This window comes from Spea bombifrons, chromosome 10, assembly GCF_027358695.1.
Source record: "Spea bombifrons isolate aSpeBom1 chromosome 10, aSpeBom1.2.pri, whole genome shotgun sequence".
Classification (NCBI taxonomy): domain Eukaryota; kingdom Metazoa; phylum Chordata; class Amphibia; order Anura; family Pelobatidae; genus Spea; species Spea bombifrons.
Window position 1 is genome coordinate 15,909,006 of NC_071096.1, and position 144,179 is coordinate 16,053,184.

At 41.6% G+C, this 144,179-nt stretch overlaps 7 protein-coding genes across 9 annotated transcripts; 3 read left to right on the forward strand and 4 right to left on the reverse strand.

Moving 5' to 3' along the window:
- The first annotated feature begins 6,267 nt into the window (after window positions 1-6,267).
- Window positions 6,268-16,497, forward strand: TM7SF2 (transmembrane 7 superfamily member 2). Of its 2 annotated transcripts, none has more exons than XM_053449435.1 (11): window positions 6,268-6,375; window positions 10,482-10,569; window positions 10,669-10,865; window positions 11,615-11,669; window positions 12,904-13,098; window positions 13,395-13,498; window positions 13,917-14,036; window positions 14,165-14,333; window positions 14,975-15,055; window positions 15,463-15,585; window positions 16,147-16,497. In XM_053449435.1, exons 2-11 carry the CDS (start codon window positions 10,512-10,514, stop codon window positions 16,305-16,307), a joined length of 1,263 nt encoding a protein of 420 aa, XP_053305410.1. In that variant the 5' UTR covers window positions 6,268-6,375; window positions 10,482-10,511; the 3' UTR covers window positions 16,308-16,497. The 2 variants fall into 2 exon arrangements, with proteins under 2 accessions (XP_053305410.1, XP_053305409.1); XM_053449434.1 differs by having other exon boundaries at window positions 6,268-6,371.
- Window positions 16,498-20,267: 3,770 nt separating this feature from the next.
- Window positions 20,268-22,049, reverse strand: ZNHIT2 (zinc finger HIT-type containing 2). Its single transcript, XM_053449773.1, has one exon. The coding sequence runs from the start codon at window positions 22,027-22,029 to the stop codon at window positions 20,425-20,427; it is 1,605 nt and encodes a 534-aa protein (XP_053305748.1). The 5' UTR covers window positions 22,030-22,049; the 3' UTR covers window positions 20,268-20,424.
- A 1,772-nt stretch (window positions 22,050-23,821) lies between these two features.
- On the reverse strand, window positions 23,822-75,404 carry FAU (FAU ubiquitin like and ribosomal protein S30 fusion). Of its 2 annotated transcripts, none has more exons than XM_053449451.1 (5): window positions 75,400-75,404; window positions 25,243-25,329; window positions 24,834-24,978; window positions 24,603-24,658; window positions 23,822-23,986 (listed from the first exon to the last, which is right to left on the reverse strand). In XM_053449451.1, the coding sequence occupies exons 2-5, from the start codon at window positions 25,315-25,317 to the stop codon at window positions 23,861-23,863; spliced, it is 402 nt and encodes a 133-aa protein (XP_053305426.1). In that variant the 5' UTR covers window positions 25,318-25,329; window positions 75,400-75,404; the 3' UTR covers window positions 23,822-23,860. The 2 variants fall into 2 exon arrangements, with proteins under 2 accessions (XP_053305426.1, XP_053305425.1); XM_053449450.1 differs by lacking the exon at window positions 75,400-75,404 and adding an exon at window positions 25,810-25,875 and having other exon boundaries at window positions 25,243-25,328.
- Window positions 26,101-30,514, forward strand: MRPL49 (mitochondrial ribosomal protein L49). Its single transcript, XM_053449449.1, has 4 exons — window positions 26,101-26,165; window positions 29,278-29,440; window positions 29,594-29,718; window positions 29,813-30,514. The coding sequence occupies exons 1-4, from the start codon at window positions 26,103-26,105 to the stop codon at window positions 29,957-29,959; spliced, it is 498 nt and encodes a 165-aa protein (XP_053305424.1). The 5' UTR covers window positions 26,101-26,102; the 3' UTR covers window positions 29,960-30,514.
- LOC128467728 (pre-mRNA-processing factor 39-like) lies at window positions 31,511-45,969 on the reverse strand. The gene is made up of 14 exons (XM_053449423.1): window positions 45,909-45,969; window positions 45,016-45,185; window positions 43,918-44,043; window positions 43,681-43,799; window positions 42,809-42,976; window positions 42,505-42,655; window positions 41,266-41,373; window positions 38,477-38,641; window positions 38,233-38,359; window positions 37,694-37,962; window positions 37,340-37,524; window positions 32,512-32,586; window positions 32,144-32,336; window positions 31,511-32,059 (listed from the first exon to the last, which is right to left on the reverse strand). The coding sequence occupies exons 1-14, from the start codon at window positions 45,946-45,948 to the stop codon at window positions 32,000-32,002; spliced, it is 1,956 nt and encodes a 651-aa protein (XP_053305398.1). The 5' UTR covers window positions 45,949-45,969; the 3' UTR covers window positions 31,511-31,999.
- SYVN1 (synoviolin 1) lies at window positions 48,775-65,151 on the reverse strand. Its single transcript, XM_053449424.1, has 16 exons — window positions 64,932-65,151; window positions 62,149-62,304; window positions 61,624-61,716; window positions 60,970-61,122; window positions 60,488-60,536; window positions 59,758-59,861; window positions 59,456-59,582; window positions 58,808-58,907; window positions 57,160-57,225; window positions 56,739-56,855; window positions 55,036-55,205; window positions 52,193-52,324; window positions 51,468-51,587; window positions 51,142-51,328; window positions 50,353-50,480; window positions 48,775-49,375 (listed from the first exon to the last, which is right to left on the reverse strand). The coding sequence occupies exons 2-16, from the start codon at window positions 62,278-62,280 to the stop codon at window positions 49,245-49,247; spliced, it is 1,809 nt and encodes a 602-aa protein (XP_053305399.1). The 5' UTR covers window positions 62,281-62,304; window positions 64,932-65,151; the 3' UTR covers window positions 48,775-49,244.
- Window positions 75,405-91,236: 15,832 nt separating the features above from the next.
- On the forward strand, window positions 91,237-94,958 carry SPDYC (speedy/RINGO cell cycle regulator family member C). The gene is made up of 6 exons (XM_053449247.1): window positions 91,237-91,456; window positions 92,114-92,172; window positions 92,632-92,717; window positions 92,899-93,070; window positions 93,152-93,362; window positions 94,665-94,958. Exons 1-6 carry the CDS (start codon window positions 91,243-91,245, stop codon window positions 94,724-94,726), a joined length of 804 nt encoding a protein of 267 aa, XP_053305222.1. The 5' UTR covers window positions 91,237-91,242; the 3' UTR covers window positions 94,727-94,958.
- The last annotated feature ends 49,221 nt before the right edge of the window (window positions 94,959-144,179 follow it).

Sequence of the window (144,179 nt, forward strand, 5' to 3'; positions counted from 1 at the left end):
AGACTAGATCTAGGCAGTCAAGAGGGTGGATCCCCGGATGCTGTGGAACTACAAATTATTTGGAAGCCATAGGCCAACTGATCACCAGAGCTGCAGTTCTACAACATCTGGGGAGACTGTTGGCTTCCATGAGCAGACCTGATGGGTTCGTTTCTGCAGGCTCTACAGTGTTGTGAAAGAGTATTTCCCCTCTTTCAATTTCTTCTATTTCTGCTTGTCACATTTAAGTGTTTCAGATCATCCGACTAAGTCTGATATAAGACAAAGACAATGTGAGTAAACACAAACTGCAGCTTTCATTTATTGAAGGCAATGTTACTGTTTGCGGTCCAGTGTTCAGCCCCCTGCTCCTCTTGCTGGCAGGAACCGAGAGCAGCTCCCTGCAGCCTCCACAAGCCTTGCATGTGCAGACGGTTTTCACATGCATATTCATTAGTAAAAGTAAACCTTTTGCCAATTTTACCCCACCCCCTAATTAGACGGATAGGAGCATCCTGAAGTTTGGAGGGATATTTAAATCATATTGCCTATGATAGTGTCTCTGTACTTCACTAGCGTTTTTCTTTATATTTGGAACTCTGGTATTGACTCTTGCTGATTGCCACCTGCCCTGAGTTGTGTTCTGTGACCTATACTATTCTTTTGCCTGACCCGTGTATATTATATTATCAGTTTTTGGTTTTGGCCTGCCTCCTGACCACCGGATGGATCTGGCTCTACTGTACTGCTCGTGTGCCTTTGTTGCCCTTGCTTTGCCTGTGTATATCCTTCTACACCATCTAAAATGGTAACTCCTGTTGGCCTCTAGGGGGCAGCCTGCTCCATTTTGCTGCAGCGAGAATCCTCTTCCAGGTCTGCCCAAGAGTTACAGGTAAAGAGTTAATCAAAACCTATATCAGACGTGAAAAAGTAATTGTCCCCCTAAACCTAAAAAAATTATTGTGCAACACCTGCAAACTAATAACTGGCATTAAAACTTTTACATCACTGTAGAGTCATTATGACTGCTCTTAGCAGAATGGTTTAAATGTTTTGAGCATAAACTGCACATGTCATGCAACAACATCTTAGGCAGAATTATGACTTTAATTGGGCCATTCCAAAACCTTCATTTTGTTTCTTTTTAGCCATTTAGAGGTGTACTTGTTTGTGTGCTTCTGATCATAGTCCTGTTGCATTACCCAACTGTTCTTGAGCTTTAGGCCACAAACAGATTGCCGGATATTCTCCTAAAGTTTCTGATTGAACCATTAATTCTGCTCTCTTTCAGCTATAGAAAGTCACCCAAGTCCTGAAGCAGGCCCAGACCATCACACTATCACCACAGTGTTTGACTGTTAGTATGACATGGCTCTCACCATGGATCACTGGCACCCCAGAGCCTTGGAAATGGCTTTGTAACCCTTTCCAGACTCAAATCAACGATTTTGTTTCACATATGTTCTTTAATTCCTTTAGATTGCAGCATCATATACTGGGTTTTTTTTTTAGCCCTTTTAGCCTACTTCACTTTGCAAGACTTGCAAGGTTCTATTTAATTGATGTTTTGATTCAACAGGGCTAGAAGTAATCATAAGTCAAAAAAACAATATATGGTGAGCAATAATAGAATAGAACATACCACCAACCAGTGATTATAGGGTTATAAGGCATTTCTGTAGTCAGAGTGTCACAGGGTGTCAAAAGGTATATCATGGGGCACAGTAGCATATGGAGGGTTAACTCCCCCCACCTTACCAGTGCTTCTGACTCCCGGTGTGTTGTCCGGGCAGCAGGTATACGGATACGCGATTTGGAGCGTATATGGTCTTAAGTTTGTGTATGGTATTGCATTGTGTGTGTTATTTACAGGGGGCGGCAAATACTTCACCCAGGTGCCACTAATCCTAGACACTAGGGTGTTAAGAAATTACGAGCCCTGGGAGTCTAATGCCCTGGGTACCCCACTGCTTTTACCGTACTTGCTCGATTATAAGACGAGTTTTACCCCTCGTCTTATAATGAAGGTCGTCTTCTAATCAGACCTCAAATAGAGGTCTGACTATGAGACTAAGATCCAGATCCCCCGCAGCGCTGCAGGGGACCTGGATCCTTGTGTCTGGTAACCTCTGCTGCTGCCGGCACTTCCATCGGGGCTTCTATCACCGAGCACCGGCGAAAGTGTTGGCAGCAGCGGAGGTTGTCTAGGTGCATTGTGCATACTTTCCCTGGCTGCCAGAGAGGAGCGCTGCAGGGAATTCTCTTCTCTGGCAGCCGGCGAATGTCCACTTGATGGACACAGACAACCCTTGCTACTGCTGGCACTTCCACCGGGGCTTCTATGATGGAGCACCGGCATCACATGACCATGAGGTCTGCTGAGTAGGTTAATGGAGGTCCTTGGTGTCAGCAGTGTTATCCTCGTGCGTGATGGGCACGATAAAGATAAAAAAAAAAAATTTGAAAGAAATTGCTGATTTAACAAGTCAGTCTTACTCGGTCCAAAGTGCAGTGAGCAGTGAGCAGTGTTGATATTAATGCAGATTATGCACAGGGGGAATAGTGTTTCGAAGCGCACTTGGCTTCTTTTTCAATAGCTCTGTTGGTAATGAAAAATGTGGGCCTTATATGTAGATCTGAATGCACATGATTGGATACTTGCTAATGGGTGTTAGAAAATTTGTGGACTGGATTAACAAGGGATTGGGGGGGGGCCGAACTAGATTAAAGGAATCTTCTTGATTAAAGCTATAGAGGTGAACCGGGCACTTAGGTATCTTAACCCCCAGATATAATAGCCATTTTGATCCCCACTGTATTCCCAGATGAGGCATGCCCAGTGGGCATCTCAAGGGGCGCAGGCATAAAGCCCAGAACTTAACTCTGTTAACGACAAACCCCGTAATTTTCCTGTATGTATCCAACTGGTCAAAGATAAGCGGTATGGCAAGATGCGGGTGAGTAACATATAGAAGGACATCATCCGCAAAGGCATAAGCTTTCAACTGATGGGAACCTACATCAATACCCGGGATATCGTGAGATAAGAGAAACAACCGTAACAAAGGATCCAAAGCTAAATTAAAAAGCAGCGGCGAAAGGGGACATCCCTGACGTACACCCCGTTCCATGATAATCGGGGAAGAATCCAACCCATTAGTCGTAATGACCGTGGAGGGATTACAATGTAACTGTCGAATCAACGTCAAAAAAGTGTGGCCAAAATGTTGGAATTTTAGAACCCTAAATAAATGAGACCAGGAGACCTGGTCAAATGCAGTGTTGTTTCCCAAAACAGAGTCGGGTTGTCTGCATTTTCACAGTTGTCGTCTACAAAATTGCCCCATGTAGTTTCTACAAATAGTTTGAAATGATCGTTAATAAGATATTGAGGAAATCGCCAGTGACGTGTATAAGGCGTGACAGAACCCAAAGTTAACCTCAAGGTGATAGGGGCATGATCGGAAATAACAATGTTGTGTATGGAGGTGTGGGTAACATGAGGAATAAGAGAGGGCGACACTAAAAAAAATCTATTTGTGACAGGGAGCAATGTGCCCTAGAGGCATGAGTGTAATCTCTAGTTGTGGGGTGCGAGACCCACCAAGGATCCACAAGGCATAAATGATGCGCCAATAAGCGGACCCCTGTGAGTTCGTCCATCTGTAAGAGTCTATTAGAACCTTGCCTGTTCCAGCACAGAGTTAAAATCGCCCCCCACAATAACATCGGAAAAATCAACAGTAGTTAACAAATCAAATAGTTTGCAGTAAAAAGATTTGTTAGGGGCATTTGGAGCCATGATATGCCTTTTAACCACCTATACGCCACTCTGCCTCCAGAAATGCCTTTTAACCCCCTATATGCCACTCTGCCTCCAGAAATGCCTTATACCCCCTATATGACACTCTGCCCCATGATATGCATTTTAACCCCCTATATACCTATATAGGGGTATATGGCATTTCTGGAGCCAGAGTGGCATATAGGGGGTATAAGGCGTTTCTGGAGGCAGAGTGGCATAAAGGGGGTTAAAAGGCAAATCAGGGCGGGCAGAGTGGCATATAGGAGGGTATAAGGCATATCAGGGGGCAGAGTGGCATATAGGAGGGTATAAGGCATATCAGGGAGGCAGAGTGGCATATGTGCGTAACTGGGGAGGCAGGTTGGCAAATAAAATAAAAACAATTTCTTTTCTGAATCATAGCTTTTATTAAATATGAAAAAATAGTTTACATTAATATTTACTAGTAAAACGTTTTTCCTATAGGGTCGTCTTATATTCAGGCTTTTTCTTTGTTTTCCTAAATTAATATTCAGATGGGGGGGGTCATCTTATAATCAGGGTCGTCTTATACCGTATTTGCTCGATTATAAGACGAGGTTTTTTTCAGAGCAAATGCTCTGAAAAATACCCCTCGTCTTATAATCGGGGTCGTCTTCTAATCAGACCTCAAATAGAGGTCTGATTAGGAGACTAAGATCCAGATCCCCCGAACCGCTGCAGGGGACCTGGATCCTCCTGTCGTCGCCCCCCCCCCACACACACACACTTACCGGTGCTTCCGGAGGTGAAGTTGGCAGCGGGGGTTTGTATGCGTCCGTCGCAAATACCTTCCCCGACTGTCAGAGATCAGAGTTCCAGAGTTCCTCGCGGAATGAGACGTCAACCCGCTGCCCCGGCAATACAGCAGGAAATTGGAAGCACCGGTAAGTGTGTAAGAGTGTGTGTGTGTGTGTGTGTGTGTGTGTGTGTGTGTGTAGGGCATTTCTGGAATGCCTTACACCCCTATATGCCACTCTGGCACTTAGGGGGTTAAAAGGCATATTATGGGGCAGAGTGGCATATAGGGAGGTATAAGGCATTTCAGGAGGCAGAGTGGCGTTAAGGGGGCATTTAATAGTGCACTCTGCCTCCTGAAATGCCTTATACCTCCCTATATGCCACTCTGCCCCATAATATGCCTTTTAACCCCCTAAATGCCAGAGTGGCATATAGGGGTATAAGGCATTTCTGGAGGCAGAGTGCTCTATATAATGCCTTTTAACTCCCTTAATGCCACTCTGCCTCCTGGAATGCCTTATACCTCCCTATATGCCACTCTGCCCCATAATATGCATTTTAACCCCCTAAATGCCAGAATGGGATATAGGGGTATAAGGCATTTCTGGAGGCAGAGTGGCACATAGGGGGTCAAAAGGCATACCATGGGGCACAGTGGCATATAGAGGGTTAAAAGGCATATCATGGGCCACAGTGCCATATTGGTGTGGCAAGCCTGGGGGCAGATGTGCGTAACTGGGGGACAGGTTGGAAAATACAATAGAAAATATAAAAGAAATAAAAACAAAAAAAATATATTTTTCTCAATCATAGCTTTTATTAAAAAAAATAGTTTACATGAATTAACATTTACTGGTAAAACTTTTTTCCTTTAGGGTCGTCTTATATTCAGGCTTTTTCTTTTTTTCCTAAGTTAATATTCAGATTTTGGGGGGTCGTCTTATAATCAGGGTCGTCTTATAATCGAGCAAATACGGTAATTGGGCAAATACGGTACATTCCTGAAAAAATAAAAGTGTGTGTGTCTTTTAAGACTTTATATGAAATAGAAACACTAGGTGGCAGTGCCATAACTTTCCTGGGCAAAGAGGGGCAGCTGCAAGGTGATGGGTGTTCATGTGCCACCCAGTAGCACCTTTGAGCTGACAGGACTTTCTAGATGTCAGGAGTGCTTTTCCTGTTGCCAAGTCCTAGTCTCCGCTCTGCAGTGTACGCAGGATGAACGGATGGCATACGTTTGCGTCACCGTTTATGGTACCGCTTTCATAGATGAATGAGAGAGAAGGACAGATCACTATACAGTATAAAATATATATTTAGCATTTAACAAGTGAAGCTTTTTACGTTGACTCAATCGACAGTGAGGATACCACGGCCGTCAGTATTATAAATAAACCATAATATTGACAAGACTGCAGCGTAGGGAGCGCAGAACGCATTATGGTCTCCATCCGTGGGCTGTACTCGGTGGGTTGGTTTACGCGTTAGTACCGTGTATATATCTCTATGAACGTCTCCGCTTCCTCAGCTCCCTACGAACGCGAACTTTCACACCTATCCACTGCTGTTTAAATCTACAGAATAGGAGGAACGTTCGGTTGCCATGGTTATTATTTCAGCCTATTAGAGAAAAAAATATGAATATGGGCAGAGAGTCCAGAGCATTCGATTGGCTGGCGAATCTGACACTCCCCCCAGAACGGCAGGGCAGCCCATCTATTCGCCTCCTGATTGGTTATTGGCTATAGTGACATTGTAGGAAGAGTCTCTGAGGCGATTTTTAAAGGGACAAGAACTTGGCACCAGAGCTCGAAGGGCGCTTTATCAGGTAGGTGTGTTGATGTGACTGTTTATTCCCACACGTATGAGCTAGAAATGTTAAATTTGTAAAGGGGCGAAGTAGGTTTATTGTCCGGTGTTATTTAACGCTCAGCTCAACATACCTCCGAAATATACATACAAGTGAGTTGCAGAACTACTGCGGGCTGCATTTTTAATAATACCACATTCAGCATGAGGAATTGTGGTCATCATATTTAATATAGGTAAGATAGCTGTAATTCCGCTCAGAATCCTCATGTTTCATGTATTCGGTACCATATTGTGTTTCACTATTATATCCAGCTCCACTATTACATAATTGTTGTATACTGCCATTCACTCACTATCTCTGTGGTGACATAGTTCAGGGCTGTGCTTCTTGTAATGCAGCACTACAGGGTGATTACCCAGAATGTAACCTTTCAGTTCTAGAGGTGGTTCTGTGAGGTGTTTAAAGGGACAGTCTAATTTTTTTCTTAAGTGAGATTGTAACATTAAGTTACATTTAATGAAGCAGTATAAAGTGCTAGACATCAAAACAAAGTCAGTGGCCTGAGCCGTCTAAAACCAGACCAACGGAAAAAACAAACAAACACTAAAGGCCTAGTCACTAGTAAGCAATTCAGTGTCCCAGGCACATAGGTAAGTAACTGGGGCTGGTGGGCCAACCTCACGTACATATTTAGCGAACACTTTCTCTTTGCAATCACCGCTTGTCCAAGCAGATCCAAACAAACCGCTGGATAGCCTACTGAGATCAAAGCAATTGGACAATTTGTTTCAAAGCTATACCAGCTGCAATGTACAAATCCCCTTGATATGAACTGAACCTTATACAAGACTAATAATGATCATCGTGTTTGTTGCAACTGTCATGCATGCATGTGTCCACCGTGCTTTAAATATGTGTGCATCTGCTGTAATATAATTAAATATAATATTTCATATAAATGTAACAATGGGGGGACCTCCTGAATAAGTAAACGTGGGGACATTAAGGCAAAAACATATAAAATTAAAGTAGTGACCTATAGTGCCGGGAATGCAGACTGGAAAGATTCATATATAGAAATAGAATTTTATATTTTTCGTAGTTTCTGTTGGGCTGGTCTTTCTTACGCATTAACTAATGCTGACTTCTCGTTACTATAAACTATGCACACGCAGCTTGGCAAAAAAAATCTGGGTGTTAAGACCCCCATGCACATGTGCAGAAAGCACTCTCTATTAGTTGCAATAGGAGTGGTTTCTTGATGCTGATTGGCTGATCAAGCAGCCAATCAGTGGAAAATTGTTGGTGTCTTTTTTATTTTTTTGTTCCTTTTGTAAGAGTACATATAAAAGTACTCACAGAGTACTTTAATATACAATATTATTTATTGGGGTTGACGGGGCAGTAAACAACATTAACAGCACATTCTATTCCTTTAGACCTGTCTAAAAATGTATAGAGCTACTTTGTGTCCATCTGGTAGACTCTGTTACTCTCATATTCAGTCTAGTGCAGATGTTTCATTATCTTTTTATTGCAGCATTTTTTTTATTTATTTTTTTTAGCAGTTATTGCCTACATTGTATCAAGTTTTGGATGATTCATTTCCTATTTATTTCTACACGGATATGTTTTATGTAGTGCTTGACAGAACAAATTGAATTGGGTCCATTTTTTCAGTAAGCAGTACTGTTTTCTTTAGTCGGCGTTGCATGTTACCTGTGTCTGTCTTTTTAGTGGGTGTTTGATTAGTACAGAGATCAAAGCAAAGAGCTACATTATTCTGATGGGATATAGAGATGTAGCACAGTGCATAACGGCCATTTTCTATACATGAAATCAAAGTAATAATGTAAATGTATGTAAAACCTGCACCTCTAGTACACCATTTAGACCTGTTCAAGGAGTTTTAATACCCTAAAAACTAGTATCTTTTAGTATCTTTTTTTCTCCAACTATATCTCTGGTACCTCCTTCAACATGGACTTGCTGAAATAGGATAGAAAGTGGTGGTGATACCTCTACCAAGCAAGCACTATATAGGCAGCTGGTAGCCCCCTGCATTGTTGGCCCAGTTTTGGGCATTATATTTGGCAAAGGTCAGTGTTTTGCATACCATATGTGTAGTGTTACTAACTGAAACACAACAATATCAATAATCATATTATTAGTTGATAATAGTTATTGTTATTGGTAGTAGTATTAATAACAGTCATGCGCAAATCCTGTTTCACTTTCATATGAAGATTGCGCATATGTAGCCTATAAGGAGCCAGACATTCGATATTCCTTTGAACATATAGCATAAACACAGTTGGGAGCTCATCTTTGTATAAAAAGGTGTTGGAGTAATTTATAAAGCATATGTAGAATAAATAATGTGAATATGCAATGTTAAATCAGGAGATAACTTTGTTCTTTAGGGGCGCAGGAAGTAAAATGTATATATGAAAATATAGATTGTTGTGACGGGATGCCCTGTACCCCGACTGGGTACTCCCACCAAACATGGCTTCCTCCTGCTGGGACACCAGAGATTAACCCATTCAGCTCCAGACAGAACCATCATTGTAGAGAGAAGGAGGGAGGCCGCTATACCAGAGCTGCGTTGGCACTGTGGCGAGCCAAAGCTTAACTACACAGTGTGACTGTTGTCCTAAAAAGGTCAATAAAGTATCATAGCAGTCCCCCCAGCATGCATCAGACAGCACTCATATTGAGGTGAAAACTGGACTCGGTCTATTGACGACAGAACAGATATTTATATAACCAAACATTATAGAATTAGGGGTTTAATTCCATTAACTACCAGACAGCCCAGCGCCTCCATACAGTTCTATGGCCAGCAGTGCCCACCTGACAAAGAGTCACAATTTTGGGGTTCTCCCAAGGGAGCATCAGAAATGCCCCCGGGAATTGTCGGCGCGGTAGAGTTCCGTAGCTGGCTAGTTCATGGGAGTCTGGTTAGGGCAGACCAGACTGGGTTTCCCGTTCACCCTGTGCCCCCTAATGAGCCCAGAGTGACTTAGACCAAAAAGGGGGCTGGGCAGGCAAGGATTCTCCCCAGAAATCCATCAGTATCCCCCTCCCAAACTCAAATCTACCCCCATGTGTCTAAAGCCTCAGGGGCTTACTGTGACACTTGTGTATTTACTAGTGCCACCTATAGCGTGTACTTTTTTTTTTTTTTTTTTAAATAATTTATTGGATTTTTCAAATATATAAAACACATAAAAAACATACAGAGTATATGAAGAATATACACAACAATTCGTTAGTAAACTAGAGTTACAACTCTTACTGATACAAAACCATTATATTTAAGGAATAAAATGAGCTACTCAGGTCCACTTCAAATAAACTACATTAATATCCTTAAACAGTAATGAGGCATATATAAATCTTCATAATACCCTACATTCATACACATACACGCAGGACGCAAACAAACGAGAGTGGCGGTGGGAGGGGTAGAGGTTGAGTTATCGGTAACTATAATGTACTCCAAGGACACTATACCCATTTGGGTCTTTCATTTCATAAATACCTAATACAATCCACTATATGCAGACTTAAAGATCTTAAATTTTACTCCGATCTAAAAATATAACTAAAAAATGAAATTTAATTTCATCAATAATTAATTTGAATTCCAGGAGTAATACAAATTCAGAGAGAGACTCAAGGGAATTAAAGTTAGCACCCAAAAGAGGATATCTATGTGATAGAGACAGAATCATTTGAATAAGTATCCGTAATATAATTAAACCACAAGGACCATATCTGATTATATCTAGACAAATTTTGATTCATCAAATAGAAATATTTCTCCATCTTAGCTTGATGGGTTATTTGATCAATTATTTCTTTCCAAGTAGGAGATTCAGCTTTCCTCCATGCTCTAGCAATACATATTTTAATAGCTAATAAGATGTTAACTGCCAATAATTTAAATGCGCTAGTTGAAGGAGGAAGAGCTAGATGAAAAAGCCAGGTATAAGAATGGATGGAAAAGTTGCATTTAAAAATAAACGAGAGAAGCTTAGTAACTTCTAACTTAATACTATCGTGTACTTTTTTAGCCAGCGATGATTTTAGTTAAGATGTTGCTTGCTTATATTACAGAGACTGGTTCCCTGGTTTGGAGAAATAAAGATGGCAGAAAAGATTCGGACGTCACGAACAACTGAACTTGAGTTTGGGGGACCAGTGGGTAAGGCTAAATGTTTTTTGTTCATTTCTTTCTTCCAGTTGTTCATAACGGTAGTTATGTAGTGTTTGGTTGCTTGTAATTGTTGTCTTTCGTTTGTAGGTGCCTTCCTGCTCATTTTTGTGATGCCTGGCACAGTTTTCTACCTCCTGCTGACATGCAGGACGAAAGAAGCCAGTGTGTTGCAGCTACCAGGCCCTCTTCCACCATTTGAATCTCTGTGGAACCCAGTTGCTCTGATGATTCTGCTGGCCTGGTTTTTTTTGCAGGCTTTATTATATATCCTGCCCATGGGGAAGGTATACATGGTTTACACCTGTTTTTTTTATTTGCTCACTGTAATTACTAATAGCATATGCACCTGCCTTTAAAATGACATGAACTTTTTTTATTTTATCTTATTCCTTCTCTCTTTCTATATTTTCTCTTTACCTCTGCTTTTCTCTCTACCCTCTCTCTCTCTCTTTCATCTGTTTATCACTATATTTTTTATCACTTTTTCTTTTCTCTCTCTCTCACTTTTTTCCTCACCCCCACACATAAAACACTTACAGCCCCTTCAAGACAAAGGTGCAATCATAGTGCACTTTGCTTAAGAGATGCTTTAGAGGTAACACATCACATACGGTATGTTATTGGTGGTATGATTCATGGCCGATTTTAAGCTACAATATATCTACAGCTGTAAACCCCCAGCATATAAATCAGGAAAATGTATTTTATGCTGGTTGCACTCCTCCGCTGTCTACATGTTTTAAAGATGGCTCTTCCATTGGCACGGGTGCAACATTCAGAGACTAACCAACTCATGGTCAAATAAATAGTTCCTTTAAGTCACATACACGCCTATGTTGTGTAAAGGGGATATATGGCAACATTGCTGTTGGTGCTGTTGCTTTAGTAAACTCCAGTGGATTACAGAGAATGTGGATCAATGCTGAAGGAGGCATATGATGTAAAAACAAGATGTTCAAGTAAAGGTGTTTTTTGTATACTTTTTGAAACTATTTAGTTTGATTCAGATGTATTGGTTTTTTTTTATTCCTAGGTTAGTGAAGGAACACCGTTAAGAGATAATAGCCGACTGAAATATAGAATCAATGGTAAGATAAGAGCTGTCCATTGCACATGTGTACCATAATATGAATGGCAGAAACTTGTATTAAATGATATACAGTCAACACTCAACTCACAGTCTTACCTTGTAACCCCACTAGTGAATGTGCTTAAACCTCCATGGTATATCATCTGCAGCATGGCACGTACCCTGACTAGGTATAAAACCAACTTTCTTTGCCTGAGTGGCGACTATAAAAACGTACCGCTTCTGCTGTCTGCACTTTATTTGCGCTGTATGGCGAAAAGGATGATGTTGCACAATACATGTCCTGTCAATGATGGATAATTCTTAACAGGAAGGGCTCTGTGCTTTTTCCTGCATATCCTTGGCTCAATGGGTCAGGTTATGACAGGGAGCAGAAATAAAACATGTGCAGGTGGAGACGTGGATCACCCCGTTTACCAAGAACCCTAGGACATCTTCCTCCACCAACTGCAGGCAAATGCACAAGGGGGTCCAAAATATTTGGGTCACATGCCTTCTGAAACTTAGTTTTGACCATGTTTACTGATACAGACAAACACCATAACAGATCTGCTATTGAAGTGTTTTCCATGTATTTGATGATGGGATTCTATTTGAGACATATCACAAGTGATTAAATGACATAAGACAGATTGACACAGAAAGACTCTGCATTTCTGTCAAGTTAATTATTAACATTCAAAGAGACAGTTTTAGCATGGTGACTAGTGTAAAGTTTTCATTTCCCAGTTGTTTGTTTTGTGTTCATGTTGAGCTTTTACAAAAAAATCAACTGGCTTTTTTCCTTGGTGGATTCATAGGAACCTCAGATAGATAAGTGAGATTCAGAAGTGAAAAATACCCAAAACATTTAAATATTATGCGTGATACTCACTGTTTCAACACAACTATTGTGCCATATGAAATTTCTTTGTATATTATTTTATAATAAGTCTGTACACACTGCACAGGTACAGTGCAGATAGCAGTTATACATGTTTCACAAGACAGGAAAAGTGTGAAAGAGCCTGTGCGCTAGAACTTGCAATATATTATTAGTGAGAACCCGATGCATAAAATGTAATGCGCTTCCCTGTGTGTTAATGGAATATTACTATTGGATGTGAACAAAGGTACTTCAAAGCTTATGTGACCCTGCATATTGTTATGATTATTATTTGATTATATTTGCCAACATATATATAACAAATATCAACAAGACACAATACTATAAGCATTTTGTTTTTCTGTAGCCTTTCATGCTATGATGGTCAGTAGCCTGCTGGCAGGGGTGGCACTTGTACTAAAACTGCCTCTGTCCTATGTCTATGACCACTTCCTGCAACTGGCTGTTGGTTCTGCATTCCTGGCCTTGGTCCTTAGCATCTTCCTCTATATGAAGTCACTGACGGCACCAATGTCTGCTCTGGCTCCAGGTGGAAATTCAGGTACATACGCAACCTTGTTGTTGATATATATATTTCTATATAATTTTTTTTTTTCTTGTCCTTCACAACTTTTCTGTATTTTCTTTTCTCTCTTTACCTTATTTCAGTTGAGGTTGTAGTAATCACCAACAGGTAAATACCCAGTGGTTACTAAACTACAACTCCCATGATTTGGGCTAGCTCTGGGCTAACAAAAGATGTGAGCTGTAGTTCAACAACAGTTTTAACTTCCACATTAAAGTTAACATTGTACATAATGATCATGATTTGTTTAATAATTACATTCCTTGCCTCAGGTAACCCCTTATACGATTTTTTCATTGGACATGAACTTAACCCCCGTATTGGCTCTTTTGACCTGAAGTATTTCTGTGAGCTTCGTCCTGGACTGATTGGATGGGTGAGGATAACAATACTTAATATTTATCTTCTTGCTTTGTGGGGCTTGATGGTACTGTATCTTTCAACAGAATCTGCTTTTTATCATGTTATATGTACAATTGTTCCAGAGAGGAGGATCCAGGTCCCCTGCAGTGCTGCGGGAGATCCTCCTCTCTAGCAGCCGGTGAACGTCTGCGCGATATGTGCAGACAACCTCTGCTTTTGCCCAGCACTTCCGGCGTGACCTGACCTTCCGGTGCTCAGTCATAGAAGCCCCGCCTGAAGTGCCGGGCAGAAACAGCTGTTGTCTACACGTAGACTGCAAAGATTGCTCTATTTGACTTTACAATTAATGGAGAGCGCATATTTATCTGTGAATTTAATGCAATGCTTTTTCTTTGATCAAAGCAGTTATTAATTTTATTCTTGGTCCCTAGTGTTTCATTAACCTATGCTTCCTGATGAAGGAGATTGAGCTGCAAGGCTCCCCATCTCTATCCATGATCTTGGTGTGTGGCTTTCAAGCTGTGTATGTCATTGACGCTCTGTGGCACGAAGTAAGTCAGCAATCTTACACTATAATGGTTTCCTCTCACTTTCTGTTTTTAAGTGATTTACAATTTATCATTGTTTTTTTTCGCCATTAAAACATAGTAATTTTTTCTTTATTTCATCCTCCCCGCAGGAGGCTATCCTCACTACAATGGACATTGTCCATGATGGCTTTGGTTTTATGTTGGCTTTTGGTGACTTGTGCTGGGTTCCCTTCACCTACTCACTGCAAGGATATTTCTTAGTCACTCATCCTCAGAAACTGGGTGTAACAGCTGCTACTGGCATTGTGTTATTAAACAGTATGTATAGTATTTTATATATTTATTGTAATACCTGTGAATATAATCACATTGGTTTATGTATCATGGCATATGTAGTTTTAGATTCCATGTCAAGAGCAGGGGAACCGACTCTTCATGCTCTGCAAATATTGCCAACACATGCTATCCATGGGAGTTTTGGCTGAATAACTGATTGACCCTCTGCCATCATTTAGCTGCACACAGGCGAGCTGAGGATAAAGCACCAGAATGCTACATATTTATACCTTGTTTTATTTAAAGAAATTGTTAAAATGATTTTAAAAAGATTTTAATCTTTTATTCTAAAATACTACTAATATCTGGCACACTTATTTTCTTTCTTTCCGGGTAGGATTTTAGTCATTTCTAAACACTATTTTGATACGATTAACAGTTTCATGTTAAATTATTATTGTTTATTGTTTTATAGTTTATATAGTGCCATCATATTACCTGAGGACATTGTTTAATTTCTGTTGGAGTTAAAACTGTGCTACCTTTATCTGAAGGTGTTTAACTATTAATTTCAGCAAATTAGTATAATCTCTTCATATTGAATGAGAATGTTAGTCATGTCTGGTAATAATAATGAATTCATCATTTCAGTTTTATAATAAAATACATTGCTTGTATTCCAGCTTTGGGATACATCATTTTCCGTGGCTCTAACTCACAGAAAAATGCTTTTCGGAGAAATCCAGCTGACCCACAGGTAGCAGGTGAGAGATCCACAAAACAAAAAGAAACTCCATAAAATGTGACAACATGATCTGTACGTAGGTCATATATAACTATTTGCATTGGAGTAATTGCCTATTTGAAACCTGTGAAAAAATTGGCTTGGACAGCCTGTATTCACGCACTCCTCTTAATGGCAGAGTTCATTCCTGCATTGTGGAACATCACAACATCACAATAATAACTGATTCACAGCTTCCCATTGCTTTACAAAATATTTCAGTTAGATGACAGATACAGAAAAACTAAAATAACAAACGTGATTTACCTTTTTTCTATTAGTGGTAGAAAGTGTAGTACACTATTTATTTTGTGCAGTAGTTGGTGTGTTAGTGGGAACTGGGCAGTAATGTAGACCACCTCCCATTGCTTTAATTTATTTTTACAGGGCTTGAAACTATTCCAACAGCTACAGGGAAGAGGCTGCTTGTGTCGGGTTGGTGGGGCCTTGTTCGGCACCCAAATTATCTAGGAGATTTGATTATGGCTCTGGCTTGGTCCCTGCCATGTGGTGAGTTGCTGATACTTTTTTCTTTATATATTTTACTAATGGAATAAAGAAATTGTTTAACCAGATGAAATAGAGACAATATGAGATGATTGCACTAACTTTGACTAACTCTTTTTATGGTATCTTAATTTCTGTATGAAAGGTTTTTTTTGTTTGTTTTTTGCCCTGGGATGGAACATGCATGGAATAGCCTTCCAGCAGAAGTGGTAGATCTTAATACAGTGAAGACATTTAAGCAAGCATGGGATATGCATAAGGCAAGCTAGATATAGGATAAGGCCAGGGACTAAAAAAAAGTATTGAGTTTGAGCAGACGGGAAGGGCTGAATGGTTCCTATCTGCCGTCACGTTCTATGTTTCTATGTCGAGCTTCATGTCCTGTAAGCTCCTAACCCAGACCATTTAGTAACCTAGTAGTTCCTATTGACGTGGGGCAACTGGTAGAAAATCCAATCCATTGTTTAAAAAAAAAAAAAAAAAAAATAGTTTGAGATCTGTGTTTTCTGATCAGTGCTCCATGGGTGGAAAAGGTATCATCTCTCAACATGTCCTCTCTTCCAGGGCTCTCTCACATCCTGCCTTACTTTTACGTCATCTATTTTACCGTCCTCCTCATTCACCGTGAAGCAAGAGATGAACACCAATGTATGAAGAAGTATGGCTTGGCCTGGCAGGAATATTGTCGGCGGGTACCCTACAGAATATTTCCATACATCTACTGATCATTCAGCTCATTTGTGTCCTTACCCCCACTCAGAGAACCAGATCAATACTTGCTCGGAGAAGTCAACTCAACTGGCTTTAGGAACAAGTTCATAGAGCTGATGCCAATGGCAAACTCATTTTTTTTAATTTAACATATACAAACCTACTTCCATTACTATTAAACAGGATATGTCTCTGTTGAAACAATTTAGACTGCCACCAATGAGGACTTTAATAGCCATGTACGCTGCAAAACCAGCATCCACAAAGAAGGGTACAGTTAAATAGTAATTATTGCATATGCTATTTGCAAAGTGAATGTCTCTAATGAATGGTCAATAGAAGTGCTAGACTAACAACCGGGGCCTCTCCTAGACATGTATACTGTCCCCAACCAACACGTATTCTAACCCTGTATACTGAGACATGCACTCATTTTAACCAGGGATTTTTTTTAGGGCCCCTGGGTTAAGCATGTTTTAGAGGGAATATGTTTATTCCCTTTAGGCCCAAAACGGTAAGTGTGGATAAACATATGCTGACCCTTACCCCCGATTTTTTTTTTTTTTTTTTTTTTAACTTTTCTTTCTCCTATTCCTTATCTACCCACTCTCATTACCGTTCTCCCTCTCCTTTAAGTCCTGTGGCAGGAGCCCTGCAGTATAGTGTCACGGGCACACCTTGTACCCCAGCTGGGTACGCCCGTCGGCTCTGCGATGCTTCCCTGCAGTATAGGTCTTAAGGAACAGAGCTCTTGCTCGCCTAATTTTGGGCCTGTTTGAGGGAGATCTGTGATCTCAATTGGCCCTGCTCCTTGGGATAGCAACCTTCTTACCTATTGTAACTCCAGTATACACAAATGACTGTCCCATTAAACAGTAATTATTGCATATGTTATTTGCAAAATGAAAACCTGAATAGTGAATAGCACTACAAGGCTATAAGTAGGAACCTTCCTACTTATTGTTCCCTAGAATTCTCACATTTGGACAGGCTCCAGAACATGTCTGGTTTTTCAGTGTGAATATTTTTCAGATTCTTTACAACATGAAAAGACATTATCAGTCGTAATAGAATAGCCTCAGAAATCTGAATTTTGTATGTGTTCTGCCTCAAAGTAACAGAACTTGTTTACACTTTATATGAAAACTATGAAAACATTGGAGGGAATGAAATAAATGTACTTTAAACTAATTTAAACTGGAGTCTTAATAGGTCACACCCAAACCGAAAAACAAAACTGTAATCACTTCTGTTGGTCTGTATTTGTATTTATTTTATGGTGATAATCAGGCACTAGATACTACTGTTCTAGAGCTAGCTTCTTGGTAATATTGATTATGACGTTCACATTTATTTCCTTAGAACGGATTAGAATAGCTGGATCTTATAGGCGATAGGTAAAATGTTTTGTTAGAATATAAGAGGTAGCATCTCACCCCTAGATAGGAAGCTCTGGCTAAACATCCCTGGGTTGAAAAACAAAGTGCCATCTGTATTTAAAATAACTTTTCACAGTTTATTATTAGTGTAGGATCAATGTTTAAGCAGAAAGCATCCTACTAAAAAGACAATACAAAGTATACCAGTAATAAGAACTGCAGCTTTGAGTAGCCAAAAGAATGTAAACATTTAATAGAATTAGGTCTCTGCTAGTACGAAATGATATATTGACATCTCTTACTGCACTGAATCACTTAAAGAAACATTTTCATCCATCACATTGTCTATTTATATTTATCCTACAATAAGATTTTAATGCATATGGTAGCAAAATGTTACATTTTAAGTGATTGGGTTTATAAACTCATCACAATCCTCTTACGCATTTGCTCTTTCCTTGCCCCACCTCACTTCCTCCACCTATTTCTATTGAAGGAGATGCATTCAGCTGAATGCATCTCCTGTAGGGCTGCAACAACTTATCGATAATGAAAATCGTTGTCAACAATTTTCATTATCGATTAGTTGAATCGATTTTATCGAATATGAGATGAGGATTTTTTCCAGAGCAAATGCTCTAACACTCAGATCCAGATCCCCCGCAGCGCAGCAGGGGACCTGGATCCTCCTCTTTGGCAGTCTGTGCGATGCACGCAGACAACTTCCACTGCGGCTGGAGCTTCCATAACTAAACACCTGAAGGTCATGTCTACGCGCATCGCGGGGGTATAAGGCATATCAGGGGGATCTAAGATATATATGGGGTGGAGTGGCATATCAGGGGGAACAGTGGCATATAGAGGGTATAAGGCATATCTGGGGGCAAAGTGGCAAGCCATGCAGCCAGAATCGGAGAGACCGTTCAACAGCCAAGATAATTTCATTTTACAAGCAAAGAGTGCATTTTAGAGCGTGAGTAAGGCTAAAAGACACCTGAACATAAGAGTTACAGAGGTCGAGAACTAGATTGTAAAAGCTTCCTTTTGTTTCTTCTTTATTTCATAATAGAGAGAGTTATAGATGCAACAAATAGAACCAACATGCAGCTTACAACTAAGATCCTCAAAAAAAGTGCAATGGGTTAGTCTATTTTTATTTGTAATGAATTAAGGACTTTCCATGTTCCACTGCCTTTTTAACATCATGGCACAAGGGATACATTTCCATATATCTTCACTCATGTATGCCAGAGAAAGCTGACTTCATGCTTAATAAAATATCTATCCTATTACCGTATTTGCTCGAATGCTCTGAAAAATATCCTCGTCTTATATTCCTTATATTCCTCAAATAGGTCTGACTATGAGACTAAGATTCAGATCCCCCACAGCGCTGCAAGAGACCTGGATCCTCCTGTCTTATGCCCCCCATTTAACACTCCCCCCCAACCTACCGGTGCTTGTGACTTCCCGGTGCGTAGCCGGGGCAGTGTGTAGACAACTTCTGCTGCAGCCGGAAGGGGGTGCGGTTAGCAGCAGGAGTTGTCTGCGTCCATCGCGCAGACCTTCCCCAGCCGTCAGAGATCAGAGTTCAGCCCACCGGTGCAGGGAATTCTCTCTGACAGTCGGGGAAGGTCTGTGCGATGGACGCAGACAACCCCCGCTGCTAACCGCACCTCCTTCCGGCAGCAGCGGAAGTTGTCTACGCGAATCGTAAAGACGTCTACCAGCTGCCCAGACAACACACCGGGAGTCAGAAGCACCAGTAAGTTTGGGGGGGGGGGTGTTAGGCAGAGTGCTCTATGAAATGCCTTTTAACCCCCTTTAATGCCACTCTGCCTCCAGAAATGCCTTATACCTCCCTATATGCCACTCTGCCCCATAATATGCCTTTTAACCCGCTAAATGCCAGAGTGGCACATAGGTGTATAAGGCATTGCTGGAGGCAGAGTGGCACATAGGGGGTCAAAAGGCATATCATGGGGCACGGTCACATATAGAGGGTAAAAAGGCATATCATGGGGCACAGTTGCATATGGGGGTATAAGGCATTTCTGGGGCAGATTGGAAAATAAAAGGAAATAAAATGAAATATTTTTCTCAATCATAGCTTTTATTAAAAAATAAAACAGTTTACATGAATTAACTTTTACTGGTAAAACTTTTTCCTATAGGGTCGTCTTATATTCAGGATTTTTCTTTTTTTCCTAAATTAATATTCAGATTTTGGGGGGTCGTCTTATAATCGAGCAAATACGGTAATGTACAAGCCAGCAGAAACCAATCAGAGGCTGACCTAAACCAGACTTGCCTGCACCATAAGAAAACTAAGTGCCTATACAGAAGCTCACAAAATCTTACCTTTCCCCAATCTTGCTAAACCAGGTATAGGATTAAGGCAACACTAGCTGAGCCCGCTATATGCAACGCAGCATAAACCACAGCAAATCAGGGTCTTTAGAATGAATGAGCAGGGGGTTGTGCGTGAAAACAGGATGATTTAAAAAAAAAAAAAAAAAAATATATATATATATATATATATATATATATATAGTTGTGATACAAGAAGTGCATTACTAAATTTAAATAGGATAATTGTTCTTTCCATTGGATTTTTATTACTGTAAAGTAGGACACAAAGGACACCAATGAAACACACAACATCATACAAAACCAACCAATGACATCATACAAAATGGTGCAGTGAAAAAATAGCTCTCTTTTAATACAACAATAAAACACTAGCAATTTCTCATGCTGTGCCAGCGCTAACATCTTCAATCAGCACCCTCTTTTGTGGTGGTCTTTTTCCACCCCAGATTTTCTGGAGTCCACTAGATATCTCTTTTAATCCACTCATGTATTCCAGGTGCTGCTGGTACTCTTTCCTCACCATTTCAGACAATATAGGCAAATGGTTATCATTTTCATTTACCCATGCTGCCAGGAACATGCACTTCTTCTTTGCATTGAAAACCACTCTTCTCATACGTTCGTCCTCAGATATTAATTTACGGACCCTTCTCAGCACATGAAACGTATGAGCTAAAGCAGCCAGTGAGTAGGTTTTGCTACCATCTCCCAGGAGGATGAGTGATGTAGCTTCAATGGCAGAACAGGCTCCCCCCTCATCGCCACCTAACAGCGGGTCAGATGCTGCACGAATGGCACTCTGTAGCGCGTGTACGGTGTCATTATAAACTACAGCCGAGCTGAGTGTACCAGAGACACCTAGCAAAGTTCCTGTGAAATCCAGCAACATGTCTTCATTATCCAGATCACCATTGTGACGGCAAAGGGAAAAGGCATAACCATAAATAGCATTTACAACACTAAACTGTACCAAGTGGGAAGGATTACTGCTAAGGGAGCGCAAGGGTGGGATAGAACTAAAGGCAGGTGGAATGCTGGACAGCAAAGGTTGACCTGCTACATTTGGACAAGATCTTCCTGTTGCATCACCTTCAGATACGTTGTCCTGTATTATTTCTGTCCTCTCTGTATCTGAACCACACACATTATTAGCACAATCCTTCTTATTTGGTGAACAAGCTTGGCGACCATGAGAGGTGGTCCCAGTTTTGGTCCCAGGTCTTTCCATCTTCTGATTACCTTGACTTTCAAAGGTTTCCTGGCCAGAGGTTTTATTTTGCTCCTCACCCTCTTGCCAGCCTAATACATTGACTTTATCAGCTCCTTGTTCCTGTAGACTTACAGGTTTGGGGATGCTTTGCGCGTCCTGACATTTTTCTCCATCTGCACTCGGTAACTCTGGGCATCTACCCAGCTTCTCCGGGTGACTCTTCAAGTTCAGCTCTCCCCCAGGAAGCTCCAATATCCCGGCGTTGTCTTTGTTGCTTGAGAGCTGGGCTGCCTCCCACCATGGTCTCCACTCCGGGACTAAGGCTCCAATGTCTCCACTCTTCAGCAGCCTAAGGAAATCCTGCCTCTCTCTCTGAGTAAGAGAACCCCATAGTCCGGCTTCCTCTTCATTCAGCTCGTGCACTGCGCCCATGTTTACAGCCTGCTCCTCCGCGGCCTCCTCTTCCCTCATTTTAAGAAGCATCTCCTCCATCTGCCGTTTACCTTGCGGCTCCGCCTGCTCAGCCCGCAGCACTTCCAGTACGGAGTCCCTGTAGAAGGCCTCGGAGCACGTCTCATGCCTGGGCCCTCTGTAGCAAGCGAGGCTGCAGTAGGGTGCATTGCACCGGGGGCAAGTGTATCTTCCAGGACCGGACAGACACAAAGAACACACGGGCTGAGCGCCATCTCCGATGCGCTCTCCGCTTGGTGTAAGAGCCGGTGTAGGCGACGTACTGCGATCCGGTAACCTCACTTCTTGCCCCAGGATCTCCATTACTAACTAGCGTTGTTTTGGTGACGTGCTTACGTTAGGAGTAAGCCAATCGTCGATTTCTCCGATCAGCCCACTGGCCAATCGGTTCTCTACACACACTCGGCTTTAGTCGTCAACCGCTCATATTTTGCCTTCGGGAGTTTCCGGACAGATTTTTTTTCTCTCTATATTACGGCATGCGTTTATATGCTGTTGGCCAGTACGTTACAAGTTCTACAGAGGCCCGTAATTTAGGGGTGGATCCCTGTACTGCCCCGCCTTCATCCAAATAGCAAAAAACATTAAAATGATTGGTAGCAGGACGTTTGTGCTGATCCTATTACACTATTGCAGTTAACGTATTAAAGGTAAGTTTGGATACCGTTACAAACTAGTAATCTTGGTAACATCTACTGGATTGCTCAAAGCACCATCTTAATTAAAAGGACTCTCTCGCCATCATATGCACTTTAATAGCTGTCAACCCCAAGGTATCTATTTTAATTTGCATGCAGACACATGGGCGTTGTGATTGGCTGAACACCTTTTGTGCATGCGCATATACCAGCCAGCTCAAGTTTCTAGAGACGCCATCCTTGGAAGAAGAAGAAAAAAAAAAAATCATACCAACTTTTAAAACTATTAAAATTAAGAATGCAACCAATGCCCACATGCAGCTTGCTAAACAGTCAAAAGGATGCATAGAGCAGACAAGGGCCAGCCACAGCTACCTACCCCATATCAATGAAAAGGTCCATTAGTTTCCTAATTGACAAACCACAAGAGTGTTATCACCACATCATACACTTTTTACTGTGAGGCCCCACTAGTCATTTCACCACCATTATCAGCCACCTCCCCAGGGGGACAAAAATGACCGTTACACCACACTTCAAAAGGTGGCAGCCACTACATAGGTTTAATGGATGAAGTTGTAGAATATCATTTGAAAGATGTGACAGCTTTAACATGGTCAGTCCCTTTAGGACTTTCATGTACATCCTTAAAACCTGCATCAAGACGCCCTTTAGGACGTACAGAAACATCCTGACTTTGTTGCAGCAGCAAGGACATCTCCCAGTCGTAACACAGAACAGACTGTTGGCCGACAGCCTGGTATCTCCCGTCATCACTAGCTTCTGCTGGTTGATCATGTATAACAGCGCTCCCAGTACAGTCATTCAAGGAATTCCCGATCAAGCTGACCAACCCAAATAGATTAGAAGAGGAGAGGGAGAAATGGTTCCACCCCTACCAAAAAATTTGAAGTTAAGAAAAAGTTAACACAAATTAATATAAAATTGGGATCCCAGTGATGTCAAAAACGTATGAGATCCCCAAAAGGAGCTTGAGCCATGCCACACTGGGAACAGCTCAAACAAATACAAATTCTAACTTCTTAAAACTAAATCACTACACCCATAATACCTTAAGCCAATAGTACTAAAAATATGTAATATGGGGCAAGACTAATCAGATGTTACGCAACAAATTTGTGCAGGTTCAAATATGGAAAAAAGGGAATCATTTACATATGGTAAAAAATAAAGTATTTAATCCTTTAGTTATGAAAATCACAGTGCCTGAAGGGGTAAAGCATTCCCAGTTACTGTTTAATTGGCACTAAGATGTATGTAGTGGTGTTTACATAATAACATGTCTTCAATGGGGGGGGTGTAATTACCATATTTTGCATAACTCACTTAATTGAATAGCGGTTGCTTGCGGCCAATGAGAATGTATTTAACATCTCCCCCCCCCCTTGGACGTACGAATGAATACGCCTAGGCCAATGAACCAATCCAGACAGCTATTATAGATCAACAGTTTATTAAGTCATTTTCCTGACAAATTAGGAGTTGGCGTTTGGTCCCTTCTTCTTGCCGAATGTGGGAACCACGTTCACGAAGCGCCTATTGTACTGCATGCGTCTCTTTGCCCGGCCAGTCTTCTTTTTCTTCTTCTCCTGCTTGGCAACCTATGATTAAATGCAAAATGTTATGATCACACAAAACGTCTGATTCCGTGAAGTACATATGCCATGGTACACTGGATACAATCATAATTGCATACCAGTGACCAAAGCTGATAAACAGCCATTTAATGCCTTTAGTCTAGTGCAAAGCATGAGGGTGCTGCGTTTCCGATGCTTATTTTAACATCTTGTGCAACACTTCACTTGTGTTTCTAATATATTTTGCGGCTCTGGGAAGACATGGTATAAAGGTGTATTTAGTTAACATACTTATTTGGTACTTTTAACATGAAGACTGTTTCAGTGCTCCTCGATAAAACCAATTTATGTAAACACGATTGTGATCGGATATGGCAGCACCTGAAGAACTAGTATTAATCTACAACTCTTGCCCTAACGTCTTCCTATTATACACACCAGTCCTTTAAGAAGGCACGCCATTGTATTTCTTCCTTAAAATATTTTAAAATACGTATAAAACAACAGCTAGCTTTTAAACAGGCATCTGTTGGAACGCTTTGAGTATCCTTTTATAGGACAAGCAGTGGCTTGGCGGATGCCGCTTCCAAACTTAGATGGGACCTTAACCACATTACTATATTCTGTATTGCTGTCTTACCTTTGGGGTCTGCCCTCGTACTTTTCCGGCACGGGCCAAAGATCCGTGAACTTTACCTGTGGGAGAAGTCAAGGTCAGTAAACATTGTCACAAACATCCTGTATAATACATACTAGTTACCAGCATGTATTAAACTAGAGATTTGGCATTGTAGCGAAGATGTATCCGATACTAAAGTGGATTAAAATAAGAACACAGTGGTAATGCGGTTGCTTATCAGCGGATACAAACCTCCCAGAAGTCGTGCAGCTACGTCAAGGGTGCTAAGTTCACATACTCCGCTCTGCAGAAGGGTAGCTTCATCAGAGAGAGGGGCGCCAGCGAGAAGAATCACTTGATCTTCAGAGGGAATGCCTTCCAGGGAGGAGATGTGTTCCTGAGAGAATGAGCACAGGAATGGGTCTTTATTGCAGAACAATGCTTCATATTGCATTTGACAGTTTCTAATCCCCTGGTGGCAATCAATGTTCAATACAAGTTGACCCAATATCCACAGATGTTGTTTTCTCCCATGTAATTTGCATTCCAACCACAGCAAATATGCACAATGAATCTTTCTAAACAAGAACCAACTAAAATCCCCAAACTCTCCGCTCAATAGCAGGTACTCCAATGTTATTGCCTGTCGTGGCTCTCTTACCTTGATCTGTGACACAGTCTCCTGTCCGGACACCTCTAGGGTGTGGAGATTCTGAGCTCGCACAAACAGCTGCATGGTTTCAGCTCCTAGAAATCAGAATTAGGGTAAGACGAAGAACAGAAATTAAACTCAAAGACAAACAGTTGGCTTCATGGTTATTTTTTTTAGTAGTTATGATTCCAACTCGAGCAGATGGTAACAAACGTGCAGAATTCGTGTTACATTAAACAAAATATGAACTTGCTACTTTTAAAGTACTAGTTGACCCGCATAAACGGCGTGGATGTTATGCCGGACTTGCATAACATCATTTTTATGGCCATAAAAGAAATGGGCGCTGATGGGTTCTTTACTTTTATTAAAAGGGAACATATAAGCGACAGCGTGGGCTAAGGCGTGACTTGCACATGGGGCAGGAGATGAGGCATGCGACAGTAAAGAGATCAGTATGTATGCGGGTGCAGAAACCACACAAACGCCTTCTACGGGACTTCACGCCGCTACCTTTTATCTTTAAACCGCTCAGCAAAACCCCTTAAACAAACTACAATAACCAAAACCGCTCACCGGTTGCACCGCGTCTCACAAAATGGAGGAAAGGAAAGAGAGCGTTGAAGGGGCGCGCACGCATTTAAACCAACACACGAGCGCGCACGTAAATCCAGCATGCCGATAGGTCAATAGAAAACGCATGCGTAGTTCGGGTTCCGCCATCTTGGGGCTCTCAGTGCGTCATAGGGTGAAACATGGCGCTTAAAGGATATGCTCGTGTTCGTAGGCTGCGCCATGTTAGTATGCCCCGGAAGAAGTATTGGCTTGTCTTCTTATAGCAAAGGAAGTGTTATCTATCGAGTAGAAAGATGGCGACTCACATGTTGATAAGGGCAGGACTGAGACCATTGACTGCTGTCATCAGGCTGCAGGTAATTGACCTTTAATGTTGTAGCCCTAACTGTAACTTGTATTAGTAGTTTACATGTACGAAGAACAAATCAAACCACTATTCTAAGAATTATAAGTGATTTAATGCGTGGTTTAATAAGAGGCGTTTCTAGGATTGTTTTAAATCTATATAGCAACTCAGTGGTTAAAATTGCAAACGATGTGTGTGTGCGCGCACACACACACACACACACACACACACACACACACACACACACACACACACACACACACACACACACACACACACACACACACACACACACACACACACACACACACACACACACACACACACACACACACACATATATATATATATATATATATATATATATATATATATATATATATATATATATATATATATATATATATATATATAATATTCCCCAACATCTCAGGCTTCCAAATTGGGAAGGGGCTATCCAATTTCTTTGCAATGTATTGAAGTAGAACCCCAGACCCCAGAACATGGCATCATGTGTTGGCACACGGTGGCGATATGTTACATGGAGACAGCATGGATGCTGCAATTTTAATCTGTGTTGAAAACAGGCATACAACGTTATCAAATGTGTGGTTTCTAATTTATAAAGCGCATATTAATCTGTAAACCTCATTACAGAGTTTTACTATGTATACTGAACTGGCTTTTGTATATACGTTAGCTACTTAAACTATTAATATCACCTAATCCCATAGTAGATGTTTCTGAATTCTAGATTATTTTGTGGTTAAAGCCCAATGCCTCCTTCAAACCAGAGTTTGATAAAGAGCAAGTAGTTTTAAAGTGATTTCTCTGCAGTTTTCCTTGCATATAGTGACCGTAACGTTTGAGTATTGTTCTTTCTTGGGGACAAAAATCCTGTAAAGATAAAATTGTAACCCCCCCCCTTACACAATAAATATGCCAAATCCCAACAGGAACTCAGTCTTTCTCGTCCCTTGAAGGGATGAATGTTTACCCTGGTGGGGCACACGAATTGTAGCCAGGGGGATCCTTCCTCCGATTGCTCCCTGCAGAGTGAGGCTGACCTCCCTAGCAGTTACGGAAGGATGTGAGGCAGATCCTTTGTGAAGTTCCTGGATTGGAGCGTGCGCGCACCAGGGAGACACTGCGTTCCACTGAAGATCTGATTGCGCTACAGCACGTGCTCAGCTCAGATCTTCCACAGGGCGCCAATTTTGAATACAAAAAACAAAGTGATGCGCTAGTATAAAAGGAACAAGAGGAACACTCTTCATTTCCAGTTCAAAGCTCTCCGTTTTGGTCTGTCAACGGCCCTGAGGATTTTTACAAAGAGCTTAAATCCTATAGCAGCAGGCTTAAGGGGAAAATGGTCTCTTTGATGAGCCAATCATCCAAGTAAGGCAGGGCTTGACAAATCCCAGACGCCATGGGGACTGATAATTTTGTCCTGGCGCCTAAGTGTTTCTGAGCCAAACCTATAATTGGGTTTAGGATACAGGTCCCCCGCGCCGTTGCAGGGCACTTGGATCCTCCTTTCTGTCAGCAGCGGATGTCTGTGCGATGCCCCGGCGGCTCCACCCACCCTCTTCACTGAATGGGGCTTTCACTGCCCACGAAGGTCACTGAGTCGAGCTGGCCAGCTGACTCAATTCTATTTCGGATAAACGGGGACGGCTTCTTAAAATGCCACCCCTGTCAATTCTAAATAGAAGTTCGATAACTTTCGCGGGCGGCACCAGCGCTGCGCGATGAGCTTTGTGGGCGGTGCCAGCCCCGTTCAGTGAGGAGGGTGGGTGGAGCCGCCGGCAGCAGCGGGGTTGTCTGCATCACACAGATGTTTGACAGCGGGAATCCAACAGAGTGCACATCGGGGTCAGGTAAGTGGAAGTAACTGGGGGCATGCTTGGCAGTGGGAGGCTGGGGGCAAAGGCAAACTCTGTCCCCAGTTTCCTATAGGCATCTTTGTCACTAAATAGCTTCCCATAGTCCCATATTTAGTGACAAAGATGCCTATGGGAAACTGGGGGCAAAGGCAAATTCTGTCCCCAGTTTCCCATAGGCATCTTTGTCACTAAACATGGGACTATGGGAAGCTATTTAGTGACAAAGATGCCTATGGGAAACTGGGGACATAGTTAATAAATGGGATTAATTAATGGTAATTAAAAGTATGCACTGGTGCTTTTTAGTGTGGGCAAAGTGTGAGTGTAGGGCAAAAAAAAGTCCTGGCTCCTAACTTTTTTTAGTTCTTAACTCAGTCCGGGGATCTACTTCTTTCATGGTGCAACAGCAAAGGTTTTCACCCCCCCCCCCACACCTTTCATCAATTCAATTCTATTTTTTAGAAGAGGGTTTTATTTCAGGTCTGAAGGTATCTATCCTTAAAGAACAGATATTGGCACTATTCAGTGACCCCCGAGGAGATCTCATTTTCCAGAGTGGGATTTAACCTTAGTTCTTCAAGCACTTTGTTCTGAACTGTTTGAACCTCTGGAAGAAGTCCCCTTGTAGTTATTATCCGTTAAGACAGTGTTATTGGCAGCAATTACATCAGCAAGGAGAGTAGGAGAAATCCAAGCACTTTCTTCATCACCTGAATTCACCATCTTCCATCAGTATAAGGTTGTTTTATTTCCGGGTGACTCACAGATGCTATGAGGCTGGCATACAAAATCCTATCATTTCTTACAGCCCATTCTACTAGGGCTATGGCTGTTTCTTGAGCAGAAAAGGCATCAGCATCCTCAGAGGAGATAGGTAAAACGGCGACCTGGTCCTCCTTTAATACCTTTTGTTCAGTGTTACTGACTAGATATCTTCTCCTCTGCAGCGGATTTTGGGCGAAAGGTGCTTCAGTCCGTCGCCTCTTAGATTCTTCCCTCCTATTGTGGGATCTTAATACATCCCAACATTAGTGCCGCTGTATGCAAGGAAAAAGAAATGTTTTCCTTAATATAGTGGCAGTACACCCCCCCCCCCCTGTCCTTGTTACTGCTGGGATTGGGCATACTTATTGGGTAAGGATTCTTGTCCCTAAGAGAACAATACCTAAATATTACTGCCATTGTACCTTTTAAAGAAAGAAAAATCACTTTCCCCCCCCCCCTTTCTTTACCCAGCGTTCATACAGTAGTCATCCCAACAATACGGTTTCTCAGTACCCTGGTGTGATTGAATCTCAAGCAGAGTATCACTTTGTGGAGAGGCTGATTCCTCCTACCCAAGTTCCTGAGCCACCAAAACATGAAGGCCCTACTCCTTCTGGCTGGATTCCACCAAAAGGTACTAAAAGTTTCCAGTATATCATTTTAGGTTGGAGTGGTTATAGTTGTGTATATTGTATAGCGTCCTTGCGTTTTGGTGAGCTGCTCTATATGTTTTGTCGGTGCTTACGTAGAAATGGTAATAGCTCATCTACATGCCTTTTGTTTAAAGGCCCACCTCCTGACCTCCCTTACATGGTTAGACGTTCTCGGATGCATAACGTTCCTGTATACACAGATATCACACATGGAAACCGTCAGATGACTGTGATCCGCAAGATTGAAGGAGACATTTGGGTGGGTACTTTAAACGCATTCCACATGGGTCATTAGTTAATCCATATGTGTAATAAACGCTAAGTATTATTGCATTCCATTAATTTCTCTGCAGGCTTTAGAAGCTGAAGTGCGGGAGTTTTTGAGCAGCCTTACAGGAAAGGCTCCCCCAACTCAAGTTAATGAGATCAGCCGCACGATCAGGATCAAGGGTTACTACGACAAAGAGCTATGCAACTGGCTTGCTGAAAAAGGCTTTTGATGTGGACACTTTTTTTTTTTTTTTTTTTTTTTTTTTTGCATAATGGTGTCACGAATGTAGTTGCTGTATAGGTTTTGGAGCTACTACCTTGGCAGAAGTAAATAACAGGAGCCATGAAACACAAAATCAGTCTTAGATTACATCAAGTGTGAAGACGTGTAAGTGTGACAGGAGTCCAAAAGCAGATACTAAAACCTTGCAGAACTAGCCAAACATAAACCGCAAACGATCTAAGAGGAGCTTGTTGTTTTTGTTAATATAAATAAAATGTTTTTGTAGATATTATGTATAATTTACATAAGCAGATATCTCTTGTGCAGGAGTTGTACTGTGTGCAGGTGTCAAGCTCTTATAATAAGCCTTTCTGAAATAAGGACACCCACGCTATCGGGCAGAACAAATGTATCTCACGTGGGAGACACAGTGAGCTTTCTTTTGTAGGAGCAGAGGTGACAGACTCTTGTTCATGGTTCTATGCACATCCTAATTCAATACTTTCTTCAACTACAGATGTATGATACATCACACCCCTGATATTGCTGTAATGTGTATATATAATTAAAATCTATTTACATAGAAAGTAAAGAAATAATTTGCATTGGCAACACAAACCAGAACGATGTCTCTTTTTAAGCAAAGGCAACAAACTAAAATTTAAATGTGAATAGAGTAACTTGACTACTTTTAAAATATTGTATTTCTTTTACTAAAGAATGAACAAGGCAACGGAACACATTAAGTGTATTTTGATGAATAACCATAGTATCATTTGAAATTAATATAAAAGTATGGTTGGCACCATTAAAATGGATGCCATTGTTTTATATATAGAATGGGAGAAGCACATTATGTTATTGTACAGCTCAAATACCCCCCCAAATGGCACCTGCAAATAAACCATCAACGTTATGGTACAGAAAATGTTACATGATGAATTATTCTGGCTTCAGGTAAGCAGAACAAGATCTATTTTTGGGGAGGGAAAACTTGCATTCGCAGTATTACAGAGCTTATCGCTGGAATTCATTCACCAAGATAAACATAGTAAAGCAATGTCTTCACATTAAGTGGGCCTGCTTTCTTAATATTACAAAATATCCACTCCAGCTATTCTTTCCCTTTTAAGAAAAAAAGCTCTCCTTCAATGATGTGATGCACCTTTGTGTTGTGACATTTTTGTTTGTGAAAAACTCTGTACATATGCAATCAAAGTATGTTAACCTATTTCCTCTGAATATATATTATACATATACACACACACAAACAGCATTTCTAATTCACCAACCTAAATAAATAATCTAAAATTGGAACTGGTGCAAATGAGTCTGGGAAATCTCTGCTCAGGCTAATACAAAACACTTGAAATTGAGTTAAACACCTACAGCCCTTTTTAGGTAAAATGTATTAGAAAATCAGATTTAGGTCTCATTTCTCACCTCTCCTTGGTTGAATCATTGTAAAGCAGAAGGCATACTTAAACATGCTTTCTCCACAGGTTTCATACAGCTTCCATTGCAATCAATGGGGTTAGTAGCAGATAACCAAATGTAGTTCAGCTAAACACTTATATTCAGATAGCATATATGAGATTGGCTATGGGCTCTCCCATTGATTTCAATTGGAGTGAGATGAAACATGTGCAGGAAAGCATACTTGAGTATGTTTCCTTGTGTCAGAGGCAGCAAAAGTATGAGAAAGACGTGACAAGTCTAATTTTGTAACTCCAATAACTAAAGAAAGCACTGATGTCCAATATGCATAAAAAAAATGGGGACCAGCCCGTCCCTTTAAAGTTTTTCTTTTGTGTTAATCCCATGAAACATTGAACAGTATAAAACTATTGCACATGGGAGTCCTCTCTCCATATAGTGCTACTTTAACAAAACAAAAAGGAAATAAAAAGCAACTTAGCCACATGTCAGTGTGACTGGATCAGAAGAACACACCATCCACTCTTCTTGGGACTTCCTTGATTCAGTTGTTCTATATTTCAAACGCGTCCATTGATGCTACTTGTAAACTAGTGGCATAGTGGAATTATTAGGGATAAAAATATCTGTTGGTATTCCAGGGCATAGGGTTGCTGTATCCTCTGAAATTCTAAGAGACAAAGAGATTGATTAAGTTAAATCAGTATGTCCTTGTAGAAATTACAAAATTCCACAATCAGTGTTCTGGGCTCACCTGGTACCAGGGTCCATACATGTAGGGAGAGGAAGGTCTGAAGGGTGGTCCTACTTGACCTCTATACTGAGGTCTAGCAGGCATTGGTTGAGTGTATAAGGGTGGAGGAGGTAATGGAGAACAAACTTGGGGCTGGGATACGACAGCAACAGACTCTGTTTTATATTTTTTATCTTCAGTATCTTCACCTTTTCTGTGTAAAGAAAAATGTTTGTTATAATTCAACAAAGACTGCAATGTCTGACACTGACAGCTAGCTACATTCACCGTTTAAGTGACCTTTAAGAATTTCTGGTGTTCAGGTACAAACTGACCGAAGGATGTGTGTGTTCTCCTACACCTTACCAGTAATACAGTAGGAAACCTACCGATTCTTTGCTTTCCTCTTCAAGAATCTCAGCTGATCCAACAGCCTTTGGTGCTCATCATAGGCTTGTAATAGACTGAAAGGAAACCATTAAGGTATAAAGTTAAAACAAGTAAAACTAAAGCTCGAATAGCTGATTACATGCTTAACATGATCTCTGAAGAAAAAGAAAGGTTTATAGATTAGCAACGTTTTACTTAAACACATTTGGGCTCACATGAATGGTGGAGGGGATGTAGACTACTGATCTCAGATACCATTATTTTGATCATCTAATTTCCGATATTTCCAAAAAATTTTTTACTCCTCATCTACAAACCGTTGTGTGGAAATCTGTTCATAAACAGGACTATGCGTAGGACACATGGTCACGCGTTTAGACTGTAAGAAAGGAGATTTAGTCTAAGGCAGAGGAAATTGTTTTTTTACAGTAAGACAATAAGGATGTGGAATTCTTTGCAGAGGTAGTTTTATGAGAGGCTGTAGAGACATTTAACCCCTTAATGAAAATTGCTGGTTCTGGCACGGCACGGAAAAACAAGTCGTTTACGACAAATGACGTGCCAGGACCGGCATGTCTTTAAACGGGTGCAGAAAGCGATCTACATTCGCTTTCTGCACCCAAACGGCGTTGCTGTAATGCCTCGACCTCGAGGCATTCAGCGACGCCACGATCGGCACCAGGGGCCATGTCTGGCCCCTCCCCAGGGCGTCAACAGCCATCAGCAAGATGGTGGCGGCCCGGGAAAAAAAATAATAAAGATGAAAAAGTTTGCTAGATGGTCTCCAGACCCGCTAGAGAACTCTGGCTCCACTTGCAGGTTGAAAACGGGTACTGCATTCAACCATGCAAGTCAATGGAGCCCAGCTTTCTAATCACAGTGGGATTAGTAAAAATAAATTAAAAAATAAAATAAATTAGAAAAAAATAGTAAAAAAAACCCAGTAAAATGTAAAAATAATTTCCCACTGATGTCACTATGAGGGGAACCTTCAAGTTGAAAAAAAAAAAATTTAAATTGTGAGCAAGTCCTAAAATTAGCACATTAGCTTAACACAATTCTCCCATGGAAAGAGTTAAAATACTGGCATATTAAATGCCCATGGGGTGTCTACTTTAAAAAAAAAATGGATGATTTGATGGGGTAAATTGAAATGGCTGGGTTCAACAATGTCCCAATTAACACAGGGGGAAGGATGGCCACACATCTAATTTCCAATTAGAAAAATGCACACGTACCAAATGTGGCCTTTTAGTTCCCCCAAAAAATGACAAACCCATGCATGTGGGGTATCACTGTACTCAGGAGATGTTGCTGAACACATATTGGGGTGTCGTGTGACAGCGGCATTTACCAGGAGCTGTAAATTCATACATAAAGTAGGTGTGTGGGGGAAAAATACACACAAAAGAATACTACTGCAAACTTTGAAAAAATTCTGGTGGTAAAATGTGTGCATGCAAAGAGTTAAAATACCACCATTTAAAATACCCTGGGGTGTCTAGTTTTCAAAAATATATGGTTTTGTTGGGGACACTGAAATGGCCCGGCTCAAAGATGTACCAAATAGGGCATGGGCTGTGGATCCCCAAATGCCAAAGTTCAACATTGAAAAATGCGCATGTCCCAAATGTGGCCCTTTTGCCCCCAAACAGCCAGGCAAAATCATTCATGTGAGGTATCGCTGTACTCAGGAGATGTTGCTGAACACATATTGAGGAACCAGAACCTTTTAATTCATACTTGAAGTAAAATGTGTGTGAAAAAACAAATGCAAAAAAAATTACTACCATAAAGTTTGACAAAGGCTGATGGTAGAATTAGTGCTTGGAAAGGGTTAAAATACTAGCATTTGCAATACCCTGGGCTGTCTAGTTTTCAAAAATATATGGCTTGATGGGGTAAATTGCATTGGCCGGCTTCAAAGATACCCGAAATGGCACATGGAGGGAAAGAATTATCAGATTTGGAAAAAATGGCTTTGAAATAGCAAAACGCTACCTGTACTTATTGCCCCATAATGTGTAGATAAAAAGCAAAAAAACATAAAAACATTGGGTATTTCTAAACTCAGGACAAATAGTAGAATCTATTTAGCAGGTTTTTTCATTACCTTTTATAGATGAGTAAAGATTTTTCAACTAAAAGAAAGTCATTTTTTTCTAATTTTTTCACCATATATTTTATACTTTTTTTAATAGTAAATAATATAATACAATCAAAACAATGTCATCTAAAGAAAGCCCTTCTTGTCCTGAAAAAAACAATATCTAATGTGTGTTGGTTCAGTAAACAGGAAAGAAGAAAATTACAGCTAAACACGAGCAGCGCAGAAATGTTAAAACGGCCATTGTCACGAAGGGTACAAAAAGTAAAATCAGCCTTTGTCACGAAGGGGTTAAACAACAACTTGCAAAAACATAATATTCAGGGATATCATTTTTAAATTATGGGGAAACAGCTTCTTGATCCAAGGAGAGATCCGACTGCCATTCTGGGGTCAAGAAGGATTTTTCCCTAGTTTGTGCAAAACTGGAAAAAGCCACAACTATTTTTTTGCCTTCTTTTGGATCAACAGCAAGAAATAAACAGATATGGGAAAGGCTGAATTTGATGGACACGTCTTTTTTCAGCCTTTTTACTATGTAACTATGACCCTGATTATAAGACTACCCCCCAAAATCTGAACATTAATGTAGAAGAAAAAGAAAGCCTGAATACAAGACTACCCTATAAGAAAAGTTTTATTAGTAAATATTAATTCACATATAAACTATTTTTTTTATATTTAATAAAACACTATGATTAAGAAAAAAATGCATTTTTGTTTTTATTTCCTTTTATTTGCTAACCTGCCCCTCAGTTAAACACATCTGCCCCACGGCTTGCTACTCTGGGCCCCAGATATGACTTATACCCCCTATATACACCCCCACCGACTTACCAAGGCTTAGACTTGTCCCCCGGGCTCCAGACTCCCTGGTGTCAAGTAGGGGCGTCAGGTGGACTTCTGCAAACCTCCGCTGCTACACAGGACTTCTGCCGGAGCTTCTATGACTGAGCACCAGAAGGTCGGCTCTCCGTCATAGAAGCCCCAGCAGAAGTGCAGGCGGCAGCAGCAGGGATTGTCTGCGCACATCGTGCAGATGTCCAGCGGCTGCCAGAGAGGAGGATCCGGGTCCCCTGCAGCTCTGCGGGGGATCTGGATCTTAGTCTTGTAGTCAGACCTATTTGAGGTCTGATTATAAGACGACCTTGAATATAAGACGAGGGGTTTTTCTGAAAAAACCTTGTCTTATAAAATCGAGCAAATACGGTATTATTGGGAATGCAATTTTATGTGTATGTGTATTAACCATAGACTAGGCGGTCCATAATCCCTTTACCTCTGCTGTACATTCGTCATTGTTGTATGTGCGAGGATATTAGTCTGGTGCCAATGTCTGTGTAATCCATTGCATTATGTTATGTCTTAATCCTTTCCAGTGTATTTCAATTTCCCCTCCCCTGGTAAAGTGGCTATGCATGTTATGCCCAGCTCTTAATAAAGGGTGTTCTCTTCCATCTTGGTTGTTGTGTCGTGACTGGTGGTATGGTTCATTGGGAAAATGGTTCATCCAGAGAAGCAATTTGTAGCCAGCTTTTGCTACAAGGAAGGCCACAATTACCTGGGAAGGTCCAGGTAGACCCCCTGGATTCTGTTACAGTGTCAAAGGCTAGTCACAGAATTCTGAATAAACCAAGTTTTTTTTTTTTTTGTTGCCCTGCCCTGTCCCACTGGGGTTAATACAGATGGAGCAGATGGTGCTTACTTGGGTAATTATTGAACCCATCCACTAAATTCTGCTTGTGTTGAAGCGAGAGCACAACAGCCCTGTTGTCAGTTTGGTTATGTCTTTAAGGATGATCGACGATCATGAGTTGGTCCTGTTCCAGTCTAGTGGTTACATACTTTCACACAAGCTTATTCAGCTACAGCGTGCATGTTACTCTCATTTATTAAGCATTCCATTATCACAATATATTTTCATCCTACAGTGTATGCAAGGTTTAACAAATTAGAATCCACACCGCCAACGATTCCAAGTTTAAGAATCTAGCTGGAGTAGGTTGCAGGAGAAGCACGTGCAATGGAAGCATAGGAGAGTATAGCTGTTGTAACAGGTGGGGGTGGGTGAAGATCATGATAATATAATCATTATTTAAAGTTAAAATAAAATAACTACATTACATAACTTCCAATCTAAATACAAGCATTTACATAAAATATTGATAGATATCTAAGTGCATGTATCCTTTAAGTTACAGAGCACAATATAAATCTGGTCCTGTGACGCTACATTGGAAAAACTAAACAAAAATCAAAACAAATCAAAAATGCAGACAGCAGGAAGACGGAATGTATCCTCCAAGTGTGAACTTCAAATTAACTTACCCCATCCTTGTGCACAGTGTTTCCCCGGATAAGCCAAATCATTTAACTGCATGAGAATGAGAATGCAACATCTTGTTTCATGTAGACAGGGGCCCTGTCACATGGCTCCTTTAATTCCATGGAATCACGCAAATGTGTGGATCAGCAGATTGGTAGTGGGTTACAGTTGTTACCAGACCAAGACAAAGAGCTTACTAAAAGCTTTTTTTATTATTATTATTATTTAGATTATAACATTTCATTTTTTAAATAAGGAACATAGTTTTATAAACAAATATGTCAATCATGATGCACCACAAGGTGCAAGAGAATTTATATAATTTTCCATGATATGACAATATAAAATTAGGTTCTTTGAAATTATTTTGTGTAATACAGTAAATTTGGTTTACCTGGATAAACTGGAACCTTGGTCTTCAAGGAATTCAAGGCGTCTTTGTGACATGACCTTCTTGACATCATTATGCACGTGACTGTGCAGTGCGCGCTCCACACATTGCATTACATTACCCTCCCCCTGTAAGGGATCTCTGGAAACTTCCATTTCCAGCAAACAGAGGTGCAACCGAGGATTATCCTGTAAGGCAGACAGGTTAAGAAACACTTAATGAAATGCAGTATTAAACTATAATAACTTCTCTGCAAACCCAACAAGAACAAGGTAATATTAAAATACAGTAGTCACACTGCAATGCACATCTTACAAATTTTACACACACAACTCATTACCTCCCTCCTGTTCTTACCGGCTCCTTCTCCAAGGCTTTAGTTAGTACCTCTCTTGCCCTCTCGGTCTCGTCACGGAGCTTGAGCAGTAGTCGTGACAATTTTATGGAGTAAAATGCTGCCATACCGGTGCCTGAACTGCTGCTCACAGACTCCATCAGCAGTCGCTCTGCCTCATCTAGGTTGCCACTCCGTCGTTCCACACTAACCCTCCTCAGGCGTACCATTACCAGACCAGGTACCGCTGTTTCCAGGTCTTGTAGTATAGCACGAGCAGAATCCACCTTTCCTACAGGGAAAGGAACACATTTAATTATTGATCAGAATAGATACGTTCTGGGTTTGAATGATGTCAATGTTATAATATCCAACAACAGCAACCCAACCCTAGAATATACAAACCATGGCTGTGTAGGCTATGTGATCTAGTGAACCTAAAGTCATCTACAAATTAAACAACTGAAAGGGAAAAGAATGACTGCCCCTTTTCAGAGAACTGAAGAGTGGCACGTTTTAAACACAGGCACAGCACCCATTTACAATGTGAAATTTATCCTACCATGCTTTTCTTCAAATGTTGCCCACTGTAAATTTAAAGTTGGTTTCTGTGGCAAATGAATCTTACAAGCTCGCTGGAATATAGCACGCGTAGCCTCCACCGAATGTTTTTCCATATAGCGGGTGTACTGTGTGTAGAGATACAAGACCATGTATAAAAACATCTAGCCAATGTGTTTCTCAACAAAAAGCAAACACTTTTTGGCATGTGTACACAACAATGTTAAAATCTGTACATAACTCACCAATAGCCAGAACTCCTCATATAGTGCACAGGCCACTAGGCAACGCTCGTATAGAGTCACTACGCGTTCATGCTGGCCCTCAGAGTTTTCAAACTCCAAATACCTCCTCCAGTTTTGAAGCTGGGCACGATCAAGTGGAGATGCATGAAAATAAGGGCGAGTAATCTAAAGAAAAGGGTATGTAATTAAAAACAGAAATCCAGATTGCAGAAAATTGTCAAAATAAAATTGACAAAATAAGTGTTAGAACAGACAATTTACTGTCCCACGGAGCCCCATTGAAGAATAACGCATATTAAAGTCCTTTGCTAGTACTTAAATATGTACTCTTTACACGTAGAAAAAAAAAAGTCACTTACCTTTTGCTGAAGCTGCATTTCCAGGGCGGCACTGCCCCTTGGTGGTCTTGTTTTCAGGCCACCCTTGGCTGCTTGAAGCTGCCAATCAGTGGCAGAAAAGTGCTCACACTAAAATCAGTGAGAGGTTGGGGAGAAAGGCCAAATCATGAGGAGATTCTGCCGAATCTCTTTGCTTTTGTGAGGTGGAGTGATAATATAAATGGGACACTCAGCTATTATATGCATAAGTGCATAAGATGGCTGGAGTGTCCCTTCAAATGTAATAAGTAAAAGATTAAGTTGGTGTGAAATATGAATATTTCACATGCATATAACTATGCATGCCATGCATGAGGTTTGTAGACGTCAACGTTGTCCTGCATTTAAAACCTTGCAGGAGTTGCAGAACTTTGTCTTCTAAAATTCTGGCCCAATGAAAAGTGCCGGTGGTGACACATCAGAGATAGTGGAAGATCCGTGGAAACATGCTTTTTCTTTTTTAACGCAATGAGCCATAATAAAGATTGCAGACAATATTAAGGTCTTTTAGTAGGAATAATAAAGTAACATGATGGAAAGCCCCAGTGGCGTGGTAGATGGCTTGCCCAGTGGTGTCACCCCATTGTGATCCACCCTATAACCCAAGTACTCTCAGCAATAATGTGCACTAATACCATATACATGTAGACAGAAATAGATTTAGATGCTCCAACATCTGGCCAAGGAACATTTGGCAACAGCCAATTTTATAGGCTTCCCTTATCATTTGAACATCTACTATAAATATTCTCATGGTACTATCTACCAGGATAAGAAGAAACACTAAGAGTATGCCTGTATTCAGCCTACTCTATTCCACATAAGTTAAGTCAATGAGCCCTAGTCCCATCATCCAGCTTGCTTTGGAATATACAGCCACAAGAGATAATTTACAGAATGAGACACACACACTGGCTGGATGATTGGGCATCATAATTTTGTTTGAACATAGTGAAGTAATTAACATAACCAATGATTCAAGGGAATGCAGTCTTCTTCAGTGGAAGACCTACTTTTAATAACGCAACTTATTTGAATGGAAGCTCTTCTTTATCAGTTTGGAATATTGTCAGGTTAGGCATTGCTGTTGAAGCAATTGTCTACAAAAGACAAAGCACTTATTTATTGCCAATAACTAGCAGCAGCTATCTAGTTGCATTCTCCTTTTCTTTATCTCAGGTGATGGTCACAATGTTAGGACTTGTTACCACATTTTGACGCATATAATCATCTAACTCCTCTATAACATTTCATATATTAAAGCTAACAGCGTGTCAATTCATATATTAAAGCTAACAGAATGAAAACGGCAGAAAGGGTCCCTACAGGCCACACTGAGAAATGTGTTCCACTTTATATCATCAGTATTGTTCTGTAAGGTGTTACAGCTAATCTGATCAAGGTGCTCATTTGGTTTGTGGTATTGCTTAGTACCGCTCCACAAAAAAACAACAAAAGGGCAGAATGAGTGAAATGATTTATGGCAATTACCTACAACTTGTGCTTTTTGTTTTTAAATCAGAAAGTACGTTTCGTATATATGGTTTAAGAATAAGGGACTATTTACCCACGTCAGGGCCAGCCGAAGACTTAACGCCGCCTGGGGCGAAGTTTAAAAGGCCGCGGGCGGCGGCATTTTAAACTTCGCCGACGCCATAATCTACCCCCCCCCGGTACTTACCTTTAAACAGTCCTGCAGCGAGTCTCCCTGCTCTGCCACGGTGCCGGCTTGTAACGCTGAGCGCCGGAAATTGACGTCACTTCCGGCGCTCTGCATTACAAGCCGGCACCGAGATCGAACAGGGAGACTCGCCGCAGAGGAGAGAGAGAGAGGGGCGCCGAGCGGGTAAGCGAAAACCACTTGGCGCCCCTCTCCTCCGCTTCCAAAAAAAAAAAAAAAAAAGCGCTTGGGGCGGCAAAGTGCCGCCCCTTCTAAAGTTCTCCATTGTAGGGCCGGCCCTGACCCACGTACTGATGCATTCAGTGATAAAGGGGTAACAAGGATGGTGCATACTGCTAATGTTTGAACATACTATGAAACACAAATAGGGAAACACCATTATATGGGTTCATTAACTATACAATGAAGCATTTGAGAAAGTAGTCTCAGATGTTCGTATCAGAGTACCAAATTCAGATGAGGGATGAAAGGAATTGTTTATTCTCGAACGTAGATCGCTTTCTGCACGCGTTTAAAGTCATGACGGTCCTGGCACGTTAATTGTCATTAACCCTTTTCGTTTTCGGGTGACGTGCCCAGACCGTCAATTGTCATTAAGGGGTTAAGCTAAATATAGGAATGTTAGTGTATGGTACGGATGGAATAAAAAGTGATTACACCGTTATCCACATGGAAAACCAAATATCTGCATTACAGTGATTTCTGTAATAGAATGAGAGGGTTCCACTTACCGCCTCTTCAAAATCCCAGCGTTTTCTGACCTCAGCTTCATTTTGCAAAAAAAATTGCTCCCGTATCTTTAGAACTTGATCCCGAATTTTTTCCTGTAGTTCAGGGTCCTTGAAGAAAAACAAGTCCCATATGGACTACATATATTTGATGGTGCGGACAGTGTGTATGATGGCTGCTTGTTCATATTACTATGCTGCACGCCACATGGTCAGCATTTCTATTCTAGGCACCGATTAACGTTCAGTGCTCTTACTCCTTTTTGTACGCTCAATAGTAGGGTCTGTTTCAACTTGAGAAAGGTCTCTTTTCATCTGCATTGATCTAGCTTTTTTGAATCGAGTTTTGTTTAAAAAAAAAAAAAAAAAAGAAGAAGAAGGTTGTGAAAATAGTCATAAAGCAAAGTTAATAAAAACGTTCTAATGCAGGAAGAAAAGGGATTTTTGAAAGCTTAATTTTAAATCCTATTATGGTAGGGCTATAGTTAGTTAAATACAAAAGGGGTCACACTATTGCCTATAAGGGATAAAGTAATAACAATGTTCTTGTCTTCCCTCCTTAAGGATATTCCTCTAGCCTCTTTAAAATAATATCAGTACTTTTTGTCCTGTCTGTAAACAGAGCAAGGGCCTAGGGACCCTGGGTTTTTTTTTTGTTTTTTTTTTTGAGTTATACCTTTTATTGGTATGCTGAGAAGGGACACTTTTCTCTCTTTGGAAGCTTAACCAAAGCAGGAATAAATATGCAGCTTCCGCCCGTCCATAGGTACGGGAACAGGAGCTATTAAGCCTTAAAGGCCCCATATATAGCCCACAAACCACCACTTTCATATTAATTGTGAAGACCATGAGGAAGCACAGCATACAGTGTTTTTGAGATGTTTTTACATAGCAACTATGATTTGCTTCACCTCATGTTCATATGAGCGTAGCATATATTACATAAAAATCAGTCAAAATGGTGACCTGTGGTATTTATTATAATATTATTAAACGATATATTTTAATGCAATGCTATTAATCATAGCTATTTCCATTACCTTACCAAAACTGCTGAAGAAAACTGCTAAAAAGAGTTTTTATAACTTTTTCTGTAATTTGCGGCTTTGTTCCCAACTCCATTACATTAGATTTGTACCAGATGTGTGTCCTGTATGCGTTTCATGTACATTATGTAATTACATTTTGTGATATGTCAATGTGTTATATAAACTTATATAAAATGTATATTTTTATACATACTGTGACTGCTATTTCCTGATCATCACCAGATGGGGAGTCTTCAGCAGCAATCTGAGCGTTTTCCTCACTTGTTATTTTACGGTGGATCCATTGTAACTCCTCTTTTGCAAGGATTTCATGAGGGGGCGCAGAGGAAAGAAGATCCTTAAAGCTGGAAAGCAAACACTAAATATCAGTGTTTTAGGAGGGGGAGGATGATTTACATGCAACAAAGTTAAAAGAAGGTATAAAAGCAAGCGTGGAATTAAAACATGTGAAATATCTTTCTTCACTGCGTTCACATATATTAAATGGGTTCTTGTACCTCTCAAGGTGCTGTCGGTAGAACTGTGTGGGGATACTCAGTACACGATCATACACAGCTCTGGCCTCTTGGAGGTTCTTATGGTCCCTCTCCCACTCGGCATACATTCTCCAAAGCTTGTCTGAACGAAACTCCAACCCTGCAGCATTAACTGCTTCCTGAAACGTCCTAGCAAATACAGAGAAGAGTTAAAAGTCAGACCAGCCCCTTCACTAATCCACTTTCACAAACAATACAAGAAGTGTCTCTGAATTTGGCCTTTATATAACTAGAATATTTATGAAGTCATCACTCCTACATAGTACTAGATACAAAGGATTGATGCTGCATTCTTTAGCATTATAAGGAACGCATATTCCTCCCGCCACTCCCAACAGAATAACAAGGATCTTGTGACATTTTCCCAAAAAAATCTCAACTGATATATTGCAATTCCATAAAACAATGATTTTATTTTTAGTTATAGAAAAGATTTAGAATAATAATAATATAATAATATAATTCTATATGTTTTATTCTGACATTTATGACAATTTATCACCCTTTCACCAAAAAAAGGTAACAGGCCTTGAAGCCTCCCAAGAATTATTCGCAAACATCACGATTTAATTGAGAATTGATGTTTGTCACAGTGAGCAAAAAGTTCATTAACATCAAAACATCAGTTCAGACATTTTTCCATTAGACAAAAACCATAAATTCAAGTATCGATCTCATCAATTTCTCTACTCATGGAGACCTTGCAACTTCCAGGTATATGGGTTATCCTTTGAAAAGCTACCCTACTCAAAGAATTTCTTCCTAAATAAAATATACCCGTATTTATTTTCTAATTCAGCAACACACAAATCACTTTCTAAGGTCCCGCTTACCGTCGCAGTTTCTCCACAGATTCTGTCAATGTCATATCCAAGGTGTTGTTTAAGTGCGTGATATAATGTATCCAGAGGTCTACGCTGAGTGGAATTGCCTGCAAAGCGCGGCCATAGACCTATACAGCAAAAACACAAGGCTCTATTACTTGTAACTTGCTTCAAGCCACAGGACCCTGCAGCGGGGTGGCAGAAAAAATGTATGGGATATTTGTAAAACTATCTCATTGAATTTACCTCTTCAACCACTGTAGGATTCTTAAAATTATACTCTAGATCTGCATACTTCTTCCAGTAGCAATAACAATATGGGAACCGCACGAGAAAAGCATCATAAGTCCTTCTGCTTGATTTCAGGTTATTCTTAAGAAAAGAACAGCAAATATATGTATTTCAGTAATATATAAGCTGGAGGGAAAATACACATGGTTGTGGAAAGAGTGTCAGAGAATGGGCAACAGAGGGTTGTAGATGAATGGTACAGCCTCCCATCAGGAGTGGTAACTGCTACTACAGTAAGGGAATTTAAACATGCATGGGTCAAGTATAAATCCATTGTGAATCAAAGACCAGGATTCTGTGTTTTTTTGTAGTATAATTCCGGTATTTAACCCCTTCTTATGTGTTCCTAACCGGCAATGGGTTGCGTATTGTCAACTACGTTGGATTGTTACGCAACCACATACATTGGATACATTTACTATGAAGATTTGTTTTGTTGCTTTTACTTGGTTTGGCATAAATGGAGAAATTGCAATGCGAAGAATACTTTTCCTTACACTACACAGGGCCGGCCCTACAATGGAGCCGACTGGGGCAATTGCCCCAGGCGGCACTTTAGAAGGGGCGGCACTTTGCCGCCCCAAGCGCTTTTTTTTTGAAGCGGAGGAAAAAGAGAGGGGCACCGAGTAGTTTTCGCTTACCCGCTCGGCGCTTCTCTCTCTCCTCTGCGGCGAGTCTCCCTGTTCGGTCTCGGTGCCAGCTTGTAATGCAGAGCGCCGGAAGTGACGTCAATTTCCGGCGCTCAGCATTACAAGCCGGCACCGTGGCAGAGCAGGGAGACTCGCTGCAGGACTGTTTAAAGGTAAGTACTGGAGGGGGGGGGGGGGTTAGATTATGGCGTCGGCGAAGTTTAAACTGCCGCCCCCCCCCCCCGGGGTCGGCGGGGGGGGCGGCGGCATTTTAAACTTCGCCCCAGGCGGCGTTAAGTCTTCGGCCGGCCCTGACACTACACATTTATGAATGTACCCAAAATAATTGGCCGGTGGATCAGATGACAGAGAAGCAGGAATTCAGAATGTTAACAGGGAACCGGAGTAGTATAGACTGTCTCACCTCCTTTTCCACATAGTCCAGCAGCTTGATCCAGCTATTGAAGTCACTGGGATTCTCCATGGCGACTTCCCAGTTTTTAGTAAACTCTTCTGAAAAATCTGGTTCAACTGCATCATTGGAATCTTCATCGCTGCCTGGGCAATCCTCAGAGGTCAGGGGGATGTCAGACCCTGGGAATGAGGTAAAACATTAAAGCAGAGGTTTTATCTGGGCCAGATTACAGGATCATTCCCGAATGAAGAACGATAACCTCTTTTTATGTGAAATGCTTTACAGAGCTTCTGCTGTCCATGCACTGGTATATTAACCCAGCTGGCAGAACGGTACGGCAACGGCACGACAACACCCCATATTATTGTGTTAATCACACAGAAATCTCCTCACCTTACAGCGAAACACTGCTGGGATTTAAAGTGAGGCTAAATTCCACTTACTGATCAACTGAGAAGAAAAGCTGCTCGTTTTCTACTAAGACCTACTGAGAGCTTGTACGCCAGCATCCTGGTACCTTCCCAATTAATGCCCGGTACGGGGTGAATAGTGGGGCGCGGGGCGCGGGGCGCAGGGCAGCACGCAGGTTATGGTGGTATCGAATAATGGACACTAAAGGAGTACACATAGACAGTAAGGTCTGCCAACAACATATCCCTGATGTCACATAACGCCGGCAGAACTTTAAACCTGCATTAATTCCAAACGAGGAAAATGTTATTTAGCAGAGGGTTTCATTCACAGCATTACATCCTGCAAGCCCATTACCGATCTACCGCTACAGCCTGCACCTCCATCCACTCTCCTACCTCTAATTCAAAGTCATTCTTTTAATTGATCGCTACCGGGGCATTCGCCCTACACGTCCCCAACAAACAAAAATAGACGTTTTAAATTCCAACCTGCAGAAACCCCACTCGAAACACCCCACTGCATCGCCATTCCTGCTCGAGTGACGTCACTCACGACGACCAATTGCATCTGTTCTCTGTGAACCTTGCGGACGCTGTTTGACCTGCGAAACGCTGGCAACGTACTGATGTTGAAGCAGAGACGGACATGTTTATTTCTGGCAAGTCTTAGTCTTCCGCTGCAAACGTAGATGGTATAGTTGCTGTTATTTTGAAATGGCATCATTTACTTTGTTTAGCCGCTGTCTTGTTAGTCACTTTATAAAACATTTTAATAATAGCAATATATACACACCTATATATTATATATATATATATACACACACACCTATATAGACATACACGCACATAGGACCAGTGACGTATCTAGTCATGTCACCTGAGACTATAAGTGTCTGAATCCCTGAACAGAAGTGACACCACAGGAGAGAGGAGGCATCAGGCAGTAAGGAACAGACCCTGCTGGGGTGGCTGATTGCTCCTATGCACCCAGGTGTGATAACACCTGCTGTGCTGCAGATCGGCTGTTTTTTCTGCTTCAAATAATGCGAAAGAAAAAGGGTTTAAAATGCATATTTAAAGCAAACCCAGTGACATAAGGAATTATTAGGTGTACCCTATTGTTACAGTGTCCCTTGGGGCCTAAAAAGAGGATCGCTGTTGATATCGAGTGCTCCACGATAAATACTGTAAATAGTGAAGAGCTTCAAAAAACATGTTAACAAGCTAAAAAGTTTTCTTTTTTTTTTTTTTTTTTTTAAAATCTTTCTCTGCTCAGACAGGGCTGAGCTGGGGAGGAACAGGATACCACATCCCACCGCTTCCGAGCTGTCATATCTGCGGAGACGGCAAGCAGTGAACAGGTCTGCGCAGACAAAAAGTGTCGCTCATTGGCGATCACAGACAGAACCGGGGCGCCCAGGATCCACCCATACATGTTACTTCCCAAGGTAGGGGTACCTTCCAAAGCTCCAGTAATGACGTATCCTAGCACAAGTTACATGCGACAGTCTGACAGCTGGCTTTACTTATAACAAGAAAGTCTGCTGCAAAATTTTAAGTGCCTTCTTTCGACAGAAGCTAACAAAACAGTACAAAAATAAACATTGTGTTGGTTTATTGAAGACCAATTTCATCCACTTAATGTCAAAAGGCTGCCTTACATTTAAGGATACAAGCATTTGGAACAGTTTTGCAATGTCTTTATTGGGGCGTTATCGGTCAGTCTGATTTCCCATCGCATTCCGGACTGAATGATGCAGGTAGTACTTGCCTCGGTGGCATGAGGACAAGGGACAGAAATTCTGGATAATTAAACAATTAAATAACACCCACTGCTGTTAATCTCAGCTCTGTGATTTCAGTGTCCACAAACACGTTTTCTTAGCTTTAGGACAGGAACCGGCGCTTTAGATTTTTTTCTAAAGATCATATGTGTTTCTTTCGCTTCATTATTTGTTACCCCCTGCTACTCATCTCAAAAAATAATTTGCCTCAGGTTATTTTCTCAAGCGTAAGTGGCTGTAACTGAGCTATCAATATATGTTAAAGCACTCCTAAATTTCTTTGCAGGCACGAGTGACTGGACCAGTGGTTGTAAAAGCATCAATAAGGAAAAGCTTCATGCAAGGTAAAAGGTATAGGGTGTAACGGAGTGATGACCCACGAGCGTGGACACCCACTAGAAAGAGTAGAGACCCAGGAGGGCCTGCTGGTGGAGTACTGTGGTCAGTAATGGGGGGGGGGCTATGTAAGCCTTCTTACTGATCAGTACAGGGGAGATAAGAAAATGAACGGCAAAAGTATAAAAATTAAAAAAAAAAAAATACTTTAGGGAGCCAGTGATGTCACCATGACATTAAATGGTATTTACTAGATATGAGAGCTCATCAAGAGGATCATTATCCATTTCCACAGCAAACAAAACCTAAAAAAAAAATAAAAAAAAAAACCCCATCACGTTACCATACCTGGGAACTTTACGGCTGCGGCTATCTAGAGCCCAACTTTGCAGAATGCGAGCAAGAAGTCCCGCTGACGTCACGGGGCATGCTGCAGTTTAAGGGGGGAAATGAGCGTGGAGTGGTGTCAGTACGGAGTTTTCTGTCGGTGACCTGGCCACAATGAGAGAGTTCCCAGGCATGCATATTACCCTTTACCATTCCCATTAGAAATGGAAAATCATAAAACCAGACTCTTCTCTACTCAAAGACCATAAGCCAGACATAAAACGTGTGTGTGGTACTACTGTAATCCGAAAAGATTGCCAAACATAAACTGTTATAGTTCAGCAGTGGCACCTGTTGTGTAGAAGATCTCTACAAAACAGTTTGTTTTTAGTTATAGCAGCATTAATAATTGTTAGGTTATATATTTTCCTATGCTTTCTAAAAGGTACTGCTTATCCTGAAGAAACAAACAAATAGTATTTAGTTTGTGTGGGTTTAACAGTGTTATATGAGTCCTGCGTGACATTTTCCATGAAAAAGTTGAAATGATCTGATCTACATGGTCAATATGCTCTTTCCCCAGGCATTTTCAGTGGTGAATAATGCATATTGTATCACAATTTACAGGGGCAATTTATTTTTAAGAAAACGATTTGCATGACCTCAGTTCCATAGAAGTGATTTCGATAGAAGCATCGTTTATAAGTACTTACCTCTTATTCCATTAACACATAAAAAGTTCAATAGATCAACTCAGTCGTTAAGGAAAAATATTAACATGCACATTACCACTTGAAAGTGGATTAACTAATATATCCCAGCCAGCTCTGCTCAGACTAACTTCAGAAAATGCAATAATGCAAATTTCTGGAGTTTTAAATAAATAAATGTTTTATAGAAACATGGAATGCCAAATCAATAAAATCTGTTTTAATTTTTCAGTATTAAAAAATTGTGTTGACTGTTTCATTAAGCATTTTAGTCTATGGGTAACACTTCCTTTCCATCCGATAAAACTTTACTTGAATAGAATTTGACCCCTAAAGACCTATTAAATTAATCAATAATAAAATAAAATAAAAAAAAAATCACTATAGAATAACCCATAAATAAGACAAGAGAAAACCCAATCTTTAATTTTTCTGAAAGTCCAACAAATTTAATGAGGCCAGTAGTCCTTTCTCAAATAATGAGCATTTGCCCACATATGGCCCTTCCCATGTGCTTAAAAATATATATTTATGTAAGTCCAGCTCAGCATTTTCCGGGCCCTTAGTGAAGTTCAACTAAAGCCTCATTTTCTTTTCCAGACACACAATTTCCTTATCCAGTTCAGGAAAAAAAAGCTGTAATCCAAGAAACAGGATGAATTTTAGCTTTAGTGAGATTCAGTCAGGCCAGTTTCCAGTTTCTGAAGCCTGCGTCTTCGTAACTCTGCGGTGTCTGGTTCTTCTGTTGAATTCTCCTCATCCACACTGAATGTCTCGGGACTCTCAGGCTCTGAAGAAACTGTGCAACAATTGATTAAAAACAAACAAACAAAATCACTGAAACATAACATGTTTGGTATTTAACCTCCTCACTACCAGGGTTTTTAGTACCCAAACAAGCGTGTTTTTTTTTGCCATTTTTAAGATATGCGGGTTTAATTAAGATTCCCCTCTTGCTGGTTTGACGTACCCATGCAAATAATACTTCCCTTTTTCCGAATAAATAGGGCTTTTATTTGAAACCACAGAAACATGCAAAAATATATTTAATAATATTTGGAGCTATATCCAAATATGAAGTAAACCCGAAATATAAAATATATTGTATATATTTAACCCATTCGTGACAACGGCAAAATTTTCTTTTTTCGTACCCTTCGTGACAATGGTTTCAACATTTCTGCGCCGCTCGTGTTTAGCTGTTTTATTCTTTCCCATTTACTGAACCCATGCAAGTTATATATTGTTTTTTCAGGACAAGAAGGGCTTTCTTCTTATGTTATTTTGATTGCATCATATAGTAGAAAAAGTATGAAATATGGTGAAACATTTTTAAAAAAGACTGACTTTTACTCATCTATAAATGCTAATGAAAAAAACCTGCTAAATAGATTTTACTATTTGTCCTGTGTTTAGAAATACCCAATGGTTTTATATAATAAGTGTAAATAGCGTTTTGCTATTTCAAAACCATTTTGTTCCAAATCTGGCAATTCTTCCCCCATGTGCTATTTCAGGTATTCTTTAAAGCCGACCAATGCAAATTACCCCAAACCATACATTTTTGAAGACTCGACACCCCGGGATATTTCAACTCTTTCTTTTAAAACTTACAGCACTTTAATATTCACTCTTTTCAGAAGGCTACTTGGAACAATAGAGATTCCCTAACATGTTTTTGTACAGTATTAAATGTTCTTCTACACTATTGCATTGTTCCATCTTGTCCGGATTAATAAATAAGTTAAAAAAAATGATTATGTAATCATTCTATACCTGGTTGGATGGTAGGTTCAGGATACTCTCTTGAAGTAGTATCTGGGGAGAGTCTTTCAGGGGAAACAGGAGCAGGATCTGAGGAGGCTGATGGAGACTGTGTTGTAGGAATGGAAGTGCGAGGGACCCTGTGGGAAAGGCAAAAAAGGAGAACAAGGGGAATATAAGTGGAAAACACAAAACAAAGACACACAAATAGTATGAGCTACGTGCATGTTACAGCAGAGATTGACAAACTAAGCCATGATGAATTGCGGACACACTAACTGCCCCTAAACAGAGCCAATTTGTGTGTCCAGGAGTTGGATCTATACACAGCAGTTTTTACTTGTTATGCCACAGCAAGAATGCAGGTGCTTGGCAGAGACACAACATGACATCATAGGAACCCCTCTCCAACAAGCAGAACTGCTACAGCTGTGTTTCATGGATGTCTCCTACACCTGCATTAAAACTTTAAAATCCTGGGTTACAGCGTGGTTTTGTATGAGTAGATGAATGGTTAGCAATGCATTTGGCAGTGTTACAGCTGTATGTGCATTGCGGCCATGAAAACTAGCAATGCTATCTGCAGGTCAGATGCCTAGGCCAGATATGCGAAGACTATTAACACACAGTAATGAGTACTTTTCTAGGTTTCTAATTTTAATGTTATTCTTAAACTGTCAGTTGTTTATTAGTTTATTAAATGAGATATATAATATATATATATATATATATATATATATATATTATATATACACACACACACACACGTTAGCTGATTCATTATTCACAGTATGCACTCACCCAATGGTGGCCAACACAGTTAAGTACTGGTTTATTTGTAACATTGCGGCATCCAATAGTGTGTGGATGTTTTGTAAGCACTGCAATCTGGCTTCCAGGTTCTGTCTTTCGTGTCCCTCCATAGCCCTCAGCTCCTCCTCTGTAAGACCTGCAAAACCAGCAGGTGGCATGGGCATTGGTGGCAAACCTGTAAAAAAAAAAAAAAAAAAAAAAAAAAAAAAAAGGCAACAGATGATTGAACAGAGGGTGTAATAAAGTTAACTAAACAAAGCATCAAATTTACTCTTCCTATTCCCAAGCTCAATAAACAGGACCCCAGAACGTACCAAATGGAGGGAACATTGGCATTCCCAGAAAGGGAGGTGGGAAAGGAATTCCTGGCAGAGATGGTCCAGCTGATGACTCTGTACCACCTGAATCGTTGCTGTCAGCAGGTCTTGAAGCAGCTGAGAGACACAAAATAGATATCAGTAGAATGGTAACCCTTCTTTCATCAACACATATCCGCGACATTCAAGAAAGAAAAAATGATATATATATATATATATATATATATATATATATATATATAGATAGATATATTTTCATTGTGACCATTTCTCTGATACACGGACGTAAGTAAATATGCAAAAAAATTAATCCTAACTTTCCAGTCTGAAATATTTGTGCTAATTTAAAATAAATAAATAAAATATAGATAATTGTATTGAAAATAGGATATCTGTTTGGAAACATTTTAAAGTTTCCCAAAGTGACCTGGGCTTTGTAGCATATTTTTCAAAGCCCCATTCACCAGTGAGCGTAGGACACATTAAGACAAATAAGGATCACATACAACATACTGTATGGTAATAATTCAAAAACAACTTTCATAGAGAGTACGATCCATCTCAGTGAATTTATATTTTTTGCGCTTTATCTCATCCTGAGACAGTCCACATTATATTATATCCCGATTTAAAAATGGCAGACAAGTTACGTGGATATTTCTGTCCCCTGGTTCTGTATACTCATTTTGGGGTTAAGTGTGAATTACAACGATGGATCTTACCAGAGGAAGATCCTGCATTGGCCTCTTCCAAGGGATTTGGTCCAGCGGCACCAGGAATAGGTGGGAAGGGACCCAGAGGAGGCCACAGAGGAAACATACCAGGTGGAAAAGGAGGAAGCAACCCAGGAGGAACTGAAAGAGAAACATGCACATTCATTGTCTAAATACAAAAGCCAGAAGACGTTATAGGCGAAAAAGTGAACCAAAAGTTTAAGATCCGTTTTTGAGGGGAAAAAAAACCCAACTATTTGGTTACAAGTGGTATAAGGAAAAAAACAAACAAACAACAAGTTACAAGTGTTAAGAAAAGCATAAAGTGTGCTACCACATGATGTGCGTGCATTTGAAAAAGGAAAATTAATATAGCTATATTGGCCCTATATACCGTATTGGCTCGAATATAGGCCGCACTTTTTTCCCCCACTTTAAGTCTTTAAAGTGGGGGTGCGGCCTATATTCGTGGTCTAGCGCCCGACGACCGGGACATGCAGTCCCGGGCGCCAGGCAAGCAGCGGGGTTAGGATACAGATCCCCCGCAGCGGTGCAGGGGACCTGCATCCTACTCTCTGATACGCTCAGACAGCCTCCCCTGCCGGCACTTACCACGGGGGTGGGGGATAGGGGGTGCCGGCACGGGAGGTTGTCTAAGCGCATTGTGCGGACGGTCACCGGCTGCGGCGATGTGCTTTAACAATCTCCCTTGCCGGGAATTCCCACGGGGGGAGTCCCGGCAAGGGAGATTGTTAAAGCACATCGTGCAGATGTCCCGGCAGCGGAGGTTGTTTACCCGCATCGCCGCAGCCGGTGAACGTCCGCACGATGCGTTTTACCTCTGCCCCCAAGACTTACCAGAGCAGACTCCCGGGTGTCTTGCGTGGCCGGCGGGGGACATCTACGCAATACGCGTATAAAACTTCCGGTGCCGGCACTCAGCGGATGTGCCGGCACCGCAAGTTGTATACGCGTATTGCGTAGATGTCCCCCGCCGGCCCTGCAAGACATCCGGGAGTCTGCTCTGGTAAGTCGGGGGGGGGGGCAGAGTGGCAGCATATCTCGGGGAGGGGGAGGATAGTGGCAGCATGTTTTTTTGGTGCTTTTTTAAAGAAAAAAATTTTCTTTAAAAAAAGCACCAAACTTTTAGGGTGCGGCCTATATACGGGGGCGGCCTATATCCGAGCCAATACGGTAAGATTAAATCTTTAGTCAAAAAGTATATACCATTTGATTGACCGACATGTGAAAAGATGTAGAGTCTTATAAGCTTTCATCGTTACATCTTTTTCAAAGTTGGCCCAATAAAGCTATCCGCTTTAAAGATTCCATGTGTATGGATCAAAGGATACTTGCCTGAATGCTTCTGGCCTTGATAGTTTTGCATTATAAAAGTACTGATCAAATTACACACACAGTTTACATCTAGAGTGTGTATATTACCGTATTTTCCTGTACAGGACGACGGGGCGTACAGGACGACGGGGCGTACAGGACGACGGGGCGTACAGGACGACGGGGCGTACAGGACGACGGGGCGTACAGGACGACGGGGCGTACAGGACGACGGGGCGTACAGGACGACGGGGCGTACAGGACGACGGGGCGTACAGGACGACGGGGCGTACAGGACGACCCCCAACTTTTGCAGTTAAAATATAGAGTTTGGGCTATACTCGCCATATAAGACTACCCCTCTACCCAGTATACAACAACCAGCCAATCACGGCAAGCACTGTACCTTACCGGTGATTGGCTGGTTGTTGTATACAAAGCCTGCTTGGATTGGGTGGGTCAGCGCTCCCTAACATACGTACACACCAGCTTACAAACACACATATACAGCCCTTAACATACGCCTGTCCATACATACACATTTATACACTGCCCTCACCACACACCCGTGCCTTTACACACACACTGCCACTCTGTGTGTGCCCCCCCCCAAGATATGCTGCCACTCTGTCCCGTCCCCCCCCAGATATGCTGCCACTGTGTGTGTGTCCCGAGATATGCTGCCACTCTGTGTGTCCCCCAAGATGTGCCCCCCTCCCCTTACCAGTGCAGACTCCCGGAGTCCCAGGTGTCTTGCGGGGCCGGCAGGGGACATGTATTCTACGCAGAACGGTATACAACTTCCGGCAACTTGTACGCTTAGACAGCCTCTCCTGCCGGCACGTCTGCTCTGTGTGCTTTAACAATCTCCCTTGCCGGGAATTCCCACCGGGGGAGTCCCGGCAAGGGAGATTGTTAAAGCACATCATGCAGACGTGCCGGCAGCAGAGGTTGTTTACGCTCGCCGGTCAACATCTGCGCGGTAAGCTTTAACAATCCTCCTTACCAGTGCAGAACGGTATACAAGCTTACCGCGCAGATGTTGACCGGCGAGCGTAAACAACCTCTGCTGCCGGCACGTCTGCATGATGTACTTTAACAATCTCCCTTGCCGGGACTCCCCCGGTGGGAATTCCCGGCAAGGGAGATTGTTAAAGCACACAGAGCAGACGTGCCGGCAGGAGAGGCTGTCTAAGCGCATCAGAGAGTAGGATGCAGGTCCCCTGCACCGCTGCGGGGGATCTGTATCCTAACCCTGCCAGACCTCGAGCTCCCTGTTGGGCTAGTTAGAGGGAGGTCGTGATCTCCCCAACCAGCCCTGCTCATCGGGCGCCCACTGATCAGGGCTAGTTGGGGAGATCACGATCTTGCAGCTACCTCGGCGCGGCCCTGAAGACCGGCCCAGGGGAGGCGGCTTCTCCGCTCGCCCCTCCCCTAGAGATTCCGGTCCGGCTCGGTAAGTAAGTATACCCGAAAATACGGTATATATTTATCAAAATATCAAATGGCTGACTTACAGTTGGGTTGTGGAGGGATAAGAGGGGTGGTTTGAGGTGGGGCTTGGTTCTGCTGGGCTGGATCAGGCTGGTCAGCAGGTGTCTGGGGTTGAGTTGGGAGGGAAGCCCTGAGCACATCCATGCGACATGTGGGGCAAGTCTGTTGTCTCTGGAACCAGGAGCGCAGGCAGCTAAGGAAAAGGAGAGATTGTTCATTGGAAGTACAGCTCTCTAGCAGGTTATAGGTGTGGGAAGTCATTTCCACCCAGTTTTGTACATATATTCCATCTTTTTAAAGGAGTCACAGACACAAACATTCCTTCTATCACAATGCCCATACTGCTAGTATGATACTTCTTTTCATGTCACCTTGTTGCAAGAAGTGATTCAGAGCTTATTGTCTTCATGGGTACTGTAAGACTATTAAAATACAAAACGGATTTCCCCCATAGTGCCATTTTTTTGCAGGACAGCGGGGGGAAAAGTCAGGGTTGAACTGCACTGTGCTCACTACTGCCAATGCTTCACTCACACTCAATTTCCCTTGAGTCCTGTCTATTTTATATATTTGCTTCTACAAAGCATTCTACATTGTATCTTTACAAGGCCCCCCTTTTTGAGGTTTTTTTTTAGCATAGAAACTCTATAATGCCTATAATGTAAAGTCTGTCTCTGCCATGACACAAATTAAAGTGCCTAAAGAACAGAGGTAGAAACTGTACTACAAGTGAGCAAATCATCAATATAGATTAAACCTATATGCTATTGGGGGATACTTTTTAAAAATGCCAATGTACGGTTTATAGCTACAAATTAGGAATTTAAACTGCATTCTCTGCAACAAAACAAAAACATTAAATTTTTTTCTTGTCTTTATGCAGCATTGTTGATCAAATGTGAATGGATAAGCACACATTTTTCACTGGGATAACTCAATGGTTTAAAAATCAATATTAAAGTTGGCTACAAGCGCCATTTCCTCATTCTTCCAACTCAATTCAGAAAGTCGAGACACACTGTACATCCTGTGTATTCACCAAGAGTTCCGGTGAGTTTCAGTTTTAATATTAATCTCTACATGTGCTAGGTCACTAACTAAAGTAGCTGGCCAAGATTTGCTCATATTCTATATGTATTATAAATACACATATACTATACATAATAGCACAAAGTGTGTGATATATATATATAGATATATATATATATATATATATATATATATATATATAGATATATAGATATATATATATATATATATAGATATATATATATATATCTCTCTATTTTTTTTTTTTTTTTAATTTAAAAAGATGCCGACATTTTGCCTATGTTATTTTTATATTAGCCATCATTAAGTGCTAAACAAGCAGTTAAATTAAGATGTCTTTAAAAAAAATTATATTATGGATTAAGACAGACATGAAAAGTTACTATGAAGCCATAGATGTTTCTGGGATTTATGTATCCGTAGATAGGCCATCCAACAAAAAGAAAGACTCATCTTTCCAATGTGCCATCATGCAGATGTTATAGACATTCTTTTCCATCAGCCCACGATACACACAACCTCCTTGTCAAACCTTAGGTTGAAGGACATTGTGCTACATGTTATATGCAGGAGTAAAAAAAAAAAAAAAAAAAAAAAAAAACTCAAATACCCCATCACTTTACAATAACAGTTGGAATTGAGAGTATTTGTAAATGGTTATCCTAGAGAGACAGACCTGGTGTGAAATATATGATTGCATGGCAGTCTCTTGGCTCCAGTTACCATCTCCTCTCTACAGATGATACACACATTGTCCATGGCCTGGAGTTCTTCTATCGTGGCATCTGGGTATCTGCAAGCAAACACGAGAAAGAAAAAAAAAAAAAAATAAATAAAAAAAAACTTAACTTATAATAAGCCCCCAGAGACCAATCATCCAGCCTCTTGTACTAATTTATAAACTCATAGGAGTGGTGCGACTGGATGAACTAATAGCCAATGAAACACTGATGTCAGGTATTGTACTAGTTCTCTTTTTTTGGGGTAATGCTGTCTATAACATTGCCACTACACTCCAGTATTATATACCATCTTGCCTTCCCATACCCCAGATTTTCTACTACTGACTTCTTCCCTTCTTTACTGCTTTTACTCACAGCGTGTTCATATTTCTTATCGCTCTTCTGGACATGATAGCGTCCGTTACCGCCTTCTTAAACTGCCTGTGGGAGAAAAACAGGAAAGATATAGGGCAGTGTTAATACTCCAGGCAGCCAGATTTACATTTTTTACATACATTGAAAGGACGGATGTATTTTACTACTTTCACCATTTAATATTGAAAGGTGGCCCTCTGCAGTCAATCCTAAAAGGTATCAAAGAGCAAGATTGATCGGTCACACTAAAGCAGCATTCAATTATATCGGTATAGGGTGGACTTCAACAGTGTTAAAAGGGAACTAAAATAGGGCTGCAACTAATCAATAAAATTGATAATTTTATCGAATATAAGATGAGGGTTTTTAGTGCAAATGCACTAAGATCCAGATCCCCCGCAGCGCTGCAGGAGACCGGGATCCTTCTCTCCGACAGCCGGTGGGCGTCTGTGCTATGTGCGCAGACATCCTCCGCTACTTTCCTCCACTTCCGCCGGGGCTTCTATGATGGCGCACCAGCGTTACATGCCCTTTCCAGTGCTCCACCATAGAAGCCCCGACAGAAGTACCGGCGGAGAAGGATCCGCCGCAGTGCTGCAGGGGACCTGGATCTTCCTCTCTGGCAGCCGGTGGGCGTCTGCGCGATGCACACAGACAAACTCCGCTACTGCTGGCACTTCCACTAGGGCTTCTATGATGGAGCACCGGCATCACATAACCTTCCGGTGCTCAGTCATAGAAGCTCCAGCTGCCGAGGTTTGTCTACCCGCAAAGCGCAGATGCTCACCGGCTACCCCTACCAGACACCATGGAGTATGGAGCACGGGGGTAAATCTGGGGGGCAGAGTGTTATAAGGCATATCTGGGGAGGGCGGAGTGGCATACGGGGTATTAGGCATATCAGGGGGGTATAAGGCATATCTGGGAGGCAGTGTGGCAAATGTGTATAATTGGGGGGGGGGCAGGTTGGGAAATAAAAACAAGAAATGCATTTTTAAAGTTTTTTCTTTTTATTTTGCTGTTTGTTTTTAACATCCAATTTGTTCATTAAATTATTTTAAATAAACGAAAAAAATTATTTATTTTTTTATCCGATTAAATCGAAAAAACGATCGGCCAACTAATCGATTATGAAAATAATCGTTAGTTGCAGCCCTAAACTAAAACCTACAGTAATAAGAAAAAAATAAAATCTTACTCAGACAAAATGTCAGAATAGATTGCAACTACTTTATATTTGTTTTCACTCAGTTGATCTAGCCCAAACATTGTTGATTTACCACAGAAGCAAAGATCTTGCTTTTTGCTACTTGATTTGTGTGCAAACTTCTGCCATGCCCTCACATCACTCTTAAAAAGGCAGCCAGAAACTACCAAAAAATCTCACATTGTACGAATTATGTGAACAGTAAGTTAAGACAGCCTTCATATTTGCATAAGGAGAGATTCAAATACATATATGCTGTTTTAGGTTGCCATTACTAAAAATTAAGTATACCGAGCTCAACTTTGCAATCATTAATAAAGGAGACTAAACGTTTTGAACAATGCAGTATGATAAAGAGAACCCAGTCTCATGCCTTTGAAACCAAACCAAGCAAATTTAATGTTACAGCAGTAGAACTCTTATAAGCTTTAGTTCTCTTACCTCATTGCCAAGTACATAGGACGAATAGCAAAAAGTGGGAATGTGTGAACTTTCACCATAATTGTCATAAAAGCCATGTACAGCAAGACTTTTATAAACCCTGCAGTAAAGAGAGGGAACACACATTCAATCACTACTCTTTCCTATCAATTTAGCTATTGAATCAATTTTAACAGTTAAACTTGTTAATCAAGCCTTCAAAAATAAGTGATGTTTATTCCCTTGTGATTTTCATATACAGTGTAATTATATATATATATACACACACACACACACACACACATATATATATATACACATTTATATACACACACACACACACACACACACACACACACACACACAATAAGGGTATTTTCCCCCTAAATTCTTGACAAAGGACACACTTAATTTAACAATTAAGTTTAATGATCACCAACTAAATTCTACCAGTACAGTGATCATTGATTGAAGAAGAAAAAACCCACAATTGATAGAGATGAGTATAAAACACATTCTGTATTCTTCACTTTTCTTTTTGATATCTGCGTGGACCATTCATTGTGTCTGTAAGTATACACCTTTTCATTCTTCAACTGGCTAAATTTCATATCATGCTATTGTATGGATCAACACACGTGGGCCCAATTATAAATGGTGGACACTCACCTGTTAATAGCTCAGTGTACAGCATGTACACAGCTTTGTTATCCCACGGGTTCTCACTTTGCAGATCCACAGAGTGAAGGACATATTTTATAAAGACCGTGAGGATCATGGTCATGAGAATTGCATACTAGGAAAGAAAAAGAAAATTGTGACATAAGAAAGAAAAACTAGCTGAAGGGAGATAGCAAAACAGCTCAAAGGAAATGCAGGATAGTAGAGGAACTGAGCAGAGTTTAAAAAAAAAGTTAAGTGCTAAGAATTTCAGTCCTTTATAGATATACCATAACAAATAAATATCTCACCTCAAACCCGAAGACTAGCTGCACAGAAGCCCCTCTGGTGACAAGGCTGTGATATGCATGAGAGACAAAGAAGACATCCAGCACACCCAAGAGCAGCATCAGAGCTGGAGGATGAAAAAGTAGAAGGAAATCAAGTACTAAAGAACAGACAAAGGCTAGGGAAGAAGTAAACACTAACTTTAATTGAACACCCAACCCCCACAATAATTAAGGAATCTTCAAAGAGGTGAATCGACAACTACATGACCCTCAAGCTTTTTTGGTCCTGAGCGCCTACCCGATAGGGTTAACTGTATGAAGTGTTTGCCATTTTTACAGATTTGTTCACAGATTTTACCCTGTGCCAGGTTTCATTTAAATGTAATTTGCAACATCTTGATATAGCGGAGTGCTTGATATCGGTTGAAGTGCAGTGCTGAACACACTCTGACTTTAGAGGTAGTAATCATTATTAACTTATTTATATAGTGCTTACAGTAAATTTATATAGAATTGATAGACTGAGAACAACCAACACATTAGGTAAAGTAGGCTCTGCTTGCAAGCGTACAGTTTAGTTCACCTCTAAAGTCTTTGGTTTCAATTTCCTGACTTTACTATGTATTATGAAGGGTGAGCTTTATTGAGTTTCTTTAGCATGATTCAAACACTGAATTCATTTGAAGTCAAGTCTGACTTAAATACATATTATTCAGGGCCAAATACAATAGTGCATATATCCAGTACTTACCAAGGATACGGAAATGGAACAGCCAGGAAATATTCGGACTGCGTTCCATCTGCAATATAACAGGCAGAATGAGGACATCCTTGTGCATAGCTCCTAAATATGTGTAGTTTTATAAACATACAGCATGTCATTCTCAGTTGCTACAAAGGTATATGAGCAGAGCTAATTTATGGGTAAAGCAGTACTCGTCACATATTAGTACTCATTACATTTGAAACTGAAAAGCTCTGACTGGATAAGTGAATTATACACATAAGTCACAGGTGAAACAGTGAGGATTTATCTGTGATTCAAGTCCCTGATCCTACAACAAACAGAAAAAAGGTCTTCATCACAGGAGAATCCAAGCCAACAATCACAATTAATACACCAGGTTTATTCACCTTGTCTATATAGTGGTAATGTGATGTGTGATCTATATGTGTATCAATACCCAGCTCTGTGAATATCTTTTACTTGAAAAGGAAAAGTAGATTACTCACAAAGTCAACACGGTCCTCTGCCAGCCAGTGAAAACATTTGAGGAACAACAGAAGGGTAAAAAGAGCCACAAAACGGGGGCTGAAGTCATCTCGAAACACTGTAAATGCCAGACATGTTTCTGTGACAGCATACCAGGACCGTTCCAGGAGGTGCTGGGAGGGAGAAAGTTTGGGCACAGAGGTGATGGAGAAATTTAAAGAAAAGGATAAATGGGACAGCATTCACAGTACAGACTTCAGCCATAATACACAATCCACATTCAGGCATTTACAAAACAGATGCAAGCATATAATAACGGTGTCAGTTGCTGTTACTATAACTGTGTTTAGAATAATCTTTCAGCTAAGAAAAGTGACATAGTACATGCTTAAAACAATTTGGCTGTTAAAAGCATGGATCTCGTCTGCCATCTCCAATCAGAGACGAAATGTAAATGTGGTGTACAAGTCACCAGTCCGAGTGAAAGCTACACAGACGCAAAATGAGATCAGTCATGTCACACAATTAATAACTATGAAAGTATACAATCACCGTTTGCAACATCAAATAACACTAATGAATGTACGTAGGTTGTCATAATAGCCCCTGTGCCTATTTTTGTAGTAACCTTATTTGGACAGAGTCTGTTGTGGTACACTCTTCTTATTCCTTACCTCCATTTCAGCTGCTCTTAGCTGACCAAAGAAAACTTTGCCCATGAACTTTCCCAACAAGAAAACCAAGACAAACGCCTGTAGGTAGAGAACCTGGGGAAGCCGTAAAAGAAAGTTAGCTTCTAGTAAAAATGCTTTATATAAAACCAGTACCAGGTGCTCTCGTACATTATATGCCACTAGATTCCACCCCCTCTTACTTATGAATTCACTCCTCTCACGTTTAAAACATTTTGAATAGTATTAAAACAGTTGTTTATCAAAAACCCCCCAAAAAACACAAAAACCCATATAGATTGTCATCTTGAAAACAAGAAATTGGAAAAATGAATATAGAGTCCCTTTAATGCATTTGCATAGGGCTATAGCGCAAATTTAAAGGGATCTCTTAGCAATCATACGTATTGAAGTGCACGTGCTCAGCTGATGTCAGTGATATTAAACAGTCCCTTTAACCACAAAATTATCCCAATATGTCCGACCATTCTTCACATCTCTTCCTCGAGATTTAACTAGATTACTCACAGCCATGCTTGGACTTGATTTGGTCAGATACACCACAGTGGGATAGAACTGATGCTTCAGATAATAGGCATGGGCCACCACAGCAGCTGTTAGGGTCAGACTGGCACCCGTCATCACTGCTGTCCGCATCATGATAGCGGCAGGACGGGAAGCACCCTGCATGAGAAGAGGTAATAATTAACAATAACATGTCAACACGGTATGAGCAACGTTGGCAAACAGCTGAGGCACTTTACATCCATGATCTGGGATAATCTGCTTGCAAGGATGATCAGTTTAGCAATGCACTTCTTAATTGGCTATGCATCTCATACTTGATTATTTCCATCACAAACTATTATGTTGAAGGTAAAAACATCTGTAGTTGGAAAACCCACTTCCTTAAAGTTAATAAACAGACTTGACAAGGGAAAAATATTTACTCATAATGGGTTGGCCTTCAGTCTCCCAAGCTATTGAAGAATTGACCAAATTTTCTCTTTAATAAACAGAGTATAAATTATCTCCCAACTGACCAGGTGCTAAACGCCTTTTTCACATTATCCAATGGTACATGAATCAATCAATAGCTCATAGAGGCCTCATCAATGTACCACAACGTCAGTAGAAACACTCCTGGGACAATTCGCAGCACTCATGTGCACGGCTAAAAACAATTACATATTCAGAGCTTTTTGCATATTTTGAAACAGCAAGAGCTACATGCGCATGCACACTGCAGAGTCACCACCAGCCAAGCATTGTTTCTAAGCTCCCTGAATATGCAAAACAACAAAAAGATACTCTAAACAAGAACTGGACAAAGTCAGCACCAACTTATACAAAAACATATAATTTGACAACAGCTAAGAACAATGTGGCCCATCTCATCGGGCCACATTGATAGAGACTCGATTGCTATTCCCATCCTACGCATGTTCAAATTCCCTCGCTGTATTGGCCTCTAAGACGACACTACACAGCACTGACACTGCAGTCAGTTGTGACTCCTCTTATCAACAGGCATCATCACATGACTCTATATAGTAATAGAAAAAGACGATGCTAAAATTTTACTCAGTACATACAAATTAAATCAAAGTGATCCCTGCGAGGCATCCTTTATTTATGTCTGTTCATCCTTAGGCCAGGTGGACAACATTGGTCCTTGTTTATCTTTATTCTATTTATTATATACATTATTTTCCTTATGTAATGTGTTTTATATCCTATATTTATATCATACAGAATTTAGTGGTGATTTTTTTTCAACATATGAAGCACCTTAATAATGTATATTGCTGTTTACGCACTAACAATATCCTAATAGCATTTATACACGGTATATTGTATTTATTTCTGGCATATACCTCCGCTGTGTTTATTGATCTTGTACATATTTATATATGTACTGAATAAAGTTTATTTTTACATAAATATATTGTGCCATAACTGAGTAATCGTAACGTTGTCGTTTCATTGTGATATCACTGCTGCCTAGAGACTCACAGTTTAATTACCCTAATACATCAGGAGAATCCTCATTGTTTATTTTTCTTTAACCATTGAGGTTTGTACATTTTCTTTATTTAGTGGTGGTATATGCACTTTAGCACTGTGTACTTATATCGTTTTCTATTGCATAACTCCACGTATTAAGGATACACCCATAGATATCAACAAACATTCATACAAGAGGTTGGTGTTGGCAGTACCATTGCATGAGCCATGACTTCTGGGCACTTTGGATCACAGAGTACAATATACTGATATATACTTATTTTTAACGTTTCTAGTCTGGGTAGGGACGATACAGATTGCACCAAAAGTTCCCCCTTTAGAAACTAGCTTGAGTGAAACTCATAAATTGCTAAACCACACCATGTACACAGTGCACATGTACAACATACGGCTGATGACGAGCAACCTCCACTACATATGAAAATTAGTATGTCACACTATGTCCACAAAGCATCCATTTGCAATATTTGCTTCTCCTTTATACAGATTACTTGTGACAAAACACCATAATAGGTACAGACAACAGTTACAGTTTATGCTTTGCCCTAATGCATGGATTTGCATAAATAGATTTGCATAAAACTATAACAGCATTTATATTATATATATATATATATATATATATATATATATATACACATACACATACATACAAATACACTGACACAGACATACAGAAAAGAGCCTATTAACATACCCTACATGCACAAAGGCAATAGCTAACAGGATCACTAGTATCACCAACAGCCTCGGTAGCAGTCCTGGGGCCATGTATTATTTTGTATATAGATCACAAATTAACAAGTGGAATTTACATCTCCTGGCGGCGAGCACTAGTTTATTATATCTGTTTGAAGCAAACATTCCTAGAAAACCACCGCTGCCACCTTTATATGGAAAGGATTGCCAGTGCGTGCTAATGGCAATTTACCAAAGCACACGCAGGTTTGTTAAACTGAATATTATCTCACACATCTCCCCCACGAGCTCTCTGCACCTGTAGGATGCATACGTTGGCAAGAAAGCATTACCACATTCCAATTACCCGTAATTTCCGTACATCCCTTTCAGATACTGCTTATTATTTTACACCTAGCTCCAGTTTACTAGACTGTATACATACTGTGTACCCTTTAGTAAATACTCATAGTTTCCAAAACTATACCTGATTTTCAGCTCATGCATACTGCCCACAACCTTCACTTCACTCACTAATCAATTAATGAAACTCATGCTGCAAAGACCCATTATACCCTCCAGACCAGAGACAGCTCTATACTTACCCGTTTGCCTCTTTCCAGATGTTGCTGTCACCAACACCCCAAAACAGGAAATGCCTTTTTCACTAGACACCTCACTTCCGGTTGAACGTAGCGTCTTCGCGATCAGAAAGCGACGCCTAAAGCTGTTAACGTTATTTAACAAACGTTACAACAGAATGCTCTGCTCAGTCTAATAAAATAAAGAAGCTATATTAAAATTAAGTGTATACGTTTATGAGGCGAATAAATACTTTTTAAGTAGAAGAAATTCCAAACGTGAATTGTCACCCCTCTTTTGAAGTAGTGGTAACGTCCAGACGAGACGACGACTCTTACTCAAACGAATATTCGGCAAAATATAAATGAAACCAATATAAATGACCTTTTCCGGTAAAATAATATTAAGTAAATGATTATTCAGTTATAAACTAAAATAACGTGAAATAATTTCATTTGTCACATCTACACTGTTCCACGTAGCTCCACATAGCCTCGTTTCATATCAGTTTCGTACAGTGACCGTGGCTTGCAGTAATTGGCTGCGTGTTATTTTTTGCCCAATGAGAAAATAGACAAAAAATACGAAGCTGACGCGGACCAATAAGACTGTAGGACGTATCGTCTGTTGCTAGGTGAATGTAAACATTCATCATTATGGCTCTGTTAGTGTTAGCGGAAAGAAGTTGGCATGAAAATGTATGCAGACAAATGTCTCTTATTTTGTCGAATCAGAATTACAGCATCCATTGCCTCTCAATATTTGAACTGGACTATGAAGGACACGTATGTTTTAGGGGTGTAGTTACACAAGGAGGTCGATGATGTGGCTTTAAGGAATATATGCCACTTTGTAACCTAATTATAGTAAAATAACTAGTAAAGTACAAGAACAATGTACTTAGTCTAAACAATTGAATTAGATTTCTGTTATTTGTATGCACCACTGTGACTTTTTTTGAACTCATAAACGCATTGATACTTTGCTTGCTACCCACTGATTTTGTGGTAAAATCGTTAATTTGACTTTATATGGAAAGTCCAGATTGTCCCAACTTGCAGCTGCAAAATGGGCTATTTGAGTGTTCCTTTAATAATAGTTCTATGCCAGGCCTTGCATATTTAATGGGAGCATTATCTCAGATCAGGCTTTTCATCAATGTCCAGGAGAGGAGACTTGTGCTCTGTGCGGTCACTTCATGCAACACCATGTGACCTTTTCTTGGTATGTGGCTTACAGTGGTGTGTGCATCTTACATTGAGTTGAAAGGTCAAAAATGTTGCAGAGCCAATCAGAAGTGAGCTGGTAATGATAAGAATAATAAGCATACCTGGGAACTCTCCAGGTTTGACCCGAATCCTCTGGGTCGCGGGAGCGTGTTTTTGACACTCCCGCTCCCCGCCCATTTTTCCTTTAAAAGGGGGTGTTTCCCGCTGCCGTCAGGGCAACTGGGACCGCCTGGCCGCGTTCCCAGGTATGATAAAAAGTAGCATACTGCTATTTCATATGGCATATCTGGGGGTATAAGGCATATCTGGGGGTATAAGGCATATCAGGGGCACAGTGTAGGGTGACCACATTTTATTTCTGCCATTCAGGGACACACAATGAAGCGCATGAGATTACAGACACAGGTCTATATATATATACTTAAAGACCGTGATTGAAATATTTCAAAACAACAGCTGAACTGGCAGTTATTTTTCATTCCTTAATATTAGACCCTGCTGTCGATATATATTTTAATTAGTCTCTGCTAACAATACATTTTAGGGCTGCAACTAACGATTATTTTAATAATCGATTAGTTGGCCGATTATTTTTTCGATTAATCGATTAATCGGATAAAAAAATATTTAATAATTTAATGAAATGCCCTGCACCCACCCACACTCTGCCCCATCAGTTTCCCACCCGGCAATCATTCTCTCTCTCTCTCTCTCTCTCTCTCTCTCTCTCTCTCTCTCTCTCTCTCTCTCTCTCTCTCTCTCTCTCTCTCTCTCTCTCTCTCTCTCTCTCTCTCTCTCTCTCTCTCTCTCTCTCTCTCTCAATCGGAATCAGACATACAAATCCTTTATTTGCAGGTATACAATAATAATGGATGGAAACATAGCATTGCTCACATAGATCAACAAAACACACAAACCCAGCACTGCAGGTATGGATAAACTGGAAATCACATGTAAACTCAGCATTAAGGGTACAGATCAAATAAACATCACATGGAAACAGCACTGCAGGTATTGATCAACTGAAAAAGACATACATATCCTGTATTTCAAGGTATATATAAATAATGTATGGAAACATAGCATTGCAGCTATAGATAAAACCCCCTAAATTACAGGCATAGATCACAGGTTGCACACCCCAAACCAGCCCGGGCGTCCACACTGCCCACCTGACCAGCAAACAAAGTACATGGATAGGACATGCCATCTTTGTCCTGGACTGGATAATTCCCCTGATCATGCCCCCCAACTGTCCCGATTTAGGCGGGACAGTCCCGATTTTGCAGGGGCAGAGGAAGGGTGAGGCGAGATCTGTACTCATCTCAGGTCTAGCCGTGGGGGCGCACAGTCGCCCGATCAGCAGCTGCAGCCTGCAGACTAACTGGGAGATCGCAGTCTCCCTCTAGTCAGCTCAACATTAGGGAGCGTGAGGTCTGTCACTTCAGACCTTGCTTTACTGCTCCATAATCACTACCCGCCGACAAATAATGCCGAGCGCAGGGATATGACGGCAATAGCCGGCGCCTAGTGATGAGGGAGTAGTAACAGACCTCTCGCTCCCACCACAGGATGCAGGACTGAATGTTAGCAATGTATGTGAATATATATGTGTGTGTGTAAGGGCAGTGTGTATGTGTGTGTTTAAGGGCAGGGTACATGCATATGTATGTGTGTGTGAGGGCAGTGTACATGTATATGTGTGTGTAAGGGCAGTGTACGTCTATGTGCATGTGCAGGCCTGGACTGGGACAAAAAAATAGGCCTGGGCATTTAAGACTGAGCAGCCCATTTTTATTTATTTATTTATTTTTGGATAAACCAAATTCTGACAAATTTAATATACCAGCATTACATAAATATTAGGGCTGCAACAACTAATCGATAATAATCGATAATGAAAATCGTTGCCCACGAATGTCATTATCGATTAGTTGAATCGATTTTTATCGATTATAAAATGAGGGTTTTTTCAGAGCAAATGCTCTGAAAAACACCCCTCGTTTTATAATCCGTTTGTGACTTACAGCAGTTCCTACTTACCAGTCGCTGCCGGAGAAAGAAAGGGTGAGTATAAAATTAATATTTGGGCTGCTGAAAGTAAGGGGAGGTGGGGGTTAATTTAGGGACAGTTATAGTTAATGGGGTTTTTAGGGTTAATTTAGGGGTGGTTATAGTTACTGGGGTGTTTAGGGTTAATTTAGGGGCAGTTATAGTTAATGGGTCAATTTAGGGGCAGTTGTGGTAGATGGGGTCTTCAGGGTTAATTTAGGGGCAGTTGTGGTTGATGGGGTCTTCAGGGTTAATTTAGGGGCAGTTGTGGTTGATGGGGTCTTCAGGGTTAATTTAGGGGCAGTTGTGGTTGATGGGGTCTTCAGGGTTAATTTAGGGGCAGTAATGGTTAATGGGGTCTTCTCTTCAGGATTAATTTAATGCTGAGAACTGAGGGTTAATTGAATTAATTTAATAAGGCTAACTTAAGGTGCAGTTAGAGGTAAATGGGGGCAAACTGAGGGGAATCTAAATCCTGGGGGCAGTGAAGATTAACCTTGTATTTATATATAAGTATTGTGTCTGTGAACGAGTCTGCAAATCTATGAGTGCACTATGGCATATCACGGGGGTATACGGCATACCTGGGGAGGACGGAGTAACATATCAGGGGGTATAAGGCATATGTGGGGAGGGCAGTGTGGCATGTCTGGGAGTATGTGGCACATCTGGGAGGCAGTGTGGCAAGCCTGGGCTCAAATGTGCATAACTGGGGGGGGGCAGGTTGGGAAATAAAAACAAGAAATACATTTTAATCAAAGTATTTTTTATTCTGCCATTTGTTTTTAACATCCTACATTACTTTATTAAATTATTTTAAATAAATGAAAAATTTACATTTTTTTATCCGATTAATCGAAAAAATAATCGGCCAACTATTCAATTATGAAAATAATCGTTAGTTGCAGCCGTAATAAATATATAATAAATGAATCATAACGTCATGCAATTTATAAAGTGCTATATCTTTAATGAAAAATTCAAAACAGTAACTAATCTTTGACCATTTAGTTGGTACTTAGAAAAAAAACTAGTGGCAGTGTGGCACTCCTTGGGGCTTGGCTGGTCAAATCACCCCCACGACACGTGAGTCTGTCAGTCAGAGACTGACAGCACAGCAGGGAAGAAACTCAGACCACCCCAACTGAATTGCGGCGCTCAGCCAATCCTCTAGGCGGAGCAATGTGACTAAAAAAAGTAATCATAAACAGGACCCCTGAGGCCACAATGTAGTGCCACTAATCCTTTTTATGCAGGTTGAAATTGAGTAAAAAACACAATACCTTTACTTTTGCTCTCACTGATTTCTGGGCCTAGAATGTTTTGTCCTCTGAAGTGACTACAAATTCAGGAGGGCGTTTTATCTCTGGATAAGTAAAAATTAAATAGTTCAATTTATTCCTACAGAAAGTAAAGGGCCAGAAAACAGATGACTAAATACACACCAGGACAGGCTCTGCCACCCATACACACACACACACAAGGACAGACTCTGCCTCACCGACACCCAAACACACACACCAGGACAGGCTCTGCCACCCAGACACACACAACAGGACAGGCTCGGCCTCACCGACACCCAAACACACACACCAGGACAGGCTCTGCCACACCGACACCCAAACACACACACACCAGGACAGGCTCTGCCACACCGACACCCAAACACACACAACAGGACAGGCTCTGCCACACTGACACACAAACACCAGGACAGGCTTTGCCACACTGACACCTGCATCTGGAGGGTTTCCACGGACGGTTTCCCTTTGGTATTGATTTATGTGATGGTCGCAGCTGGCCCTCTTGTGTATTGATGCCACCAGCCCCCATGTGTATTTGTGCACTCCAGATAGCCCCCCATTGTGTATTTATGCCTCCAGCCAGCCCCACATTGTATATTTATCCCACCAGACAGCCCCACTTTAGTATTGATTTATGCCCCAGCCAGCATCCGCTTGTGAATTAATGCCCCCACATCCCTTGCGTATTTCCCCCAGCCAGTCCCACATTGTGTATTTATTCCAGCCATCCCCCTTTAGTATAAAATCAGATCTGGCACCCAGACCTGCCTAGGACCCAGATTGGAAGAATAGGACTTGCCATCTTTGCCCCCAAAACAGCCTGCTTGTGGTATCTTTGCCCCCAAAACAGCTTGCCTGTGGCATCTTTGCCACCAAAACAGCCTGCCTGTGGGATCTTTGCCAACAAAACAGCCTTGTGTCATCTTTGCCACCAAAACAGCCTGCCTGTGGCATCTTTGCCCCCTTCTTACACATCCATGCTATCACACACACATATTCATTCACTCGTTCACAAATATTTATTCACTAATTCACAGATAATCATTCACTCAATCATTTAGATATTCATTCATACATTGATACTCATTAATTTCCTCATTCAGATACTCATTTACATATACTCATTCACAAACATTCATTCACTCCTTCACAGATACTCATTAATTCACTCACTCACTCAATCTCACATACTCCTTCATACAGCCTCCCCCCACTCCCTTACCTGAACTGAAGATGTACGTGCCGCTCGCAGACTTCCACAAACATCTTGTTCTACTGCACAGGGGAAGCAGATGCACAGCAGGGTCATGTGACGTACGTGACGTACGTGACGTACGTGACGTACGTGACGTACGTGACGTACGTGACGTACGTGACGTACGTGACGTACGTGACGTACGTGACGTACGTAACATGACTCAGTTGGATTCCTGCATCCCCCTGACGGTAGAAGAGGCGCTGCTCGCGCGTCTGCCAGGTAAGTAGCGGGCCCCTGCGGAATTGATCGTGGGGGTTGCCCCGGCCCCCTAGAGTTGCGGGCCCGGTCGCAGTTGCTCCAGGTTTAAGGGGCAGGTGCCGTAGAGGCCACATAGGCCCAGTCAGTCAGGTCCTGACTGGGCCTATTTTAAGGCGGGGGCCTGGAGCTGCAGCTCCATCAGCCCCTACGTCAGCCCGGCCTACCGGGCAAATGCCTGTGTGTGTGTGTAACGGCAGTGTACGTGTATATGTGTGTTTATGGGCAGGTGTGTGTAAAGGTGTTTTTTAAATAAGATGATACGATCAAAATAATGGTATCTGAAGAAAGCCCATCTTGTCCTGAAAAAAACAATATATAACTTATGTGGGTACACTAAATGGGTGAGGAGAAAATTACAGCTGAACACAAGCACCACAAAAGTATTAAAACAGCCTTACAAAAAGAAAAAACGAGCCGGTCCTTAAGGGGTTAAGCTGCAGTCTGGAGAGACCCTCTTGAGAACTTGTTTTTGGGCCATCTTACAGGAGGCAAAGTATCTCAGTATGGCGGCTGTGGCCGCCCTCCGGCATTTCAGAGACACCGTTTAAACTTAGGAGGCAATCGACTTGTTTTAAACAGGGGGTCAGCGCCGTATTTAATATGGCGCACATTGACGCTCTGTGGAGTGATCAGATGGGGCTCCTCAGCTGTCATCAAGGGGTTATTTATCTGCCTGCTAGTTGTAGGTTTTTTATTGTTTTACTTTGCTGGTTGGTTTAGTTAGTTGCTTTTATCGGTCAGTTTAGCTATCTTCTTAAGTTAGCTGGTACTTGGGTAATTTAGTTCAATTCTTGTTGGTTGGAATTTTTATTTTTTCTATTTTGTGGAAAAAATTGGACACAGATTAAAAGGCAGGTTTTGATTCACTATGTTTAACCCCTTTGTGACAATGGCCGGCGCTACTTTAATTATTATTTTTTTTTATTTAGTATGGCAAAAAAAGTATTAAAGTAGCGCCGGCCGACCGCATCAGCACCCAGCGGCCGTGTGCGATGGCCGCCTAGTGATGGGAGCGGTGTGAGGGGTGAAAGCTCCGTCCCCTCGCATGGACCTTTCACACCCTCACGCTGCTCCCATCACTATGCGGCCATCAGATTGTTGGAAATCTAATCTAAATGGCCGGTGCGTGCTGATCCCGCCGGCCAAAGCTACTTTAATCCTTATTTTTTTTTTTAATATGGCAAGCCGATCCACCATCGGCCGTTTAGATTTACATTTCCAGCAATCTGATGGCCACCTAGTGATGATGAGACTGAGAGCAGGGTGAGGGGTGAAAGCTCCGTTCCGACTGCTGGAACACCGGATGTCGTGTCTCTGACATCCTGTTAGCATAGAAAACATCAGTCTGCAGCTACCAGAGGACGGAGGACAAGACGAAAAAGCCCCAAAGTGGAAGAAGTAGAAGGTAGAAAGTAGAACGAATGTATTTTTTGTTCAAACTGTATAATATTTTTTTGTATTTTTTAAAAACAAAAACAATACTTGTGTGTCCGTGGGGGACAAACAACATAATGCTTTTTTAAATTATTAGTTATTTTTAAATGATTAAACAAAAAAAGAAATCTCTGTGTCTGTATGTGTTCACAAGTTCAGCTCCTCAGTGCCACCTCTGTCCCCTTTCAGCCCCCCATGTCATTGCTGTCCCAATTCAGCCCCCATGTAATCTCTGTCCCCAATCAGCCCCTCCCAGTGTCACCCCTGTCCCCATTTAGGAGGCAGAGTGCCCCATGATATGCCTTTTAACCCCCTTTATGCCACTCTGTCTCCAGAAATGCCTTTTAACCCCCTATATGCCACTCTGTCTCCAGAAATGCCTTTTAACCCCCTATATGCCACTCTGCCTCTATAAATGCCTTTTAACCCCCTATATACCACTCTGCCTCCAGAAATGCCTTATACCCCCCTATATACCACTCTGTCCCATGATATACCCCCTATATGGCAGAGTGGCGTATAGGGGTATACGGCATTTCTGGAGGCAGAGGGGCATATAGGGGTTAAAAGGCATATCAGGGGGCAGAGTGGCAAGCCTGGGGCAGATGTGCATAACTGGGGGGGGGCAGGTTGGCAAATAAAAGGAAATAAAAACCAAAAATGTAGATAGTGAGAAGGGGGTAGGGAGAGGGTAGATAGTGAGAATGGGGGGTAGGGAGAGGGTAGATAGTAGACTTGGGCACCAGGGGGCTCTTCGTGTTCGTCCTCGTGCTCGTCTTCGGCAAAAAAAATATCTTCGTATTCCGCGAATATTCACCTGTTCCTGTCTTCTCTTTGGGCGAATATTCTTGGACATTCTTCGTGTTTGTTTTTTTCTTCGTTTATTTCCGGTTAAGGGGTTAACCCGTACCACAGCAGCTCTGGCGCCAGGAGTTTAAAAGTCCATATGAGCAACTCTATTGGTCGTCAGCAGGGGGCTCGTCTGCCATCAACCATTGGCAGACGAGCCCCCTGCTGGCGACCAATAGGGTCGCTCGTACAGACTTTTAAACTAAGACTTTATTGGTCGCTTGTACGGACATTTAACTGATAGAACAGGGAGACCAGTGGTATCTGCCGGACAAGTTGCTGCATTAGGATTCTAAAAGTCTGTACGAGCGACTCTGTTGGTCGCTCGTACAGACTTTTAGGCTCCTGGTGCCGTAACCTGGTGCCGCACTCTTCGTGTTCGTTTTCATGTTCGCCCGAAGACAAATGCACAAGTCTAGAAGATAGCCTGAGAAGGGGGGAGAGGGGGGTAGATGGTGTGAGAAGGGGGTAGATTGGGTTGGGGGGGCCCTTAACAGATTCTCGCACCGGGGCCCTGAGGCTTCTAGTTACGCCCCTGCAGGCCAGTATCCACGCCTGGGTAAATCCAGGTCCTAAAGATGGGTAATAAAACCCAGTGTTACCAAATGAGCTCCCTCTCTGTAACCACCTCCGAGTATTGCCCACAATGAGCATAGTGTAACCCCAAAAGAGCTACGTGGTGGCATAACAAATGTCTGTAGCGATCCAGTTCTAATTGTCGTCGAGCATCGCAGAGTTTCCTAGCCGCCGTTACGGTCCCATGAATTTGCCGTTAGGTGCTGGTCAGTCACGTGGAGCGTTTCTGGGCATATAGAGCCCCATTGCCGGCTCATTCATGGAAGTCTGGTTAGGGCAGACCAGACAGGGTTCTCCAGTCACCCTGTGCCCCCCAATGAGCACAGGGTGACTTAGACATAAGAGGGGACTGGGCAGGCAGGCAAGGAGTTGTGTTGCTGCACCTCTTTGACTGTCCGTACTCTGAGTTAACTTTTTTAAATGTCTATAATATTGTGGAAATTCAGTCCTGCTCCACAGGGCTGCATGTGCCTATCATCTGTCAGTGTCTGCCTGCCCAGACCCAGTGCTCTACTACTACTGCTTTTGCACCTTTGACCATCTTAACTCTGGGGGAAGCTTTTTTTTACATTTCTATAATGAATGGTGAATTCAGAAGATGTCAGGGACCTCCCCCTTTTGGGAATGCCCTCCAAATGTTGTTCCGAATCAAAATAGACCCCTCGAAATGAACAGCTGGGAAAAAAAATGTATTGCTTGAAAACTAACATGGCAATAACAATATTTTGTCCAAAGTGATTTTGCTCGCCCTGCACATGGATACACTTTACACACAAGCTCTCTCTCTGAAGAGGACCTGGTCTGTCTTTGGAAACGTATGGTCTCCTGTTGTGGTCTCTCTAGGTTATATACAAAAAAACATGTATTACAACAAAAATCTTCGTGGGGCGCTGCAATACGATAGGTCGCACAAGACCTATCATTCAGAGGCAGCCTTACTAGAGAGTCCAATTACATTGCAAGAGGTGTCCAGAGGTGTCCAGAGCCGGGCAGATGTTTTTATGTTTTTTTTTTCCTATTTAGCCCTGCTGCGGGCAAGCAGCAGGGTTAAGATCCAGGTTTCCTGCAGTGCTCCTCTCAGACAACTTCTGCTGCTGCGGCAGCTTCCGCCGGGGCTTCTATGACGGAGCATCCATAGAAGCCCTGGCGGAAGTGGCGAGCAGCAGAAGAGGTTGTCTACTTACATCACACAGACATCCACCACCTGCCTACGTTAGACACCAGGGAGTCTGGGGATGCATTGGAAAGACTGGGGGGAGCAGAGTGGCATATCTGGGGGTCAGAGTGGCATATCTGGTGGTCAGAGTGGCATATCAGGGGAGCAGGGTGGAATATCTGGGGGGGCAGAGTGGCATATCTGGGGGGCAGAGTGGCATATCTATAAGTAGGGTGCATTATGAATTAAGGGGGGCCTTAATTTCTGCTGCCCGATCTCCTGTAACAGCTTTCGGCGCAAACACTGGAAAACTGTTACAGTTTCACTTCTGACGTCACCCGGAAGTTCATCGGAAGGACAGGATACGCCCTGCAGGGTCACTCCGATTAGGCACAGATCACAGACACTGTGATCTCTATGTAAGTCCTTGCATAGACTTGCATAGAGATAACAGTGTGATCGGTGCAGGGGGATCGCAGGCAGAGCCGGCCTTAGGTGTTCTGGCGCCCTGTGCGGACTACTCCCCCACATCCCAAAAAAAGAAAGGAATAAAAACTTGTAACAAAACTTGTAACAAAACCCCAATCACTATATACTACGCCAAACATTGATGTGGTGTAGGCCTACCACTTCATTGTCTGGCTTAGTAGTAGGGATGCACCGAAACGAATTCTGGACTGAAACCGAAAGTGCAGCATTTACCTGGCCAAAACCAAATATGACCCCCCCCACACCATAAAAAAATCTAACACTTTTACTTAAAGTAAGTAACACACCAAAATAGGACAAAATTATTAAATAACAATATTATATATATATATATATATATATATATATATATATATACCGTATTTGCTCGATTATAAGACGAGGTTTTTTCAGAAAAATACCCCTCGTCTTCTAATCGGGGTCGTCTTCTAATCAGACCTCAAATAGACGTCAACCCGCTGCCCCGGCAAAACAGCAGGAAATTGGAAGCACTGGTGTGTGTGTGTGTTTTAGTGTGTTAAATGGGGCATAGGGCATTTCTGGAATGCCTTATACCCCTATATGCCACTCTGGCACTTAGGGGGTTAAAAAGCATAAAAAAATAAAATAGTTTACATGAATTTACATTTACTGGTAAAACTTTTTTCCTTTAGGGTCGTCTTATATTCAGGCTTTTTCTTTTTTTCTAAGTTAATATTCAGATTTTGGGGGGTCGTCTTATAATCGAGCAAATACGGTATATATATATAAATTAACAGCAATCACATTCCTATCATGCCCAGGCATACCCAGATTCCAGGATGTACTCGCAGACTTGGCATGATAGGAGTATGATTGCCCTATTTACCCCTTCTCACTCCCTTCTGCCCTATCTACCCCCTCCTAACTATCTACCCTTTCCCTCTTTGAAGTTCACTTACCTTTCAGGAGTCCTGCGGTGGGGGTGCAAGGCCTCTGCCTCCCAGCTCTGCCACTGTATGGAACAGTATAGAGTGATGGGAGTTATGATGTACTTTTAGAGCATAATTAGATCATGAAAAAGACATTGGAAATGGTACAGCATAACACCCATCACTCTCACACACTTACCAATCCACACATATACAAATCCACACACATACCAATCCACACGTATACCAATCCACACGTATACCAATCCACACGTATACACTAATCCACACGTATACACTAATCCACACGTATACACTAATCCACACATATATACCAATCCACACATATACACTAACCCACACATATATACCAATCCACACACATACCAATCCACACACATACTAATCCACACATATACCAATCCACTCTCACTGTCACACTCTCACTGAATGCTTTCCTACCTTTCCTCTTTTCTTCTTACAGCTCCTTTTCCTTCTTCTTCAGTTCTTCTGTCTTCTTCCGGGTCAGAGGGCACGGACAGCGGTGGGCGCGGCTTCAGTGTTGTGCACCGGGATCTGACAACAAACCCCGGCGCACAGCAGCTGTTGCCGCGCGGATCACAAGGGAGTGGTATCGGAGGTCTTTAACAGACCTCCGGCTCCCTTGAGTGATTTTAAGCCGGGTTCAAGGGAGATCCTTGAACCGGCTTAAAATCACTCAAGGGAGCCGGAGGTCTGTTAAAGACCTCCGATAACGCTCCCTTGCGAGCCTGCTCCTCCAGCGGCGGACTGTCCGTCTCTGGAGGGGTGCCAGGTGCCCCCCTGATGAGCGGCACCCGGTGATGACCGCCCCCCCTCGCTAGGTACGCTACTGGCGGCAGCTTACCCCGTGGCGTCGGACCCCGCGGCGGCGCCCCCTGGAGTGTGGCGCCCTGTGCGGTCGCACAGGTCGCACACCCCAAAGGCCGGCCCTGATCGCAGGGAGGAAAGTGAGAAACCATATTTCTCACTCTCCTCACATGCTGAAATACAAAAAAAAATAATGTTTTTTTTTTAAAAGTGAGCTGTGATGTCATTGTGACATCACTGGCATTAATAAGAGGACCTCTAATCATACTGCACTGATAAAAAAAATACAAAAAAAGAATAACAAAAAATCTCAAAAAAGAAAAAACCCTTACATCCCATTGCTCTAACACAACATCTACAGTACCGTATTTTGCTCGATTATAAGACGACCCTGATTATAAGACGACCCCCCAAAATCAAAATATTAATTTAGGAAAAAAACAAAAAGCCTGAATATAAGACTACCCTATAGGAAAAGTTTTACTAGTAAATATTAATTCATGTAAACTATTTTTTCATATTTAATAAAAGCTATGATTGAGAAAAATATATATATATTTTTATTTCCTTTTATTTGCCAACCTGCCCCCCCAGTTATGCACATCTGCCCCCAGGCTTGCCACTCTGCCCCCAGAAATGCCTTATACCCCCCTATTTGCCACTCTGTCCCATGATGTGCCTTTTAACCCTCTATATGCCACTCTGCCTCCAGAAATGTCTTATACCCTCCTGTATGCCACTGTGCCCCATGATATGCCTTTTAACCCCCTATATGCCCCTCTGCCCCATGATATGCCTTATACCACTATATGCCACTCTGGCATATAGGGGGTTAAAAGGCATATCATGGGGCTGAGTGGCATATAGGGTATTAAAATGCATTTCTGGAGGTATATATATATATATATATATATATATATATATATTACTGCTAACAGCAATCACACTCCTATCAAGCCAAGGCAGCCAGTACATGCTGGAACCTGGGGATGATAGTAGTGGGATTACAGCCTCCCTATGCCATGCTACCACCACCACCCCCCTTACAAATCCATGCTATCACACACACACTCATTCACAAACATTTACATACTCATTCATTCCATTAATCACACATACTTCACACATTAATCACAAAAACCCTCCCCCACCCCCTTACCCGAACTGCAGATCTCTCACTCGAAGACTTCTGCAGGGGCCCGGCTGTGCGAGCAACTTCTCTGGCTCCGCCCCCAGAGGAAGAAGGGGGGAGGTAGAGTTATGTGAAGACGCTGCTAGCTTCCTGTTCTCCTGCTGCTAGAAGCAGAGACGCTGCTCGCGACCAAAGCCCGGTAAGCAGCATGGCCCCAGCAGAAAGAGGTCTGATTAGAAGACGACCTTGATTATAAGACGAGTGGTATTTTTCAGAGCATTTGCTCTGGAAAAAACCTCGTCTTATAATCGAGCAAATACGGTATATAAAGTATAACCCTCCTGCCCCCGTTTACAACCCCCAAACCCGTTAAGCCATTAAGTACCCTATAAGGTACTATATGTAAGGGCCCTCTAAAAAGAAAAAAAACTAAGGATCTGGGGTATTTCCGTAATCAGAAGATGCAGCTAAACAATTTTGGCCATGTTTCTCTGCTGTAACACATACCCTGTGCAAAATCTAAGCAACGCAGAAGTGTGGGTGTAAAAAAGCACAGGAAATCATTTCTGCGGGTATCTTTGACAGTGACTGATGGCCACATAGCTGCATGAAGAGTGCCCAAATACCCCTGATAGGATAGTGTGGGTTGTCTGCTTTACAGAAACAGGGCCGGATTAAGAACATCATGGGCCTGGTGCTCAGGATTTTGGTGGGCCTTTTTATGGAAATACATAAAATTAACAGACTAAACAGAATCTTAACTCACAGATCACATCAGTGTTAGGCAGATAGTATAGGATGCTCTTACGTAAAGGGATTGGAAATACCTCAGAACATTAAAAAGAAAAGTCATCATACATGCAGTGGCATAACTACAGGGGTCGGGGCAGTGCTTCTAGGGCACGTATGTATGTAAACATGGATGTGTAATTGTGTGTGAGGAAAACAGATGACCAAACACAAACCAGGACAGTTTCTGCCACACCGACACCCAGACCCACACACACCAGGACCGGCTCTGCCACACCGACACCCAAGAACATACACACCAGGACGGGCTCTGCCACACTGACACCCAAAGACACACACCAGGACAAGCTCTGCCACACCAACACCCAAAGACACACACCAGGATAGGCTCTGCCACACTGACACCGAAACACACACCAGGACAGGCTCTGCCACACCGACAGCCAGACAAACACACCAGGACAGGCTCTGCCACACCGACAGCCAGACACACACACCAGGACAGGCTCTGCCACACCAACGCCCAAAGACACACACCAGGATAGGCTCTGGCACACCAACACCGAAACACACACACACACACCAGGACAGGCTCTGCCACACCGACACCCAAAGACACACACCAGGACAGGCTGTGCCACACCAACGCCCAAAGACACACACCAGGATAGGCTCAGCCACACCGACACCGAAACACACACACACAAAGACAGGCTCTGCCACACCGGCAGCCAGACACACAAACCAGGACAGGCTCTGTCACGCCAACAGCCAGACATACACACACCAGGACAGGCTCTGCCACGCCGACAGCCAGACACACACACACACAACAGGACAGGCTCTGCCATGCCGACACCCAAACACACACACCAGGACAGGTTCTGCCACGCCAACACCCAAACACACACACCAGGACAGGCTCTGCCTCGCCGACACCCAAACACACCCACACCAGAACAGGCTCTGCCACAAAGACACCCAAACACACACACACCAGGGTAGGCTCTGCCACACAGACACACAAACACCAGGACAGGCTCTACCGCACAGACACACAAACACCAGGACAGGCTATGCCACACCGACACCCAAACACACACACCAGAATAGGCTCTGCCACACCGACACCCAAACACGCACACCAGGAAAGGCTCTGCCACACAGACACCCAAACTCACCAGGAAATTTAACTTCACCAGGAGAGGAGAGTCTCACCAGGAAAAGAGAAATACTATAGAGTAAAAAGCCATACATTATGTACATTCATCAGCACTACTGGTACCCCAGGGAGCCAGCTCCCACCCTGTAAATATGGGGGCTGACTCATAACAGGTCCAGATCCATCATTACCCCACTAACTCATTTTTTATTTACTTTACCTTATTCCTGACTCTTTCCCTGCCTGCTCTGTGCCCTCCTCCGATTACTCCTCCACGGGACTCTGATCCTGTCTGAGCCCGCCTCCTCGAGCGTCACGGCGTGTCTTCAAGGGGGCAGGACAAAGATGGCCGTCGGATGCTCCACCGGCCCCAAGACCCCACACCTCCTGGTAGGCCAGCCGCAACTGGGCCTATTTTCAGATAGGGGCCTGGAGCTGCAGCTCCATCAGCCCCTACGTTAATCCGGCCCTGTACAGAAATATATACTTTTGTGGGTATTTTTGGTTCATTTGTTTAAAATTACAGTTGCAATACCATCATACCTAATGTAAAAATTCTACGAATAATGTACACCTTTTAGTATGTTCCATATAAGTGCTGGGAAAGTATGGAAATTCTATATAAATAAGGTATTTCAAAAATCATTTATTTCTTTAACTCTTCCTGGAATAGCTTACTATTATATCTTGCATTCTGGACTCCGCTCCTATTAACCCTCATAGAAGGGTTGTCTGTGCAAATGGAGAATGTTAAGATAGCCGCTTATGCATATGATATGCTGTTCGCTATTAACTACCCACACGTGGCCCTTCCAGGTTTATTAGATACATTTGCTGAATATGGGAGATTATCAAATCTAATTAACAAAATCATAAATTCTAAGCACAAACCTGTCTGAGGAGGATAGGACAATGCCGAAGCATAATTTCTGCTTTTGCTGTTTGCCTTCCCACCTAAAATACCTGGGGATCTCCCTGTCTGATTGGACAGATAGATGGCCCTAATTTTCCTCCAGGAGCTCATCCAGTGGTCTTTACCAGTGGTCACATTGAAAGGCGAAATGGGCGGGGAGTGAGGCATGTCAGGACCCTGCTCCCACGGCCCAGAGGTGTTTAACTCAGAGAAGCGGCGGAGTTCCCAAGTATGCCGATAAAGATCCCAGGGAGTTTTTCACCACTGTAAAAGCATTAATGCTATGTTTGGACTGGGTCCCGGCTAGATTGAACTACACTGCATTATACAAAAAGGTGGGGGGCCTGGGTCTCCCATGCATTGAGACATACCACAAAGCCATAACATTGGCCGGGTGGTGGTTTGGGTCGGGGTGCCTGCCCATAAACAATGGATTACAGTAGAGTAGTTGGGATGCTTTGCGTTCTTCCTTGGGTCAATAAAATGGGCCAAGTAGCACACATCCAACCATTTACCTACACTCAAAATACTAGCCAAAACTTTCATAGAAAGTGAAAACACTCAATAGTGTAACATGAAACTTGCAATTCCTGCATATAAATACGGTATTTGCTCGACCCTCCAAAATTTTAATAATTATTTAGAAAAAAAGAAAATGCCTGAATATAAGACTACCCTATAGGAACAATTTTTACTAGTAAATATTAATTCAAATATAAACAATTTTTTTCATATTTAACCCCTTCGCGACCTTTGCCGGTTCAGGACCGTCATGACAAGAAGGTCACTAAATGACCTTTGACGGTCCTGAACCGTCAAAAAGTTAAATAAGCTTAGAAAGTGATCAAGGATCACTTTCTTCGCTTAAACGGCCTTGCTGCAATGCCTCGATGTCGAGGCATTCAGCAAGGCCGAGATCGGCATCGGGGGCCATGTCTGGCCCCTCCCCGGGGCGTCAACAGCCGCCATACATTGTATGGCGGCGGACGCCCGTTTTAAAAGCGTTTAGGAGGCGATCAACGATCGCCTCCTAAACTTAAATGGTGTCGCTGGAATGCCTCGATCAGGAGGCATCCAGCGACACCAAACACTTACCTTTAGGTGGGCTGTGACCGCTCCGGAGAGCGGTCACAGCCGCAGCTGCCGGTGATCTTCGCCATCAAGTAAGATGGCCGCCGCTCTGTAAAAAAAACAAACAAGAAAAAGTTTGCTAGATGGTCTCCAGACCCTCTAGAGAACTGGCTCCACTTGCTGGTTGAATACAGGTACTGCATTCAACCATGCAAGTCAATGGAGCCCAGCTTTCTAATCACTATGTGATTAGTAAAATATTCAAATAAAAAAAAAAAAAAAAAATGGAAAAAAAAAAAAAATGTGCTAACATTTAAAAATAATTATGCTGTGATGTCACTAGATGAACCATCCAGTACCAGCAAAATGTGTAAAAAAAATATAAAAAAAGTATTAAAAAAATAAAGGTTATTATTTTGAGCAAGTGCTAAAATTTCTCAAAAATCTCAAAGAGTTAAAATAAAAGCACTTCAAATACCCAAGGGGTGTCTAATATATAAAAAAAATGGCTGATGGGGTAAATTGGAGTGGCCTAGCTCACAGATAGGGCATAGGTACAGACTGACCAAAATGGAGAAAAAAAGCGCACTTCCCAAATGTGGCATTTTAAATCTGAAACAACCCGACAAACCCATGCATGTCGGGTATCACTGCACTCAGGAGATGTTCCTGAACACATATTGGGGGGTTGTTTGACAGTGACATATACCAGAACCTGTATATCTATAACTAAAGTACAATTTGTGTGAAAAAAATTACTATTACAAAGTTTGACAAAGTGTAGTTCTATAATTGGTGCATGGAAAGGGTTAAAATAACAGCATTCGGAATACCCTGGGGTGTCTAGTTTTCCAAAATATATGGTTTGAATGGGTTAAATTGAGTTAACCGGCTTCAAAGATATTCCAAAGAGGAGATGGAGGCAGAATGACCAAATGACCACCTGAATTACGCATGCCCCAAAAGTAGCCTTTTACCAGCCAAACAATCTGACAAACCCATGCATGTGGGGTATCGCTGTACTCAGGAGATGTTCCTGAACACACATTGGGGTGTTGTTTGACAGTGACATATACCAGAACCTGTATATCTATAACTAAAGTACAATTTGTGTGGAAAAAAAAAATTAAAAAAATTACTATTACAAAGTTTGACAAAGTGTAGTTGTATAATTGGTGCATGGAAAGGGTTAAAATAACAGCATTTGGAATACCCTGGGGTGTCTAGTTTTCAAAAATATATGGTTTGAATGGGTTAAATTGAGTTAACCGGCTTCAAAGATGTTCCAAAGAGGAGATGTAGGCAGACTGACCAGATTTGTTAAAAAAGATTTGGAAATCATAAAACGCTGCTTGTACTTATTGCCCTATAACGTACAAAAAACAGCAAAAAAACATAAAAACATTGGGTATCTCTAAACTCAGGACAAGTAGTAGAATCTATTTAGCTAGTTTTTTTACTTGCTTTTTTAGGTGATTAAAAGATTTTTCAAATAAAATCATAAAATGTCTTTTTTTTCAATTTTTCACCATGTTTTTTTTATTTTTTTTATAGTAAATAAGATGATACGATCAAAATAATGGTATCTGAAGAAAGCCCATCTTGTACTGAAAAAAACAATATATAACTTATGTGGGTACACTAAATGGGTGAGGAGAAAATTACACCTGAACACAAGCACCACAAAAGTGTCAAAACAGCCTCGGTCCCACAGGGTAGAAAACGAAAAATGAGCCCGGTCCTTAAGGGGTTAATAAAAACTAATTTTTTGTTTTTATTTCCTTTTATTTGCCATCCTTACCCAGTTATGCACAACTTCCCATAGTTATGCACAACTACCTACAGGTATGCACATCGGCCCCCAGGCTTGCCACTCTGCCCCCTAGATATGCCTTATACCCCCTTGTATGCCACTCTGCCCCAGATATGCCTTATACTCTGGCTCCTAGATTTCATAAACGACAAAGGAAGGGATTCTTTACAGTAAGGACAATAAATAGATAGCCGTAGAGGAAGTGACGTAACGGGACTTTGAATATTTGGGGGAAATCCCTAATTAGTGCCAAACTCCTGTGCCTAAATAAGAGGCTCTGGAACCTACAGACTTTGCCTTCTGATGGTCGTGCCTATCTCGGTAGTGCCTATCTCAGTACGCGTTCCAGTTGTATTCCTGTTATTGACCTCGGCTTATTCCACGACGCTCCTGCTGTCCAGGAGATCCAGAGATAAAACACCCTCCTGAATTTGAAGCCACTTCCATACCTCCCAACATTTCAAAATGTGAAAGAGGGACACCTTTTTTTTAAATCTTGCGGAACTCACCAATTGCACTTTACAATGTCGCTTGCATCGCCACTTAAAACTCACTTAGTTTTTGTCAGCAGTCATGCATATTAAAAATAATCAACACGTTGAATTGAATTCCCATGAGGCTCAGCCAGACATACAACTACCATAATGCTGGATGAGCGTCATGTGAAGTGCAGCAACAGTAAAGCTGCAGATGCTAGCTGTGAACAAAAATTCCCATGATTCTCAGCCAGCCAGGTGTTCACCATACTGCTGGCTGAGTATCATTGAAAGAGTAGTCCACAGCAGCAGATATTTTTTTAAATGAAAAAAGGCTAATGTTAGCCTCCCTCCCAGGACCCTCACACACACCTGCCCGTAAACACATATATACACACACACTGACTTTACACACACATATACACTGCCCTAACACACACCTGCCCATAAACATACGTATACACATACACTGCCTTCACACACACACACACACACACACACATATACACGTACACTGCCCTTAGACACACACATATACACATACACTGCCCTTACACATATACATGTACACTGCCCACACATACACATGTACACTGCCCTTACACACACACATATACCTCTTCCACCATCCTTCTGTCTTCTGCCTCCATCCTGTAACCTGCGGTGGGAGTGCGAGGTCTGTCATATCCCTGCGCTCGGCATTATTTGTCGGCGCGTAGTGATTAGGGAGCAGTAAAGCGAGGTCTGAAATGACAGACTTTGCGCTCCCTAATGTTGAGCCGACTAGAGGGAGATTGCAATAAAGGTATTGTGTTATTTAATCTAATTCAATCTGCGTATATTATTAAAAAAGATTAGCACTAAATTGACTTCAGACATTGCATGTATGATGATTTTTTCTAGTGTACTGATGTACTCCCAATCCGATCATATAGATTGTATCATGTATTATCTAGCACTGATGTCATCTTTATTCTGTACACATGGATGCCGAGGTGTTAAGATTCTGTCTATTTTACTTAGTTCCATAAAAAGGCCCACCAAAATCCTCAGCACCAGGCCCATGATGCTCTTAATCCGCCTGGCATCAAACCATATATTGTTGAAAACAAAACACCACAGGATATTTCAATAATTTCAATATGCTTTCTATGCACAAGATTCTACCACCAGCTTTTGCCAAAGTTCGTGGTAGTAATTTTTTTCACACAATTTGTACTTCAGGTATGAATTTATAGCTCCTAGTATACGTCACTGTACATCACAACAGCAACATCACAAGTACAGTGATACTGCCATGTATATGTTTGTTGGGTTGTTTGTGAGGTATAACACCACATTTGGGAAGTGTGCTTTTTTAACTTGGAACTTTGACATATGGTCCTTCTGCCACCATGTCCTATTTGGGACATCTTTGAAGCTGGACCGTTCAATTTGCCCCATCAAATCATATATTTTTGAAAATCCAGACACTCCAGGGTATTTCAAATGGCAGTATTTTAACCCTTTTACATGCACTAATTTTACCACTAGCCATGGTATTTTTTGGTGTGTTTTTTCCACACACATTGTACTTCAGGTGTGAATTTAAATTTCTGTCAGGTCCCCACCGTGGTACTCACCTTCTTCCCACGCCACGTCCTCCTTTGCGACCCGCGCCGCCGATATGGCGACACACGAAGAGGGGTCTGACGTGGCAGACCTGCTCACTCCCCGCGTTGACAGTGCCACGATCTTCTCCCCGGCACCGTGGTCTTCAGGACGGCCGGAACACAAATGCAGGGCCGTCCCAACAGAGACGGAGAAGCATTTCCTTGCACCCCGCTCCACGCTCCCTAGCATGCAATCACTCCCTCCGCCACCACACAAAAAAAATATTTGCCACGCTGCAGATTAGGGCAAGACTGTGAGAGTCAGTGCAGTCTTCCCTCCTTCTGACGCTACCGTGAGAGTCCTCTCCCCCATAATTATCACCAGAGTCCCTTTGTCCCCTCATTCACTAAGTCATACCTTTTACCTATTTTACTCACTCCCTGTAGTTCAGGTATAGATCAAATAAACACATAAATCAGCACTTGCATGTATAGATCAACTGAATAAGACATAAAAACCCTGTTGCAGGTATACATAAATAATGTATGGAAACATTACATAGCGATATACATCAACAGAATAACACATAAACCCAGCTTTGCAGGTATAGATCAATTGGAATTCACATAAAAACTCAGCATTAAAGGTATAGATAAAACCCCCTAAATTACAGGCACAGATCATAGGTTGCACACCCCAAAGCCAGGCCTGTTGTCTACATTGCCCACATAGAACCTGACCAGCACCCAAATTACACACACAGGACTTGTCATCTTTGTCCCCAAACAGCCCATCATGAGTCACCTTTGTCCCCAGTCCATCCTCTCCCATCTTTAACCCATAAACACCCTGCCTGTGCCATCTTGGTCCCCAAGGCTCAAACACCCTGCTCGTGCCATCTTTGCCTTTCTACAAATCAATTATACATCTATGATACACACAAACACTTTTACAGTCACTCACCAATTCACACTTTGATTCTTTCATTTTCTCACACATTCACACAATGCATCCACACATTCATTAATTCACTCTTACTATTTATTTCAATATTCTTACTACCCCCTTCTCACTATCTACCCCCTCTCCCCCATCTAATTATCTATCACCCCTTTCTCACTATCTACCCTCCCCCTTTGAAGTTCACTTACCTTCCAGGAGTCTTGCGGTGGGAGCGCAAGGCCTCTGTCTCCCTGCTGTGCCGCTGTGTGCGCTGTTTCACTGCAGAGCGCCGGAATATGACGTCATATTCCGGAGCTCAGCATGAAATGCCAGCATCACGACCGAGCTAGAGGCCTCGTGGTGGAGCGTGAGGGGTGCCGAGCAGTTGCTGAAAACGTATTCATGAACGACTGCTCGGCGCTTCCTCTCTCTCCTCTGAGAGAGAAGGCGTTTGAAGCCACTGATTCCGGGACAACGCATTGTCCCAGATGGAGGCTGCCTGGGACCCGGGACTGTCCCGGGTAATCCGGGACATGTGGTCACCCTAGTCTGTGCCTACGCCCCAGTTGGGACATCTTTGAACCTGGCCACTCAAACCTTTTATTTTTTTTTTAAATAGATACCCCTTGGGTATTTGAAATGCAAATATTTTAACTCATGTCAGGATTTTTGGGAAGATACAGCATTAATTTAAGCACTTGCTCATAAAAATAAAATCTCTCGCAGTGGGGCTTGTGACTGCTCTCTGGAGTGGTCACAGTGCGTCCTGCGGTGGGTGTTCAGTGTCGCTAAATGCCTCTCAGCTACACCATTGGAGCTCTTTTAAAACGGTGTCTGCTGCTATACAGTGTAAGGCGAATGTTGACGCCCCAGGTGTTGATCCCGGTGTTGTTAAATGCCTCAACATCGAGGCATTACAGTGGCACCATTTCTAAGCTTATTTAATGCCACGATGTGCCAGGTACATCATTAGTCATTAAGTGACTGTTTTTACATGATGTGTCTGGCACATTACTGGGCGTTAAGGGTTTAAATTAATATTTTATTATAGGAATGTTAAATTTGGCTTTAGAAAGTGTGCTTTTTACAGCATCCCTAAATAGTATGGAAAGAATTAAATAGGCCACATGGTAGAATCTCAAAGCAGGGCCAGACTGGCAATGATGGGCCAGCCCTGGCACTGTAAGGTCAATTGGATATGTGTGACGGCACACTATGTTTTGATGCTCACATAGCACGTAGCCGGGCATACGCAGCGGTCCACCAGCCGTTTGCCTGAGTGCCAGATGGCTAGTTCAGGCCCACCTCAAAGCACATTGCTTTAGTATCACTCACTTTTGTTGCCATTTTGTTTGTTGCCTGTCCTCAATAACCATATAATTGTTAATTGGACTAAATTTGTTCTGTCATCACTTTAATGATGAACACCTGCGCTTAATACATTACAAACACACTCAGCAGGAAACACTTCATGGGAAACAGACAACTCTTTTTCTTCCACCCGCTGGAGAATTAGAGGTCAATTTTCTAAACGCTTGGTTGCCTTACATTTTCAGGAGTACGTCAGCGAGATTCATTATTATTGAAAAGCTTGTTCATATTAGGGTGTACGGTGTGACGCATTTTAAAGATACACCTTTGAGGTACTAGCTGGGTCAGGTTCTTATAAATACACTTCATAGCCCAAATTACCACCTGCAAATAATAATTAGAACTATACTATACTATCTTGTTATAGTGCAAGGAGAAAATTCACAAATCAAACAAAAAAATATTTTAAAAAGGGACAGCAGGCTGGTTTGCATAGCATGTGTGTGTATACATATATGTATATGTATGTTTGTGAGTATGTATTTTATAAATCACAAAACTTACGCAAAAGGCTTTCCATTGCTGGCCCGCCCCCACGTTTCATTCGTCCGGAATGCTATTTGCGTCCGAGTTGTTCGGCCTATAAAAACATCCTCACGTGAGGTAAGTGTCTCATTTTCTCCTGGTGGTTTGCTGCTGAACACCAGGTCACGTGGGGTCAGTGGACGCTATACACTGGCTGCATCCTCTGCTCAGGTCAGTCAGGAGGAATGATGATGGGGAGGGTACAGACAGCAGTGTATAGTTGCTCTAGCCCGGCTTCAGCGTTACCGTAGATAACGTCCACTGGTGTAGGGTGGGAGCCTTTGACGTAACTGTAGTTTGTTACCTTGATTATTGATGGCGACCGTGTTGTGTATGTGGCTCATGTGCAATTAATAGGGTCATAATGCCGCACAGATTTATTGTACATCGTAAGCTTTAGCATGGAGCGTCATTCTCCCCACAAGGTGTGATTGTTTGGCCGGGATGGCGCCGCCGTGCGGAATTCTTGTAGGTGCTCACTGGCCGTGGGACCTACGCGTAGCAATTCTCTTGCCGATGTTACCTGATTCTCTGAACTTTTGGCAATCCTTTTTGCGCGTTCACGTCACACATAGCTTTCTTGTTCATGTGTATTAGATATTCCTGTCGCAATGGGGTCCCGGTTTTTTTTTTAATTTATAAAATGGGGGGGATGTATTCAACGGGTCTCAATTCTGCAAAACTTCTTTAGTGCTTGTGTTTAGATGTAATTTTCTCCTTTCTCACTTAATGTACCCACACAAGCTGTCTCATTGACCATCATCCGACAGTGTGATGTACCTGACCCGTCAATGGGTGTTACGGAGCACTTCATCCTGGGACAGTGCATGCTTTTCCTCTAAACAGATGTTGGCTTTGTTGCTGGGGTTCACCAGGAACATTGGCCTGGTTTTGTCGAAGGGGGAGTGCGGATGAACAATCTACACTGTTTCCTTTGTTTTTCAAAATAAAACCATAATATTTGCGTGCCCCCTATGCCAAACAAAGTAACTTTTTAAAATGATTTTTTTGTTTCTTGGTATAACCTAATGGATGGAAGTGCATTATACTGCAGGGTAGGCACATTCAAGGGATTCAATTTCATGATATTGCCAAAGAAACAAAGCTATGGGGGATACATGCACATTGCTGTGAGGGGGTTGGGTGTGGTTGGTACATTAGGTCCACTACTCTGCTAACCATATTTTCTTGCTACCCTTGCTACGTAATTGGGTTTTTAACTTGAGCCATGATCTCAGCTAAGCTCTGCTACCTTACTTTACATGTAACACTTTGGTTGAGGTGTGTGGTGTCCTTTTTTTTTTTTTTTTTTTTTTTTTCTTTTTATGCATTTTTTTTAATATTGGTATTCAAATTTTTCTGCACCTGCATTGCCCAGGTTCAGTATAGTGCAGTGATATTAGGGTTTATTTTTCCCACTAACTTATATAGTTGTAACTGAGGATTGTGTATATCTGGTGTCTGGAAGTACTGCACTAAAACCAACTTGTGTCAAACTCAAAAGCGTTCTGAGCTTGATTGGTTACTGACCATTGTAAGTTTCTTTAATACCGAGGGTCCAATCCTATTTTGCCTTCAGAGACTGGGCCGATTACAGAGGTTTAGGATAAGACTAAATAAACGGGTTACTTTAACTAGGATGGCCTATATAGCTTTATCTTTTTCCTTCATATAAACTCACAACCAAATTGTACCCTGACAGAAGCTTAATTTTATTAAAAGCTCTTGCCCCCCTGGTCTATCTTTCTGATATATGATGCAACTTGCACATGTATAATGACCTGAAATAATAGAGGTGGTCAGCAGCACCAAAAAATCAGGAGATGCACGAGCTGGGCTCTACCAGGACCATTCATAACAAATACATAGACGAAGGCTCAGCGCTTAAAGTTGTGAGGTGTCTTAATGTCCACACACTGGACTGGTTTGTGTGTGGACGTTAAGACCCTTAACAACTTGAAGTGCTGAGCCTTTGTCGAATGACCTAGGCACGCATAAAGGGTTACATTCTATAATTGTGCTAAAGAAACAAAACAAACCTTTTCCACATGCCCATGCTTCTTCTCCATTATCTCACAGTGATGGGAGTTCTAGTCCACAAACTTATCACTCTTTTTGTATTGTGCAAAATTCTAATAAGTATATGTAACAATATACTTGTACCAAATGCATTTATTTTATATTAACTTTGTATAATCGCTTATTCCAGATTAGCCTTTGAGCTTGTGTCCTTTCTTGCATCATGAGGCATGTGCAGAGTGCTCCCCGGGCCATTTCAACTTCTGGAAGCGGGCTGAAGCAAAGCATTGCCAAGGGACACCAGCACACCTGGGCTGTTGGAGCGCGCAGTATGCGAATCCCTGAGAGAGAGGTTTCTGCAGCCAGAACGAAAGTGGCACGTACACCCCACCTGAACCTGCAGCCCCAGGAACGCCAGGCATTTTACAGACTCCTTGGTAAGCTAGCACAATACATTTTTGTATTGTGTGATCACATCTGGACCCAAATACTGTATTCAAATACTATAAGCCTGATTCTCATATTTGTCACACATGTAGTGGCATAATGGCCATATTTATGCATTATAAAGCACTGCATTTGTTAATGAGGTTGTTGAGCCGAAAGTATCGGTTGTACTCAATTGGATTAAGATGCAACTGTATTACAGAATTGATGGTGTCATAATGTTACTCTAGTTGAAATAGTTTAGTTCTAGGGCTGTTGTGAGCCTTTTCCTGATTAAAAGCCCTAATGTGAGCTGTTTCCATGTCGTACCTGTTGGCAAATGAGAACATGGCTCCATCTGGCCAGGAAGGGCAGGAAATTGTAAAACCTCTAGAACCTTTCCTTTACCCACAATGAAATAACAGACTTCAATGCTACACAAAAAAAAAAGTGGTAGGGGAACTATGCTACCAGAAAATGACAATGAAAAATTCTCAGATTACTTGCTTTCTGCACAGCCTAAACAATATGTAATGCGTGTGTGTATATCTAAATAGCCAATACATTTATTTAATGTTAACCGTGCTCATGATTTAGATTGGCCTAGGGGAGAGTCTTGGATGACAATGGCACCTATACAAATGCCCCTCCATTTTTCCCCTCTATAGAAAACGATATGATTCAGGAGTTTCTTTCAATGGACTGCTGTCTACGCATTTCGGACAAGGTTAGTGCTACTTTAAACCAAAGTTAAGAAATAATGCATTGCCAAACACTAACTTGCATCAGCCGGGAAAGCCTAAAGAATTAAAAAGCTGTCTAGCACAGACTTGAACTCTAAGGGATCTCTGTATAAAGTGAATTTATATGCAAGAGGTGGTGTTAAACTGATTTGCATAAACATGGCCATAATTCTATGCGCTGCAGGATTTCTGTGAGCAAAAGGCTTGCCTGATGAATGTAAGTGTTTGATGATTTCTTATAATAAAATATAGAACACATGTATGTTTATACACTTTTCTATGCCATAGAGTGGCAGTTGCCTCCACAGTAACTAACAAAGGTACAGTTTAGACTAGCTGTCCAAAGTCTCTAGGGGTTATCTTTCTGGGGCCTGGCCTTTGTCAGGCATTGGAGGGTTGTTCTTATGTTGCAAAATAACATCTCTTCCCTCTTATTTCAACAGTACCTTATTGCCATGGTACTTGCATATTTTAAAAGGGCTGGCTTTCATACCAGTGAATTCACAACAATGAACTTCTTTGTTGCCCTGTAAGTATTTGTCAGAACTGTATAGAAAGATTAAATGAAACTGTTTGCTTGGCTTTGAGTTTATAACCTAGAACCTTCCTCAACCAGGGATGTTCCATTGATTGCTCTGGTAGCTGCAGTTTGGCTTATTAAGCAGGTGGGGGCAAAACTTAAATTAGCTTTTTTTTATAACAATTTATAGATACCTGGCAAATGATATGGAAGAAGATGAAGAAGACTACAAATATGAGATATTTCCTTGGGCACTGGGAGCTTCTTGGCGGGACCTGTTCCCCCAGTTCTTGCATCTTAGGGACAGCTTTTGGGCAAAAATGAACTACAGAGCAGTTGTAAGCAGGAGGTGTTGTGATGAGGTGAGGTCCCCTATGGCAGCTTGCACACTACAATATTGGGAGGAATTGTGCACTGAAACTGGCCTGGCTGTCCATTTGCAGGTGATGTCTAAAGACCCCTCTCACTGGGTATGGCAACGGGAACGACCAATTCACCACAGTGGAGCATTGCGTGGTTATCTAAGAAATGAGGAGGACCTGTTTCCACGGGGTCCTGGTTTTACTCCGCCTAGTTGCATTCTTTGCAGGAGAGCCAGCCTTTGTGATTCAGACACAGAACTGCTAGTGGATCCACAAACCTATGATATTCACAGTGAGTGTTGAAACCCGCCCCAAACTTAAATGAACATGCTTGTTATGCATAAACAAATGCAAAATTGTTCAGCTGTCAGTTTAGGCTTGCTGCTTGCATTGGAGCATGTTGGGCTACTGTCATACTGGGAAATAAAATGCTGCATTCCCTTACACTAGTTAATGCCAGACGGGGAGCACTTTGGAGAACATTGCCATCTGAGTTCATATATGGTTGGTTAAATGCTTTAATTAAAACTAGCTTAGTATTGTCACTTTTGCTATGACGTCTTGGCAATGTATGACAGAATTGCCATACTAATAGTACAAAAGAGTGCAAGGTCTTGGAAAGCTTTTGGCAGAATAGGTCTGCTCCATGTTTAGTAATAAGATAATCTTCTTCAGGACAAAGTGATGCGTGTGGGGGGCACTGCAATAGGTTTCGCAGAGCAAAGAAATACACAAATAAGTAGGTGCAGTCTTAACATACAATAGAGTACACAAAGTGCAAAACAATGCGTAATGCCCATGTGCATTATATGGAGATGTTTCAACTCGCATAAGAGACTGTTGGCAGAGAAAACATCCAACATACAATCTGCCCAGAGCACTAAACCCAACTAGGAGCTGGGGAAGAAAAATAAGGTGGTGTGGAATGGGAGGACCAAACATCCCATACTAATGTCTGTAGCTAACATATGTAATTTATGTTGCTTGATTTCAATCTGGGCTAAAATTGACCCTTACATGGTTTGCTATGCAAGCTGTACATAAGGCCATACTGGTTGTCATTGCCTGACATACGTACAGGCATGCCTGGCAGGTGGCTGGAGCACCAGATCTGGTGCATGGTGCTTTCAGCTGGCTTTAATCAGTAAGCCTGTTTATATAATCCATTTTAACAGTTAGGAGTCTGCCTGCTTGTACTAGATTACCATGTGAAATGTCAGATGTTTATTTAGCTGCTGTCTCTCATATATATAAAATTGAAAACAAAGCATCAAAGGGGTATGGAACACTACTTTGACATGGTAAAACAAAGTGCTCTGTTCCCTAAGGGTTTAGATATTTGGACTATTTTAGAACTTCAGGGGGGTTTAAAAACCTAGATGGAGGGGTCATCATAGATCCCAACAGGGTCTGAACAGACCCTTTGGAACTATTTTACTCTGGGTATTTCTTGCTGTGGGGGGGGTTGTTTACCTAGTATACACTTGTTTGGGTGGAATAGGTCCACTGCAAAGTGATCTTAATTGTAGGACATGTGTCCTTTTGCGATCCCTTGTGCTTAAATTTGTAGCAAACCATTTTTTTCTCATTTTAGTACTACAGGAGCCCCTGGTTGGACTGGAACCAGGAGGGACAGACTTGGATTGGCACCTGTAACATACCTGTCTGATGCTTGGGTCTGCTTTCACCAAATATGCACTTATCACTGTGTTCTCTGCCAATTTCTAGTTTCCCTTCATTACCCCAGATAGGCATGTGACTGGTGGAAAAAAAAAACTTGTATAAAGAAATGTTAAATTGAAAGTGTTTTGCATGTCCTTTTGATTGTTTTTTGTAAATACAGCATATGTAAATGTACACTCTGGTCTGGTAACTAATAAAGGTCAGCAGGTATACACACACCTATCGGCTATCCCATAGTAACTTTATTTTATATGCTTAAGTTCTTCACAATCTTTAGGTGTAACCTTAAATGATTCTATATCTGTAGATAGCATGGTTTTAACTTCACTTGCAGTGGAATATTTTTATAAATGTAAAGAGTGACAAACTGCCCCATAGCAGAGGATATATAACTGGCTCATTCTCTCCAGGGCAAAGGGAAGACTTTGTTCCTTCCTATGTAAATTGACATCTGAAAGCTAGGTATGTTATCCGTTTTCAATCAAATGCCTACCCAATGTGCTGTATATAGTGGGTTTACTTGGTGCCTGCAAAAAGTGTATGGCAGTAGAGTCCCTGTTTAGCAGGTGATCAATGACTGCCTCCTAAGCTTCAATGTTACTGAAATGCCTTGATAGCAAGTGATTTAGCGATGCCAAACACCCACCCCCGTTGGGCACTGTGGCTACTCTACAACTGCTGAGATATAGATATAGATAGATGGATAGATATATAGATCTTGGTGTTAGTCAGACCTCCTATTTTAGGGACAATTATAAGACTACCTCGGATACAAGACGAGGGGTATCTTTCAGAGCATTTGTCTTATTCAAGCAAATATGATAGCACTTTATTTTGCATTGTCTTTAATGGCAAGTGCTGACAAACTCGTTAGCAAGAGTGTTACTTTACTTTGTTAGATATAAAATCTTTTTATATATATATATATATATATATATATATATATATATATATATATATATAAAAAAAACCCTATAATGCTTAACCTACTGTATTTATCGGCATATAACACGGGCCCTCCTCAGGACTGAAAGAGAGGGAGATGTGGCTGCAAATCGTGCCGTTCTAGGATTCATCTACCACGTGTCTGTTTTTAGAGTGGGCAAATGGCCCTTCAACTGAATTTCTGGAATCTATTAAATGCAGAAGACTTCAACTGGGCCCAATAAAGATGGCTATCAAGTTGCAGTCTTCACTTGGTATGCACACACATTCTGTGTGTTACACTTTTTGTTTGGGTTGCAGTAGAGCTCTTGTAACAGGGTCACTGTACCCAAGGCTGGGTACCCCTGTTGGAGGGCTGAGGAATAGCCAGTCGGTACCCTCATACGGATAACTCCTGCTGGCCAAGGAACAGTCTGACCACCATTTGTAGTAAAACAACTTTTACTAAAGCCACACAGAACTTATATAGAGCCTTAATTCTATTAACATTCTTGTTCTCAATGTGCACCAAACCCAATCCCATCGGTACACAGGCTATGAATCGGGGAGGGGATTAAGTGATACAATGGGTTTCCCCTGCCTGTTATCCCCCCTGTAGTGAGGCTGCCATCCAGTTTACAGGATTGTTCCTTTGAAGGGCTGGAGCTGCAGCTGCATTCAGTCTTTGGGCCAGTTATAAAAGAAAACGCCTTATAAAATCTGGTCACGGTATCGGGGACTGGGCACAAAAGTGCTCCATGACCTGGTTAAACTTCACATGAAAATATTAGCCTGTTAACCTGGCCCTGTGACAGCTCTTTCCTTACATTATCTGCTTTCCATCTAATGTGCTTCAAGGTTAACCCCACTTATATTTTCCTGGGATATTGATTTAGTACTCTGTGCAAGTACCTATTGTTTCATGTAGCTCCATCAAATTCTGTAGCACTGTACAATGAGTAGACAGGACGTAAGTCGTGTATAACAGAAACAGGTGAAGGGGGGCCCTGCTCAAACACGCTTTAGAAGGTTTTAGGATGTATTACACAATAGGTAAATGTGCCATTGGTGGGGATGTAGCAGGAGGAATCTTGGAGGGTGTTAATGTGCAATGTTTTAAGGTTCCTTAAATAAGTGGGTCTTGAGGGATTTTTTTTGAAGGAAAGAAGGCAGGGGCATAAGACTGATAGGCTGGGGGAGGGCATTCCAGAGAATAGGGGCAGCCCTTGAGAAATCTTGTAAGCGTGCATGAGAGCTAGAAATCAGAGGAGAGGATAGACGAAGATCATTAACCCCTTCAATCCCAGGGGTTTTTGGTACCTCAAAGCCCAGAGCAATTTTGCCATTTTTGCGGTATGTCGGTTTAGCGATTATTCTCTTTTTCTGTGAATAGCGTACCCATGTAAACTATATATTGTTTTTTCAAGGAGAGATAGAGCTTTCTTTTGATACCATAGCTGGATGATTAGCTGAAAATTTAGAATGAGAAATTTAGTAAAAACTAGCGAAGATTAGAAAAAAAAAGAAATTTTTCCTTGCTATTCCAGGTGGCACATGAGAAGAGAAGGCTCCGCCTACCAGGTAGGGCAGGAAACACTATAAAAAAAGGAGACCTCTCCCTTCCTCCCCAGTGTTGTTTCCTGCCCTACTCAGGTAGCGGTTAGGCTGAAGCTTACCTTCTCTCTTTTTTTGTTTTTCTCGGAGCCCCGGGGAAGCGTCCTCTCTCCGATACCCGATAGTGATCCCGGTGGATCCAGGGTTATGCGGCAGCCTCGGAGGCTGTAACTCCGTGGTCATCGCGGCAACACGAGGCTCAGTCCTCGTTATACGCTGCCCACAGCCCAGGGGGCTCACTGGGACGTGCATCCCCGGGCTCCAGTTCTCTCCGTCCCGGGGAATCCTCAGCGTGAGGCACGGCAGGAGAGTGCTCCGGATTACAGGCACCGTGAGCAGGATTCCATAGCCGGCTGTGCCGGTTTCACGGCACCCGTTTTCATTAACTCCTCTCTGCATTACTTCCGGCACTGCGTCTGGGGTCACGAGAGGTCAATTGACGGGGAATTTCCGGATATGATGTTTCCGGGCCTGGGCGCCTAAATGCCTCTATAAAAAAGCCAGAATGGGTAAGATCTTTCCTTGCTCTTCGTTCCTGTGCTGTATTAGATTTTCTACTCCTCTATTGTGCCTGCCTGTGCCTGAGGATTGTATATTGCTGTTTCAAGTAGGTGTTTCCCTCCTGGTTTGGAGGGAGATTTCCATTGCTTTCTGTGGTTACATCTTTGTGTTTTTTTCTCCTCAGTCATGTCAGACAAAAATCCAGACATCCCTCCTGAGGCCTCCCCACATAGGAAGTCTGTGGGAAAAACGAAACACAAAGCCTGCTCATCCTGTAAAAAGACCCTACACGACCCTACGGCCAAAATGTACAGCTCCTGCTCTCGGCCTAAAGAAGTTTCCACAACAGAATTTACCTCCTGGTTGAAGGGGGAACTTCAGTCTACCTTTGACTGTTTTCGAGCCATGGCAAGCTCCACTCAGGCGCCGGTGCCTCAGCATCAACCTTACCAGCAGGGTCCACCAAATGTTCTTCCAGATACCCTGGAAGATTATTCGGCTCCTTTTTCTGAATATGACTACCAGTCGAATGACCCCCAGTCTTCGGATGAGGAGGGGGAAATTAAAGAGGAAACCTTTTTTCTTCCCAGTCAAAGAAACAGGGAAGCTCATCTCTGCAGTCAGATCTACTTTGAATCTACAGGATGACATACCAGTCTCAAAACCGGATCCTTTTCAGGGTCACTCTAGGAAACCGCAGACTTTTCCAGTTCACGATTCACTTTCGGCCATGATCACGGAGCTGTGGAGATATCCTGACCGGAGATTCTTCACGTCTTCCAGAATCAAAAAACTGTTTCATTTTGATGGTAAGAATTCTGATGCCTGGGAAGTCCCGAAAGTGGACACCGCAGTAGCCAAGGCTACGAAAAAAACAGCCGTTCCGATGGAGGACGCGTCCCATTTCAAAGACCCCATGGACCGGCGGGCTGAGAATGCCGCCAAAAGGGCTTTTGAAGCAGCAGCGGCGAACTTTCGTCCAGCCATTGCAATAGCGTCAAGTTCTAGAGCCATTAAAATCTGGCTCCAACAGGCGGTGGAAGACCTTGCAGCTATTCCAGGGACTGAGCAGGTCGCAAGAAACCTGTCCGACACCTGCTTAGCAATTGACTTCATCTCCGATGCCTCCATTGAATCTGTCCGTGCATCTGCTAAAGCTACGGCACTTTCAGCGGTTTCTAGACGAGCTCTCTGGCTTAAGTCGTGGTCTGCAGATAATGCCTCAAAACACAAGCTGTGCAGCATTCCGTTCCAGGGGAACCACCTCTTCGGCAGCGACCTCGACACGATTCTAGAATCCACCACGGGCGACAAGCACTGGTTACCTCAGAGGAAAGGACCACCTCGTTTCAGGTCTAATTATTACAGAGCTCCAAGAGACAGGGAGTCCTACAGGCCCTCAACCTCCAACCAAGACTACCAGTCCTTTCGGGGTAGACCCTACGCAAGAGGTAGATTCCAGAGAGGAAGAGGCAGAGGCAGGGACGGTAAAACAGGAAGGTTCTGACGCCAGCAGGCTTCAGGTAGGGGGCAGGTTTCATTCATGCCTGGGAAGAGATCACCTCAGACCCCTGCGTCCTTCGCATCATCAATCAAGGCTATGCACCGGAGTTTACTCACCTACCTGCCCAGAAATTCCTGCTGTCCATGCCTCCCGCAGATCCTTGGAAAAGAGCGGGATTCTTCTCCACACTCAACAACTTAATTCACGAAAGGGCTCTAGTCCCAGTGCCTCATCAAGAAATAGGAGAGGGAACCTATTCCCACGTCTTTGTCGTGCCAAAACCATCCGGGAAATTCAGGCTCATAATCAACCTACAGTTGGTAAATGCCTGTATAAGATACAACAGGTTCCGGATGGAATCCCTTAAATCCGCCACAGAGATTATTTCATCGAGGGACTTCATGGTCACTATAGACCTGGGGGATGCCAATCTACATGTCCTCATCAGGGAAGACCACCAAAGATTCCTCCGTCTGGCCGCTCCACTGCCTCAAGGTGTTCGGCATCTTCGGTTTCGGGCTCTTCCTTTTGGAATTGCTTCAGCACCACGGATCTTCACGAAACTCATGTCAGTGGTCGTGGCCTTCCTGATGCAAAAAGGCATAAAGGTGGTCCCATATCTGGACGATTGGCTCCTAATAGCAGCCTCGGCATCATTGCTCCAATCCCATCTAGAGTTTTCCCTCAGGACCCTCCACAACCTAGGATGGTTAGTAAACTCTCTAAAGTCAAAATTACTTCCAAACAGACGTCGGACCTTTCTGGGAATGATCCTCGATTCAGAAGTACAGAAGACGTTTCTCCCGCGGGACAAGATCCTAAGATTACAGGAATTCACGCATACGGTCCTACAGAACAAGACAGTGTCCCTCAGATCCATCACGTCATTACTCGGTCTAATGACCTCCTCCATCTCGGCGGTTCCCTGGGCACTGGCTCACGCAAGACCTCTTCAACAGTTCTTACTGGATCACTGGGATCGCTCCAGGACGTCCCTATACAAGAAGGTCCGGCTTTCTCCCTTCGTTCGGGAGTCACTCCGTTGGTGGCTGTCAGCCAAGAATCTTTCACAGGGACTCCCTTGGCAGACGAGAGATTGGGTGGTAATCTCCACCGACGCCAGTTTGACAGGCTGGGGTGCTGTCATGGGAAGCCATATTACCCAGGGAACCTGGTCTCCTCAAGAATCAAGCCTGCACATCAATCTTCTAGAACTGCTAGCGGTCTGGAGGGCTCTAAGGTTCTGGTCTCCAATCCTGTGACACAAGTCCATCAGGATCCTTTCGGACAACGTCACCGTGGTGGCCTACCTTTCCAAGCAAGGTGGCACCAGAAGCAGACGCCTGCAGACCCTGACTACTCAGATCTGCCGATGGGCGAGTTCAGTCACTGCACTCTCTCCGCGGTTCATATCAGGGGTTCACTGAATCAGGAGGCAGATTACCTCAGCAGGAACTCAGTACCTCCGGGAGAATGGTCCTTAAACAAAAGGGTCTTCACCTTCATCACAAGGAAATGGGGTACTCCTCAGATAGACCTGATGGCCACGCATCTGAACACTCAGGTAAAGGAGTTTTTCTCTCTTTCACCAGTCGGCCGTCCCCGAGCCCTGGAAGCACTCTCGCAGACCTGGGATTTTGATCTCGCATACGTTTTTCCTCCGCTTCCCCTTATCTCCAGAGTGCTCCGGAAAATTTGGGGAAACCCTCAAAAAGTCATCCTGGTTGTTCCTTTCTGGCCTCGAAGAATCTGGTTCTCGGACCTTACCACCTTGTCCATAGACAAGCCCATGCTTCTTCATCAGGTGAAGGATCTTCTTGTTCAAGGTCCTGTTCTCCACCCAGATCCCTCCCGATTCAACCTCTCAGCATGGCTTCTGAAAGGGAGATCCTGACCTCCAAAGGATTAGCTGCATCAGTGGTGAACACCATTCTCTCCAGCCGCAAAAATACTACGGCTGCCAAGTATCAGAAGGTCTGGGAAACATTCATCGCCTGGTGCAATGTGCACGAAGTATCCTCTCCATCTATCCGTGAGGTGCTGCGCTTTTTTCAAGATGGCTTTGATAAAGGATTACAACCTGCTACTATCAAGGTCCAGATCTCGGCACTGAGCAACTTCTTGGACTTCAGTCTGGCTTCCCATCCCTGGATCTGCAGATTTTCTAAGGGGATGTGTAGACTTCGCCCTAGGCTCCGTCCGTCGGTTCCGCCTTGGGACCTTAACCTCGTGTTGCACCAACTCACCACGTCTCCTTTTGAGCCTCTAGAGGATACCTCTCTAAAGCTGCTCACCTACAAGGTAGTCCTCCTAGTAGCCCTCACTTCCGCTAGGAGTGTGTGCGAGCTCCAGGCTCTCTCCAGAGTGGAACCTTTTCTCAGGATTCTGCCGGACTGCATTATCCTTCGTTTGCCACCGGAGTTTCTCCCTAAAGTAGTCTCTCCTTTCCATTCGGATCAGGAGATCGTCCTGCCTACTTTCTGTCCGGATCCCAAGAATCCCAAAGAACTGGAACTCCACTCGCTAGACCTGCGGAGATGTATCCTGTCTTATCTCTCACGTACGTCTGCCTGGAAGAAATCCGATTCTCTCTTTCTGTCCTTTGCGGGGACCCGCAAGGGCAGATCAGTATCCAGGGCTTCTGTGAGCCGCTGGCTTAAGGACGCAATCACTTTATGTTACATCTCCGCGGGAAGAGTACCTCCCTCCGGCCTGAAGGCACACTCGACCAGATCCGTCTCGACTTCCTGGGCTGAACTGGGGTGACTCCGTCTCTCATTTGCAAGGCAGCGACCTGGAGGTCGATTCATACGTTCGTAAGGCACTACAGGCTGAATCTTCATCTCTCAGATGAGTCTCTATTTGGTCGTCGTGTCCTACAGACTGGAATCCTTCCCTCCCTATCTTGCTAATTCTTCTCACCTGGAATGGCAAGGAAAGAAAGAATTCTTACCTGGGAATTCCTTTTCCAAGGTGGCACACTTTTTCTCCCACCCATTAAATTTACTTTGGCTATTATTTGTCTGAGTCTTTCTTTTTAACCACACTGGGGAGGAAGGGGGAGGTCTCCTTTTTTTATAGTGTTTCCTGCCCTACCTGGTAGGCGGAGCCTTCTCTTCTCAGGTGCCACCTTGGAAATGGACAAGGAAAAGGAATTCCCAGGTAAGAATTCTTTCTTTCCCTCTGAATCCTCACAAAATTAGGTAAAGTAATGGAAAATCCCCTCCAAGTATATCAATTCAGGTGTCCTGATTTCAGAAATATCTAATTTATATAGATTTTCCAGACTTTCCCAGCACCAGGGAGCATACTATAAGGTGTACAATTTTGTATAATTTTTATGCCTATGGCTTAACGGGTTTGGGGGTTGTGAACGGGGGCAGGAGGGTTATACTGGCTAGATGTTATGCTAGGGCAATGGGAAGTATTTATTTATTTATTTATTTTTTATCTTTTTTTTTTTTTATATATATTTTTTTTTTACACAGAAATGGTTAGAGGTCCTCCTAGGGACCTCCTGAACATGCCGGTTATGTCACAATGACATCACAGCTCACATTATAATTTTTTTTAGTATTATTTATATTCTAATTTTAATGATTTTTTAAATGAATTAACATATTTTTTTTTTCCCCCAGCTTTTCTGTTTCAGGACGGGATGGGGAGTGAGAGACATGGTTTCTCACTCCACTCCCCGCGATCCTCCTGCACCGATCACACTGTGATCTCTATCCAGGTCCTCACAGACCTGCATAGAGATCGCAGCGTCTCTGTGCAGGGATGACCTTCTGGGTTACGTCAGCAGTGAGGCAACCCGGAAGGGAATGCCCGATCGCGCGTTTGAAACTGCGCGATCGGGCAGTTTGCAATGTAACAGCTCAAACGACAACCTGATCTCCCATGCATATATATAAAATATATTCCGTATTCAAAGAACTGACTCACTTTTACAGTACAGTACCATCATGAAACGCATTTAATGGACGACGCCTTACATAAATGTTACGTGATGCTGAGCAACAAGTAAAATGTACCATCTGTGGGATTCAGTGACGGCTCTGCAGTGATTGATATCATTTGTGGGAGAACATACAGATGCTATACCCTACTGGGCAGCACTGTACATACGACGGCCAGCACCATGTGACCTTTACACGTCAGGTTAAAAATGCCTTCATTCACACGATGGCATTAACAATAAAGAAGTAGTTGCCACTAGAGGCACTCTGTTTTAGATTCCTGCCTACAACTAATATAGAGGCTCTAATGAATTCATTTTCTGGTCAGCTGAAGATACAGCTGAATGCAGATATTCTGTAGCGACTCACCAGATGAACTGCTAGCAAGAGGAAAGCTCCATCTAACACACTGAAATAACTATAATTATACAGATATTTTGTTTGCTCCAGCAGGACATTTGTTCTAGATTAAGGTTTTGGGGGTATCAAATATTTAAGTACATTTGTCTGATCTTTTAGATCACAAATGCCCCTTGATAGACAAATCACCTCTGGACTCATGAAGTGTCATTCTTATATCAAAGGTATAAAAGTGAAATCATGCTTTAGCAACTGTCACCATTGGAGTATGAAAATCTCTTGCTCCTGAATGGGTTAAAAAACGTCACACAGACCCCCAATAAATATTTATAAATATATGAAATGGTTTTTTTTTGTTTTTTTCCCCCCATATAAAAACCCTCTAGCAAATAAATACGACCAAGAGGTAAGCCTCTGCATTTTGCACTCCCAATTATTTGCTGGTGATCATTTAGAATGCACCGACATATAACTATGTTCCAGGGGGATACTTGTGGCATTTGGGCTTCACCTATTTCTCTCCAATTTCCAGTTTTTGTGTCAAAATAGGTTTCCAGCAGCTGTATCAGCACTTAGCTTTTCGTTCGTGCCTTTGTTATTGCGTTAGCCGGACAACCCCGCCCACTCGACTGTGATTGGTTGATTCCATGCATAGCTTTTCGTTCGTGCCTTTGTTATTGCGTCAGCCGGATAACCCCGCCCACTCGACTGTGATTGGTCGATTCCACGCATATATTAACTCCCGTTTGACTTGACTGTGTGCAGCTGAGCAAATACTTTACAAGAATAGCTGACATAAACATCATGATAATGCAAAGTAATCATGTTACTTAATAAATTACCCATATAAGTTTTTAATATGACAGTTAACAACAACAACAAAATATTGAAATGCTCACCATAACCTAAAATCAGCGGCATTTGTAAAATTTTTAAAGGCTCACCATAACTGTGACAAAGAGCCATTTCTCACGCCTTCAATACCAGGGCGGTTGACTATTGGCACTGGGTTGCCTGAATTGAAGTGTGTGATGCCTGTGATTGGTCAATTCCACGCATATATTAACTCCCATTTGGCTTGACTGTGTGCAGCTGAGCAAATACTTCACAAGAATGGCTGACATAAACGTCATGATAACGCAAAGTAACCATGTTACTTAATAAATTACCCATAGAAGCATCTATTTCTTCTTTCTCTTAGATCAAGCACTGACCAAGTTAACCACATATACTCCTGGACTTAGTGCTACATGCAGGATGATCTGATGTACCATGGAACAAAACGAGCCAGTTGAATCATTTCAGAAGTTTTTCACTTTCATTGTAAGTTATGAAACCTTTAAGAAGGTTATTACAAATTCTGCGGTTGCTCAGTCTGGCTGCTGAAACCATTCCTCTTCCTTTTGCACAGATCTTCAAACCTGCTTGGAAGATCTTGCGTCTGTGTCATATTCTCCTGGTGCCTGAGGAATGAACCCTTCACACTGGAAGTCTTTTGTCTGTGAGTCTCTTCTTTTTATTTGTCATAAACACGAAATTACCCAATAACTAGTTTTATTTAAAACCAACAAGCTAATTTTCCTTTACTAATTCATCCCTCCTATTCTCCCATTGGTTCTTGTCTAGCGATGACTGTATCTTCAGGCCGTATATATGCTGTAAATTCAACTTATTTTGATTTGTGCATAGGATGAGATTTCATTTTAATGATCTTTTTTGTTACCTATGCCAGGTGTGAATTTGTGTCAACTATCCTTCAAAGCCTGTTCCAAGTAGATCTGTAACAGGTCGGTATCTCCTGTCCCTAACATTTCTTACATGTAACAATTGTGTCTTGTTCCCCATTTCATCTTCTATGGATTCTGTGATCACTTGCCCTACATTGTTTGATCTTGTATTTGTCAGTTTGTCCACACTGTTCCTTAAACATCTCCTCTATTCATTCTTCCCATAAGAACGTGTAATTTTCTTACCATGATTTTCCTGGCTTTCATAATCACAGGTTTCTTATTCTTGTTTTCTCCAGCTACCAGAATGGCTTGAGATGTCTGGAAGATCTTTCATCCTTCAAGCTTCCTCTCCTGAAGATCTCTATAACTTCAACTTCACTGCCAAAGCAAATTTATCTCCACTCATCAGACGCTGATCCTCTCCTTCTTGTCATTGACGATTAAACCTACAGCATGACACAAATGTTACCATGTTGCAGTTCTTTAAACTATACAGCCCTATATAAGTAAACTCATTTAAACCCCTTAAGTTACCTGTACAGCATCCAATGTGTCATTTGCATACTTTATATATTATCTTGGTTTCACCCAGTTTAATAAAATCCTTTAACTTTATTTATATTTCAGTGATTACTAATGGATTCATTTAAACATTTCATTAATTGACTTTTATTTCTCCACATACTGTACACAATACATTCAAGCCTCTGTAAACAGTTACAGCAATGTTCTCTGTCAACTCACAAAGTGTTCCAAAATAACACACACAATGTAACGTTACTATTGTGTGTTATTTGCTTGTACAACATCGTATTTGCTCGATTATAGGGCGAGGTTTTTTTCAGAGCAAATGCTCTGAAAAATACCCCTCGTGTTATAATCGAGGTCGTCTTCTAATTAGACCTCAAAAAAATGTCTGCTGGGGCCAGGCTGCTTACCGGTGCTTTGGTCCCGAGCAGCGTCTCTTCTATTAGCAGCAGGAAGCTAGCAGAGTGTCACATAATTCTGCCTCCCCCTCCTTCCTCTGGGGGCCAGAGAAGTTGCTCGCACAGCCGGGCCCCTGCAGAAGTCTTCAAGTGAGAGAGCTGCAGTTCAGGTAAGGGGGTGGGGGAGGGTTTTTGTGATTAATGTGTGAAGTATGTGTGATTAATGGAATGAATGAGTATTTAAATGTTTGTGAATGAGTGTGTGTGTGATAGCATGGATGTGTAAGGGGGAGGGTGGTAGCATGGCATAGGGAGGCTGTACTCAAACTCCTATCATCCCCAGGTTCCAGCATGTACTGGCTGCCTTGGCTTGATAGGAGTTTGATTGCTGTTAGCAGTTATATATATATATATATATATATATATATATATATATATATATATATATATATATATATATATATATATATATATACACACCTCCAGAAATGCCTTTTAACCCCCTATATGCCACTCTGGCATATAGGGGGTTGAAAGGCATATCATGGGGCAGAGTGGCATATAGGAGGGCATAAGACATTTCTGGAGGCAGAGTGGCATATAGAGGGTTAAAAGGCACATCATGGGGCAGAGTGGCAAATAAAGGGGGATTAAGGCATTTCTGAGGGCAGAGTGGCAACCTTGGGGGCAGATGTGCATAACTGGGGAGGGGCAGTTTGGCAAATAAAAAGAAATAAAAAAATATATTTTTTTCTCAATCATAGCTTTTATTAAATATGAAAAAATTGTTTACATGAATTAATATTTACTAGTAAAACTTTTTTTCCTATAGGGTAGTCTTATATTCAGGCTTTTTGTTTTTTTCCTAAATTAATATTTAGATTTTGGGGGGTCGTCTTATAATCAGGGTCGTCTTATAATCGGGCAAATACGGTAGTTATTTTTTAACTTTGACCTATTTGTTTTCCTGCAATAATAAGATATTGAGTGTGGGGCATGTGTTTCTACTCAAAGAAATCAAACCATGTATAACACAACTTAATACGACTTATATAAACGATAAATAGTACAAAAGTGAATGTACACAGCGCCTGATTAGCTGCATTTCCCTCTGTCTCAACCAGAAAAAAATTCAAAATCAAATTTACACCGATGGGCATAAAAGATTAAAATTTGGCACCTTCATTCTCATAACGTAGAATCTATATCCATATAGGAAAAAACAGAAACAAATATATAGTGCAATATGTTTAAATCATATCAACATATAGCACTTTATCTGATTAAAACTTATTGCACTATATATTTGTTTTGGTTTTTTTCCATCATGGTTCCATCAATAGTATAGATTTTTTTTTGGCAAATGGGAGACGAGCCTTTGTTTTGTTTTTGGTCAGGAGTGCATTAAAACATTAAAACGTGTCTCTGGACTGTGAGCCTCGGCCAGAATACGCCACGGGCTGTATATACAATAAGGATGTTTAGCCTTGAAGAAAAGTGGGTTATTTATGGCAGTGGCACTAAAGTCTTAATAACTAAAAATCCAATTCCTCATTTACCTAAATGTCCCTCTAAGACATTGGTTCCCCACGGGCGGTATGAAAAGGAGCCAGGGTGCTTCTCAAGTACATTGGCTGCTTGGCTTCTACTGCTTGTCATTAACTTAAAATGTGGGAAAGAAAATTAAACTAATAAAGTTAATAAAAAAGTTTAATTTCATCTAATTCCTCCAAATGAAAAGATAGCTCTGCAGGCAGGAATAGTTACCGCAGTTCCACTGATAGCCAGCAGGTGGTGCTCCTAAACCTATAAGTATTCAGCATAGAGACACACTTTTTAATATTGTACCTGAAGAAGAGACCGAGAGTCTCTATAACATGCTTTTTATTTCTACTGCTACAACTCCACACCTTATACTTCATAATGAGCATAAGCTGTTTGTTTATATGCCTTTGGCACGAGAGTTAATGTAAGGAAGTTCTACTTCACTGAGAGGAACAGCCTTCCAGCAGAAGTGGTAGAGGCTGATACACCGAGGGAAGTTAAATATGCATGGGGTAGGCATATAACTCCTGAATGTAAGACCAACGACTGATTAAGGTTTGATTCTTTACAGCAGGAGAAACGGGCAGACTAGACGGGGGCCAATCTGTCGGCAAATTCTAGTTTTCTCAGTTAATAGAGCACCCATGTATTTGAATATACATTTCACCTGTCTGTGTAGGGATAGGGTAAGCATATACAGATTTATGCCAAGACGTATGCCAAGTATTTTTACATGCATTATACGATATGTAAGATTATATCATAGTATCTAGAAGAAATTTGTAAAATACCCAATAGCACTAATATGCTTTTTTAATGACATTTGAAGATTAATAAAACCCATTTGGGCATTGTTATACACATTATAAAGTGTGAAGCACACAAAACCAGACAGACTTCTATTAAGTATTTCTGTATCAATACGTAGAACCCAAGCCCTGTGAATTCCCTGTGTCCAGAAATATGTTTCATTTCTGCAGTTAAGTGTCTTTTCCAGCAGGTGGCGCCTCTTTGCTAACAGAACTATTTTCCGAAAAATAAGATTTTTTCCAATGTTTTCCCTAAAGTTCAATAATGACAAACAATTTCAATAGGGAAAGATGGTTGTTTTATAAAGAGATATAATATGTGACCCAGGCAGCATCTCGACTCTCCCCCCACAACCTACTCCTTGTCCTAATCCAGCACCTCGTCTCAGAAGGAAGTATTCTGCCCGGTAGAGGAGATAGTGGGGGCTTTGCTGACTTGGCACAGACCACCAAAACGTAACTGGACTGGTTACCCAGGAGAGATCTCTGAGCTCACCAACTGGATCTAATGTTTTTATGTTCACACAGTGAGCACCTGATCTGTTGCTCCAACTGAGTACGGAGCTATACCGGCCAACAGCCTACCGGGCATTTGCCTGGCGTGCCAGAGGGCCACTCCAGGCCTGACAGTTGGTAGGTATGAGTAGGCTCCATGCTAACTGTGGCTTAAAAATATACACATCACTGATGAGCCAAGCATCTATTATACCTGCGTGTTACTTACAGGAGATAATCCATTCCATCTCTATGGTTTCATTTTGACGGTTTTTACATTTTTTGGCACCGGTACGAGGGTTCCTATATCATAACCCCATTGAAAGACAGCTTCGGCGGAGGCTTCCTAGTGTTTCTTAATAGCTCGGGTGGTAGCAGGTGAAGAACTAATTGAATTTGACAGTAAAATGAAACAAAGCATCTGCCAAAAGCGGGCTTGCTGGAAAGAAAATGAAGTCTCCAGTAGAGTGTTCCGTTACAGAAAGTCTCCGGAGAGTGTATTTAGTGACATATTTTGCCCACAATGATTATGTTTTCTTCTCGGCTTCAATTAAGACCTTGTTATTGATGGAGCTACAAGCAGCTGAAGCCACGGTTTGTGCATTTGATGCAAAATACCGCAACATTGTAGCAGCCAGACAGTCTAGGCGCACGCAGGGCTGAGGTTGAGCTTTTACGACGTTCAAGAAGAGAAATTTCTTTCTACTAAATCGAGAGAGAGAACAAAATGAGTGACGGAGAAGTCTGACGCGGCCTCATCCTTCTACGTGGTTCCACCAGACAATTCTTAGCACGTTGCCCAAAGATATAAAGTATCAATGACTTGGTTACATGTGACTTAGAACAATCCACAAATAGTGTTCGGAACCTCTAGAACTTAATGACCGTCCTTCACTAGAAGCCACCGGGATAGAGTTATGAAGAGCGTTCTATATGTGGAGCAGTTACCATGGAAATAGACAGAATGTTCCTCTGATTGCAACACATTTTCAGGGTTGGATCAGAAGAGTGTGTCATAGAGATGGACCAACTTACCCCTCTAGTGTTCATAAAAGTAACATTACACACGATCCATACTACTATTTGAATGCTGAAACCCCGCCAAGAAATAATTCATGTAAAAAATTGTCCTTATTAATATATTTTTAGCTGGGAAAGCTTAACTGTCATGTGATACAAAAGGCTTACCACGATTGGACAATAAACCTAGCAGACTCGCACCTGAAGGAGGAGAACGTCCCGGGATTCATCCCATCGCAAAAAACAGGCAATGTTTCAACCTTCGTCAAAGCTTTAGAACCTTGATGATCTTGTGCTATGGGCCGACATTGTAGACAACATGCGCAGGCATACAATGTATCAGTTCATCAACTGCGCTTTATCAACGCTCTATTTACAGGGTCCTGGGAGGACCAAAAGACTCAAGGAGCAGGTTAGAGAGATGGGCAATTGATTTTTTTGCTAATTTCCATCTTGTAATCTCCAAGTAACGGATCAATACGAGACTGATAGAAGAAATTAGAATGCGCGTCCTAGCACCATGGCCGCGCTATTTGTCACAGAGCAGATGGCCCGTGCCAGATCTATCTTTATTCCAAATAAATTAAATTGCATTTCCTCCGAGTAATTTTTCACCGGCGTGGGCTGCTTTTCTTAGTTTGCTTGAAAGACGGGCCTCCGCATCTACTAGTGACAGGCTATCCGCGGGTGGAAATTGGCAAACATTCATTCCCTAGAAGTATAGCGGTTTCCCGTTAGACAATCTGCAGTCTCTATATACGCTCTAATGGAGTCTGTATTGTATTGTTTTTGCCCAAAAAAAGTATTTTCGAGCGGGGGTTTGATTAGAAAGAATGTAACATTATGGTTAAAAAACAGGAACTATTTCTTGTGATTAAGCAAGTTATGGTGAAAGCCGAGGAGAGTCAGAGGGCGAGGGGCTGATGAAGGCGAGCCCTAAGGGCAGCAGAATTTGCTAAAGAGTGCGACTGTATGAAGAGCGACATGATGAAGAGTGCGATGAAGGCCACTTGACTCGGGTCATCCAACGACCCCTAACCCCGATGAGTAACCTCAATGGACTCCATCGACAGCAACGCCCAGCACCTTCACAACGTTACGGAGGCCGAGAACCTCCCTGCAGCCTCCAAAGTCTTATCTAAGTCCGCTCACCATCCTTGTGACCTTCTTACCCCAGAGGAGAAGACGGCTAAGATCCCCCAGCAGGCGAGACCCCCTGCAGCTACATTTCTAACCACCAAGACTAATAAGCAATTCACTTAGAATTAGCCTTAAAAATGTTTTTTCCCCGGTTATTTTTATCATTAAGGGCAGGTGTCTAAACATGTCACCTTTCCTGAATTACAGATCGCTAATAAAACAAGCTACAAAGGCAAAAACATACGTAAAAACGGCGGATCGGGAAGAGGTCTGATGCATACTGGGAAGATTAGGGGTACCATGGAAGCAGGATCTGCACGATTATTCCTCCTCATTAGGTTATCTCTCACATATTGTTAAGCTGCTGATTGCTGTGGATTGGGTCAGACGGCCACTGTGAGAAATTGTGGGAGGAAATTGATTAAAAGATGCTCTTTTTGCCACAACCAAACAAATCTTATCAAATCTAATTTTTTTATAGTAAATTCTAGAGGTAATGTGTGTGTATATATATATATATATATATATATATATACATGCACATATACACACACATAATATGTAATTATATCTCGTGAAATGTAATATTATAGTATATTATAGTATATTTATATATATATATATATTTTACAATGTGAATACACTTATTTATATATATATATATATAACATTTGAATATATATATAATGTGTATATATATATATACATATAAATATATGTTATTAAGTCAGTCTTTTTTGTTTTTTTATGTAATAATAATAGGGAAATCGGCAATTGCCCTCCCCCCCAGCCATTAGAATCCAATTTTGAAAGGCTGGAGGACGCTGCCAGAGCGGCCATAATGAAAGAGAGGTCGGGTGTTTTCAAAAAAGAATATATATTTGTAAGGGCCTGGGCTGAATTGTTAAATGCCATTTAATAGGCAAGCGACAGCAGGAAACGGACTAATCTTTATAGAGCGCTGATTAGTAAGTAAGGCTTCCCGGGTGATAATTAGTATTGCTCTGGCCAAGTTCCAGCATCTGACGGCGGCATCCACGGCGGCATCCACGGCGTAACGGTTAATTGCCAGACACTTTTAACTGTCATTAAATGTCACCATTTTATTTCCACGGCCAGAGCATGTGGTGAAATTTTTTGGGGGGAACAAAATGACCCCAAGGGTGAGTTTAACTCTTTAGCAATGCGTTGCATTCAAGCAGGGCCCTCAAAGGGTTAATCAAGATAATATCTTTCTCTTGTTCTACATAGAATGACTCAAAATTGTCTCGATTTCTCTGGAAATGACCTGGCTTCAATTCTTATCATGCTTGCCAACATGTCAAAAGGTCACTTTACTGACAGAGGGACTGGCCAAACAAAACATGGGACAATTGGCAGGTACATAAAAGAAAATAACAGGACTAGACGATTTATGTTTCTATGCATTTTTGGGGACAAAACTGTTCAATTAAGAACCTAAACATGTTTGATTTAATGTAACGGAGATGCAGCTCATCACACCTTGACAGCCATCACTACTAAAGAATAAAACCCTATAAGTCAAAACAGCCCAATCCGTCTCAATGTAAAACAATAAAAAAACCTTATAAGCGCCGTTTTTTTTTTTATCCGTAAACATCTGCCCCAGGGGTCTGTTCCTCAGAAAAGCAAGGAATTACGTTGCGGTGTTTTCATCCGCACTCCGAACGAAGCGGTTGCTTTTGCGAGGTACGAGCGGCCATTGTTGGGTTAGCCGACGACTCTGTGCCTCCAGTTGGCGTTAAATCAACCCCCCGCCGTGCCTAATCCTGTGGAAAGAACGTCGCTGAAGTCTGGAACGCCGAGGTATAATTCCGACTTCTTTTTTTTTCTTATCAATTCTAAGAAATTGCTCGGAGCAATCAGACTTCTCTCAGCCAAAAAGTACATTAGTCAGTGACAAAGACCGGCGCGCCACTTAATCAGAAGGCGCTGTGATTGATAGCGCGTCGATGCGGCCTTTAATCAGGGATGCGCTATTCAGATTTCCAGCCATTAAACCGGCCAATCTATATGATCGCGCCGGCTCGACGGTTCATTTGTCACGTTCGTCAAACACGGGGCTTTTAAACCGCTTGCCGACAGCGGTACCGGCCAGCATCTTATTTCGCGTCACATTGTCAGATTTTTTTCTATTTTTTCTACTAAATAGGATGGAACTTTAAAAAAAAATAGATCGATTGTGAAATAATGTAGATTAGTAAAAAGTAATTTTAAGACAGAGAATCGCGCACATTGTCACTTAACTGTGAAAAACACCAATTGTTCCTTTAAAGGAAATAGCTTGCATTCTATCCCCTATTAACTCATCAATAAGGATTTTGACCCAAAATGAATTTTTACTCCCAAGTATTGGGGAAACAAATTAGAGTGCAGATAGAGGGGAGGAGAGCTGCGCAAGCAGCAGTGATGATGGGAGAGAGAGAGTGAGCGTGTGTGTATGGTGTTTGAGTGTACGTGTGTAAGTGTACGGTGTTAGCATGAATGTGTGAATGTCAGCATATGGTGTCGGGGTGAGCTTAAGGTTTGTGGTGCGAGAGAGAGGGGAGAGATATGTTAGTTTGTATGTGTAAGTGTACGCTGTTAGAATGAGTGGGTGCTAGAGTGAGTTTGCGTGTTAGTATGTGTGTGCGTGTTTTGGTTACAGAGTGTGGGAGGCTGCTGTCACTAGGGGTCAATAAACCTAGGCTCACCCCTGGCGCGGTCCAAGCTTGCTTCTATATCTGTCAATATAGTAATCTGGGTCTAAACTGCTAGCTTTAACAACTATTTGGCAAACCGGTGGCCAAAGATATGAGGTGTGAGCGTCTTTGGACTACAGGGGTCACTTTAATACCCTCAACACAACCTTCTCCAGAAGCTCTCTGGGGTGAAGGTACTGATCAATGCGCTGAGGCCACGTTACAAGAAGGTCGCATGTCCATCCGGCTTCTAAATAAATTCTCTTTGCTTCAGTCGATCGCACAACCTGAACAATGAGGGATTTCATAATTACTTCACGCTACTCAATTAAAAATACATTAAGGTGCGAGATCTCTTCCACAAATCCCCCGAGGAGGGCAATTTGTGATTAAAGCATGCACCTACATATGGAAAGGTCACTTTGCCGACTGTGCCGTACATCAGTAATATAATGACGGAGAGGGGGGTGTGCACACGCTGGGTTCATGGAAGATGAAGGCGTAATATATTATGATTTTTAATAAGAATAATGGCATTTTGATCATAATGAAAATATTCAGCGGAATTCTGGAAGTCTGGCACTTGAGGTTATTAGCGTTGGGAAAATTCACTTTGTATCTATTACTAGAACATGAGATAAAGGAGATTTATTACCTGAACCTGTTCTAGATACCCTACTTTCACACCCCCTAACATTACAGGCGTGCAAAGTGGGACATCTGTGTTGGGGGGCTTCGCAAGAGGTGGAGAGGGGCAAGAAGAAGTGGGTAGTTCCAGAGAAGCAGCCACCTTATCCTCACCTCACTCGGTTTCAGAACGGCATGAGGAGACCAGCAGCAATGGAAGTCTGTTCTACAACCTCAATTAATTGTAAAGGCTCCCTGATCTGGTCCGTGGCGATCACAACATCTCCCTAACAGGTCCATGACAAAAGCAGGACAGTGCCCAGAAATCAGGACTTTCCTGCGAAGTCTGGGACTGTTGGGAGGTATGTACATTGTATATTATTTAAATATATTTTCAGTATGTTTAATGCTAAAACACCTACATTTCCATAAAACATTCCATCTCTGGAACTCCCAATGTTTACTTAGAGCTCCATTTGGGGGTTGCGCATGCAGAACTGCAAGCGGCCTCTATAGTTAGGATATCTGCCATGACACGGCACAATCGGAGTAGTTGGGACTGTTGGCCTTGCCCTAAAACTGGACATTAGACCCCGGAGAGACATCTCCACCATGTGACACCTTTCCGTGACAGATCCCATTCCGAGACTCCTCCACAGACGCGGGCAGTGATCGCTGTACGCAGAGTGCAGATGATTTATTGGACGGTCTCACAATGTATAATGAAAAATTAAAGTAGTTCATCATATTACAGATGACTCTGATATTAATTCCAACTCATCCCGATAAACAAATAGATCATTAATCTACCATTCATGGTGAAGCCATTAACAAAGTCACACAAGCCCAAAATATATGGTCCTGCGTCATTTGCATTTAATAATTACTTATATCCTTAGAATTTTATATTTTTGTCCACTAAAACAACCAGTCTAAAAAAGTCAATAAAGAAATGAAGTACCAATAATGAAGGCATAATTCTGTATATTACCCTGTATGATGTAGCACAAGAAAAAAAGAAATTTGTGACATGTATATGTTCTGTTATACACTGGTCAGTGATGGTCTCATCTTCAATGGACCCCTAATTCCTTTGCGTCTTGTTGTGCCCTTCAGCCTCTCCTTTCCCCTCCTCTTTTTAACATTCCCGACTCCCTACCATAAACCCTTAAAATCCTCAACATGAAATACAAATGATCAGCCTCCCAGAATTTTGGTCCCCTAGGGCCTCCATGGTTCTCATACAACAGACAAATTTTAGGGCTCTCCTAAGTTGTCAGATGGACAACCACCAACTGCAAAGGTTCTAAACATCTCAAAACTACTCAACTTTGACCAAATATTAGGGAAATATACGGAAATATACAAGAGCTCCAGGACCTATTTCGCTTCTCCATGGTGGCCTCTGAGCTCTTTGTAAAAGCTTTGTTGGAGAAGATGAGATGTTTCCTTCTAAAACTCATACTCTTGGAGCAGGTGGTGTTATTCCAAGGAAGGAGGAAAGGATAATATCTAGAAACATTGTTTCGGGATTTGCTGAAAATTCTGTTACTTTAGAAATATCCCAGCAGAGCAGCTTCTCTATTCCGCTCTCCCCGCGCGTTAGATAGTCGAAGTGAGAGATTTATTGGATTAGATGTGAAGTATCAAGCCAGTAAAAATGATTGTCTGTGTCTATTACAGTAACATAAAGTGCAGTGAAGTATATTACAAGTAGGTAATGAAGTATCTTGCAGAAACGTGGCTCATTCCGATACAAAACCACAAGAGTAATTCTCGTCTCCGAGCCAAACATCTTTCTTTCTCAGTTTAAGCCAGTAACAGTTCCAGATTTTTATCTTATTTTATTTATTTATTTTTTAATTGAAAATGTTTGATTGGCTGAAATAGTTTTTAATGGAGTCATCACGGCGTTAACTGCCACGCTTCATAATTTTAAATAGTCTTCGGTTAGCTAAAACATCAATTTCAATTTTAAGTAAGTCACTTAAAGCCCGGCTTAATCTTGCTGAAATGGATTTTTGTTTAAAAAAACCCTCCAAAAGGTAAAAAGTAAGATTTCATAAATGGATATTTCGGTTCTGTTTCATTTCTAGCTTCCAAAGTCGCGCAGAATACACAGAAAACAAAATGATTCCTTTTTGGTGCAAAGTTTCAATGTTGATCTTATCACCGTGGCAACCATTGACTTGGTTCTTCTGCTTAGACCATTCCTATGGTTGCTATGGTGATAGAACTGATAGAACATTCCATTGGTTCCAACGTTCCAAATGTAGCAGTTGCTCTCAGTACGTTGATCAAATTAAACTGACCCGTTATGGTCTGTATCTGGAACATGGTGTGGTTTGTGCGTTCGATTGCGAACATAATCTCTAGGTAGAGGTCGGCTTCATTTGCCTTTCGTCCTCCACTACGTTTTCCTAATCCAACAAGTAATAAAAGCATCATGAAGGTGCAGAGGCACCCCACGATTATCAGAAGAGTATCTAACATCTTCTCACTCGCCTGCTCTGCTGAGCAATGAGAAGTGTCTGAGTTTCACCTGCTTTATATAACCTCCTATGATGACATCACAGAGGCTGATGATGCAAGAGTGGGCGTGGCTGCATCAAGTGGGCGGGGTCTAAATCATTTCACTTCCAACCACAAATGAGACAAGTCCCTTAAAGCCTGGCTTAATCTTACAGAAATGGATTTTTGTTTAATAAAAAAAAAAAAAACAAAAGGTAAAAAGTTATATTTCATAAATGGATATTTCGGTTCTGTTTCATTTCTGGCTTGAAAAGTCGCGCAGAATACACGGAAAACAAAATGATTCCTTTTTGGTGCAAAGTTTCAATGTTGATCTTATCACCATGGCAACCATTGACCTGGTTCTTCTGCTTAGACCATTCCTATGGTTGCTATGGTGATAGACCTGATAGAACATTCCATTGGTTCCAACGTTCCAAATGTAGCTGTTGCTCTCAGTACATTGATATTGCCCTTGATCAAATTAAACTGACCCGTTATCTTAGAACATTAACTGATAATTGCTAAATATCATACGTTATTTGTGGGAAATAATAATATTTTTAAATAAACAGCATGAACTATACTAAATGTTTACAGAATTTTATTGACACGTTAAATTGGAAGTTCAGTTTACAGATAACATGAAAATCCTCTGGTGGAGGTCAGTGTAGGATGATGGTCTTGGACTCCATGGTGTAGCCAGCGAGACAAACAGGCAGATGATGCAATAATAGGCGTGGCTGAATCAAGTGGGCGGGGCCTAAATCATTTCAGTTCCAACCACAAATGAGACAAGTCGTTGGCAAAGCAGGCTCAGGAGGGCCAACCACATATCCATACATGCGTGGTAGAGCAGCTTGTCAGCGTAACTACCAACATGTCAAGATCATGTCACAGGTGCAATCTCACCTCTCAAAGTCCCTCAAATAAATATAAAATATATTTTCTCCATTTGAGTTTTTCCTCATATTACTATGGCATTTAATTCCACCATCTAAGCGTGCCGACCCTGGCATATGTTGTGTACAGTCACCTACATAGACCTCATGTTCAATCTACATGTATGTACAAACACATGTATGGGATACATTTATAAAGGCCTTTTAAGAAAATTTTGTTTCTGTTCCTTTCTTTTTTTAACTTGATTTGTTTGATATTGGGACATACTGGGGAAAATGTTTTATGTAAATACAAAAAGGAGCACATGGGAGAAGACAATACCTGAGTCTATGTAGCAATAGGTAATATCTATAATGCTGGAAGTGAAAAGTTATCCTAGGATGAGTGATGTTATTAAGGTGAGGGTATTAAACATGCATGGGATAGACAAACGGCTCCTGAATCTAAGACAAGACCAACGACTGATTAAGGTTTGAGTCTTTACAGCAGGAGAAACGGGCGAGTAGACGGGGGCCGAATGGGGCCGATCTGTCGGCGGGTTCCATGATTCTATAATATTAGATTTAAAAGAGCAAAATGCGCTATGCGTTGCTTTGAGACCCTTTGTATCATATTTGTTCAACATTGTGGCTTCACAGAGTCACCTGTTAACCGCTATAATGTAGCAAAATAATGAAAGCATAATTCTGTATATTATGCTGTATGATGTAGCAAAAGGAAAAAAGAATGCATGCAATTTGTGACATGTATATGTTCTGTTACACACACACACACACTTTTTACGTAAAAAATTCTATAAGGGGAGGCCAAGGAACGGTTGGAGCCTCTCGAAAAAAACAAGACTCCCCCTGAAAATGTTTGATTGGCTGAAATAGTTTTTAATGGAGTCATCACGGCGTTAACTGCCACGCTTCATAATTTTAAATAGTCTTCAGTTAGCTAAAACATCAATTTCAATTTTAAGTAAGTCACTTAAAGCCCGGCTTAATCTTGCTGAAATGGATTTTTGTTTAAAAAAAACCTCCAAAAGGTAAAAAGTAAAATTTCATAAATGGATATTTCGGTTCTGTTTCATTTCTAGCTTCCAATGTCGCGCAGAATACACAGAAAACAAAATGATTCCTTTTTGGTGCAAAGTTTCAATGTTGATCTTATCACCGTGGCAACCATTGACTTGGTTCTTCTGCTTAGACCATTCCTATGGTTGCTATGGTGATAGAACTGATAGAACATTCCATTGGTTCCAACGTTCCAAACGTAGCAGTTGCTCTCAGTACGTTGATCAAATTAAACTGACCCGTTATGGTCTGTATCTGGAACATGGTGTGGTTTGTGCGTTCGATTGCGAACATAATCTCTAGGTAGAGGTCGGCTTCATTTGTCTTTCGTCCTCCACTACGTTTTCCTAATCCAACAAGTAATAAAAGCATCATGAAGGTGCAGAGGCACCCCACGATTATCAGAAGAGTATCTAACATCTTCTCACTCGCCTGCTCTGCTGAGCAATGAGAAGTGTCTGAGTTTCACCTGCTTTATATAACCTCCTATGATGACATCACAGAGGCTGATGATGCAATAGTGGGCGTGGCTGCATCAAGTGGGCGGGATCTAAATCATTTCAGTTCCAACCACAAATGAGACAAGTCCCTTAAAGCCTGGCTTAATCTTACAGAAATGGATTTTTGTTTAATAAAAAAAAAACAAAAGGTAAAAAGTAATATTTCATAAATGGATATTTCGGTTCTGTTTCATTTCTGGCTTGAAAAGTCGTGCAGAATACACGGAAAACAAAATGATTCCTTTTTGGTGCAAAGTTTTAATGTTGATCTTATCACCATGGCAACCATTGACCTGGTTCTTCTGCTTAGACCATTCCTATGGTTGCTATGGTGATAGACCCGATAGAACATTCCATTGGTTCCAACGTTCCAAATGTAGCTGTTGCTCTCAGTACATTGATATTGCCCTTGATCAAATTAAACTGACCCGTTATCTTAGAACATTAACTGATAATTGCTAAATATCATACGTTATTTGTGGGAAATAATAATATTTTTAAATAAACAGCATGAACTATACTAAATGTTAACAGAATTTTATTGACACGTTAAATTGGAAGTTCAGTTTACAGATAACATGAAAATCCTCTGGTGGAGGTCAGTGTAGGATGATGGTCTTGGACTCCATGGTGTAGCCAGCGAGACAAACAGGCAGATGATGCAATAATAGGCGTGGCTGAATCAAGTGGGCGGGGCCTAAATCATTTCAGTTCCAACCACAAATGAGACAAGTCGTTGGCAAAGCAGGCTCAGGAGGGCCAACCACATATCCATACATGCGTGGTAGAGCAGCTTGTCAGCATAACTACCAACATGTCAAGATCATGTCACAGGTGCAATCTCACCTCTCAAAGTCCCTCAAATAAATATAAAATATATTTTCTCCATTTGAGTTTTTCCTCATATTACTATGGCATTTAATTCCACCATCTAAGCGTGCCGACCCTGGCATATGTTGTGTACAGTCACCTACATAGACCTCATGTTCAATCTACATGTATGTACAAACACATGTATGGGATACATTTATAAAGGCCTTTTAAGAAAATGTAGTTTCTGTTCCTTTCTTTTTTTAACTTGATTTGTTAGATATTGGGACATACTGGGGGAAATGTTTTATGTAAATACAAAAAGGAGCACATGGGAGAAGACAATACCTGAGTCTAAGTAGCAATAGGTAATATCTATAATGCTGGAAGTGAAAAGTTATCCTAGGATGAGTGATGTTATTAAGGTGAGGGTATTAAACATGCATGGGATAGACAAACGGCTCCTGAATCTAAGACAAGACCAACGACTGATTAAGGTTTGAGTCTTTACAGCAGGAGAAACGGGCGAGTAGACGGGGGCCGAATGGGGCCGATCTGTCGGCAGGTTCCATGATTCTATAATATTAGATTTAAAAGAGCAAAATGCGCTATGCGTTGCTTTGAGACCCTTTGTATCATATTTGTTCAACATTGTGGCTTCACAGAGTCACCTGTTAACCGCTACAATGTAGCAAAATAATGAAAGCATAATTCTGTATATTATGCTGTATGATGTAGCAAAAGGAAAAAAGAATGCATGCAATTTGTGACATGTATATGTTCTGTGTTACACTATAAGCAGTTGTGTGAATAAATACCGTATTGGCTCGAATATAGGCCGCACTTTTTTCCCCCACTTTAAGTTTTTAAAGTGGGGGTGCGGCCTATATTCGGGGTCTAGCGCCCGACGCCCGGGACATGCAGTCCCGGGCGCCGGGCAGGCAGCGGGGTTAAGATACAGATCCCCCGCAGCGGTGCAGGGGACCTGCATCCTTCTCCCCGATACGCTCAGACAGCCTCCCCTGCCAGCACTTCCCACGGGGGGGGGGGTGCCGGCACGGGAGGTTATTTAAGCGTTTTACCTCTGCCCACCCCCGACTTACCGGAGCAGACTCCCGGGTGTCTTGCGGGGCCGGCGGGAGACATTTACGCAATACGCAAATGCAACTTCCGGTAACGGTACCGGAAGTTGCATACGCGTATTGCGTAGATGTCCCTCGCCGGCCCTGAAGACACCCGGGAGTCTGCTCCGGTAAGTCGAGGAGGGGGGGCAGAGGAGGACAGCGGCAGCGTATCGCGGGGAGGGGCGGCAGCGTATCGCGGGGAGGGGCGGCAGCGTATCGCGGGGAGGGGCGGCAGCGTATCGCGGGGAGGGAGGGCAGCGTATCGCGGGGAGGGAGGGCAGCGTATCGCGGGGAGGGAGGGCAGCGGATCTCGGGGAGGGAGGGCAGCGGATCGCGGGGAGGGAGCGCAGCGGATCGCGGGGAGGGAGGACAGCGGCAGCGGATCGCGGGGAGGGAGGACAGCGGCAGCGTATCTCGGGGAGGGAGGACAGTGGCAGCATATCTCGGGGGGGAGGACAGTGGCAGCATGTTTTTTTTGGTGCTTTTTTAAAGAAAAAAAACTTTTTCTTTAAAAAAGCACCAAACTTTTAGGGTGCGGCCTATATACGGGGGCGGCCTATATCCGAGCCAATACGGTATGTATATGGACACGTGTATGCGGGTGTATGGATGTGTGTAGATATACATATGTAGGTATGTATGTGTATGTGTGTGTATATATATATATATATCATGGTTTCTGTTAATACTAGTTAAATCAAGATGCATGGGAGGTGGCCGGGAATGATAAATATTTGGGAAACCTTTTGTCTTAGTTTAGATAACACTGATATGTGTGATGAAGGGTGTGTGGAAGAAAGACAGGTTTTCGCATAAAATAGAGTGTCATGTCAATAATCAGATCAGGAGATCTTTGGGTTTTACTGCCCCATGATTGTAAAGACCCCAGGGTGTGGTGTTGGCCAAAGGGAATAACTTCAAAGGGTAACTACGGCAACCACAGGGTCCAATCAGGGATCTCCCACGAGACTCAATTGGGACCCTCTAGTATATCAAGGGACAGGTAGTGAAAGTAGTAGGAGAGGAGGAGGAGAGAAAGTAAAGAGACAAAGTAACATCACAAACCTGGAGCTCTCAGGGAAGGTAACTATGGACATGCATGTTTGAATATTGTAAATAGGAACTTAGATATATGTATTTGCTGTAAGTCTGTCAATTAATGTGGGGATTATTGTTATTGTACTGTTATTTGTATTGTTTTATATTTTGGAACGTTCTAGTAAAAGTTGGTATTGTTGTATCATAGCCGCATTGTGGATTCTTGGATATCCTGTTGTTGTTTCCAAAATATTCTGTTGCATTCTGGAAGAAGCGAAAGTTTTCAGTTCAAAAACCTTAAAAGTTAGAAGAGATAGAACAGGGATTGTTTAACTTAATAAGCCAGTGGGTGGGTTTATCGGTGCATATTTCATAAGTGTATCCATATACCCATTCACCTGGATAAGTGTAGTTATTGTAGCTAGAAAACACATTAGCCTTCAGGAGATATATCTGAATACATATTGTGATTTCATTGATATGTGTTTGGATGTATCTGTTGTTGGATCAGTTGTAATCTTAAGCACATAACACATTTATAAGTCTTTTAGATGGTATGCTGTAGATAAAGCATTAATCCATCTGATTGATATTTTAATAACACAATTCCCTAGTTCCCTCAAAAGAAAACTTAACATTCTGTTACACACACACACACACACTTTTTACGTAAAAAATTCTATAAGGGGAGGCCAAGGAACGGTTGGAGCCTCTCGAAAAAAACAAGACTCCCCCTGAAAATGTTTGATTGGCTGAAATAGTTTTTAATGGAGTCATCACGGCGTTAACTGCCACGCTTCATAATTTTAAATAGTCTTCAGTTAGCTAAAACATCAATTTCAATTTTAAGTAAGTCACTTAAAGCCCGGCTTAATCTTGCTGAAATGGATTTTTGTTTAAAAAAAACCTCCAAAAGGTAAAAAGTAAGATTTCATAAATGGATATTTCGGTTCTGTTTCATTTCTAGCTTCCAAAGTCGCGCAGAATACACAGAAAACAAAATGATTCCTTTTTGGTGCAAAGTTTCAATGTTGATCTTATCACCGTGGCAACCATTGACTTGGTTCTTCTGCTTAGACCATTCCTATGGTTGCTATGGTGATAGAACTGATAGAACATTCCATTGGTTCCAACGTTCCAAACGTAGCAGTTGCTCTCAGTACGTTGATCAAATTAAACTGACCCGTTATGGTCTGTATCTGGAACATGGTGTGGTTTGTGCGTTCGATTGCGAACATAATCTCTAGGTAGAGGTCGGCTTCATTTGCCTTTCGTCCTCCACTACGTTTTCCTAATCCAACAAGTAATAAAAGCATCATGAAGGTGCAGAGGCACCCCACGATTATCAGAAGAGTATCTAACATCTTCTCACTCGCCTGCTCTGCTGAGCAATGAGAAGTGTCTGAGTTTCACCTGCTTTATATAACCTCCTATGATGACATCACAGAGGCTGATGATGCAATAGTGGGCGTGGCTGCATCAAGTGGGCGGGGTCTAAATCATTTCACTTCCAACCACAAATGAGACAAGTCCCTTAAAGCCTGGCTTAATCTTACAGAAATGGATTTTTGTTTAATAAAAAAAAAACTACAAAAGGTAAAAAGTAATATTTCATAAATGGATATTTCGGTTCTGTTTCATTTCTGGCTTGAAAAGTCGTGCAGAATACACGGAAAACAAAATGATTCCTTTTTGGTGCAAAGTTTCAATGTTGATCTTATCACCATGGCAACCATTGACCTGGTTCTTCTGCTTAGACCATTCCTATGGTTGCTATGGTGATAGACCTGCTAGAACATTCCATTGGTTCCAACGTTCCAAATGTAGCTGTTGCTCTCAGTACATTGATATTGCCCTTGATCAAATTAAACTGACCCGTTATCTTAGAACATTAACTGATAATTGCTAAATATCATACGTTATTTGTGGGAAATAATAATATTTTTAAATAAACAGCATGAACTATACTAAATGTTAACAGAATTTTATTGACACGTTAAATTGGAAGTTCAGTTTACAGATAACATGAAAATCCTCTGGTGGAGGTCAGTGTAGGATGATGGTCTTGGACTCCATGGTGTAGCCAGCGAGACAAACAGGCAGATGATGCAATAATAGGCGTGGCTGAATCAAGTGGGCGGGGCCTAAATCATTTCAGTTCCAACCACAAATGAGACAAGTCGTTGGCAAAGCAGGCTCAGGAGGGCCAACCACATATCCATACATGCGTGGTAGAGCAGCTTGTCAGCGTAACTACCAACATGTCAAGATCATGTCACAGGTGCAATCTCACCTCTCAAAGTCCCTCAAATAAATATAAAATATATTTTCTCCATTTGAGTTTTTCCTCATATTACTATGGCATTTAATTCCACCATCTAAGCGTGCCGACCCTGGCATATGTTGTGTACAGTCACCTACATAGACCTCATGTTCAATCTACATGTATGTACAAACACATGTATGGGATACATTTATAAAGGCCTTTTAAGAAAATTTTGTTTCTGTTCCTTTCTTTTTTTAACTTGATTTGTTAGATATTGGGACATACTGGGGAAAATGTTTTATGTAAATACAAAAAGGAGCACATGGGAGAAGACAATACCTGAGTCTAAGTAGCAATAGGTAATATCTATAATGCTGGAAGTGAAAAGTTATCCTAGGATGAGTGATGTTATTAAGGTGAGGGTATTAAACATGCATGGGATAGACAAACGGCTCCTGAATCTAAGACAAGACCAACGACTGATTAAGGTTTGAGTCTTTACAGCAGGAGAAACGGGCGAGTAGACGGGGGCCGAATGGGGCCGATCTGTCGGCAGGTTCCATGATTCTATAATATTAGATTTAAAAGAGCAAAATGCGCTATGCGTTGCTTTGAGACCCTTTGTATCATATTTGTTCAACATTGTGGCTTCACAGAGTCACCTGTTAACCGCTACAATGTAGCAAAATAATGAAAGCATAATTCTGTATATTATGCTGTATGATGTAGCAAAAGGAAAAAAGAATGCATGCAATTTGTGACATGTATATGTTCTGTTACACACACACACACACACTTTTTACGTAAAAAATTCTATAAGGGGAGGCCAAGGAACGGTTGGAGCCTCTCGAAAAAAACAAGACTCCCCCTGAAAATGTTTGATTGGCTGAAATAGTTTTTAATGGAGTCATCACGGCGTTAACTGCCACGCTTCATAATTTTAAATAGTCTTCAGTTAGCTAAAACATCAATTTCAATTTTAAGTAAGTCACTTAAAGCCCGGCTTAATCTTGCTGAAATGGATTTTTGTTTAAAAAAAACCTCCAAAAGGTAAAAAGTAAGATTTCATAAATGGATATTTCGGTTCTGTTTCATTTCTAGCTTCCAAAGTCGCGCAGAATACACAGAAAACAAAATGATTCCTTTTTGGTGCAAAGTTTCAATGTTGATCTTATCACCGTGGCAACCATTGACTTGGTTCTTCTGCTTAGACCATTCCTATGGTTGCTATGGTGATAGAACTGATAGAACATTCCATTGGTTCCAACGTTCCAAATGTAGCAGTTGCTCTCAGTACGTTGATCAAATTAAACTGACCCGTTATGGTCTGTATCTGGAACATGGTGTGGTTTGTGCGTTCGATTGCGAACATAATCTCTAGGTAGAGGTCGGCTTCATTTGCCTTTCGTCCTCCACTACGTTTTCCTAATCCAACAAGTAATAAAAGCATCATGAAGGTGCAGAGGCACCCCACGATTATCAGAAGAGTATCTAACATCTTCTCACTCGCCTGCTCTGCTGAGCAATGAGAAGTGTCTGAGTTTCACCTGCTTTATATAACCTCCTATGATGACATCACAGAGGCTGATGATGCAATAGTGGGCGTGGCTGCATCAAGTGGGCGGGGTCTAAATCATTTCACTTCCAACCACAAATGAGACAAGTCCCTTAAAGCCTGGCTTAATCTTACAGAAATGGATTTTTGTTTAATAAAAAAAAAAAAAAACAAAAGGTAAAAAGTAATATTTCATAAATGGATATTTCGGTTCTGTTTCATTTCTGGCTTGAAAAGTCGCGCAGAATACACGGAAAACAAAATGATTCCTTTTTGGTGCAAAGTTTCAATGTTGATCTTATCACCATGGCAACCATTGACCTGGTTCTTCTGCTTAGACCATTCCTATGGTTGCTATGGTGATAGACCTGATAGAACATTCCATTGGTTCCAACGTTCCAAATGTATCTGTTGCTCTCAGTACATTGATATTGCCCTTGATCAAATTAAACTGACCCGTTATCTTAGAACATTAACTGATAATTGCTAAATATCATACGTTATTTGTGGGAAATAATAATATTTTTAAATAAACAGCATGAACTATACTAAATGTTAACAGAATTTTATTGACACGTTAAATTGGAAGTTCAGTTTACAGATAACATGAAAATCCTCTGGTGGAGGTCAGTGTAGGATGATGGTCTTGGACTCCATGGTGTAGCCAGCGAGACAAACAGGCAGATGATGCAATAATAGGCGTGGCTGAATCAAGTGGGCGGGGCCTAAATCATTTCAGTTCCAACCACAAATGAGACAAGTCGTTGGCAAAGCAGGCTCAGGAGGGCCAACCACATATCCATACATGCGTGGTAGAGCAGCTTGTCAGCGTAACTACCAACATGTCAAGATCATGTCACAGGTGCAATCTCACCTCTCAAAGTCCCTCAAATAAATATAAAATATATTTTCTCCATTTGAGTTTTTCCTCATATTACTATGGCATTTAATTCCACCATCTAAGCGTGCCGACCCTGGCATATGTTGTGTACAGTCACCTACATAGACCTCATGTTCAATCTACATGTATGTACAAACACATGTATGGGATACATTTATAAAGGCCTTTTAAGAAAATTTTGAAGAGCCCTGCCGCCTAAATAGCGCGGGGCGACATGTTGTTGTGGGGATAGGAGGTAGGGTTCATGCAAAGGTCAATTATTGATGAGCCCTGCCGCCTAAATAGTGCTAGGCGACAGGTAACTGTGGGGTTAGGTGGTAGGGTTCATGAAAAGGTCAGCTATTGACTTTAAGGTAGGGTTCAAAAGTTCAAGTGGCTGGGTTTAAAAAAAAAAAAAAAAATAGCTTGAGTTATATAACTAAAAGATGCGCGCGCCGCTTAGCTGTTTGCCGCCTTTGCCTCGAGGACACCTCGCGCAGCGCAAAAGGCGCGAATCCGCGCTATAAATAGAGGTGTGTGACGGGGCTATTCACCATTGCCACAAGGCGAACTGCTGGCTTTAATACTTACCTGTAAGGGGCTTGTATTTTTAGCTGTGCAGGAGAGCCGCGGGCAGAAGAATGGAGCTGCTGCTGGAAAAACTCCCAACCCCCCCTCCCTATCTGTATGTTTATTTTGTCGTGTGCTTTTATCGGGGTGAAAGTTGTCCCCTTTTTTGGGGATGAACTGGTGGTATGGTGTCGGCCTTCTGGCTTCTAGGGCGGATGGCTCGGTATATTTATTTATTTATTTATGGTATTGAGTTATTTGGAGGTAAACTCTGGGTTTGGGCCAAGAGTTTATTTAATATGTAAGGTGTTAAGCTAAATAAAAGTACACGGCCTGTTCATTCCAAGATTGAGTGTGATGTCTTTATTTCAAAGGTGATACTTGGTTTGATACATTAAATTGTTGCAATATCCCTTACATCTACATGTTTCTGTTCCTTTCTTTTTTTAACTTGATTTGTTTGATATTGGGACATACTGGGGAAAATGTTTTATGTAAATACAAAAAGGAGCACATGGGAGAAGACAATACCTGAGTCTAAGTAGCAATAGGTAATATCTATAATGCTGGAAGTGAAAAGTTATCCTAGGATGAGTGATGTTATTAAGGTGAGGGTATTAAACATGCATGGGATAGACAAACGGCTCCTGAATCTAAGACAAGACCAACGACTGATTAAGGTTTGAGTCTTTACAGCAGGAGAAACGGGCGAGTAGACGGGGGCCGAATGGGGCCGATCTGTCGGCAGGTTCCATGATTCTATAATATTAGATTTAAAAGAGCAAAATGCGCTATGCGTTGCTTTGAGACCCTTTGTATCATATTTGTTCAACATTGTGGCTTCACAGAGTCACCTGTTAACCGCTACAATGTAGCAAAATAATGAAAGCATAATTCTGTATATTATGCTGTATGATGTAGCAAAAGGAAAAAAGAATGCATGCAATTTGTGACATGTATATGTTCTGTTACACACACACACACACACTTTTTACGTAAAAAATTCTATAAGGGGAGGCCAAGGAACGGTTGGAGCCTCTCGAAAAAAACAAGACTCCCCCTGAAAATGTTTGATTGGCTGAAATAGTTTTTAATGGAGTCATCACGGCGTTAACTGCCACGCTTCATAATTTTAAATAGTCTTCAGTTAGCTAAAACATCAATTTCAATTTTAAGTAAGTCACTTAAAGCCCGGCTTAATCTTGCTGAAATGGATTTTTGTTTAAAAAAAAACCCCAAAAGGTAAAAAGTAAGATTTCATAAATGGATATTTCGGTTCTGTTTCATTTCTAGCTTCCAAAGTCGCGCAGAATACACAGAAAACAAAATGATTCCTTTTTGGTGCAAAGTTTCAATGTTGATCTCATCACCATGGCAACCATTGACTTGGTTCTTCTGCTTAGACCATTCCTATGGTTGCTATGGTGATAGAACTGATAGAACATTCCATTGGTTCCAACGTTCCAAACGTAGCAGTTGCTCTCAGTACGTTGATCAAATTAAACTGACCCGTTATGGTCTGTATCTGGAACATGGTGTGGTTTGTGCGTTCGATTGCGAACATAATCTCTAGGTAGAGGTCGGCTTCATTTGCCTTTCGTCCTCCACTACGTTTTCCTAATCCAACAAGTAATAAAAGCATCATGAAGGTGCAGAGGCACCCCACGATTATCAGAAGAGTATCTAACATCTTCTCACTCGCCTGCTCTGCTGAGAAATGAGAAGTGTCTGAGTTTCACCTGCTTTATATAACCTCCTATGATGACATCACAGAGGCTAATGATGCAATACTGGGCGTGGCTGCATCAAGTGGGCGGGGTCTAAATCATTTCACTTCCAACCACAAATGAGACAAGTCCCTTAAAGCCTGGCTTAATCTTACAGAAATGGATTTTTGTTTAATAAAAAAAAAAAAAAAGGTAAAAAGTAATATTTCATAAATGGATATTTCGGTTCTGTTTCATTTCTGGCTTGAAAAGTCGCGCAGAATACACGGAAAACCAAATGATTCCTTTTTGGTGCAAAGTTTCAATGTTGATCTTATCACCATGGCAACCATTGACCTGGTTCTTCTGCTTAGACCATTCCTATGGTTGCTATGGTGATAGACCTGATAGAACATTCCATTGGTTCCAACGTTCCAAATGTAGCTGTTGCTCTCAGTACATTGATATTGCCCTTGATCAAATTAAACTGACCCGTTATCTTAGAACATTAACTGATAATTGCTAAATATCATACGTTATTTGTGGGAAATAATAATATTTTTAAATAAACAGCATGAACTATACTAAATGTTAACAGAATTTTATTGACACGTTAAATTGGAAGTTCAGTTTACAGATAACATGAAAATCCTCTGGTGGAGGTCAGTGTAGGATGATGGTCTTGGACTCCATGGTGTAGCCAGCGAGACAAACAGGCAGATGATGCAATAATAGGCGTGGCTGAATCAAGTGGGCGGGGCCTAAATCATTTCAGTTCCAACCACAAATGAGACAAGTCGTTGGCAAAGCAGGCTCAGGAGGGCCAACCACATATCCATACATGCGTGGTAGAGCAGCTTGTCAGCGTAACTACCAACATGTCAAGATCATGTCACAGGTGCAATCTCACCTCTCAAAGTCCCTCAAATAAATATAAAATATATTTTCTCCATTTGAGTTTTTCCTCATATTACTATGGCATTTAATTCCACCATCTAAGCGTGCCGACCCTGGCATATGTTGTGTACAGTCACCTACATAGACCTCATGTTCAATCTACATGTATGTACAAACACATGTATGGGATACATTTATAAAGGCCTTTTAAGAAAATTTTGTTTCTGTTCCTTTCTTTTTTTAACTTGATTTGTTTGATATTGGGACATACTGGGGAAAATGTTTTATGTAAATACAAAAAGGAGCACATGGGAGAAGACAATACCTGAGTCTATGTAGCAATAGGTAATATCTATAATGCTGGAAGTGAAAAGTTATCCTAGGATGAGTGATGTTATTAAGGTGAGGGTATTAAACATGCATGGGATAGACAAACGGCTCCTGAATCTAAGACAAGACCAACGACTGATTAAGGTTTGAGTCTTTACAGCAGGAGAAACGGGCGAGTAGACGGGGGCCGAATGGGGCCGATCTGTCGGCGGGTTCCATGATTCTATAATATTAGATTTAAAAGAGCAAAATGCGCTATGCGTTGCTTTGAGACCCTTTGTATCATATTTGTTCAACATTGTGGCTTCACAGAGTCACCTGTTAACCGCTACAATGTAGCAAAATAATGAAAGCATAATTCTGTATATTATGCTGTATGATGTAGCAAAAGGAAAAAAGAATGCATGCAATTTGTGACATGTATATGTTCTGTTACACACACACACTTTTTACGTAAAAAATTCTATAAGGGGAGGCCAAGGAACGGTTGGAGCCTCTCGAAAAAAACAAGACTCCCCCTGAAAATGTTTGATTGGCTGAAATAGTTTTTAATGGAGTCATCACGGCGTTAACTGCCACGCTTCATAATTTTAAATAGTCTTCAGTTAGCTAAAACATCAATTTCAATTTTAAGTAAGTCACTTAAAGCCCGGCTTAATCTTGCTGAAATGGATTTTTGTTTAAAAAAAACCTCCAAAAGGTAAAAAGTAAAATTTCATAAATGGATTTTTCGGTTCTGTTTCATTTCTAGCTTCCAATGTCGCGCAGAATACACAGAAAACAAAATGATTCCTTTTTGGTGCAAAGTTTCAATGTTGATCTTATCACCGTGGCAACCATTGACTTGGTTCTTCTGCTTAGACCATTCCTATGGTTGCTATGGTGATAGAACTGATAGAACATTCCATTGGTTCCAACGTTCCAAACGTAGCAGTTGCTCTCAGTACGTTGATCAAATTAAACTGACCCGTTATGGTCTGTATCTGGAACATGGTGTGGTTTGTGCGTTCGATTGCGAACATAATCTCTAGGTAGAGGTCGGCTTCATTTGCCTTTCGTCCTCCACTACGTTTTCCTAATCCAACAAGTAATAAAAGCATCATGAAGGTGCAGAGGCACCCCACGATTATCAGAAGAGTATCTAACATCTTCTCACTCGCCTGCTCTGCTGAGCAATGAGAAGTGTCTGAGTTTCACCTGCTTTATATAACCTCCTATGATGACATCACAGAGGCTGATGATGCAATAGTGGGCGTGGCTGCATCAAGTGGGCGGGATCTAAATCATTTCAGTTCCAACCACAAATGAGACAAGTCCCTTAAAGCCTGGCTTAATCTTACAGAAATGGATTTTTGTTTAATAAAAAAAAAACAAAAGGTAAAAAGTAATATTTCATAAATGGACATTTCTGGCTTGAAAAGTCGTGCAGAATACACGGAAAACAAAATGATTCCTTTTTGGTGCAAAGTTTTAATGTTGATCTTATCACCATGGCAACCATTGACCTGGTTCTTCTGCTTAGACCATTCCTATGGTTGCTATGGTGATAGACCTGATAGAACATTCCATTGGTTCCAACGTTCCAAATGTAGCTGTTGCTCTCAGTACATTGATATTGCCCTTGATCAAATTAAACTGACCCGTTATCTTAGAACATTAACTGATAATTGCTAAATATCATACGTTATTTGTGGGAAATAATAATATTTTTAAATAAACAGCATGAACTATACTAAATGTTAACAGAATTTTATTGACACGTTAAATTGGAAGTTCAGTTTACAGATAACATGAAAATCCTCTGGTGGAGGTCAGTGTAGGATGATGGTCTTGGACTCCATGGTGTAGCCAGCGAGACAAACAGGCAGATGATGCAATAATAGGCGTGGCTGAATCAAGTGGGCGGGGCCTAAATCATTTCAGTTCCAACCACAAATGAGACAAGTCGTTGGCAAAGCAGGCTCAGGAGGGCCAACCACATATCCATACATGCGTGGTAGAGCAGCTTGTCAGCATAACTACCAACATGTCAAGATCATGTCACAGGTGCAATCTCACCTCTCAAAGTCCCTCAAATAAATATAAAATATATTTTCTCCATTTGAGTTTTTCCTCATATTACTATGGCATTTAATTCCACCATCTAAGCGTGCCGACCCTGGCATATGTTGTGTACAGTCACCTACATAGACCTCATGTTCAATCTACATGTATGTACAAACACATGTATGGGATACATTTATAAAGGCCTTTTAAGAAAATTTTGAAGAGCCCTGCCGCCTAAATAGCGCGGGGCGACATGTTGTTGTGGGGATAGGAGGTAGGGTTCATGCAAAGGTCAATTATTGATGAGCCCTGCCGCCTAAATAGTGCTAGGCGACAGGTAACTGTGGGGTTAGGTGGTAGGGTTCATGAAAAGGTCAGCTATTGACTTTAAGGTAGGGTTCAAAAGTTCAAGTGGCTGGGTTTAAAAAAAAAAAAAAAAAATAGCTTGAGTTATATAACTAAAAGATGCGCGCGCCGCTTAGCTGTTTGCCGCCTTTGCCTCGAGGACACCTCGCGCAGCGCAAAAGGCGCGAATCCGCGCTATAAATAGAGGCGTGTGACGGGGCTATTCACCATTGCCACAAGGCGAACTGCTGGCTTTAATACTTACCTGTAAGGGGCTTGTATTTTTAGCTGTGCAGGAGAGCCGCGGGCAGAAGAATGGAGCTGCTGCTGGAAAAACTCCCAACCCCCCCTCCCTATCTGTATGTTTATTTTGTCGTGTGCTTTTATCGGGGTGAAAGTTGTCCCCTTTTTTGGGGATGAACTGGTGGTATGGTGTCGGCCTTCTGGCTTCTAGGGCGGATGGCTCGGTATATTTATTTATTTATTTATGGTATTGAGTTATTTGGAGGTAAACTCTGGGTTTGGGCCAAGAGTTTATTTAATATGTAAGGTGTTAAGCTAAATAAAAGTACACGGCCTGTTCATTCCAAGATTGAGTGTGATGTCTTTATTTCAAAGGTGATACTTGGTTTGATACATTAAATTGTTGCAATATCCCTTACAACTACATGTTTCTGTTCCTTTCTTTTTTTAACTTGATTTGTTTGATATTGGGACATACTGGGGAAAATGTTTTATGTAAATACAAAAAGGAGCACACGGGAGAAGACAATACCTGAGTCTAAGTAGCAATAGGTAATATCTATAATGCTGGAAGTGAAAAGTTATCCTAGGATGAGTGATGTTATTAAGGTGAGGGTATTAAACATGCATGGGATAGACAAACGGCTCCTGAATCTAAGACAAGACCAACGACTGATTAAGGTTTGAGTCTTTACAGCAGGAGAAACGGGCGAGTAGACGGGGGCCGAATGGGGCCGATCTGTCGGCAGGTTCCATGATTCTATAATATTAGATTTAAAAGAGCAAAATGCGCTATGCGTTGCTTTGAGACCCTTTGTATCATATTTGTTCAACATTGTGGCTTCACAGAGTCACCTGTTAACCGCTACAATGTAGCAAAATAATGAAAGCATAATTCTGTATATTATGCTGTATGATGTAGCAAAAGGAAAAAAGAATGCATGCAATTTGTGACATGTATATGTTCTGTTACACACACACACACACACACTTTTTACGTAAAAAATTCTATAAGGGGAGGCCAAGGAACGGTTGGAGCCTCTCGAAAAAAACAAGACTCCCCCTGAAAATGTTTGGCTGAAATAGTTTTTAATGGAGTCATCACGGCGTTAACTGCCACGCTTCATAATTTTAAATAGTCTTCAGTTAGCTAAAACATCAATTTCAATTTTAAGTAAGTCACTTAAAGCCCGGCTTAATCTTGCTGAAATGGATTTTTGTTTAAAAAAAACCTCCAAAAGGTAAAAAGTAAGATTTCATAAATGGATATTTCGGTTCTGTTTCATTTCTAGCTTCCAAAGTCGCGCAGAATACACAGAAAACAAAATGATTCCTTTTTGGTGCAAAGTTTCAATGTTGATCTTATCACCGTGGCAACCATTGACTTGGTTCTTCTGCTTAGACCATTCCTATGGTTGCTATGGTGATAGAACTGATAGAACATTCCATTGGTTCCAACGTTCCAAACGTAGCAGTTGCTCTCAGTACGTTGATCAAATTAAACTGACCCGTTATGGTCTGTATCTGGAACATGGTGTGGTTTGTGCGTTCGATTGCGAACATAATCTCTAGGTAGAGGTCGGCTTCATTTGCCTTTCGTCCTCCACTACGTTTTCCTGATCCAACAAGTAATAAAAGCATCATGAAGGTGCAGAGGCACCCCACGATTATCAGAAGAGTATCTAACATCTTCTCACTCGCCTGCTCTGCTGAGCAATGAGAAGTGTCTGAGTTTCACCTGCTTTATATAACCTCCTATGATGACATCACAGAGGCTGATGATGCAATAGTGGGCGTGGCTGCATCAAGTGGGCGGGGTCTAAATCATTTCAGTTCCAACCACAAATGAGACAAGTCCCTTAAAGCCTGGCTTAATCTTACAGAAATGGATTTTTGTTTAATAAAAAAAAAACAAAAGGTAAAAAGTAATATTTCATAAATGGATATTTCGGTTCTGTTTCATTTCTGGCTTGAAAAGTCGTGCAGAATACACGGAAAACAAAATGATTCCTTTTTGGTGCAAAGTTTCAATGTTGATCTTATCACCATGGCAACCATTGACCTGGTTCTTCTGCTTAGACCATTCCTATGGTTGCTATGGTGATAGACCTGATAGAACATTCCATTGGTTCCAACGTTCCAAATGTAGCTGTTGCTCTCAGTACATTGATATTGCCCTTGATCAAATTAAACTGACCCGTTATCTTAGAACATTAACTGATAATTGCTAAATATCATACGTTATTTGTGGGAAATAATAATATTTTTAAATAAACAGCATGAACTATACTAAATGTTAACAGAATTTTATTGACACGTTAAATTGGAAGTTCAGTTTACAGATAACATGAAAATCCTCTGGTGGAGGTCAGTGTAGGATGATGGTCTTGGACTCCATGGTGTAGCCAGCGAGACAAACAGGCAGATGATGCAATAATAGGCGTGGCTGAATCAAGTGGGCGGGGCCTAAATCATTTCAGTTCCAGCCACAAATGAGACAAGTCGTTGGCAAAGCAGGCTCAGGAGGGCCAACCACATATCCATACATGCGTGGTAGAGCAGCTTGTCAGCGTAACTACCAACATGTCAAGATCATGTCACAGGTGCAATCTCACCTCTCAAAGTCCCTCAAATAAATATAAAATATATTTTCTCCATTTGAGTTTTTCCTCATATTACTATGGCATTTAATTCCACCATCTAAGCGTGCCGACCCTGGCATATGTTGTGTACAGTCACCTACATAGACCTCATGTTCAATCTACATGTATGTACAAACACATGTATGGGATACATTTATAAAGGCCTTTTAAGAAAATTTTGAAGAGCCCTGCCGCCTAAATAGCGCGGGGCGACATGTTGTTGTGGGGATAGGAGGTAGGGTTCATGCAAAGGTCAATTATTGATGAGCCCTGCCGCCTAAATAGTGCTAGGCGACAGGTAACTGTGGGGTTAGGTGGTAGGGTTCATGAAAAGGTCAGCTATTGACTTTAAGGTAGGGTTCAAAAGTTCAAGTGGCTGGGTTTAAAAAAAAAAAAAAAAATAGCTTGAGTTATATAACTAAAAGATGCGCGCGCCGCTTAGCTGTTTGCCGCCTTTGCCTCGAGGACACCTCGCGCAGCGCAAAAGGCGCGAATCCGCGCTATAAATAGAGGTGTGTGACGGGGCTATTCACCATTGCCACAAGGCGAACTGCTGGCTTTAATACTTACCTGTAAGGGGCTTGTATTTTTAGCTGTGCAGGAGAGCCGCGGGCAGAAGAATGGAGCTGCTGCTGGAAAAACTCCCAACCCCCCCTCCCTATCTGTATGTTTATTTTGTCGTGTGCTTTTATCGGGGTGAAAGTTGTCCCCTTTTTTGGGGATGAACTGGTGGTATGGTGTCGGCCTTCTGGCTTCTAGGGCGGATGGCTCGGTATATTTATTTATTTATTTATGGTATTGAGTTATTTGGAGGTAAACTCTGGGTTTGGGCCAAGAGTTTATTTAATATGTAAGGTGTTAAGCTAAATAAAAGTACACGGCCTGTTCATTCCAAGATTGAGTGTGATGTCTTTATTTCAAAGGTGATACTTGGTTTGATACATTAAATTGTTGCAATATCCCTTACATCTACATGTTTCTGTTCCTTTCTTTTTTTAACTTGATTTGTTTGATATTGGGACATACTGGGGAAAATGTTTTATGTAAATACAAAAAGGAGCACATGGGAGAAGACAATACCTGAGTCTAAGTAGCAATAGGTAATATCTATAATGCTGGAAGTGAAAAGTTATCCTAGGATGAGTGATGTTATTAAGGTGAGGGTATTAAACATGCATGGGATAGACAAACGGCTCCTGAATCTAAGACAAGACCAACGACTGATTAAGGTTTGAGTCTTTACAGCAGGAGAAACGGGCGAGTAGACGGGGGCCGAATGGGGCCGATCTGTCGGCAGGTTCCATGATTCTATAATATTAGATTTAAAAGAGCAAAATGCGCTATGCGTTGCTTTGAGACCCTTTGTATCATATTTGTTCAACATTGTGGCTTCACAGAGTCACCTGTTAACCGCTACAATGTAGCAAAATAATGAAAGCATAATTCTGTATATTATGCTGTATGATGTAGCAAAAGGAAAAAAGAATGCATGCAATTTGTGACATGTATATGTTCTGTTACACACACACACACACACTTTTTACGTAAAAAATTCTATAAGGGGAGGCCAAGGAACGGTTGGAGCCTCTCGAAAAAAACAAGACTCCCCCTGAAAATGTTTGATTGGCTGAAATAGTTTTTAATGGAGTCATCACGGCGTTAACTGCCACGCTTCATAATTTTAAATAGTCTTCAGTTAGCTAAAACATCAATTTCAATTTTAAGTAAGTCACTTAAAGCCCGGCTTAATCTTGCTGAAATGGATTTTTGTTTAAAAAAAAACCCCAAAAGGTAAAAAGTAAGATTTCATAAATGGATATTTCGGTTCTGTTTCATTTCTAGCTTCCAAAGTCGCGCAGAATACACAGAAAACAAAATGATTCCTTTTTGGTGCAAAGTTTCAATGTTGATCTCATCACCATGGCAACCATTGACTTGGTTCTTCTGCTTAGACCATTCCTATGGTTGCTATGGTGATAGAACTGATAGAACATTCCATTGGTTCCAACGTTCCAAACGTAGCAGTTGCTCTCAGTACGTTGATCAAATTAAACTGACCCGTTATGGTCTGTATCTGGAACATGGTGTGGTTTGTGCGTTCGATTGCGAACATAATCTCTAGGTAGAGGTCGGCTTCATTTGCCTTTCGTCCTCCACTACGTTTTCCTAATCCAACAAGTAATAAAAGCATCATGAAGGTGCAGAGGCACCCCACGATTATCAGAAGAGTATCTAACATCTTCTCACTCGCCTGCTCTGCTGAGAAATGAGAAGTGTCTGAGTTTCACCTGCTTTATATAACCTCCTATGATGACATCACAGAGGCTAATGATGCAATACTGGGCGTGGCTGCATCAAGTGGGCGGGGTCTAAATCATTTCACTTCCAACCACAAATGAGACAAGTCCCTTAAAGCCTGGCTTAATCTTACAGAAATGGATTTTTGTTTAATAAAAAAAAAAAAAAAAAGGTAAAAAGTAATATTTCATAAATGGATATTTCGGTTCTGTTTCATTTCTGGCTTGAAAAGTCGCGCAGAATACACGGAAAACCAAATGATTCCTTTTTGGTGCAAAGTTTCAATGTTGATCTTATCACCATGGCAACCATTGACCTGGTTCTTCTGCTTAGACCATTCCTATGGTTGCTATGGTGATAGACCTGATAGAACATTCCATTGGTTCCAACGTTCCAAATGTAGCTGTTGCTCTCAGTACATTGATATTGCCCTTGATCAAATTAAACTGACCCGTTATCTTAGAACATTAACTGATAATTGCTAAATATCATACGTTATTTGTGGGAAATAATAATATTTTTAAATAAACAGCATGAACTATACTAAATGTTAACAGAATTTTATTGACACGTTAAATTGGAAGTTCAGTTTACAGATAACATGAAAATCCTCTGGTGGAGGTCAGTGTAGGATGATGGTCTTGGACTCCATGGTGTAGCCAGCGAGACAAACAGGCAGATGATGCAATAATAGGCGTGGCTGAATCAAGTGGGCGGGGCCTAAATCATTTCAGTTCCAACCACAAATGAGACAAGTCGTTGGCAAAGCAGGCTCAGGAGGGCCAACCACATATCCATACATGCGTGGTAGAGCAGCTTGTCAGCGTAACTACCAACATGTCAAGATCATGTCACAGGTGCAATCTCACCTCTCAAAGTCCCTCAAATAAATATAAAATATATTTTCTCCATTTGAGTTTTTCCTCATATTACTATGGCATTTAATTCCACCATCTAAGCGTGCCGACCCTGGCATATGTTGTGTACAGTCACCTACATAGACCTCATGTTCAATCTACATGTATGTACAAACACATGTATGGGATACATTTATAAAGGCCTTTTAAGAAAATTTTGTTTCTGTTCCTTTCTTTTTTTAACTTGATTTGTTTGATATTGGGACATACTGGGGAAAATGTTTTATGTAAATACAAAAAGGAGCACATGGGAGAAGACAATACCTGAGTCTATGTAGCAATAGGTAATATCTATAATGCTGGAAGTGAAAAGTTATCCTAGGATGAGTGATGTTATTAAGGTGAGGGTATTAAACATGCATGGGATAGACAAACGGCTCCTGAATCTAAGACAAGACCAACGACTGATTAAGGTTTGAGTCTTTACAGCAGGAGAAACGGGCGAGTAGACGGGGGCCGAATGGGGCCGATCTGTCGGCGGGTTCCATGATTCTATAATATTAGATTTAAAAGAGCAAAATGCGCTATGCGTTGCTTTGAGACCCTTTGTATCATATTTGTTCAACATTGTGGCTTCACAGAGTCACCTGTTAACCGCTACAATGTAGCAAAATAATGAAAGCATAATTCTGTATATTATGCTGTATGATGTAGCAAAAGGAAAAAAGAATGCATGCAATTTGTGACATGTATATGTTCTGTTACACACACACACTTTTTACGTAAAAAATTCTATAAGGGGAGGCCAAGGAACGGTTGGAGCCTCTCGAAAAAAACAAGACTCCCCCTGAAAATGTTTGATTGGCTGAAATAGTTTTTAATGGAGTCATCACGGCGTTAACTGCCACGCTTCATAATTTTAAATAGTCTTCAGTTAGCTAAAACATCAATTTCAATTTTAAGTAAGTCACTTAAAGCCCGGCTTAATCTTGCTGAAATGGATTTTTGTTTAAAAAAAACCTCCAAAAGGTAAAAAGTAAAATTTCATAAATGGATTTTTCGGTTCTGTTTCATTTCTAGCTTCCAATGTCGCGCAGAATACACAGAAAACAAAATGATTCCTTTTTGGTGCAAAGTTTCAATGTTGATCTTATCACCGTGGCAACCATTGACTTGGTTCTTCTGCTTAGACCATTCCTATGGTTGCTATGGTGATAGAACTGATAGAACATTCCATTGGTTCCAACGTTCCAAACGTAGCAGTTGCTCTCAGTACGTTGATCAAATTAAACTGACCCGTTATGGTCTGTATCTGGAACATGGTGTGGTTTGTGCGTTCGATTGCGAACATAATCTCTAGGTAGAGGTCGGCTTCATTTGCATTTCGTCCTCCACTACGTTTTCCTAATCCAACAAGTAATAAAAGCATCATGAAGGTGCAGAGGCACCCCACGATTATCAGAAGAGTATCTAACATCTTCTCACTCGCCTGCTCTGCTGAGCAATGAGAAGTGTCTGAGTTTCACCTGCTTTATATAACCTCCTATGATGACATCACAGAGGCTGATGATGCAATAGTGGGCGTGGCTGCATCAAGTGGGCGGGATCTAAATCATTTCAGTTCCAACCACAAATGAGACAAGTCCCTTAAAGCCTGGCTTAATCTTACAGAAATGGATTTTTGTTTAATAAAAAAAAAACAAAAGGTAAAAAGTAATATTTCATAAATGGACATTTCTGGCTTGAAAAGTCGTGCAGAATACACGGAAAACAAAATGATTCCTTTTTGGTGCAAAGTTTTAATGTTGATCTTATCACCATGGCAACCATTGACCTGGTTCTTCTGCTTAGACCATTCCTATGGTTGCTATGGTGATAGACCTGATAGAACATTCCATTGGTTCCAACGTTCCAAATGTAGCTGTTGCTCTCAGTACATTGATATTGCCCTTGATCAAATTAAACTGACCCGTTATCTTAGAACATTAACTGATAATTGCTAAATATCATACGTTATTTGTGGGAAATAATAATATTTTTAAATAAACAGCATGAACTATACTAAATGTTAACAGAATTTTATTGACACGTTAAATTGGAAGTTCAGTTTACAGATAACATGAAAATCCTCTGGTGGAGGTCAGTGTAGGATGATGGTCTTGGACTCCATGGTGTAGCCAGCGAGACAAACAGGCAGATGATGCAATAATAGGCGTGGCTGAATCAAGTGGGCGGGGCCTAAATCATTTCAGTTCCAACCACAAATGAGACAAGTCGTTGGCAAAGCAGGCTCAGGAGGGCCAACCACATATCCATACATGCGTGGTAGAGCAGCTTGTCAGCATAACTACCAACATGTCAAGATCATGTCACAGGTGCAATCTCACCTCTCAAAGTCCCTCAAATAAATATAAAATATATTTTCTCCATTTGAGTTTTTCCTCATATTACTATGGCATTTAATTCCACCATCTAAGCGTGCCGACCCTGGCATATGTTGTGTACAGTCACCTACATAGACCTCATGTTCAATCTACATGTATGTACAAACACATGTATGGGATACATTTATAAAGGCCTTTTAAGAAAATTTTGAAGAGCCCTGCCGCCTAAATAGCGCGGGGCGACATGTTGTTGTGGGGATAGGAGGTAGGGTTCATGCAAAGGTCAATTATTGATGAGCCCTGCCGCCTAAATAGTGCTAGGCGACAGGTAACTGTGGGGTTAGGTGGTAGGGTTCATGAAAAGGTCAGCTATTGACTTTAAGGTAGGGTTCAAAAGTTCAAGTGGCTGGGTTTAAAAAAAAAAAAAAAAAATAGCTTGAGTTATATAACTAAAAGATGCGCGCGCCGCTTAGCTGTTTGCCGCCTTTGCCTCGAGGACACCTCGCGCAGCGCAAAAGGCGCGAATCCGCGCTATAAATAGAGGTGTGTGACGGGGCTATTCACCATTGCCACAAGGCGAACTGCTGGCTTTAATACTTACCTGTAAGGGGCTTGTATTTTTAGCTGTGCAGGAGAGCCGCGGGCAGAAGAATGGAGCTGCTGCTGGAAAAACTCCCAACCCCCCCTCCCTATCTGTATGTTTATTTTGTCGTGTGCTTTTATCGGGGTGAAAGTTGTCCCCTTTTTTGGGGATGAACTGGTGGTATGGTGTCGGCCTTCTGGCTTCTAGGGCGGATGGCTCGGTATATTTATTTATTTATTTATGGTATTGAGTTATTTGGAGGTAAACTCTGGGTTTGGGCCAAGAGTTTATTTAATATGTAAGGTGTTAAGCTAAATAAAAGTACACGGCCTGTTCATTCCAAGATTGAGTGTGATGTCTTTATTTCAAAGGTGATACTTGGTTTGATACATTAAATTGTTGCAATATCCCTTACAACTACATGTTTCTGTTCCTTTCTTTTTTTAACTTGATTTGTTTGATATTGGGACATACTGGGGAAAATGTTTTATGTAAATACAAAAAGGAGCACATGGGAGAAGACAATACCTGAGTCTAAGTAGCAATAGGTAATATCTATAATGCTGGAAGTGAAAAGTTATCCTAGGATGAGTGATGTTATTAAGGTGAGGGTATTAAACATGCATGGGATAGACAAACGGCTCCTGAATCTAAGACAAGACCAACGACTGATTAAGGTTTGAGTCTTTACAGCAGGAGAAACGGGCGAGTAGACGGGGGCCGAATGGGGCCGATCTGTCGGCAGGTTCCATGATTCTATAATATTAGATTTAAAAGAGCAAAATGCGCTATGCGTTGCTTTGAGACCCTTTGTATCATATTTGTTCAACATTGTGGCTTCACAGAGTCACCTGTTAACCGCTACAATGTAGCAAAATAATGAAAGCATAATTCTGTATATTATGCTGTATGATGTAGCAAAAGGAAAAAAGAATGCATGCAATTTGTGACATGTATATGTTCTGTTACACACACACACACACACACTTTTTACGTAAAAAATTCTATAAGGGGAGGCCAAGGAATGGTTGGAGCCTCTCGAAAAAAACAAGACTCCCCCTGAAAATGTTTGGCTGAAATAGTTTTTAATGGAGTCATCACGGCGTTAACTGCCACGCTTCATAATTTTAAATAGTCTTCAGTTAGCTAAAACATCAATTTCAATTTTAAGTAAGTCACTTAAAGCCCGGCTTAATCTTGCTGAAATGGATTTTTGTTTAAAAAAAACCTCCAAAAGGTAAAAAGTAAGATTTCATAAATGGATATTTCGGTTCTGTTTCATTTCTAGCTTCCAAAGTCGCGCAGAATACACAGAAAACAAAATGATTCCTTTTTGGTGCAAAGTTTCAATGTTGATCTTATCACCGTGGCAACCATTGACTTGGTTCTTCTGCTTAGACCATTCCTATGGTTGCTATGGTGATAGAACTGATAGAACATTCCATTGGTTCCAACGTTCCAAACGTAGCAGTTGCTCTCAGTACGTTGATCAAATTAAACTGACCCGTTATGGTCTGTATCTGGAACATGGTGTGGTTTGTGCGTTCGATTGCGAACATAATCTCTAGGTAGAGGTCGGCTTCATTTGCCTTTCGTCCTCCACTACGTTTTCCTAATCCAACAAGTAATAAAAGCATCATGAAGGTGCAGAGGCACCCCACGATTATCAGAAGAGTATCTAACATCTTCTCACTCGCCTGCTCTGCTGAGCAATGAGAAGTGTCTGAGTTTCACCTGCTTTATATAACCTCCTATGATGACATCACAGAGGCTGATGATGCAATAGTGGGCGTGGCTGCATCAAGTGGGCGGGGTCTAAATCATTTCACTTCCAACCACAAATGAGACAAGTCCCTTAAAGCCTGGCTTAATCTTACAGAAATGGATTTTTGTTTAATAAAAAAAAAATACAAAAGATAAAAAGTAATATTTCATAAATGGATATTTCGGTTCTGTTTCATTTCTGGCTTGAAAAGTCGTGCAGAATACACGGAAAACAAAATGATTCCTTTTTGGTGCAAAGT

Bases quoted from the DNA above. Each gene is read 5' to 3' on its own strand.
- ZNHIT2 (XM_053449773.1), bottom strand. From the start codon at position 22,029: ATGGAGATCCTGGGGCAAGAAGTGAGGTTACCGGATCGCAGTACGTCG.
- TM7SF2 (XM_053449435.1), top strand. From the start codon at position 10,512: ATGGCAGAAAAGATTCGGACGTCACGAACAACTGAACTTGAGTTTGGG. The intron at 10,866-11,614 runs GTATACATGGTT...TTTTATTCCTAG, and splicing joins ATATCCTGCCCATGGGGAAG to GTTAGTGAAGGAACACCGTT. The intron at 15,586-16,146 runs GTGAGTTGCTGA...CCTCTCTTCCAG, and splicing joins GGCTTGGTCCCTGCCATGTG to GGCTCTCTCACATCCTGCCT.
- SPDYC (XM_053449247.1), top strand. From the start codon at position 91,243: ATGAGGCATGTGCAGAGTGCTCCCCGGGCCATTTCAACTTCTGGAAGC. The intron at 92,718-92,898 runs GTAAGTATTTGT...AACAATTTATAG, and splicing joins ATGAACTTCTTTGTTGCCCT to ATACCTGGCAAATGATATGG. The intron at 93,071-93,151 runs GTGAGGTCCCCT...GTCCATTTGCAG, and splicing joins GCAGGAGGTGTTGTGATGAG to GTGATGTCTAAAGACCCCTC.
- SYVN1 (XM_053449424.1), bottom strand. From the start codon at position 62,280: ATGATGCGGACAGCAGTGATGACGGGTGCCAGTCTGACCCTAACAGCT. The intron at 61,123-61,623 runs GTAAGGAATAAG...TCTCCCTCCCAG, and splicing joins TAAGAGCAGCTGAAATGGAG to CACCTCCTGGAACGGTCCTG. The intron at 50,481-51,141 runs GTGAGTGCATAC...CCTTTCCCACAG, and splicing joins ACTGTGTTGGCCACCATTGG to GGTCCCTCGCACTTCCATTC.
- FAU (XM_053449450.1), bottom strand. From the start codon at position 25,873: ATGCGTGCGCGCCCCTTCAACGCTCTCTTTCCTTTCCTCCATTTTGTG. The intron at 25,329-25,809 runs GTGAGCGGTTTT...TCTGATTTCTAG, and splicing joins TGTGAGACGCGGTGCAACCG to GAGCTGAAACCATGCAGCTG. The intron at 24,979-25,242 runs GTAAGAGAGCCA...TCATTCTCTCAG, and splicing joins AGACTGTGTCACAGATCAAG to GAACACATCTCCTCCCTGGA.
- LOC128467728 (XM_053449423.1), bottom strand. From the start codon at position 45,948: ATGGCGATGCAGTGGGGTGTTTCGAGTGGGGTTTCTGCAG. The intron at 43,800-43,917 runs GTAAATTCAATG...TTTGCTGTATAG, and splicing joins ATCCTACAGTGGTTGAAGAG to GTCTATGGCCGCGCTTTGCA. The intron at 32,337-32,511 runs GTAGGTTTCCTA...TTCTTTACACAG, and splicing joins AAGAGGAAAGCAAAGAATCG to AAAAGGTGAAGATACTGAAG.
- MRPL49 (XM_053449449.1), top strand. From the start codon at position 26,103: ATGGCGACTCACATGTTGATAAGGGCAGGACTGAGACCATTGACTGCT. The intron at 29,441-29,593 runs GTACTAAAAGTT...TTTTGTTTAAAG, and splicing joins TGGCTGGATTCCACCAAAAG to GCCCACCTCCTGACCTCCCT. The intron at 29,719-29,812 runs GTGGGTACTTTA...ATTTCTCTGCAG, and splicing joins AGATTGAAGGAGACATTTGG to GCTTTAGAAGCTGAAGTGCG.